Consider the following 144,179-nt stretch of genomic DNA (forward strand, 5'->3'; position numbering starts at 1 on the left):
TCTAATTTCGAGTATCGATTTTGAATATCTAGGGTAATCAAAACGGGGTAGTGATCAGAATCTAACTCTTGAATCACTTTAATTTCATGCCGAAAGTAAACATTATAAAAAGCAGCCAGATAAAGAACTGCCGGGGACTCTCTTACAGGGTAGTAAGTCGGGGCAGTAGTCGGGTACTATGATCTGTACACGAGAGCTCTGAACCCATGAATTTAGACCCATGAATTAGAATGCCAAACCTGTTCTTATTAGGACATAACCAAGCGGTATGGCGTAAATTTAGATCACCAGCAATAATTAGGTGATTTGAGATTGTGAGAAGTTTATCAAAATCACTGACAGGAAAAACATACCTCCCACGAGCAGCTCCTTTTGGGGGAAGGTATGCCGAAACAATTGTAAGGGGGGAGAATTTTGTATAAAAATTTTGTTAATAGTTGCTTTCACATGTTCAAGATTTAGAGAGGTATCATGTGATGTTTAATCGAATGTTTCACATAGATACAGGTGCCACCACTTGCATGTCTGCCATATGACACCCTGTCAGTCGAGTATATGTCATAGTTCCCTATTCTGGGAATTCCCCCTGGGATAAAATGAGTCTCTTGGTACATCAAGATCTCGCTCTGCAATGAAATCTCTCACTTCATGGATCTTATTATAGATAGCATTTGCATTCCAAGTGCAAATGAGGAGTGAGCTTTTTGTGAAAGGTCTTATATCACGTTGGGAGTTGAATTTTAGGCCGTAAATTATAGGTTCTGCAAATATAACAGGAGACATAGGCCGAAAGTTTAGCCGAATCAGTCTGAAAGTTCAATATAACCTTCATATATATAAAATGCTCTCATTAAGGCGTCAGCCTGCCTAAGCTTTGGCATAGCCTTTTTGAAAGGAAGAAGCAGAATATGCTTGTCTACCGCTGGGTTGCGGGAGATGTCAATTAAGCATTTTAGTGTGGAGGCGAAAATATCTTTCGAGTCGGCACTCTCTGCTGAAGTGACTGCCGGGTTACAGCTTTAGTTTTTGCAGTAACCGGCAGTATTGGATGTGTGAAATCACATTCTGGCTCTATGGTAGCATTCCCTATTGCCGCTACATAACTCAGCGGGTTAACACCACTGGGGCGAGCATGTGCGGGATGTCTTGGTGGTTCGACGTTTGCCGTGGTAGTTGTAGTGCCTTGAGATGGAGCTGCCGAGGCAGCGGCCCTCTTCCTAGACGTGGATTTGTTACCACGAGTCCGTTGATTGCCTGGGAAACGAGGACAAGATCTAAAATGAGGTCCTCTGGGTGCCCTGGTGCGTTGTCCAATTGCAGCAACGCTTTCAGGGACAAGTCATTGGTATCAAGGTAGTCCTTGATGCTCGGGGCACAAACTTCAAATAGCCACTCTTTGAAAAGAACCTGCGTGACCCATGCCCTCTGATTCGATCTCCACATCACTGGCAGTTTTCTCTTGATTATGGAATTTTTTTGAATGCTCTAGGATTCTCAGAGTGATAAACGAGAAGTGTTTAAGCTTCATATCACCACTAGCTTTAGCTCCCAAAAGTAACGTCAATCGGTTTTTCATGGATTTATGCCCAGGAACACTTTTCTCATCTTTCGTGATGTAAGTACGGTTCGGCAAGCGCTTCCAAAACAAACCAGTTTCATCACAATTAAATATTTGTTGTGGACAATACCCTTCTTTTTCAATGAATTCTTGAAATTTAAGACGGAACGTCTCAGCTTCTTTATCTGCACTAGCAGACTCACCATGCATGACCACATGTTTAATGCCAGATCTCCTTTTAAACTATACAAACCAGCCAGTGGTACCTTGAATTTTAGATTTTTCGGATGACGAACCTGGAGTTTGTTCTTTCAATTTCTCTAGCCTTCTCTTGAATGATGGCCATATGATTACATCTCCCGTTTATTTATCCAAACTAAAAGCATACTCTCCATTTTTTCATGGATGGCACTTCTTTGCTTCTCAGATGTAATTTTCGTTACTCCTTTAGCGGCTTAAGTCTTCTTGATGATATCTTTCTTAGCTAGGATTGTGCCTACTGTAGACCTGTTCAAGCCGTACTGCCTAGCAACATCAGTCATTTTTTTGTCCACTCCCTACTTTAGTTATAATCTTTTGCTTGGTTTTTATGGTGAACACAGTTCTTTACACTCCACTCTTTTTAGGTCCCATAATATTGTCAGATTTTCAGGTTTTTTTTAATAAGGCGTTTAGAGAAACATGAAATTCACAAGGCCAGAAACCAACTATGGTACACAATTAACAAAGTGTCGTCGCACACTACCATACGCGTCGTACGATGCTGTCTCAATGCTACATAGTAGGAATGATGACGTGTCAGCGCACGCGCACGTCCAATGGTGACGTGTCAGCGCACGCGCACATCCAATGATGACGTATCAACGCACGCGCACATCCATTTTCAGGACGAATTGAGGACTGGTGTCGGGTGTTCCGAGAGCCAAGAGGTTTTCGTTAGAATTAGTTTTTGTTCGTTATCCGAATATTGTTCGTTGTCCGATTTGTTCGATGTCCGAAATGTTCGTTAACCGATCACCCACTGTATGGGCATTTCAATTCATGATCCTCTGATCCTATTACAGGTATTCCGTCCTTAATGGTGAGTCCTTCACTAAATAATTTGGTCTTTTTATAAAAAATGGTTCAGAGTAGGACTGCTCCATTCTTTTGCAAGCTCAACGGTGCATACCTGAAAATATTATTAGTCTTGGATGACGATCAATGAGCACTGAGCACTTTCCTCAAGGATAAATGCATTCCTCAAGGAAAAACCTCAAGGGTAAGAGCACTATGTGATCAACACTAAATTAGAACGACCCATCAAAGTAATCATAAGAGGTTACCCCACAGAAACCACATTTTTTGAAGTAAAACAGAATTTGAAGAAAATCTCACGAAACTTTTTTTTTTTTAAATGTAGCCGGTGTCAAAAGAAACAGAAATATGCTGATGATGATGTTTTGAAACAGCATGATACTTCTCTTCTTATAAATTGCATCCATTGGTTACAAGTGTTTAAAAGAAAAAGTGATCTCTTACACCACATTCGAATGCGACATGGTTTGATGCGAATCTTGCAAAAACGAAGAAACGTTGACATCGTTAAATACATGCAAGTCTTCTAAAATCGCAAGTCTTAATAGTATGTTCACAATTGAATCGATTTTCTAGAACATAGAAAATGATCATGTCTTAGATGTACTTCTTGAACATATAAAATTGTAGTTTGTAGGGAAAAAAAATGAGTTATGGTGTAGTGTTACACTGAGTTATGATATCGGTGTTTGAAATGGTAATCAATAGCTACAATTAAAATGTGTCGTGAGTGTGAAAATGCAGAAATAAAAGATCTTTGGCGAATTTAATAAACGTGGTTCAATGTGGTTGATGGGAAAATTTGTTCCACGTGAATTAAATAGTGCAAGATATGAACCTCTTTTTCTCAATAGTTAATTATTCAATTGTAAGACAATTAAACTTTAAATATATATGCATATAGTACATGTAATGATTAATATCACATTGATTAATGTAAATAACTGATGATATGTGTATTAACACAGTGAATGTTCACTTTTATGAAGTTTAAGCATTACTTTAAATATCATTCATAAAACTTTTATCTCATATATACAAACATGATAATATCTATTTAGTTTTCGTTTGTTCTTTGGAATGTATGAAAGTTTAAATATTTTTTTAAAAATTTAATGTAGATTGGAGTAAAATATCTGTATCTTTCTTCATTTCAATCGGTAATATCTGTATGATGGTAAAGGTACGTATGGTTCGTAAGAGTTATACTGTGTCACATTTTTGACAATCTTTCATTCATATTAGCCAATAAGAGAATTTTTGAAATTAGTAAAGTAATGAAAATCAACGTTATTGAAAGAAAACTCTTGAAGCATTTACATTTCCAGAAATAGTATATCAAAGTTCCTTTTCTTAACATCAGGTGTATCGTAGTTTTTATTTCTATTTCGTTAAAAGCTGAACTTGTAAAATAAAAATTTTCTATTAGTGAAAGGCAACAAAAAAATCAAGAGACAATCCGTATCATGAATGAAATTCAAGTCTTGCATCGGATTAAAAAGAGATATTCTGAATCTAAATGTTTATGCCTATTTAGCACAAAATGTGTTTATTTGTCTTATAAATTTAACTAAAACCATTCTTATAACAGTATGTTGCCTTTAAACCGGGTAAAAATGTCAAGTATATTTTCTGATGGTATTGATATACTTGCCAAAGAAGTTCTAAAAACCTCAAATGTCGAAAGAGCATATGATAAGAGTCTCCTTTCCTATCGCTACGTCAGTTACAGGTTAAGGGGTGTCTTGAATGGATGTAGGTAATGTTTGTGCAAAAATACAGTAGTTCTATTTTGAAATGAGAAATAATTCGCTTTTTTGTCAATTAAGGAAACTTGTAGTATTATCAAACAGAATGTCAGTGAAAGACATTGCGTTTGCATAGTGAGTTATGAAGGTACTGAAAGGTAGTAAAGAAGGTGAATTAAAGAATTAATTTGAACAAATAAGGTAAGGCTATCATTAAAAGAAAAACCTGTTCAAAAGATGTATGTTAGAATTAAAAGTAAGATGTTAAAATTTAAAAAGATGTAACTGAGTAAAACCAAAGAATACTGGTAATTCCGATCTGGAAAACAGTAATTTGAGTACGATATTGAAAAAGTTGGTTTTAAGAATTTCTTTGTGCATGTGATGCAAAACAATTGCTAGTTTATCATGAGTGCTGGCATAGATGCAATTAGTGTAGGAAAAATAGTAAAATTAGTATAGTCAGTGTCTCTAAAACATGAAAAAATAATAATGTGAGCAGTGTAAATTCATTTGAAGTACTGAAATATGACATAGACTAAATATCAGAAGATGGTAAGAAATATTTTGGTATGTGTGGATGAAACACTGAATGTGGTTGTAAAATCAGAAATGAAAATTATCAACACACTTCAAGGTAATCGGGATTTAAAACTAAAGATGATGTTAGAAACTTTGAAGACCATAAAACTATATGAGAAAGAAATACATTTAGATATAAATGGTATTAAACTGTAAAGTTGTGAATGGAAATTTCTGAGTAAAACCTGTAGATCAGGGATGTCAAACTTAAGGCGGGCCGGAAAAAAAAAAAAAAAAAAAAAAAAAAAAAAAAAAAATCAATATTCATAGAAACGTAGATTTATTTCGAATAATACAATAATAAACATATATATATATATATATAGAAAAGAACAAGAAAAATTTATTGTTTACGTCCTGATACTTGACATCTCTTCTCTGCTATTATCTTTCCTATTTCGGGAGAAACTTTGCAGTGATAACTTTCAACGCTGACCCAAGGTGAGCATCATTAATACGGTTTCTAATAGGAGACTTATTACCTTTCATGACTGAAAATAACTGCTCGCACCGATAAGTGCTACCAAACATGGAAATAATTTCATATGCGAATTTTCGAGTATTTTCAAACCTGGCTGGTAAATATTTGTAAAATTCAGGCACGCCCACTTCAATGAATTTTGCTTTCAAATCTGAGTTGCATTGAATCTCGATCACCTCAATTTGCATATGGCTGGGTACTGAGTCAATACTTATTGAGAAAATCGAAGAAAACAAAAAAAAAAAAAAAATTGTCTTCGAGGGAACTAAAATCGTTAAACCTCGTTTCAAATTCAGTTGTTAAATTTGCAATTTTTTCTGCGTATTTTTGATACGAACAAGTATGATCTAAATTTGATTTGTTCATGCTGCACGTCGGGAAGTGCGTCAAATCTTCATTTTTAAGTTGTTTTTACCAAAGAACTAGTTGACATTTGAATGCTTTAATTATGTCAAACATGTTCGTAATGATATGATCTTTTCCTTGTAACGATAAATTTAAATCGGTTAAGTGTTTGGTTATATCAACCAAGAAAGATAAATCTTGTATCCATATTGGATACAAGATTTATCTTTCAACAAAACAAGCTTACGTCTTGATTTTTCGTTTTTAAAAACTGACATATTTCTTCTTTCAAATCCCAGAATTGTTTGAGAATCTTGGAGCAAGATAACCAACGTACCTCGGTATAGTAGGACAACCCCGAATATTCACTATCTAACTCACTTAAGAAAGCAGTGAATTGACGCTGATTTAAACCTCGAGATCTTATAAAATTGATAACTTTTTTTATATATGACAAAACATTCTCCATATTTATTACTTTCGTGCATAGAACTTCTTGATGTATAATACAATGCATATGATGAATGTTTGAACCGTGAATTTCACTAAGTTTTTTCTTAGTAATGCTACGAAGCCCTTGTTTTTCCCGGTCATTGATGGAGCGCCATCTGTAGCTACAGAATTTAATTTTGCCAAAGGTAGATTGTATTTCTGCAGAAGTCCAAAAACACAAGTAAATATACCTTCTCCTGTGGTAGTACCAGGCATCGGTATTAGTTCCAGTAATTCCTCAAAAATGTTAAAATTCTTGTCACAAGAACGAAGAAACACTGCTAATTGAGCTTTGCCACTAATGCCCGTGCTCTCGTCACAGGCAATGGAGAAACTTTCGAAACTAGATGATTTTGCTTTGATCTGATCACTTAAATTCGCGGCTAAATCAGTAACTCTTTCCGCAACTGTATTTCGAGACAATGAAATTGATTGAAAAGCCTTCACATTTTAAGGACAAACAATTTCTCCAGCTTTCATTAGGCATTCCTTGATGAAATCACCGTCAGTAAAGGGCTTCGAATGTTTAGCTATCAACTCGGACAAGACGTAGCTTGCATGTACCGCCGCTTCACTTTCTTGCAATACTTTACTAAACATGGACTGTTGCTTTTTCACTCCTAACTTGAGCTCTTTCAACTTTTCTTCTCTCATTAATCCTTCGTAATTGTTATATTTCGATTTGTGTTGTTCGTAATGACGTTTAATATTATATAACTTTGGTACATTAATAGTATTATTAAATATCAAGCAGCTTATTTTATCTTTTATTTCACAGCAAAAATATTCTAATTCCCACTTTACTTGGAATATTCTATGTTCGTCAGCGATTTTTCGTTTAATTTTACTACCACTTGGTTTTGATATAGACATACTGAATACAAAGGGCTGGAATAAACACGGTTAACGTTAAAAAGTTAACAAAAATTTATTCTTTCCACAAGAGATAAATCAAAATGCTGAAATATTTCTTCAAAAATATTCTAACAATATCACAAAATGTCAAACGTTTAGCAAAAATCAATTCAAAACAGAGAAACTAATTCTATCTCACAGCGAAATCGCTACAAATCAATCACAGCATTAAGTAAACAAACAGTTCGCTAGAACTACAGCTACTACTGAGATAAGTTGTTTGTTCTCGGCTTTTATAAACTTTATAATTAATTTCTCGAATATACTGGAAACATCTATAAATATCTGGATTTTTGTGGATGGCAACAGCAATTACGAGATATTTATTTATTAGGTATTAAATGCACGCGCTGTTCTATCTTTAACCTTCCAACGCAGCTGTCTTTTCAAAAATCGTCTGCGTTGCTAAGGCAACATGAAGCAAATCTAATTACAATTCTAAATAAAAAAAACTAACTAAATAAATAACTATGAAATCCGTAACAATATGAATTAAGTAATAATTAATAATAAAGCAAAGTGCATGCACATGCATGCACCAATATATCGTACAAAGCTACGATTGGAAAACTGAGACCATGAGTTCGGCCACATTCGGCTATCGGGGATGCGTACAAGTTCTGAGTGCACGTGTCCCCCAAAAGCCGAAAGTAGCTGAACGCAAGCTACTCACACGCATCTGTAATTTAAGTAGTGTGCGTGTCAGCTCGCTGTGAGTAATCTAACAACGCTGAATAAATTATCGTTAATTACTTAGCAGTAAACATTTCATTTTTTTCTTCGTCGATATGTTATTTTATTATTATATATTATTATTTGCCGATATATTGGCCGGGCCGCAAAAATATTTATTGTGGGCCGCGAGTTTGACATCCTTGCTGTAGATGATCTATTATGATCGGAGAACAAAACAAGTATTTAAAAATTATAAGGAAATATTTGAATATGGAGTAAATGAAAACAATTCATATTGTTAAAATGAAAAAAAAAGGGATAAAATGTTGGAATTACGAGTGATCAGACAGAAATAAAAACGTTATAATAAATAAGTTAAACTAGAATTAAGAAATATAAACACAGAAGGGAAATCATGAACGTAAGAAAAGCAATTAACAGTTATAGACTTAAGTTTTAAAAAAAATATTCGGTAATGTCAGGAAGATATTGTTAAACATGTAAAAGAAATTAGAAATTCTGTAGAAAATTTAGTAAAAGAACAAAGATCACGAAAAATAAACGTTTCTTTTTAAATAGAATTTCAAACCACTAAGTTAAAGTGTGTATAGAATACTAGAATGGTTTAAAAAAAGTAAATGAAGTTAAAATTCAGAATATATTGAACATTATAACGTTAAAAAAAGTGTGAAATTGCATCTAAAATTAAGTAATGTAACAAATAAACAGCATGTAGGAAACGTTTGTGAAATATAACATACAGTGTCTCACAAAAGTGATGGGACACTTGTGCTTTACAAAAGGAAACTGTAGTAAAATTAATTAAAAAAAAACATGTAAAAATTTTTTGTGGGTGTGTTTCATACTTAAATTTAGTAACAATTATTACATAATATGCATTTTCTCAAAATATTAAAATAATAATTTAATAGAAATACAATTGTTTAGAACGGAGCAAAAAATGGCTCACATAAGTGATGGGACACTTACTTTTCCATCAAATATTTATCCAAAAATTTTACTTTTTAAAAGGTTTTAATATTTTGTTGGATATCCTTTTACTTTTAAAACATGATTTAATCTTCTTGGGATGGTTTCGACTAATTTTTTTGTGATTTCTGGAGTGATTTTACCCCATTCTTCTTGAAGCACCGATTTTAATTGTTCTTTTGAAGAAATGGTGTGTTTGCGAATTCTTGATTCCAATTCTTGCCAAATATTCTCTATGGGATTTAAGTCTGGAGATTGTGGTGGTGTTTTTATTATTTCAGGATAGTTATACAGCAGCCAGAGTCTAATGTTCAAAGCAGTGTGCTTAGGGTCATTGTCCTGGTAGAATTTTAAATCGTTATGAAGGTTCAATTTTCGTGCTGAAGATTTCAAATTTTGATTAAAAATGTCAATATACTTGTACTGATCCATTATAGTGTCAATAAAAACAAGATTACTAACTCCAGCGGACGACATACACCCCCATACCATAACTTCTTCTCCACCATGTTTTACTGTTGGCACCAAGTTCTGTTTGCGAAATTTTTCCCTGGGTTTTCTCAACACCAAGATTCTACCGTCAGAACCAAAAATATTAAATTTACTCTCATCAGCAAATATAACTTCATTCCAGTAATCAGAATTCTTATTTATGTTGGATTTTGCGAAAGCCAGTCTGAGTTTTTTATTGTTTTCAATTAGGAAGAATTTTTTCCTAGCTGCTCTACCGTGATATCCAGCAAATCGAATTACTCTTCTAATAGTCTCAGGATTAACAATTACTCCATATAATGCTTGTGAATCAGCAGCAACTTTAGGAGCACTCATTCTTGGACTTTTTTTAAATATTTTAAACGATAATTCGCTTTATTCCATTGGATAGCTTTGATGGTCGGCCAGGTCTTCTTTTATCCTGAATCATATGATTCTTTTTATATCGTTTAATGATATTGAAAACTGTTGAAAGACTCAAGTTACCTGTTTCAGCAGTTTCTCTAATAGATTTTCCACGTTCAATATGCAAATTAATAACTAATTTTCGAATTTCGGGCAAAGTTTATTTTCGTTTAGCATTCATGGCTGCACAGAACTAAAAACGATTTTATAAATTATTGCCAATTGCTTTTGAGTAAAAATAAAAACCCCAAAAAATATCTTTATTGTAGTACGTAGTAGTATCTAATGGTGTCCCATCACTTATGTGAGCCATTTTTTGCTCCATTCTAAACAATTGTATTTTTATCAAATTAATATTTTAATATTATGAGAAAATGTATGTTATGTAATAATTGTTACTAAATTTAAGTATGAAACACACCCACAAAAAATGTTTACATGTTCTTTTAATTTATTTTATTACAGTATCCTTTTGTAAAGCACAAGTGTCCCATAACTTTTGTGAGACACTGTAGAAGTTAAAAATCAGGGTATGCTGAAATTTATGAAAGGTTAAAAAAAAATAGTATGTTGAAATTCAATAAAATATTACAAATTAGAAACATTACGTATTAAAAAAATATGACAGGAAATGAATATGTTATTATGAACAAAAAAACCTGAGAAATAAGTTTCATGGAAAACTAGAAAGGATAAAAGTATCAGAATAAAATTGAGTAATAAAAATAAATTATCTTGTAGTTTCATTTTCATGACATGATGGACTATCAATAAAGGAAAGTCTTTTTTTATATTTGTTTCTTTTACATTGTTTTCAGAGTCGCGCATTGAATAATTTTAACACCAGACTTAAAAATATATTTCTAAAACATATAATTCACTTTTTCATTAATAGAGGGCAGCATCGCCATATCATCAAAATTAAGATGCAGTAAACAATCCCCGTTGCCAATTTTGAAAAACTAAATTTAAATTTTAGCAGCAGGAAGTCTACAACTCAACCAGCAGTCTACCAACCACTCAACTCTACTCGAGACCACACCTCCTAGTGTGATGACGTTGGCTTTGGCCCCGCCCTCTGTGTGACGTCATTGACCACGTCCTCAGCTCCTCCTGATGCAGAACCCCCATTATTATACTACTAACATCAGTAGGTGATGGATGGTGATTATACCTACAAAGCCCTCGAATCTGACTAAAAAGACTTTCAAATGCATCCTGAATTAATTTAGAGGTTAAAATATATTTAACATTATACAATGATGTCAAATTCTTGTATAAGCCAAAAAGACAATTGATATAAATTATTATTCCTTTTTGGAAAGGCAGTATATTAGATTTTTTCCGAACACTTAATCCATTGATAACTTTTATACAATAAACTTGACGATCAGAGTACTTATCACAAATTTAAAAGCTATAACTTTTTAAAAGAATTGAGCTATGAGTCTATGAGGAACGAGTAAAGTGAAACAAATTAAATCTACTATAAGGAACAAATAAAAGTGAGAAGATCTGAATGAACTGAAACAAGAAGAACATGAAAATCGAAAGCAAACAAAAAAGAAAAAGCCATCTGGAAAAGTAATCCATCAAAAAAATAGAACGATTAGAAGGTAGGAAAGCTATTTCTTAATCACCTTTGCTAATTCGTCCTCCATTTTTTGAAGAAATTCGTGACTCTACCTGAGATTTACTTGAATTCTAGTGTATTCTGTAAGCAGATGATGTGTGCCACAAAGACGCTGGTGAAATATCACTCCATGCTAGCTGCGGCATTTTCGTAATTTTCTGTTTATTAACTTGGATATGACAAAGTACGCGAGGGGAGGAACTTACTTTGCCTAACTTTTAGCTTCAAGGTCACAGCTGCAATCTGCGATTCATAAGTAGATAGTTCTGAAAAGGGAGGTGATTATTAATAGACAACAAGAAAAAATGAAATAATAAATAATTGCAATTATTAATACTTAATGAAGGGTTTCTTAAACTGTGGGTCGCCAAAAATTTTAGCAGTTTTGATATTTTTTAACTTATAATAATTTTACAATTATCAAATATTTTTACACAATGTATCTGAGAATAGATAAAGATAAGGCAATACAGGAAAAGAAAAAAATGAAAACGTTTCGACGCATTGTTTTTATAATATAAACGTTTATTTTCCTTGCTTTGCACGTGACGCTGTCATTTTGTCTGTTACTTATTTAAAATTTTCACATTGTTCTATGTCTTAAAATTAGAAATTAAAGTTAATGACCTAAAACTGCATTAGTATATTAAAGTACAAGTGAAAAAATTGACAGTTTCACTCACGCGTGTGTAGGATTTGAACAATACTTATGGGGTCGCACAAAATTTTTGCAAATATTATGGGGTCCTGGGGGTCGCGAAAAAATCTCAGTGATAAAAAGTAGTCGCGATTGAAATAAGTTTAAGAAACCCCGAGCCATGAGTTAAATATATTTACAAAACACAAAGAACTCAAAAGATTCACATTTGAGGTACCACTGCTTTAAAGAAAATTTATCTTTTATTTCTCTTACACAAGGTAAAAGCTCTTATAATATCCATGCAATCCGAGTGTTCGCCAAGACTACGACTCTGATAGAATTACCAATATGCAGCGGTTCGATTCATTTGGCTACATACAAACCTTTTTTCTCTTCAGTCCTTCCGAGCATTGTAGAATGCAATACAGTACAAAGTCTGTGAACCGGACTCGTCGGGACTTCGGCGATTCCGGATTATAGATCATCAATTTAAATCTGGTAATATGGCATGCAGAAATTATACAATTAAAAATATGAAACCGTAATTTATGAAATAAAGAGCAATTATGAGCTAAAGGGTATCAAATTTTACAAAAAAAAGCTTAGTATTTATTTGTTTACTTTATTAAATATTTCTTTCAACGCGCGCATGCGTAATGTATGTGGCTTTGTGGTCCGGATTACAGATCATTCTGGATAATGGACGTCCAGATTACGGACTTTGCATTGTATATGTTCATTTTTAACACTCAGACTGATGACGAAATTTTTCATCTGGATGTTTTAGTTTGTAGGCCCCTAATGAAAGGAGCAGTGGCAAAACTCGCTTCCGCAGAAGTGGGCAAAAATCGAGCTGCACAACGATATTTTCATCTTTTTCAAAACCGATTTTGTGCGCAAACTACCGAAATCGGCAGCCCCAGTGCGTATCTATTGTTACAGTGCATACGCGCATATACACTAAAATCACACACACACACACAAAAAAAAATTATATATATATATATATATATATATATATATATATGTATCCAGAAGGAAATAAATTACTATCATGAAACTTAAGATATATATAGTGTATGTGGAGATAAACAAATGATTACAAATTCAGAACAAAAGATCGTTTCATTAAGAAATTATAGAATGAAAAAGGTTACAAATAAGGAAGTATTATAGCCACCTTTGGCAGCTATACAAACCGAAACCGGGCGTGGCATCGAATCAAGCAGGTCATGTATGATCCCTCGCGGAACATCATGCCATAATCTATTGAAGTAAGCAGTTAATTACCAATATTCCGGACGGCTGCAGTTGCCTTCCAAGCATGTGCTCTATTGGCCAGAGGTCTGGTGACCTGGCAGGCCACGAATAGTTAGTCATATCCTCGAAGACATAGTTGGGAGAGTCCCGCAGTATGTGGACGAGCGTTATCTTGCTGATAAATGGCATCTGGGCGACTTGATAGTATAAACAGTACAACCGATGTTAAAATGTAACCGCGATCGTCATAGTGCCTTGCAAGACGACTAGAGGTGATCGTGTGCCCCAACAAATCGCTCCCCACACTGTCACAACATGTGTAATCGCCGTATGCCGCTCAACAGCAAATGTCGGATCGGACTACTGGCCTGGCCGCCTCCAAACGCGTGTGTGTTGACCATCAGCATTCAGACTGAATCGGGATTCATCACAGAAGATCAAGCGCCACCAGTCGCTCACACTCCAGCTTGCCCGAGTTTGGTAAAAATCCAGTCGACACTGTCTATGATGTGGGGTCAGTGGTAGGCTATTAATGGACGCCGGCAGCAGATACAAGCGTCGGCCAGTTGTCTTCGAATGGTTTCCCTTGATACCGCCGGATACCCGGAAGGTGGTAAATAGCGTCGAACAGATGTTAGCAACGTTGTTGGTGCGGAGGTGGTTGAACGATCTTATGATTGAACGATCCCTGCGCTCATTTGTGATCCTCGGACGCCCTCACCCTCCGCGACGGTACACTAATCCTTTGTCATTGTCACCTTTTTGTAATCCTTTGATCCATTGTCACCAACACCGAACAACTACCATAGCGCTCTGATCGAAGTGGCGGCCGATACGCCTGTTCGACTAACTTTCTTCTCTGAGGCTTACCAGACGCCTCTTCTCAAAGTCCGATAACAGTCCGTATTGCCGCCAGTTACGTCTCAGAGGCATCTCTAGTCACAATACCGTCCATCCAAGTTGACAGATTCGTTTGAACAGCTCTATGGCACGAGCAGTTATGCTTTTAAACTCTTCCAGCTGCGCATAGAGCGCTTACCCTTGTCTCATTGGGGTCAAAATTTAAATCGTTTGGATATATCTTATAGGACTACATTCCTGCCGAGTTTCGTGATTGTGGCTCGATTTCTTCTTGGTGCATACGCATTGACACGTGATCGTTTTTGTGACAGAATGCATACGCATGACTATACTAGCGATTAACCTAAGTTGAGAACCCGAGTTATACTAGAAAGTATGTACACCCGAAGAAGAATTTAATGCCAACATTTTTAACCGCTTATAGGGGTTTGTGTTGGATGGGGTCATAAAAGAGTCCTTTACCGTGTAACAATAAATTATTACAAAGGTTAAGTTACCCACAGACATAACATACAATTTTAAGAGTTTACGAAGCAAGGGTCTGATACAACCTAACAGGTTCATCACCTGGGCTTTACTTAAGTCTTTCTTTGGCTACTCTCCAGAGGGCACTTTACTGTCATTGCTAGATGAGTCCACCCAAGTTTATAGTATCAGGAGCGGTTATAAGCTTTAATTTACAAATTAAACTATAAATAGGATATTGAGGCATAACGTCTTAACAGAAAAGAAATCTTACGAAAAGAACATTTCAACTCTAAATTCTTATTTGAAAATAAAACAGTGTATATGTCAGTCATTGGATGACCAATAGTTACAACGCCCGTTTTATGCGCATTTGTAACTTTTTTTAAAAATTTCTACCAGGGAGGGGTCTTTCCCCCGAGTCGCAACCTGGAAGTAACAGGGGCACCACAAAGGATCGTGACGGCCCTATCATATGCTGCCCTAGAAACATATTTTTAGTTCCTGGTTAAAATATTTCCTTATTCCTGATTTATAGAGACAGCTACACTTTTCGCTCCTCTTATCCTAACTCTCGCAAATCATCGTCTATCACGATAAAAAGACAAATACAAAGATCAAGTCTAAAGGTTAAAGCGTCTTATAAATTTGGAGAAATCAATAAATTAACAAACGAAAATCCAGATTCATTTTTTACGCACAGACGGATACTCCCTCCCCCTAAATAAATTTCTCCAACGCAATGAGGTGCAATCATGTCCAGAAAAAAGTTGGTACATATACACGGACAAGCGTTTCAGCATAGATAAAAAATTAACCGCACGAGGTGTAAAGCAAGAACAGCCTTCCAGCATAGACAATGAACGAAAACAAATTCCTCTGCAAACAAAGTAAAAGAATTTAAATCATAAAACAAAGACAGCAATGCGCTTGAAATGTATACGGTGATTATCAGGTAAGAGAGAACGATATCGCCACTTTTGGCTAAGGATGTAGTTTTTAGCAACTGCTCATTTACAAATCAGTGTTAAAATCGGGCAAATCTTAAACAGACGTAAGAGGTACAAAAATAAAATTAATGACGAAAATACGAAATAATAATTTTCTAATCAAGAAATGATAGTTATGAGACAAAAGACGTCACTACTACTTCCGCTCGCTCAAAAAAATCAATTAACACTGTTCTACACGCAAAATTGAATAATTTCTATCAGTTTATCTCAGCTAAAGTAATGTTTCGTGTTAATATCAATGATGACTTTGATTGTTATATTTTGATGTGCCTTTCGAGTAAATCTCCACTTTCAGTTTCTGGCAACCACATGTATGTCAGTGCGGCAACGAATGATAATCATCAGTTCTCTAAACAGACTCTAAAGTCCAAATCATCTGACTAATCATTTGTTTCTTAGAAGGGAGTAGGAAATAGGAATTAATTGCTTTAGCAATATTTCACCCATCCTGAGGATGCTATCTTTCGTTTTTTTTAAGGATTTTTAATTGCTGTACGTTTTTCCACACCAATTGGGGCTAAGTTCAAAGTTTTGAAGCTATTTAATATGATATGAATTACAACCATAAAAACAGCTCACAAAAGCTAAAAACATCCACTGACGTGGCTGTAATTCCCAAATGCCTAATTTATTGCCCGCATAAAGCAATAATTTAAAGGAAGACGTTTAATCGAAGCTGCAGGTCATTTAATAATTTCTTTACGTATTTTGGAAAGTGTTTTAAATTATAGTACAGAAGCTCCGAATATCTGATTTCAGTCACGAAAATTATGTTTCCGATTTATCGGTACTTAAAAATATATATATATATATATATATATATATATATATATATATATAATAATTTAAATCAATTAATCAATACGGTTTAGGAAATAAATTATTATTAACTAACTTTGCAGCAATTGCGCAAGTAATAATAACTTGTATTCGCACTAAATGGATTTAAGTTCATACAACATTATATATATATATATATATTCAATAATTTACGAATCCACTTCGTTTATACCATAAAAACAAGAGACAAGTTTATGAATTTTATATTTTTATTTTGCATTGCACTACTGTAATTTACATAAAAAAACAGTATGTTTTGGTATATTTACTTCTTAATTAATATGAAATTAGAAAACGTCTTACAATGCTAGGTTCCTCATACAAAAGTCATGCATTTTTTAAATATTACCTACAGATTCTTCTTCTTCTAAGACAACATCAAATATAGTTTTCTGTACTTTCATTTGTAATGATCTTGGTAGTGTTTTAGTAGTATAATACATTGACATAAAAAATTGATACAAAGCATCAGTTTTTTCAATCTCATTGTTATATATACTGTCCATTGTGCTCTTTGGTCTGAAGTCCCTGTCGTTAGATACTAGGTTGGATACGCCTAAAGATCTTTTCGTCAAACGGGAAGATTTTGTTTGCTTTTTTGCTCTCGAAGGTTTCGATGAAAAGTAATTATGAAATGTGTCAACAAGAACAATTTTTTTTAAAGAAGAACTTTCTTCTTGGCCTTGGAGACTAGCCTTTTGTTGGAACGGACCAGAACTTTCTTCATCTGTTATTCCTTGATCTGGAATTTGTCTTGATCCAAAATGTCTATCATTAGATATGCTGGATTGAATTATAGATCTGTTCGTCGAAGGAGCTTTTATTTGCATTAGTTTTAAAGGTTTCGACGTAAAGTAGTTATGAAACGTTTCAGTAGAAAAGATTCCCTTTAATGAAGAACTGTCTGCCTGATCTTGAAGATTAGCCTTTTGTTGTAGTAGACCAGAACTTTGTTCATCTGCAGTTTCTTGAATTGAAGTCCCCTTCGATCCACTGGCCATATCTTCATATATCAAGCTACTTTTGTCTAAAAGTATTTCTGTCTCCGAAGAGGGCTCTGATTTTATTTGCTCTGGTCTTAAAAGTTCTGATAAGTGATAATTATGAAATGTATGATGAGGAATGATCCTTCTAGATGAAGAACTGCCTTCTTGGTCTTGGAGACCCCGTTCTTTTTGAAACAGACCAGAATTTTCTTCATCTGTAGTTTCTTGAATTGAGGTTCTCCTTGATCCACATTCCATACCTTCAGATATCCTGCTGCTTTTGCCTAAAAGTATTTCCGTCTCTGAAGAGGGCTCTAATTTTATTTGCTCTGGTCTTAAAAGTTCTGATAAGTGATAATTATGAAACGTGTGATGAGGAATGATGCTTCTAGATGAAGAACTGCCTTCTTGGTCTTGGAGATCATGCTCTTTTTGAAACAGACCAGAATTTTCTTCATCTGTAGTTTCTTGAATTGAGGTCCTCCTTGATCCACATTCCATACCTTCAGATATCCTGCTGCTTTTGTCTAAAAGTATTTCCGTCTCAGAAGAGGGCTCTGATTTTATTTGCTCTGGTCTTAAAAGTTCTGATAAGTGATAATTATGAAATGTGTGATCAGGAAGGATCCTTCTAAATGAAGAACTGCCATCTTGGTCTTGGAGATCATGCTCTTTTTTAAATGAACCAGAACTTTCTTCATTGGCAGTTCGTTGATCTGGAGTCCCCGCTGATTCTCTGTCGTCAGATATCATGCTGCTCTCGTTTAAAGGTCTTTCCGTCACAGGATAAGTCTTTGATATCGAACGCTCTGATAAGTAATGATTATTAAATGCATCATCACAGGTGATAATACTTGATGAACTGCTATCTTCGTCTTGAGCATTGCATTCTTCTTGAAACGGATGAGACATTTTTCCATCTGCAGTTTTCTGGACCGAAGGTGAAACAGATCTGTCTGTCAGGAAAGGCAGCAAAAATCCCATTTGTTTCTCGTAAGCCCAGCATTTCTTTGTTTCACATCTTCCATTTCCTTTCATTTTCTGTTGCCGTAAGGCTGATTTGTATCCCTTTCTCAACCTGAGCCACTGTTCTTCTACTTTGTACCCTAAAACAAAAGTTATTAAATAACCCATAAAAATTACATAAATTAAATTACTCATAAAAATAAACACATACTACTACAAAACATGTTTCGTTTAGGAATTTTTGAGAAAGTTTCTGAAAATACTGAATGATAATACTGAAATACCTCTTCGATATGTTTATTCTTTTAAGTAGATTTTGGATCTTGGCAAAATTTTTTATTTTGCGGGAAACATTTGTTGCAAGCGATCAAACGAAATCAAAGTGCAGTTACTCTCTGAAAAATGGATTTCTGTCCTTTATTAAATAAGTACACAAATCTTCACAGAACGTTGAAATTATATCAAAGCAAATTTTTTTTGTCACTTGAAAAATTCATGTTGGATATATGTTTTATATATCTATTTACTAGGGGACTAATTTTTAAACTCATATTCCCATTGGAGTTACCTAGCTAAAAAAGTACTTCAGACTGCGATCGATGATCAAATTGCAAAAATCTTCTTTAACTCATGATTATAAATTTTTTAAATATACATTCAAAAGAATTTTAAGCTTTACAATTTTTTCCTCCTCTCCTCTTCGAGGTGTTGAGTTGTAATTTCAAGATTTTAGATTTCATCTTCTATTTCTTGGTATGAACCGTTAAATTTTATGGAATGCCAAACTGTACGATTTCAAAAATAGTGGTGAGGGTTTTATTAGACATATGATGTGCACAGTGATTATAAGCAACGATACATTTTTTCCCCATCCTTGTAACTAGGCGAACAGAAAAATTTTAGTAATTTAATTTCTTTAACTGATTCCTTAGATTTTTTTTTTTTTTTTTGCAATAATTGAGTGGCAAACAAACAAGGAAATTAAATCGCTGAAAAAGTCTACAAACATAAAGAAAAAGTTTCGCTAGACATTTCGAATCTGAAATAAATAATGGTGCAAGTTTATACACATGTTCTTTTTATTTTATGTTTATATTTCTATGCCATAATTATTAATGTTTTCATGGTTTCTTTTATTGTTTATTGCAGTATGTACACAATTACTCCCCCCCCAAAAAACCCCACAGTCACTGCAAATTTAATACTTTCAATTAAAGCCTAAAAATTATATGCTATCTGTGTTAAAGTTTTCAACTCATATAAGTATTTAATTTTATTTTTGCATCGAAGAAAAATTTAATACATTAGAGAAAGACTAGTTAGATTGTCATTATTTGTTCTCAAGTTTTGTGCCACTTCGAAAATTTTCTCTGAAAACTTGGAAAGCTTTCATAGTTTGTTTAGTTTAAATTAAAGTAAGTTATTTAATGATTAATTAAACATTTTAAAAGTATTTGAAATAAATGTCAGTTTAAAAATTTAATCTTTAGCTGTCAGTATATCTGAATTAAATGTCTAACCAACAAAAATTTTTTGCAGATACCAAACTTTAGATTTCAGACAGAAAAGGAATATAAATTTGATTTTTTTTTCCCTTTGCGATATTTTTATTATTGTTTTATGTATATTTTGATAAAATTCATTACGCGAAACTTAAAACTTATTTAAAATATTTTTTATTTTGTTAATAAGAAATTTTTATCTAAAAAAAATCTAGCCCGTCAGCTGTTTTCAGATCGAGGATTCGCTCCGCATGCAGTTTTAAGCAACTGTTGTAGAGCACAAATAAATAGAAAGGAAATAAAAATAAACATACAATAATTAAAAAATAAATCAAAATCATTATACAACAAAATACGAACAAATATAACCAAATACATGGTTATTCAATGAAACTGCAATACTCTGAAATCGTTTTTCGAATCAATCAATACAAATTATTTATCACACAATGTAAATGAAAAATCAGCTTCGTACAGAAAATGTTTACAATTTTGGCAGCCTATGAACCCGGAAAATTAACAGAATATACACATTATGGCGAATTTCTGAAAACTACTGGAAAGTACTTCAGATTAAATATGGCATGAACTAAAAAAAAGGACTATATTACCCGTTCTACAGGGCCGATTGACGAATTTCAAATCACGTTTTTCATGTCCCAAAAGCGCGACTTAGGCTATACATTAGATTTATATATAGCATTGTTCTAACATAGGTATTTGACACAAAATCGGACTTTTAAAATTGGGTGAGAAATTTATGGAGAAATTTAAAAATTCATTTGGATGCACTTTTTCCAGTTTGCGCCAAGAATTCACTTGGCGGACTTCTTAATTTATAGCAACCTACTTTCCTTTCCTTTTTTTCATTGTACACAAGCGGAAAAAGGTCATCGTTCATTACTCTCAAATAATTTTAACAAAGTGTGTAAATCACATTTGGCATTATTATCGCTTATAACAAACATACCAATATGCAAATTTACGTATATCTTAGGAAATTTTGAATTAAAAAACTCTAATTTTTTGCAGGTATGCTTAGAAATACATCCACTTTAAGATGATGGTAAAAATTTTATAGGTTATAATTCAAAAATTTTTTAGAAAAATTTATAAAAGTTATTTAAAAATATAAATTAAAAAAAAAATAATCATAAAATGTGGACGAATTTTATTTTGAATGAACCTAAATATCGAACTGTGAAAGAAGGAATCAAGTAAGTTTTATAAAAAAAAGAGAGATTAATAAATATATATCAAATTCAATTAACATTCAGGAGCTAAAATTTTGAGAGCTAATTTTTTAAAAATTACTTATGCGACTTTTACAAAACTTGGCAGTTTTGTATAATTTGAGTCGTAAAATTGAAATATGGGAAAAAAAATTGGCATGTCATTTCAGAAAAAGTCCGATTTTATGTCAAAATACCTATATTAGAAAAATGCCGTATATAAATCTACACGTCCTAAGTCGCACTTTCGAGACATGAAAAACGCAAGTTGAATTTCGTCAATCGGCCCAGTAGAACGGGAGATATAAAACTGTCCCCCTTTTTTTTTCGCAGTAATTTTATGTAAGAATGAGTATCAGCAGAACTCATAGTACAGGGATTTTTTAATACCCATTGTGATATCAAACTAAAAAGTCTAATATGGGATATGGTCCCTTCTCACAGCCAGACAGGTCGCGCAGCATGATGGCATACCTAGATAGGAGGCAGTGGAGGAATCCCTGTGGCAGTTGACCCCCCTTCTGCAGCAAGGCAGTTTCCAATTCCGGAACGGTTCTCGGATGGGATGTGACATAATGAAACTGTCCTCACAAGAGCATCCCAGACCAGGTTCTATAAGGTTAAGGCCGGGAAATGTGGCTGACCAATCCATGCGGCGAATATCCTCACTTTCCACATAATCGTGGACAAGTTTTGTCGTCCATTAATAGAAACCCAGAATCAACTGCGGACCTGAAAAGTCGAACATAAGATTCTTAGAATTTGTTCTCTATACCTTATACCTGTCAGGAAGCCTTTATCAAACACATGCAGGGCTGTGCGTCCTCCTCAAACCATTATACCTCCATCAACGTAATGATCGTTTTTCCTGATGTCAGGGAGCCTTTATCAAACATATGCAGGGCTGTGCGTCCTCCTCAAACCATTATACCTCCATCAACGTAATGATCGTTTTTCCTGAGGTATGGTATCGTGTTCCATTCTCTCTATAGCGAGAATCAGTCTTCAGGCTGAATCTCAAAACGCATGGTCTTATCCAAGGTTCATGTTATCTGCAGTACGCTAAACGCGCTCTATTATGCATTTGGTGAGCGGGACGCAAACGGCCGGTTTTCTGGCGTACAATCTTATCTCATGAAGTCTTCTGGCAATTGTAGACCCAAGAAATTCGACAGTCCAGCGCTAGCATACAGCTCACGTGAGAGTTTTGAAGCTGCAGCAGTCCTGTATCACGGCGCTGAAACTGCCAAATAATGATCCACATTCGTCGTTGTGGATCTTGATAGACCTTATTTAGGTCTTCTCGATGTGGATCTAGTGATCTGAAACTGTTTTCACAAATTGCAGACGACACTGGCCATTACACTGAGCTCTGTAGCGACCTGCGCTTGGTGGATCTATTGATCTGAAACTGTTTCCACAAACTGCAGACGACACTGGCCGTTACACTGAGTTCTGTAGCGACCTGCGCTTGTGACTGGCCTGCCACTATCTACCGACAATTCTTCATCTCATTCCGTCATTCATATGTTCGTAGCTATTATTTTATTTCATATCTTACAAAATTTACCCAGCTCGTGACAGAAGCACGCCAAATGTCGTGAAAGAGTACGAGCACACAAAATGCCGAAAACCCCTCGCGCCATTCTTAATCAATTGATAATATCATCATTAGAGAGATACACCGGGAATTCCCAAAACTATTCCTTGCGGTCATTTCAGCTTGCTGGAAACATCAGTACTTTCCTAAAAATATGAAGTTGGTAGAAGTGGCGTTATTCCTAAAATCAGGCAAAACTCCGGCAGAACCTACATCTTACAGGCCAGTCTGTCTACTGCCAGCGCTCGGTAAGGTATTGGAAAGAGTAATTCTTTACAGATTGGACTTCTTCCTGCAAAGGAACAACGCCCTGCATCCCAACCAATATGGATTCCGAATGGGCAACTCAACTGAACATGCCATAAAAGACTTAATGGCCACTATCAAACAGAACAAGGATAACAATTTGCACTCACTGGCAATGCAATAGCCATTGACATCAAGGGAGCCTTTGACTCCCTTTGGTGGCCAGACGTAATAAATTTGCTGCACAACATGGCGTGCCCAACAGTCTTTATGTCAAAAATGTCTTTAGAGAATGCCCACAGGGGTCATGCCTTGGACCAACACTGTGGAATATAGTGGCAAACTCGGCATTTCGTCAGTTTGAGAGCATAGAATACGCTCGAATCATAGCCTATGCGGACGATTTTATGCTAGTTGTGGCAGGAAGAAGTAACCTCGAAATGAGATCTCAATACTGTCTTGATCTGTTCTCCCAATGGGCCAGAGCACATAAGCTTCAGATTTCAGCAGAGAAAACTAAAGCTTTGCTCATAGGACGCAGCAGGCAGCTAAGATGCAACCCAAGCATTAAACTCCATGGGATACCCGTAAAATGTTTCCCTCAATTGAAATATCTTGGGCTATTACTCGACAACAGACTTTCTTGGATGCCACATGTCAGGAATCTTAAGACTCGAATTAGCATCCTAAGCAACAACATGAGACGCATGACTTCACATAAATGGGGTATCTCATCTAAGCTACTAAAAATTTGGCATAGAACCATTACAGAAAGAGTAATAACTTATGGAGCAGCAATCTGGGGTGGCGAACTTACCTCTCATATGAAAAGATCCCTGCTCTCTATTCAAAGACAGCAGCTACTTCAAGTATGCAGGGCCTACCGTACCACGTCAACACTAGCCCTACAACAACTAGCAGGAATTCCTCCCCTAGATTTGATAGTAGAAAGGGAGGCAGCTATCGTAAGGGTTACCAGGCTGGGTCAAACTTCAACACTCTGGGGTCATGGTTATCACCACTCGGACTACGAGAAGCAAAACAACTGCAATAACTTTCATCCAGCAGCTTTTAATCTCTCTGACGGTATCAGTATAAACGACCAACCAATTCAGAGGTACAGTAATAACCTTTTCACAGATGGCTCCAAAACTGAGAACGGCACGGGCAGCGCCTTCTGTAGACTAGAAAATGGAGTTGTAACATTCGAGTGGAAAAGGAAATTAGGCTCGAACAACTCGGTACCAAGCAGAGCTTCTAGCTATCAGTGCTGCAATTAGATATGCGAACACATGTCAACAGGAGAAATTCTCCATACTCAGTGATTCGGCATCAAGTCTGGCGGCTATCGCAAGTCAAAACAGCCGGAGTCCATTCGCATACAGAATTCAGAAACAGCTTCTGACAATGCCTATTTCGCAAAGACCCACTTTAAAATGGGTTCCCGCTCACACAGGGATTCAAGGCAATGAAGCCGCTGACCTACTGGCCAAGCAGGCAGCCAACTGCACGGATATATTAGAAAGACCAACTAAACTTCCTTGGTCTCATATTAAGCGAACAACTTTGACAAGTCTGCTACAAAATTGGCAAAGTAGATGGACAGAGGCAGAGGTAGGACGAAGGACATTTCGCTTACTGCCAAAAGTTAACATGGAAATAAAGACCCACTGTGCTAGCATAACACAGTTCTTGACAGGTCATGAACCATTCCCAGTATACCTGAACAGATTCAGACTTAGGGATACTCCTTTCTGCGAATGCGGAGAGGAAGGCGACACGGACCATTATTACTTCCACTGTGTACATACAAGAACCTGGCACTTGAAGAAACCAGCGGACTGTGCCTGGGCAATGTGGACGACTAACACACTCAAAAACAGAATAGCCCTTGATAAAATAGAGAAAATCTCAGGACACTGCCTAAGCAGAAAAAACCGTGGATAATATTATAATGTTTCAAAAGTTCAGAACTTAAAGCAGATAACCAGAATAACGCTTAGTGCCTTGCAGTTAACAATATGAAAAAACTGTTATTAGTTTATAATATTCAACCTTGTTACTCTGGAGTCTTCCCCGCCGTGATGGTATATAATTCCGTTTGGTTCATGTCCGTGGTCGGAAGCCATCATAGCGGTGCACTCATTCACTCACTCACTCTTAATCAATTAATACATTTGTATAATTCTCTTCCTTACCATTTATATATGCATTATACAAACATGCCTAGGGACTTCGTAAGCTGCTGAGAAACTCTGCAAAAGGAAGAATCATTCAGACTGCGGGAAGGTGATTTCTTGCCCTGTCAGATTATTTCTCTTGTTGGGGGAAACATCTTCACCGTCAGTTTCACATACGAGGAAGCTACACATGGGGGAAGATTCGACGATCGACGAGAAGGATTTGGTATCAAGCGTCAAGTATGAAAAATCATGGAGCTGTTAATCATACCAAAACTACTATAATATTATAAAACCATAGGCGACGTCTGACCGGCATTGCTCGCCAGCAATCACTGCTGTGACGGCATGAAGTTCGGTTAACTTACTGCCATTTTCCCTTCGACCCTTGTGAAATTTAGCAGCGGCTTCAGTGCAAAGCTAGATTAAGCATTAAGCAAAATAATGCAGGCTTAGCGCATCAAGGTAAGGATGTACCACAAGAGTCCTTCGATTTCATGGAAAGGGGCTACCACAAAAAAATCTCTTTGCTGTTTTTACCATGGAATTAACAGCTACGACCAAGACAGAAGAGAACCAGAATAAAACAAAGAAGAAATCCAAAACCAAGAGAGAGAGAGAGAGAGAAGAAACTGGGAAAAAGGCATTATACTGTAAATGTATCACGTGAGGCACCAACATCTTTTGAGCGCTTAAGGGCACCTAAAAGTTTAAATCCGACTCTGCGTCAATACTGCAAAAAACGAACACACTTGAACATCGAAAGGGAGCAATTTAGCTTATCTGATGAATCTCGGGACATAATGGTCGGGCGTTCGTTCGCCGCAACAATCAAGAACGGCATGTGAAGACTACTTTCTAAGGAATCATAGCAGACCTAGTGTGAGGGTCATGGTTTGGGAGGATAGAACATTTCATTCATGCTGCCACCCTCTATGAATCTTAGGCATTATAAATACTCAGCAATACCTTACTGATATCTTATAATCAAAAGTCCTTTGCTCTTACAAAGCCTTCATGTAGTCACACTGCAATAGGACAAAACAAACGAATGCCTAAGTTTAATCTAATGTGAAAACTATATGTACAGATGAGCACCGGATCAACATGAAATGACATTCCATAGATAGTTAGACAGGATTTTTATTGGTCAATGCTATGTAATGTGAAATTCGTTATAACTTCTAAAAGTGGGCAAACAAAGTAATGAATTCAGTATGCACTTCCTGATAGCCTTGTCATTTCAATGCCTTATATCTCATACATCACTGGTGGGTAAAATTTCTGTGCTACGATTTCTGTCTTTGTTGGCGTTGTTACTTCACTGAACAACAATGCATTTACTATACTTATATTTATCGGACTTTCAGCTAGATGCACCAAAAATTCACTAAGGAGGATAGGTACGATTAGACCTTGATGATCCTTATGATGAATAAAATATAAATGTTCAAATAATTTTTTTACATTTATATTTATAACAGTATGTTAATTCGAATCAAGAATCTACATTTTATGATCTACTGTGTCAGTGAGAAAATGTTATTAGGTATTTTCTCCCTCCTTCCAGCATGCCTTCGTAGTGTCACGGTGGTCCTCAAGAGGTCCTCTACCTCGTGTATAATTACAGAATTCTGTAGCAAAGAGTTCGCATAGACAAATCCTAAATGACACCTTTACAGCCACAGTCAAATGGCATGATAGAGAACTTTAACTGCACCGTCCTTACTTTTCAATTTGAATAAACATATGAGTAAATAAAATAATAATTAAAACACCTGATATACATGATTACATCAAAATAGCAAAACTAAAACACCTGTTAATGTTAACTAACAACTTATAAGTTACAGAAAAAAGTATTATTTTTTAAAACATTATTATGCATTTTTTATACATGTAAATAATTTTAGTGAAATTCTATTTTTAATGATTTAATTACTATTAATGATTATTAATTATTAGTGATTAAATTTATTTTAATTTAATAATTTTAATTAATAAATTAAATTATTAATTAAAATGCCCCTGCAATGTTAGTTTATTAATAAAAATTAGTAATTAATTAGTTTATTAATTAATTATTAATTTTTATTAATAAACTAACATTGCAGGGGCAAGTCTATTTAACATTGTAAATGGTTCTCTCGCTAAACTGGCGGCATACCGCCAAGCTGGAGATAGTTTAGATGACTAAATTTCGTCGACAAATTTCGTAAAAATTCGCCAGAAGTTGTCGAACTTGAGTATCATTTGGCGACATTCTGGTCTGGTCCCTGTATAACTAATTAATACTGTAAATGAATAACTGTAATTGATTCCTATATGTAATTGTATCCGCATCCGGCCCTAATATGTAACTTAACATCCTAATATGTAACCTAACATCCGTATATACCTTCCAGCAATTTCGACAAATGAAAGGTTACAGAAATTTCTCAGCGGCCAGAGGGAAACTATATAAGATCGGAGAGAGCATCAGCTCTCAGTTTCTCAGTTCGACTGAGGAGTATTGAGATATCTATGTGTGAGCCTTTAGATGCGCTTTACATTGTGTTGTGTTTAACTTTCTTAGTAGTTTGAAATGTAGCTTCTGAGAACAGCTGTATGAGTACTGTGGAAAGTTCCAGAAGCGTAAAGTTTTCCTTTTGGTAAAACAAATTTTATTAAGCTATCATCGGTTGTGTGTGCATTCAATCCATTATGAACCCATACGCAAGTAAGAATATGTTTCTTGAAGTGGAATTACGAAAACAAAATATTTATTTATTTTTGGATTTAAAACAATAGAAATTGGGGGAACCAACACTTTTGTTTTTTTAATAACACAATATATTCACCAGCTTTCAACATTATGAACCATTTAGCCGTCCTAATAAGATCTTAAAATTAAGATTCCACTGAATTTGGAGACTGTTGGATATGTGATACTTCCGCCCGTGCGCGCGCATAACGGATTGACTGATTACGTAAGTTTTAACCGTGTGCTCAACAATTTATGATGTAATCAGTGTTCTATTTTTAGTTTAGTTTATTTTTGAATGCTTTAGGATATGGATGCGTAGTTTTTGATCTCTTGTAATAACCTCTCTTTTATAACTTGTGTACAGATTAAAGTTTTCAAAAGCTGAACCTGTGCGTATTTTTTGGATACACCTGAATGAAGAACCCGGTGATTCAGGTAAGTGCCATTTTGCTTACCTACTGTTGGAATGCTTTACGCATTGATTAATATTGTCTATTGATTTGACGCAATATTAATTTGGCATCCTGTGCCGAGACGAAAGCGAATTAATCGCAGATTGATATCAATAATTTTATGAATTTTGAATTTGAAAGGCACTAATTGAATTCTTTAAGAGTTTATATGTTATATGTTTGATTCAGTAAACATGTCAGTAGAAGACATTACTAAAGAAAAAGAGAGGTGGTTTGAGAACATCCATTACCAGACTTTTTAAGAAAATAGAATTAGAACTAAATAAGTCTTCTGTTGATATTAATTTGTTAGAAGAAGACTTAGAACTCTTGAATGATAAGTTTGAATCCCTTAAGATAGCTGATTCTGAAATCGAAAGTACTTTAAAACCAGAAGAATTCGATGAAGAGATTCAAACTACAGAAGAATATCGCGAAAGAATTCTGTTGTGGAAATTTAGAGCGAAAAAACGGATTCACTTGGCAAACCAAAACTCTACTGTTATTGATACAAATTTATCTAATTCTCAAATAGTTAATGATTCATCAAAACGTAAGTTTAAGCTTGCTAAACATAGAATTTAAGTTGTTCGGCGGTGATATCAAAGAATGGTTGTCATTTTGGGCACAATTTGAGAGGATACACAAAGATAATGAAATCGCGAAGGAGGGTAAATATCAGTATTTATTACAAGCTACATTAAAGGGTTCAAGAGCACGAGAACTGTTTGAATCATTTCTGGCCACAGCTGATAATTATGAAAACGTAATAATACAATGTTTAAAGGCGAGATTAGGTCGAACTGACATGTTAATCGAAGTGTATATTAGAGAAGTTCTTTCATTGATGATGAATAACGCAATCGGTAAAGGCCCTAAAATGCCTCTTTTTAAACTTTACGATAAGATTGAACCTTATAAGGTCTTTAAATATGTTAGGTGTTTCCAGCGCAAATTATTCTTCAATATTGTATCCGTTGATTGAATCTTGTTTGCCTGTCGACATATTGAGAATTTGGGGAAGAAATTTGAATTCCATATCCCTAACATCTAAAGAAGAAACCGTTGATAAGTTAGATAACCTGATGAAATTTTTATGTCACGAGATTGAAAGCAAAGAGCACGGACCAGATTTAACCGTGAAACCGAAATCGAAAGCAAAATTATTTCACCCGCGTCAGCACGATGAGAAAGATTTACTCCGACAGCTGCAGAGTTATGTAACGTTTCGGATATTAAAAAGGAAACTTGCGTATTTTGTAACAAAGCACATATGAGTAGCCAGTGTAGGTATGCTGATAATTTGCCTTATGAAGAGAAAAAGCAAATGTTGTTAAAAAAGGGGTGCATGTTTCAGATGCTTAGCAGTAAGAAAGCATATTTCTCGATTTTGTAAAATGAAAGTACCATCGTGTGAGATTTGCGGTAAGGGTCATTTTAAATTAATGTGTACTGAAAAATGTAATCCCGAAAATTCGAAACGATCGCTCCAGGTTGAGGAGAAACAAATCAAAAGTAAGGACTCCACTCTGTCTAACAAAACAGCTACTCGTAGAGTTTTCTTGCAAACACTTATTGTTCACCTAAGGAATACGAATAAAACGAAATACATAAGGGTATTGTAAATGAATACTGTAATTGACTCAGGTAGCAGTAAATCTTACTTGTCAAATTTTGCAATAATGGAAATGGGAAATGAATGTATTGGTGAAGAAATTTTAACACATAGTTTGTTCAGCGGTATAGAAACTACGGAAACACATCAGAGATATTTGATTCGCCTTAGTGACTTTTCGGATAATTATTGATTTAATTTCGAGGTGTTAAATAAAGAAAAAAATTGTTCCGATGTCCCAAAAATACCGCATGGTAAATTTATGATTAAAATTAAGAAATATAAAATTTTCCTGTCTGATTTGAATAATAAAGTAGATCTGTTGTATCAATTCTCTCCTGACGATATTCATGGACTCGTAGGGGCTGATGTAGGTAAACTGTATACTGGAAACATAAAATAGTTAGACTCAGGTCTAGTCTTGATGGAAAGGTGGCTTGGATGGACACTAATGGGTAAGACTGATACGATCGAAACTTCAGATAGCACGAATAGCGTTATGTCGCTACACGTAAACGATGCAAAAATTTCAGACTTATGGCGACTTGATACACTTGGAATTTTGGACCCTGGAGAGAAGGGAACTCGACAAGAGCTTGAGATGGCAGCTGAAGAACATTTTAACAGAAGTTTAAAATTAGATGTCGATGGAAGGTACGTTGTAAGTCTCCCGTGGATACAAGGCCATCCTCCTTTGCCCACTTGCAAAAATGTTGCAGAACAAAGGCTAAAGGGCTGCGTTGAATCACTGAAGAGGAATGGAAACTTAGAAGCATACGAAGAAGTGTTTAGAGAGTGGCTTCAAGAAGGCATTATTGAAGAAGTTAAGAATTCCTGTAAAGAAGAAAGTGAACACTTCTTACCTCACAGGGCTGTAGTGAAAGAAAATTCCACTACAAGAGTCAGACCGGTCTTTGATGGATCAGCCAGAGAAAAGAACTCACCTTCTATCAATGACTGCCTGGAAAAGAGTTCCAACACCGTCAAGCTCATTCCCGCCATCATGAATCGATTTAGATTAAAGAAAATAGGCGTTGTTGCGGACATTCGTAGAGCATTCCTACAAATTGGACTGAGTGAGAGTGATCGACCATATCTAAAGTTTTTATGGTGGGAAGGTGGTGATCCTGCCAAACCTAAAATTTTCCAGCATAGACGGGTTGTGTTCGGACCTTCATGTTCCCCGTATCTTTTGGGAGCAACCATTCGATTTCATTTACAGAATGCTCCTCACCGTTTTGAAAAAACAGCCACCAAGCTGTTGGAATCCTTTAACGTGGATAACTGTGTTACCAGTGTGGAAAATCCCGAAGAACTTGAGAAATTTATTGAGGAATCCAAGCTGGTTCTTAGCCCTGCCAAATTCGAACTTCGAGGGTGGGAGCACGTTATAATAATCAAGACTTTGAAGACCCTTTGCCTAAAAATGAAAAGAATATTCCAGTTCTAGGGCTTGAGTGGAACTGAAAGAATGACTTTTTGGCGGTAGATTTACAAGAAAATGTTGAAGACGATACGCCTGTGACAAAGAGAAAAAATCCTGTCAACCGTACATAAAATCTTTGATCCCCATGGCTTCACCTGTCCTGTTACACTGGGACCAAAATTCCTCCTACAAGAGCGCCTGAAATTGAAAGTATCATGGGATACTGAACTTCTTACCACCATTGCAAAGAAGTTTGAAAAGTGGAGATGGGAACTTTCTAAGCTGAAAGAAATAGAAATTACTCGATGTCTTATTCCCAATTGTGAAGTACCAAAAAGTTTAAAATTGCATGTATTCTGTGACAATGGTTCTAACTTTTCAGGAGCTGAGAATTTGCTGAAGAAAATTGATTGGGACATCATTTCCCAATACAGCGGATCTCAAAAGATCATTTGGAAATTTAGTCCCCTTGCTGCCCCATTGCGGGGTGGGTGGTGGGAAGGTTTGATAGGTATAATCAAAGAAATTCTACGAAAGGTTCTAGGTAGAAGCTCACTTAATTTAGAAGAAATGAACACCGTTATTTGTGACATTGAAAGTGTGATTAATCCGAGACCTTTAACCTATATTTCGGAAGACGTTGATGATTTAACTCCACCTACCCCTTCTATGTTTTTTGCATGATCTTAAAGAAACAGGAATTCCAGATCTTGATGTTTTGGATTCATCGTTATTAAATAAAAGACATGTTTGCCGTCAATGTGTGAAACAAGATTTAAGAAAACGGTTTCGTACTGAATATTTAGGGAATTTACGCCAATCATCGAAATCTCATAAAAATCAGAAACCCATCCAAATTGGTGATATTGTTCTGGTTTCTAGTGATAACGTCAAGAAAATTGAATGGCCCCTGGCTAGGGTGGTCGAACTCTATCCTTCTAAAGATGGACAAGTTCGCCTAGTAGAAATAAAAATGAAAAACGGAGAATTTCCGAGTGCTTAGGTTAATACCTCTTGAAATGACTGATAAAAGTGACCCCGTTATACCTGTAGCAGAACAGGATTCTATTCTCAATGAACCGAAGACAGATGAAAATTGTCTTTCAGAGACCGCTTCTGACAACCCAGTATTAGCTCAAAAGATAACTCCTTCTAAGCAACGAACTGTTAACGATTTTTTCCCAGAGACGGTTCCTGAAAAAAGATCCAGATATAGATGATTAATTAAACCTAGAATTAGGGTTTGAGATTCCCTGGTTCGAATCTCAAAGGTGGGAGGATGTTGGATATGTGATACTTCCGCCTGTGCGCGCGCATAACGGATTGAACTGATTACGTAAGTTTTAACCGCGCGCTCAACGATTTATGATGTAATCAGTGTTCTATTTTTAGTTTAGTTTATTTTTGAATGCCTTAGGATATGGATGCGTAGTTTTTGATTTCTTGTAATAACCTCTCTTTTATAACTTGTGTACAGATTAAAGTTTTAAAAAGCTGAACCTGTGCGTATTTTTTGGATACACCTGAATGAAGAATTCGGTGATTCAGGTAAGTGCTATTTTGCTTACCTACTGTTGGAATGCTTTACGCACTGATTAATATTGTTAATTGATTTGATGCGCTAGAGACTATTATACCTACCATGCCTAACAAGGGTGTTATGATAAAAAATGTTCATTGAAATTCATTGAAATAATAATTAGGTATAATTATACGAATCCAGCAATGATAATAACAGCTTTTTTAACAGCATGGAGCTGAACTCTCGAGTCTAAACGTTATTAAGGTGTTCATTAGCGAAGGAATGATGTCATTGAAAACCGAATCTAAGCATGAGAAACGGATTTTGCCTACGCGGTAAAATTTGCGTAAATACTTCCCGTAAGTACTGCAGCAGGATATTTGCGAATATCTAGTTAAAAAATTCAAGAAAGTTTAAAGCAATTTTGTCGATATATTTTTTAAATTTCTCTAAAGAAAGAAAATCACGAAATTTCAAACTGGTTGATGATATTTTCTAATCGATCATAAAAATGAATGTTAAATTTTTAGTTTTTTTCATAAAACATGCTCATGTTTCAGTAAGGGACAGACAGACTGCTTAATGCCAACTTATAGTTTATATACCTGTAAAATAGTTCTGACTGAAAACATAAGCTTCTACAGGTATATAAACAGTCAGAACACAAGAGGAACTAAGCAAAATATTACCCGGTTTGACGAAAAACAATTAGGATAATAATAAACAACACAAATTAATTACAATTATGAAAAATAATACAGAAACACATAGATTTTAAATTCTGTATTAATAATTCTATTCAAAATAAAGTAGTAATAAAACAAGCATGATATAAAAGACACATGATCAGTCTGCAAGGAGCAAGAAGAAATCCTGTGGATATTGTTTCAAATTTTTCAAAATGGCTTTTTAATATTGTAATTGACTTCATCATCATACTAACATTTCCTCTGTATTATTAGATATAAATTTTCGATTAACTGTGAGAATTTTTATAGCATACATTTGTTTTAAATCACCAAAAGATATTTTGTAGTAAAATGGTCATTACTTTTCGCCTTAGGAGTGGCCAATGCTGAATACACAAGTGTCTGCCATTGTATTAAATAATAATAATAATAATAAATATGTTTCAATAAAAAATTATTGCACACTTCAACAGATCAGAATCCTTTGTTTAAATTTTGAATGGTGATTGATCAAGAGCATTATTGCAATGCAGATGAAATTAACACAGTACAGATTATTTGAAGGGGATGTAGCTATATTAAAATCAGAAATTATACAGGCGTTGCCAAATTAAGTTACTAAATTTTTTTCAGATTTTATATTTTAAACAAACACACACACACACATATATATAGAGAGAGAGAGAGTGAGAAAGATACATATTTAAGTCAAATGCCTCACCACTTGCACACTTTAATTGCTGAGCAATTTTACTCCATATATTTTCTTTCATCTCTACATCTGCATAATCTTTGTGAAGAGGATTATAAAGAACGGGATAGCTTTTAACTCTTTCAATAAGAACCTCTCTATCGATACTGGAAGATGAATCTGTAAAAGCAGACACAGCATATAAAAAAGTAAGGACTACTGTCACCAAAATTTTGGTGTCAGGAGCAAATAAAAGTACAATGTTTATTATGAACATTCTTTGTTCCAGTGGTTTTTAGAGCATAAGATGAGAGACAAGTTTTGTTGAGTTGTGAAAAGTTTTGAACTATTGTTTTACTTACTGTATAAATTTACTTGTAATTGCAAATTTATAATCAATATATCAAATAATTGTACATAATCCAGCATTTTATCTATTATTACTATACTTTATTATTTCATTTTAGAGATCTCTTACAGAACAACTACATGCATCTGGAACATGAGACTAAAATGTTTGGGAATCATTGCTCGATTGTGTTTGCTGTTAGCAATCAGCTCACTGTCTGCAGAAGAAGAGTTATCCATGGTGAAGCAGCAGAAGTAATGTTCAGAATTAATAATGTGAGTTTTGTCCAAGATCTCAGTTTCTAAATAATCTAGAACAGCGAGCCCCAAAGTTCTTGTACCTTAGAGAAGATTCTAGCATACTGATGAGGTAGTAGGCACATTTATTTTTTCAAAGTAAATTTACGGGCTGACATAGTTAATAATACACATTATATATATATATATGTATATAATAATTTATTTCTTAAACAGTATTGATAAATTGATTATATTATCTCCTAAGTTTAATTAAAGTAGAATTATTTTAAAAGTGTGCATCCATACTGGTAAGTTATATTTTTTTAACTCTTGTGGTTGTAGATTTTTTTGGAAGTTAAATTCTTTGACAAATAAAAAGATACTACAGATCGAGGTGCTGGAATGTAAGCCCATTGGCAATCCTCTGACTTGTTTAAAAAGTTGATTTTGAAACTTGATGTAGTTATGAAAAAGTGTGCATTTTAGGTAGGTTTTCCATTTGTCAAGAGTCATGATATTGAGTATATTAGGGAAAAGTTTTGGTAGATCAAGTAGACTGGTATAGATTTCTTCTAGAGGAAGTGAGGTATATAATTTTTCAAAATCATAGCAGTTAATGTTTTGGATGTTAATGGTATGAATGGTATTAATGACAGGAGTGTTATTATGAATGATCCAGCAATAGTTATGATTAGTGTTACAATCATTGAAAATAAATTTACAGATTTTATTAAGTTGAATTGAAAAATAATAGTCTATATTTTTCTTGTAATTATTAGTTCCATTAGCTATAAATCTAAATTTTAATGGTGTTTTATGGAATTTGGGAATCGCATAAAGATTAGTAAATCTGTTGTAGTTTGCATTGAAAGTAATATTGAGTTTCAAACCTTAGTTTAATTTAAACCATTATTGAATATATAATTTAAAGAATTTCATCTAAAAGAATAATGATCTGCTGTATGCATTGAATAAAGATATGGAGCTATAAATTTAAATTCTTCTGTGTCATCATTTCTGCTATATCCCACTCCACCAAACAACGCAAAGACTCGGATGCCAAAGGTTGGATTCTTCTTTGTCATCATTGGATACCGCCTTAAACTCCCAGCCATGATGACTGCAAGCTGATTACTCTTCTATGTTCTCGGAAATATTACATACACACACACATATATATATACAGTCAAAAGTCGTTAATCCGGACTCGTCGGGACTTCGGCGATTCCGGATTATTGATTTTTCCGGATTATAGATCATCAGTTTAAATCTCGTAATATGGCATACAGAAATTCTAAAATTAAAAATATGAAATCGTAATTTATGAAATAAAGAACAATTATGATCTAAAGGGTATCAAAATTTACAAAAAAAAAGCTTAATATTTATTTGTTTAATTTATTAAACATTTCTGTCAATGTAAGTTGTTTAAGTTGCTTCGTTTTATGTGATCATACTTTCTCTTTAATTCTATAAACAGACATAATTTCTTGTTCAGTTACAAAGTTCCGCTGTTCAAGGTCCCGTTAATTGCTGTGCCGAGAATACCGATTAATAACTTGTCAATCGAAATTTTTTCGTTTTCACTAACCTCTCTGTCACATTCTTCATGTCTTTATCCATTTTTTCAGCAACTCCACTTTTTGTTTGTTGGACATCGAAACATACTTTCGTTTTGTAGATCCTTTGGAAGTTCCAGCATCGGAAATTCTATTTGTCATATTTGACATAATCGAAAGTTCAAGTTTACTTTTATAAAATTGCTCTTACAGTCTGCAAAAAATAATAAGCGGGATCCAATTCGAAGATTAAGGAACAATGCAATCATTAACATTAACTGAAATAGATAATTAGATAATTTTAGCTTACACCGTCCGTTATACATTAAACGCGCAGGCAAAAAGGTATTCTGCACTTGCGCACACGCATATGCGCACTAGTCAAGGTCTTACGCGCACGCGCAGAAAGTTTTTAGCTTTGAGGTCTGGATTATAGATCATTCCGGATTATGGGTGTCCGAATTAACGACTTTTGACTGTATAAAGAAAAAGAAGGAAAATAAATGCAAAAACATAATTTTAAGATATAAAAATTATTGACTCTATTCTTATATAAAATAAATAATTATTAAATAATACAAACAAAAGTTTACAGAAGCTTTGGTTTACAATTCTTTATTAAAAATAAATTTTTATAACAAATGTAATTCTTAAAATCAGTGTGACATCTGTCATTACATTTTATTGATATTTGCTTCATAATTAAGAGAGTATGATGATATTCCTTCTTATAAGCAATCATTAAGAAGTTCTGTCAACTATGTTTGAGAAGTTCTTATTTGATACACTGGATTTTAGGACAATGTTATTTTGAAGATAAAAAATTTATAGGTTATTTGAATGTGGAAAAGCCAAGAGGATCATTTGCCTAAGAGAAGGGCTTTCTAAGGGAAATTTACTTGTACTCACACTACACATAGGAAAAACTATGAAAACTAACCATGCAGCCAGCTCATTCACCTGGGATCGAATCCAAACCAGGTTGAACTATCAGTATTTAGCAGTCTTAAACACTCGGCCATGTAGGGCCCAAAATTTTTAGAAACAGTTGCTTGAATAAACTCTGCAGCGTATGCAACTATTTAGGTTACATATTTACTTTGCAAGTGAAAAGGTTAATGAAAAAGGTGACTAATGGAAATATCAAATCGTTGAAACATTTTTCAAACTGGTCTTGAAGTAATTGAAGGTAGAAAATAAATGAGGACAAGTCGGTTTTCATTTGTAGTTTTTTTTTTTATTTTTATTTGGAAAAAGTACAAGCATTACCTATAGCTGTGATACCCCAAAAACAGGTTTAGCTTCTAGCGACTTAACAAACCCTATCACTACAGCTATATAGTTGTCTTTCCCCTACAGCTCTAAATTTAAATGATTCAATTTCTAAATTATATCTGTGAGAACCTAAATCCTACAGCCAGCAAAAGCTTATTAGAGCAAAATTCTTATTTTGGGTACAGAAATAATTCCTTATTTCTTCAATTAAATTTGAATCTTGCAAGGAGCCAATATAACTATTTCAGTATGCAGAATGAGATTAGGATTTCCTAGAAGGGCCTTTAAAAGGTGGTGCAAAGGGTAAAGGGTCTGCTAGAATAACGTTTAGTACTTTTGTGACTATCTTCATAATGTGTCCAAAGAGTAATATCCTACTACACAAAACCTCCTACTGGATGATACAGTGATACAAAATTAAGTTTGGAAATGTTTAAATGCAATAAATCCATCATTATTACCAATCATTGCTTGTGCCCCATCAGTGGTTAACACCAACTAATATTTTCAGTAGGTCTTCTTTTATAGCAAAATTTACTAAATACTAGTCTCACTGTAAATGCCAACTGTACAGTGTCTCATACATCTGTAGACTCATCAAATTGTAGTGAGGACCGATCACGTATTTACAAGTCATGAACTGCGTTTTCATATCTTTTGAACAAGCATGCATTCTTCTTGTGACAATAATATCAGACAACTCCCAAGTTTTGCACTGATAACATCATCTCATATTTATTAAAAAATACCATAAATAAGCAATTGGCACCAGCTAAAAATGCTTCTTTTGATAATTCACTATCTTGGAAAGGTTTTTTTCTTCACTGCAAGCATGTCAGAAATTTTGAAAGATGCAACAGTGGCATTTTTCCATTTTATTACAGGCTAATAAGTGAAAACTGACTGTTCGGCAAATGGGTTAGATTTTAGGTGATTTATTTTCTTCTTTCTTACATCAGATTTAAGTGAAGCTGCCATATTCAAAGTGGCATGAGTTGTCTGAAAAAGACATTCAAGAGTGTTTGTTTTAGCAATACAAAACAACTACTGTATTATATATTTATCTTTAAAATTGATGAAATAATATGATTCTTCTCAGACACAGTAGTAAAATTAAAATTTTTTGTCTTTATATTTGAGTCAAGTCACTTTGGGATTCAAATAGCAAGTATCAAGCATAATATAAAATGAAGTAAAAGACACCAACGAGGCAAAGCAACATGGCAGCATTTTTATGCAGGTTATTGTGAAAAATACTAATCAATATACATTTTTTTCAAAATGAAGTTCATCATTCCAGATATGTATAATTTGTTCTCTATAAAACACTGGCAGGCTTTAGTATTGACAGATAGCCAACTCGTAATGTTATTTACATTAATTATAAATGATTAACCAGATTGTGATTCTAAAATAATAAAACTTCATTACAATATCAGTAGTGTTTTTTTAGACTTCGAAAATTTACTAATTACTTGTGCAAAAGTTCTTGCAGCATATCAAATGCAACAAAATTATACATTAAAGATGTTAGCAAATCATAAAATGGCATTTAAAGGGCAAAAATCAACCTGCAATTATCCTAATTTAGATACTTAATCAACTGCAAACTGAAAATGATGTCAGAAATTGCTAATTTTGAAATGAAATAGTTGGTTCAATTTTCGTTGTATGGAAGTCAAACTTTCTGTGTTGTGCTTTTTACGATGAGTGCAACATTTTTCCTAATATAAGGACGAGGAGAGGGTGCAAAACGTTAAATTTAAATATTTTCATAAAACTGATTTTTATTTATAACTTTAAAATGCAACAACATGAATATTTGCACCATTTACAACATTTTTACACTTTAACTTGGAATAGAATTGGAACTATATGTCTATGACTAATGGTTGTGAAAATAAAGAGCATTAAGGACTTTTGTGGACACTGTGAATATTAAGAATTTTCATAATCTAATCATTTATGTAAATATATCATAAAAGGCAAAGTGTATGTGTAGTTTACACTGAAGAGCCAAAACATTATGACCACCACCTCAATAACACCTGTGACATTTAGTCTGCAAAACAGCAGCAACTCGCCTTGGCATGAGTGCCACAAGTTCTTGGTAGATGAGACTGGAGACAGGTTGTACCAGATGTTTAAGCAGGGGTCACAAGATAAGTCGAGATATTCTGACATGGTAGTGTTTGAACTCTGAGCTGCTCCTTCATGACATCCCAAATGTGCCCTACCGGGTTAAGATTCAGTGAGTTAGGTGGCCAAGACATTAATTGGAATTCATCCTTATACTCCTCGAACCACTCCAACTCAATTCAAGCCTTGTGACTCTGGTCATTGTCCTGCTGGAAGATTCCATATCCAGTTGGGAAGACAGATGCCATGTAAGGGTGCAACTGATCCACAATGTTCAGATAGTCTGCAGCTTTCATGGTCTGTTCCACAACAACAAAGCATCCCAGAGCCATCCATGAGAACATCTCCCTAAGCATAATACCGATACAACTAGCCACTTGACCTGCTGGACAGGGTGAGGAACTGTTTGCCTGGAAGATGGTCCAACTCTTCTCCTTCTCTGACATGACCATTGACATGATGAATGAGAAAGTGATTCATCCGACCAGGCAACTCGCTTCCACTTGTCCAATCTCAATGTTTCCAGGCCCACTATAGGCATTCTTGATAATGACGCTTGTTCAATACAGGCACATGTATGGGACAACTGCTGCACAGAACCATATCCAAAAGTGTCTGCTCAACATGTGTTATGAAACATATGCACTTGGATTTGCATTGTACTGAGATGTCAGCTGAGCCACTGTCTAGCGTCAATTTTGCTGTACCAATCGGGGGAGTATCTGACATCCTTTTTCACTGATGGCATGTGGACGTCCAACACCTTGGCATCTAATTCTGGTTTCACCATCATTTATCAATTTTGCATAAATACTAACAAAGACAGCGAACAACCCACCAGTCTTGTAGTTTCGGAGATACTTGTTCCAAGTCTTTGTGCCATTAAATCTGCTATCTGACAAATTCTCTTGGATAAGTAAACTTTCCCAACACTTGCAAAAGTAAGAGCAAGAATGATTTCTTACCTTCTCCAGCAGCAGTTAAATTCATTGCCACTTAATCACATACCCTTCACATCATCCAGACTAGTTCATTGAAAAATGTGGGGATGGTCACAATATTTTGGTATGGCAGTGTATTTTATTTACATAAATAACTTATAAGCCATCTCAATAGAAACAGAATGATAAGGCAGTGAGCCCAAAAAGGTTTGGAGAAATACTGATGCAGAACTTCACAATAAATTACAAAGATACAGCAAAAGAGGTACATATATATTGCAAAATGAGATAGAAAAAAAAATCTATTAATTTATTAAAAACACATGGTTGAAGTACCTGGAGAGTTCAGCTGTAACCTTGAACATTCAAAATTGTTTAGATATGTCTTTCCACAATTTTCTAGAAAAGAAAATTATAACTATAAAACACAGTACGTAAATTCAATATAAAATCCAATCTATTAAGTTTTAAGCATAGTATAATTAACAGCAAAATTCAAAATATTTAAAATTTTTACTTATTTCTAAGTGCATTTTTGAAAAATTATTTGGAGATAAAATTATTAATTAAAATAATTAAATAAATTGAAAAAACATTTTAAATCCAAACTGATTTTCTAATAGAATGAATTATTATTGTTCATATTACTAATTTTGATTCAACGGCCAGGTACACTGCAGGAAAAAAAAAATATTTAAAAAAAAATAGGGGGCAGTTCTATATCTCCCATTCTACAGGGCCGATTGACGAAATTCAAATTGCGTTTTTCATGTCTCGAAAGCGTGACTTAAAATATACATTAGATTCATACATAGAACTGTCCTTATGTAGCTATTTTTAAACAAAATCAAATTTTTTCTAAAATGACATGCCAATTCCCCCCCCCCCATATTTGGATTCTACAACTCAAATTATGCCAAACTGCCAAGTTTTGTAAAATTCGCAGGAGCAGTTTTTAAAAAATTAGCTCTCAAAATTTTAGTTACTCAATGTTAATTGAATTTGATATATATTTATTAATCTCGGTTTTTTTAATTAAACTTACTTGATTCCTTCTTCCAAAATTCGAAATTCAGGCTTCCTCCAAATATAATTCGCAAATTTTTTACGATTTATTTTTAGTCCAAAGCGGCTTTGTCCCTGAAGGACTATTGTTTCCGTTTTGCGATTTTGCCTTGAAAATTTTAAAAAGGCTGTATCTTTTTTCAAACCGTTGCCACCAAATAGTATCGCCCTGCATTATATTTGAAGAAATTAAATAATGAAGAATCTGCATAAATGTATGTAGGTTTCTCGCAATGTGATACAACAACGGTACCTAGAACCATCAAAATTTGAATAACGTAATCTTCCGTAGAATATGGGCATGCGGAAGCCCAAATTTGAATTTCGGAATTTGTTTTATTATCGATTTCATATTTTGTAAAACGTTAACGAATTTTTGATTAACAAACTCAAGGATTTCAAAGCCAAAAATGGCTACGTTGTACAGAAAAAACATTTTTATCTCCAGCGCGCGAGTCTCTGTACCGGAAATTCTAAAGATATGCTCATTTTAAAATTATTTCGGACATTGCTGTTGAAGTGAATTTTATGGTTTAAGTGCAAAGAACATGATATTCAATAAAGGTAACACACAAAACGGTAAAAAAACGCCCCTTTAGAAGTAATTTAAAATCTGAAACCTTTCAGTTTTTTTTATTTGTATTTTTAAATATTTTTTATACATTATTCGAAAACGTTTTTGTATTATTAGGTATAAAATTTTTAACATCATCTTAAAGTTGATGTATTTCTAGACACACCTGAAAAAAATTAGAGTTTTTTTATTCAAAATTTTCTAAGATATACATGAATATACATTTTGGAGAGTTTTGAAATTTGGATTCTTGTTTTTGGTCGATAATAACGCCAAATGTGATTTACGCACTTTGTTAAAATCGTTTTAAAGTATGGCCGATGACTCAGCTTCAATGAAAAAAAGAAAAGGAAAATAGGTTGCTATAAATTAAGAAGTTCGCCAAATAAATTATTCTTGGTGCAACTGAAAAAATACGTCAGGATAAATTTTTGAATTTCTCCGTAAATTTCGCACCAAATTTTATAAAATTTAATATTTAGGCATAATTTAAGTCGTAGAATCGAAACACGCAAAACGCAGTTTGAATTTCGTCAACTGGCTGAGTAGAACGAGAGATATAGAGCTGTCCTCCCCCCCCCCCACAGTGTACTTGCCGATTTGGTAGTCTTCAAGTGATCTACCATTCTACCTCATCACTGAATACATATTTTGTCAAAAAAAGGTACCCTTAAAAAATAATCCGATCATCTTGAAATTTTTTAATGAAAATTCCTTTATATCAAGTGTATAAATGATTAAATTTTCAAGGCCAATATCAGTCATAGTATGCATTTCTACTGCACAACCAACATCGTATAAAACAGGTAACAGTTGTGAACGGTTTATCAGTTATATTACTGACACATATTTTAGAAGATAAGCAGGTTGACCATTATATAACACAGCAGAGAATGGAACGATAATTCAAGATGGTAAATAGGGGATTATCAGTTGACACGAAAAGAGGAAATTAAAAAATAAGCAATCTTGGATTTACTGTTAAGAAAATGGCCCAATTGTTTAGATTAAAAACGGAAAAAAAAAACCATTACCTCTGTACCAAATTCAGTTACTTGCCAACATTTTAATCATACCTTTGGGGTATGCTACCTAAAGCCAAAATGTGTTAAATGTGTGGGACCGCACAAAATAATCAATTGCACTGATAACAAAATTAGAGGTGGTTAGGTGTTGAAATTGCAGTTTAACTCGCCACACTGAAAATTATCATGGTTGTTCCAAATTTCCAAAATTTCACTCTCCTAATGTTCTTTCTAATGCAAATTATCACCCTGTAAAACTAATCATGACATATCGACGATTAATAGAACTACAAGCATCCTATATGCAGATGTGGTTAAAAATAAAACAAACGTTTCTAATAGTAATTTGACTTAGCATGGGATACCAGGCTTTGATGAATTGTTCAGTAGCTTTAAACAGGTTGTTAATTTGCTTAAGCAGCTGAGTAAAATATTTAAGGGAATTTCTGTGCATAACGTTGTTAAAAAAATTACTGATGGTATATCTTCACTCCAGGGTACGGACAACTCCATACATAAACTGTTTATTGTATTTTCAATATTTGAAGATATTTTTAACACCGTAAATTAAGCTTTACTGCCTACTTAAAGTATTCGTATTTTGTTTAAATATTCTTTTTTGTATACTTGGTACATATTTTTGTACTTTTTTGCATTTTATTGTTATTAGTGGCACTACGTGCGTTCGCACTTCCTTGTATTATTGTTGCTCATCAGTTAAGCAGTTTCTTCATTCCAATTATGTTTTTGTGACTCTTAGTGATTTGTGATTAATGCCACATTCTGTACGTCATTCTTCACACTTCTGGTTATTTGATAAAATTGATTTCGAAACTTAAAAGTTTTATCCAATTAGGGTTAGGGCACTCTGGTGCTCAAGCACTCCTAAACCATGCTTGAATGGTTTATCATTCGCTCAATCTGCATGGGTATTACAGTAGTAAAAGAACTTCCAAGCGTGAGGCCCTTTACACTGTACCATGAAACTCTGGTAAGAGTGGGATAAAATTCTTGCTAAACACGAGAATAAATAACGAAAGCATCAAACAGTTTATCTATTCTTGTTGTCGGCGTTGCAACCCCTAGAGACACAAGCAAGAATGCCATTACAATGTAGTCGAAGACTTTATAGTCAACTGGACGACTTCGAACATGGCCGCATAATACGGATGCGTGAAGCGGGTTAGTCATACCGAGCAATACACTGACAATAATGTACTGGCAACAATGGTTATTGCAAGGCACTCATCGACGGAATCAAGAGTGTGGAAGGCGAAGATGCATGAATGCGGGGCAAAATCGGATGATTGTGCAAAGGCTCGAACTGCCCCAACGGCATCATCATCTCCTATCCAAGGTTCTGCAGCCCCTACCATACCATCATGGAGGTAGAAAGTAAGATGGAGTCGCCCTAAACAAGTTTCTCCGTACCCTGCTCTGAAGCACCGGCGATCCCTACGTGGTGACCAAAACATTGGGTCATTTACCATTGAGTTCTATGGGATTTGACGCGTTCGGGTGTAAATATTTTGTAATTACGTCGCAAATATACATATAAATGTATATATTTTCTTTTTCTACAACACTTCAGAGTCCTAAGTATGTGAAAACAACATATTTTTAAACAACATTTCATTCTGAACGGAATTAAATGCTATACTTTTCACAGGACAGTTTTCTCAGAATGGTTTAATTTGAATGAAATATTTTCACAAGTTTTCGTTAATTACATTAGAAAAAAAAATTAAGGTAATTCGATTTTATTCGGTTAAGGTACAAAAATTAAGATCAAAGTTTATTGTATTATTAATATTAAAATTATGCATTATTTCTTTTCTATTTATAGAGCTTCTTCCTAAAATACTTTCCTAAATATGACATGATTTTTTGGCTTCTTTTAAATCGAAAAATGTAAGTCAATTTATAATTAATGCTCTATTCGGTTCATTTAAATTAGAGAATTATTAGGAATTAGTGAAATACTTTAAATAAGTATTTCGCTAATTCCTAATAATTAAATAGGTATTAAATAGTATTTGACTATAAATAGTATAAATAGGTATTAAATAGTACTCTGAACATTTCTGAAAGGGAATAAAATAAGTTTTTTTTTTTTTTTTTTTTTTTTAAGTATTATTTAAAACTTGTAACTGAGTTATTATAAAATGTAAAGGGAATAATTCTTTTAATTATACTTATTAGATTTTTTTTTTTTTACCCTTCATTTCAACAATACATATTCCAAAACTCTTTATTACGTTCTTAAGTGCGCATCTCATAGCATTTGCTTTACAATACCTTTTAACAGATTGCTTTTCAATACGAACAATTCTTGCTTAAATAGTTTTATAACGTATTTGTCAACAGGATTTCAATTTATGTTTACAATTGAATATTAAGGTTATTATATATTTAGATAACATTTATAATCATTATAAATTAGGTACATTTAATCATTAGATTTCTTCACAGTACTTTCACAGTTGTTTATAAGTGAATAAATTCTTCATTTCAAATACATTTATAAATAATTTAATGAATATTTAAGTATTTTGTCAAAGGCAGATACATGCTTTTTGCAAGCACATGCATAAATACCCATACATATTTCCTATTTATCATTTCCGGCATGTGCAAATCTTTAATTTCTGTGCATTCGCTATATTTTTCGTGTAAAGTAATTTACACTAATTTAGCATACACCCGAAAGTTTTACATAAAAAATATATATGAATATAATTTGAATGAAAATTATAAGTATTATTTTTAATACCCACTCAAAGGTCAGTTTTTCTTCAAAATTCCTCCACGATGGCATCTCTCTCTTTAGGCAGATAGTCCTTGCATGCGTTACTCTATTTAATAAAAACTTAATCTGACCTATGTGCCTAATTACAAATATTTTAACATACATAATTTTATATTTACATTTAGCCATCAAGTTTCAAACTTTTCAAATCTTCTAGAAAATAAATTTTGGCAGATCTCTTTTAGCAATTTTCTTAAAATCTATATTTTTGTAGTGCAACAGCTTAGAATTTTATAAAACAAATTCATAATCAAAATCGCTGTTGTTAGTTATCGAAAAATAACCAAGATGTGATTTTTGCGTAAATGTCAGTAAACTATACAAATTGCTATTATCCATCACACTATGAATGTTTCTTTCATGCGAGAGTGTCCCTTTTTCGATTTCTATGGAACTGTCGTGTGTCGAAATACTATCAGAATCTTGTCAAGCGAGCTTCTGAATGCAAACAAAGAACACCCCGTCTGGTGACCCAAGCTTCAAAGCAGTGCTTCACTTCTAGCGCGGAATGGCCCCTCCTCCCTTTCCTACCTCCATGCATACCATACGCGGCACCTTCCACCATCTCATGGCGCCTGGTTGAGGCGGAGTTGCAATCACAAAGGCTTTTAAGACATCTGCCTTTAACCTCACAAAATCGACAGAATCGTCTGGGGTGGTGTCGTAGCCGATCATCAGGGCTGGCAGTCGATTGGCATCGCATATCGTTCAGCGATGAATCCCGCTTCATGTTGGAGCAGATGATCATGGAGAGGCCTGGGCCAGCGGTTCAATTCAGCCTTTGTTTTACACAGACATATTGCCATTACGCCTGGTGTGATGGTGTGGGGTTGGTTGGTTGTGCTATCTCTTACGACAGCACTTCGAACTTAGTTATCCTGCATACCACCTTAACAACTCAATGATTTGTTGACGACAACCTGCTGGCCATACAGGTTTCAATGTACTTTAACCACATGAAATGTACCAGCGCAAGCTCCTTGCACTCGTTCTTCAGTTTCTAGCCGTATATAAACGTTTTGCAGATTGGATATCGTTATTTTCTATTAACAAGGGCATTAATTTAAAAATTATTAATTTTTGTACATAACAATAAATATTGCGATAATAATGTGATTGAAAGCAGCTTTTCTTCGAACATTTTCATTTGCTTGCCAAAAATGATGCATAGCATTTAAAACAGCCTTCTGAAGCTTTTCCTGACCACAACGTCTTATGCACAACTAAACCACTAACTTCTCAATGAACATATTTGCCTAATTCTTAAGTTCCTGAACAAAGTACTCTTTAAATGTCTTGTTCAACTAATGCTGCAGAATGTAAAGGAATTTTTATAAATTTCAGAGTGAATTTTTTTTTCTTTAGTTTACTTAATTTTTACAGAGAGATTTTTAATTACTGAAATCATGATCTTTAACTCTTCACTAAGCCATTGAAAAATAAGATTTCTTTATCATTTATTTCAGAGATAAGGCTGCGTTAACTGATTCTTGAGTAATGAAGTTGCACATTACGAAGCTGCACTTAACTGGCCTTCCAATCAAGAATGCTAGTTATTTTTCCCCTATTAATCATTTATGACCGATTTATCGAGGTATACAGGAACTCGATAAATCGGTCATAAATGATTAAATTATTGAGTAATTTTTTTGGAACAGATTTATACTTTCATTCCATTTTTATTTAAACTGTTTTTATTTCGTGCTATTTAAAATCCTGAGAACACAAATATTCTTTTAAGATGAATTATTAAAATAACTTCTGTTAACAAATTCGAGTTTAGAAGGTAATTTTTAAGGTTTGATTTATCCATAAAGAAATCAAAAAATGATTAATCTCTTCTTAGTAATTTTGTATTACAAGCAGGAAATGTTTAGTTAATTATCTCTTTGCAAAGGATCATTAACTCGCTTTTGTCAGCAGCATTCACAATTTTTTCCTCTCTTTCTTTCACGGATATAAGTTTAAGGCGAGGTTTAGAATAATGATATTTATTAAAATCATTTGTTATTCTTATAATCTTTAATTATTCAGATAACTTCAAGTTTTCATATGACGCAAATATATTAGGCTTACAGCCAATAAAAAATAAACACAGTATTCTTATGTCAGCACGTTATATTTTTGACAATAGCTTTTTTTTTGGGGGGGGAGCAGATATTCTCATGTAGAATAATCCACATGAATAAGGATTACTTTTTTAAGTAATCTAGTAAGCAATCACACTGACATCCTATGTAGATAAAAGCAGCAGAAAATTATATGAGCAAAACTACGAGTATGCATGTTTGTTTGTTTAATTAAATATGGCAAAATACATAAAGGTTACATGCATAACAGATGGAAAGGGGACTTTCTAAGGGAAACCGGTTCGTATTTACATTATACATATAAAAAATCTCCCAAACACTTATGCAGCCAGTTTACTCTCTCTGATTCGAACCCAGATTAAACTGCCAATGTTCAACAGGTTTATTCCCTTAATCACAATTATAAAAGCAAAATGAACTTTTTTCAGCATTAACATCTAGAAATTACTGTGCAATATAAAGTTCTCGAGCTCTGGCAGCAATATTTCGTTTTGTACGTTTTCGAATCAAGCATTTATGAAATTCCATAACCTTTTTACCAAATGAAGACGATGTGAAATTGTTGCTCTACATCACAGCGATAACTTTTTCCTACTCGTGAAATATACAATCCACTTCGCTCGCATTATCTGAAATACACTCATGTCCATAAATTAAGGATAATTCGGAGTCACGCGGAAATCGAACTCTAAAATAAATATATCACCTGTAAAATCACTACACACATTTTCAAGAATCATATGCAAATTTCAGGAAGTAACCAGATGACACCGATGGTACGTCACAATGACGAGACTGTAAGAGAGTGATATATAAGGAATACAGGCAAAGAAGTAAAATTGTTCGCAGGCGCTTTATAAGCATTTCAGTGCAACAACCGAATAGTTATGACACAAAGGACGCATTTGGATGATTTTTTACGTGGTAGAATTATCGGCCGTCTGGAATGTGGGCGTACCCAACTGGAAGTATCAAACGAACTTGGAATTGCCGAGAGTGTCATCTTCAGGCTTTGGCAACGATTCCAAGATGATGGTAATGTGAGTAGACGTTACAGCACACGTCGCCCCAGAGTTACAACGCCGAATGAGGACCGGTATTTGGCAGTTACTGCCAAAAGAAACAGGCGGAGCACAGCCTCAGACCTGTCTCGTCAGCTCTCTTCAGCCACTGGTACGATAATTTCAAGGCAGACCGTGTACAGACGCTTAGGGCAGATTGGTCTATACGCTCGTAGACCTGTCAGATGCGTTCCACTTACTGCAACTCGCTGTCGAATGTGGTTAGCCTGGAATAGAGAGCATGCATTGTGGACACCGCAACAGTGGGCTTGTGTGATGTTTTCCGACGAGTCCAGGTTTAGCTTGCAGTCTGATTCTCACCGGACTTTCATATGGAGAACTCCAGGTACCCGTTACCACCAAGAAAACATCATTAAACGACACCGTTACGGTGGTGCAGGAGTGCTCGTTTGGAGTGGAATTATTCTGGGTTCCAGAACTGACCTGCATGTTCAAATTGGAACCATGACAAGCCAAATCTATCGGGACGTCATTCTGGAACAACATGTACGTTTGTTTCGAGGCGCCATGGGCGCACAATTTGTGTTTATGCATGACAACGCCCGTCCTCACCGTGCAAACATCGTAAGCGAATGCCTTCAATCGGAGGATATCACCCGTATGGACTGGCCAGCATTCTCACCGGACTTGAATCCAATAGAGCACGTGTGGGACATGCTTGGCCGACGAGTTGTAGCCTGTCAACCTCTCCTACATGTCTACCGGAACTTCGGAGAACATTGCATTTTGAGTGGTGTAATATCCCTCAAGATCAGATCGATAATTTGATACTCAGCATGCCTAGGCGTTGTACGGACTGTATTGCATCATCTGGGAGACATACAATGTATTAACAATCATACCAACCATGTAAGATTGGTTTTTTGTAAATAGGTTTTTTTTGTAATTTGATCCAGTGAGAAAAAATCGATAATTTAATAATATCAAACATATAGCATCTTTTTTTTATCTTTACCTTTTGTTTAATAAATAAGCTTTACAAATAAGTCAATTTTTTTTTTTATTCTAACTCTTCCTTTGCCTGATTTTGCATTATCCTTAATTTATGGACATGAGCGTATTTTCACGGTTTATTAATATCTTTGAAGATTCATCATGGGCTCACACAGTATAAATATTTCAAAGTCATGTTGTCACCAAAGATGTTTATGAAATTGTCACCAAAGTATTTATGAAAAATAGTAGATGTCTTTGCTATTACCGCTGCATTGCTCCCAATATATAGCATGTCAGTAAGATGAGGGTGGAAAATATTTAGGCACACTGGTAGTTAAACATTTTTTATTACTCTTAATGGAATTTATACAAATTTAAATGTAAACATATATGAATAAGAATTATATTACTCTGTTAATTTTTTTTTACTATTCATCTTTATATAAGTATGCGCACAGACAAATAAATACTATTTCATATATTAAAAATAAATGCTACTTTTTACTAAATGAAGCGCATTGTTAATTTTATTGCATGTTTTTTATTAATTTAGCGAAGTGGAATCATGAAATTATGCTGAATCCGTAATGAAATTCATGGTAATAAAACGCAAGGTAAAAAAAAATTTAAACCACCAAATTCTCAGCTTTAGTATATGCTCACGGCTGAGAAAAACAATACATGAATTGCCTAATTAAAGAGACCCGTTCAGGAAATAAGTATGTTAACTACTCCACCATAATCTGGATGCTTTGATGTTAGAAGTTAATATCCCGGAAATGAGGAACAAGCCCATCACAGAGGGATAATAGAGGAAACATTGGAAATTAACGATTAACCGCATCAAAATGGCCAGTGCTTATCAGTTAAACAAGAGACCCAAATGAAATAATGTGAATGCAATTAAATGTCAGCATTTAGGCTACAACAGTATCATAAAGTAACATAATGACGAAGGTAAATAGAATTCCGCTTTCGAAAGGCGGTATGATTAATTTTGTATAATTGTAATATTATATCTTTAGGAATAATTAATAACATGAATTAACTTTTAAAAATTAATTAATCAAAGCAGTATAAAATAATAAATATTTGAGATTTCTTTTTCTACAGCATTTGGTGTACAGCAACCTGGATTCACGACCCTTAGTCGGGTCACAAATGCTTTTCAAGCATCGCCATTTTTTAATTGAAAGGATATACGAAGCAAAATAAGATATAGCCAACTGCAGTTCTAAGTTCAGTCTCAAATAGCCTGTGTACTATGCCTTATGCGAAAATATTAATTATGCAATATGCGTGGTGCCGGCATTATAGACGCAACTTAATGTTTAACGTCTAGGTAAATTAAGCATAATTTTAATTGCTAGCGAACAAACGATAAATGCACTTCAAAAATGTGTATTTAATTCTAGTTTTCAATATATATATATTTGTTACTTTTTGGGTCGGCATAGAGTTTTCAGATTAAGTACATTCATTATGGCCAAAGCTGTATTGGCGACAAGTGTACGTAGAACATATAAAAAAAAAATCAGAATTTTCTACTGTGATCAAATTATACTTGGATATGATTCTCTGTGACGTAAGTAAAGCTTTATGACAAAGCAAAAAAGACATATAGCAAGAAACACATATTCGTATTGAAACGGACGGTAAAAATGAAAGCGCTTTTTTTTTTTTTATTTTTTGCACAATTCTCTAAGACTTGGTACACGAAGAATGTTATAAATTTATCCTTATCCATGTTTCACGAAACTAACAATGAATAACCGTAAGACAGTATCCTAAAAGCCCAATGTTCAGTGACATAAAAACTTAAATATATTCCTTTTCAATTGTCATCTGTAAAAAGCACACTATACACTAGTTTGAGCGGCCAGACTGAATAAGACTCGCAGTGTAAAATGAATTATTGTGAAACAATGTCCAATAAAACTTGAGATTAAGAGAAAGTTATGCTATTTCGAACTTAAAAATCGTATTGTGAAAGGAACATAAAAAGAAAAGTGTCTTCCCCCCCCACCAGTTTCGCAAGGAAATGAACCAGCATTTTAGTTTCGCATATGGGAAACATATGCGAAACTGAAATGCTGGTTATCCCTTATGCTTGAAATTTCGACATTTTTAAAAATCAAGAACTTGGTTTCCATCCTAGTGCCTCATTCTACATCGAAATTATCATCAATATAAATTTTCCTACGTCTGTTATCTTTTATGCTCTAGAGACACATTGAAAGTAACAAAGTGATTCACAGTGGCCAAGTGATATATAATCAGCGTCAAAAGTATTCATACAGGTAAAAAAACGGAAAACCTTTAGTTATTTTAAAGAAAATGATATAATGAGCATTTTATATTATTTTCGTGTATTGAAAGTATTACACAGTAAAAGGAAACGTTAAAAAAAAAAAAAAAAAAAAAAAAAAAAAAAAAACACTTTTTATTTTCCCCTTGAAAGAGGAAAAGAAATAAGTGTCTCGGTTCTATGAAGGCATAAAAAATATTCAATAACTATATTCAAAACAATTAATTGCACATAATTCCTTGAGCCTTTTCTTGACTGATTTTCTGGGCGTTGAATTAACCAATGTAACGTCGTCAGCTATTTTCCCACGGGCTCCCACGAAGTCTGGGAAAAGGAGACTTCAAATGGGCGCCAGATGACCACCGTGATGACACTTACGAATTCTTGAGGTCGAACGTGACCCCCAACAAAGTGCGGAAAGCATATTGTTTTTACGAAAGGAGAAAACTTTCATACAAGTTCTCACGGGTTGTGGAGTGTCCATTGTGTGTATGCGATAGACTGTCGCCAACTGCCTGTTTCTCGAAATAATTTAGATAGACCTCCCAAAAAGACGTTCTGAATTTTTCCCACGGAAAATTTCAGTTTCTCAGGCTGTCAAGACAGTATCTGAGAACAAATCAGCGCCTGTTGACCAATGGAGAGATGCTCCGAAAAAGACGTTTAGCGAATCACTGCAGCAGACGCACAAGACACGCCCAGAAAACCTGGACATAAAAACAGTGAGTGAAAATAATTAGAGTTTTTAGTCTGAAGAATACGCAGTCGTTGCGTAGAGAAGAGAGAGCCTTTCTCTTGTATTTTACGGCTCTTCCCGAGTCGCTAGTAAGCTTTAGAGAGCCCCTTTCTCTCTTGTGTATTTTACGGCTCGTCCCGAGTCGCTACTAAGCTCTGTCAAGAGCGGAAAAAGAAACCCTCAAAGAAGCGTAGCCGGACTTTTTCTCCGCTACCTCTGTTTGAACTCAAGTGATTATCGTTTCCGATTGTAAACGAAATACTTTGCTAAGCAAACTACTTTGTTATGATAAGCAGTTGAACTTACCTTAAAATTCAATTTGTGAAATTTAACACTTACCTTTATTCACGCTACCAATAATAAAAACCTGACGGTTCAAAAATCGCTACACCAAGTTTTTGCAAAATTTTGGTGCAATTCCGTTCCATTCGTCTTGCAAAGCTTATCAGAAATTCGATGAAATTTTATTTTTTCTTACAAATGTGTTCATACATCTTCGATACTGTTTATAGTATCTAGTGACTGAGGAGGTGCGTTTAACTGACTGTGCACATTATGCAAAAGTCGTAGCCAGGTATCCGAAAGCAGTGTCATTGGAATCGTTTTCGTGCAGACACACAAAAATCACTTCCCAATCCCATTTTGGGGTACTCTGTTTAAGACTTCATTTATGTATGTCTATGTACTGAAATCTATCCATTTTTCCTGCGATAAATGTCCATTTGCCGATTTCCATAAGCAGAGATGCACACTCACAAAATAAGTATACTACCACCATCATATTTTACTGTGGCTCGTTTCTTTCTTTCTTTTTTTTTTTTTTTTGGGGGGGGGGAATACTATTCCCGGCTTAAACCATATTTTTAAATGTCGATTAGGTTCAAAAATATTAAATTTGTGTTCATTTCTGAATATAACTTTATTCCAAAATTCTAGAAGTCGATTTTAATAATTGTTTGCAAAAGCTAATCTTTCCTTTGCTTTAAGAGACGACACACAGAATTTTTTTCAAACAGATTGCCTTGCCTGTGAAAATTTTGTACATTTAATGCCATTCTGATTGCTAAAAACTACAATGTCCGAATCTTGCTCTAACTCAGGTATCAGTTTTAGGGCTGAAATATGAGGATTCCCCCCCCTCAAATAAGTTTTTTACATGTCAGCGTTAATTTTTGATGCCAACCACTGCAAGGTTATTTGCAAGAGTTTAGCATACTTTCTTAAATTATGCTTTAAAATGTAGCAAAGCTCTTACCTAAAATTTGTCTGGTTTCACAGTAACTCATCCCTTCTTTCACCAACTTAACAGCTAATTTGCTTTCATTTCATCCTGTTCCCCTTATTTTGAACATAAGTGGAGAAAATCAATCAAAATATAACGAAAATCACATATCAATGTTTTCAAAGTACTTAACTGCAATTCCAAGTTGTTTTTATCTCAAAGCAAAGAACGTATGAATACTTCTGGTTCTCACCTATACTGCAAATTAATGTAATTTTGCATATTTAAAGCAAAAAATAAACTCTGAAGATTTTCATTTTATTTTATTAAATCGAAATATAGTTCATAATAAATATAGATAGTAAATTAAGTGCATTTCTTGCAAAACAGAAACGATTTAAAATTTTTTTTATTACTGCATGAATACTTTTGACATTGTAGTCTGTAAATATATTTTAGCTAGAGAAAGAGGGGGGGAGATAAAAGACACACTCGGATATCAAATAAACATACAAAAATTAAGAAATAATATTAATAAGCAAATCGACTACCATATTTACTCCCGTTATTTTCCCTGCAAAGTTCTGAACAGTTTTTTAAATAATTTTTTTCACACAATTTTCACTTTGTTTAGGAAGCGAGTTCCCCTAAATTTTAAAATGAAATCGTCGACGTAGTGGTTGTTTTCGTCTTACTTATTGGTCTGCTCGTGGATTTTGGAAACATGGGCTGTTTGACTAATGAAACAATTACAACGAAGAGCTTCAAGAAAACATGGATATCTAACGCTCTTGATGGTTGTAAAAATCACTGCACAAGGGAAGACAAATTAAGCAGTGACGAAGATGATCGATCTGCAAGCTGTTGCAGATGACGGCAATTCCAGCAGCACTGAATGATTTGAAGTCTGGGGAGTAGCTCTAGACAATTATAAGAGCAGAGGAATTTGAAGGTACAGAAAAGTAGAAATGGAAGATATTTTATTAGATAATGTAAAGTTAATATCGCTATGTATTCTTAGTGTAATGTAGTTTCCTTTTAAATGAATAATATTGTCATAGCTATCGGTAGTTTATCCATGAATATTTTTCATTTGTTATGTTTTTACCGTAATCGTGTCTTTGGGAAATTAAATTGTACGCATAATTCCCCCCTCTCAATTTTCGTGAGACATAATTAGCAAAAAAAGGAGGGAGGGAACACGCTAGTAAAAATCATTAGTATTAAACTTTACATTTGATCAGATTTATATAATTTTTTAATGACCTCATATTGTGACATTAAAACAGAGTTCATCAATGAACTTAAGGTCTCTTTTAAATTGATTTTCGTTTGGAAAATAACATGTTGCAACCAAAGAATACGAATAAGAGAAGAAGGCAAGCTCTCGTAGACAAAATGTAAACCAGTCTCGCTCGCCTTAGGCGACTTTCGAATTGAAACCGGGTAAAGTAAAAGCGCAGGTTGCTGGCGAAATTCATTCGAGGAAGCAGGATATCGTAAATAAACAGCAATTTCGTTTCCCAGCTAACGAATTAGCTGCGTGAAGTTTGCGTAGTCTTCCCATATGTAATGTGAATGCGTGTTAATTTCTTTTGGAAAGTCTTCCTCAAAAACATAAAAAGGCAGAGTCTAGAAAAACTTTTGTAAAGCAAAATCCCTAGTACGGTTCACCACAGTCTGTTAACCAACCAACTCTTATTAATTTAAGGCGAGAACTTTACCATTTTCTTTTCGAAAAATACTTACAAATTATGCGACAGATAATATCGTGAGTTTATGAAATGCTACTGCCAGCATATAGAATTAAATAACAATACCATTGCAAACACACAGAATTAAATAATAAAACAAAAATCGAACATGTACATTTTCGTTATGGTATCGAATTTCCACACGTTTACAATTTTCACGTCATCAAAATTTCAGGAGAGAACACGTTTGTTTATCTTGAAATATCGGTTTACAAAACCGCAGCTGTCACGATGAGGTTATAATTTCATGCGAATCACAGTGATAGTCTGTTCAGCTGCATCATTAAGGTCAGAAATCAAGTAGGAAACTTTTCTATTGTCCCTAGGAGTCTTCCTAAACTTCAGTAAATTATTTACATTCTTCTAAATTTTAGGATTTATGAAGAATACTTCTAGAAGGAAATACGAAGCTGTAGCAAAGCCAAAGATTGAATCTTAACCAGTACTATATGGTTTTCCCCATGTGTAACGTGTATACGAGCCAGTTTCCCCTAGAAAGTCCTCCACGAAGGCATCCCTCCCTTAGGCAGATAGCCCTTGTGTGCTTTGCCATAATTAAATACACACACACATACACATAACCAGTACTATACACGGCGACTAAAAGCAATTCTTTAATGCATTTATTAAACATCTCATATGTAATTTAAACACCACATTAATGTAAAATGCATTAAATAGGATCAATATGGATGCAAGGTCCCAAATAACTCTTTCATAAATTTATACTTTCATGACTAGTACCGATTATATCCGGCATCAACTAAACACGTTGCGTTTTGGTAAGCAATAATTGCAGTAACGATATGCAAATTGAATATCAGGCATTTAAACTGACGCACAAGAAAGATTCTGGATTGGAGAACAGTGTATCTGTTTTTTGGCCTTTTGTGGTGCATCAGAAATAAAAGTAGAGATTAATCAGCAAAAACATTACATAAAGTGGAAGAAATGAATCAAGTTTTGAAAGCTGTCATATCCAGAAGATCTTTAATTCCACTTATCTGCTTTAAATATTAATAAATAGATTATCTCAGAAGTAAAAGATTTGAATGAATGATACTCATTCGAAGGATTACTCAAAAGAAACTCATTTGTTAGTGGCATACTGATTGGTAAATCCGCCATCGCGAAAGAATTAAATGCCCTAAAAATTTTTTTTTAAAACAGGGAAGAAGATCGAAGAACAGTCCGACTAAAAATTTCGATTGTGGCCCCTAAAAACCCAGTCGCCCTTTAAAAGGGAAAGTATATAATAAGGTATTTCTCGCACCTTCTTGGCATGCATTCATGGTGTGGTGGTCTGCACGCTGGGAGCGTATTCCAGAGGTCCGCGGTTCGATTCCCGGCGAAGGCGTTGATATTTTTCATCTTGCGTACTTCCAAAAAATACAGCGTCCTAATGCCTCTACAGCGTGACACCTCATACGACAAAGATTGATCGAGATACTTAGTTTCAAAATTTGCGATCTCTGACGTAGATTTCAGTTTTATATTGAAGGGTGTATTAATAAGCGGACATGACTCGAAGTTCACCTATCCTTCTTAAAAGCCATTCAGTAATATTCTTTGGTGATTTACTGGTGTCTTTAATTTATAATTTTGTTAAATTTGGTATGCTGAAGAATTTTCACAAAAGTATAAATTTTCAAAGTCTAAAAAATACGTTATCAATACTCTAATGAAATTTTATAACTTAAAAAATCCCTTTAAATAAATAAATAAATAAAAAGAGAAACATAGAATTAAAACTATTTGTTTAGTGCAAGTAATATTACGAGTTAGTTACGTGCGAATACAGTGACTACGTGCCTTTAGATTCTAAACCAAAAATTATGATGATTCTGTAAATAAGACGACCATTTTCAAAAAACTTATCTTGATCAATACTTTTCACAGTTATTCTGCACTGATATACTCGTCACTTAATCTCTTTAATATTAGGAATCGTTTTTTAAAGAGAGATTTTATTTTCAGTTGGGCACAAAAGCAAACATTTCGCTCGTCAGTTTGTGCACGGCCCATGAATATGATGTCTGATTTTAATTATTAGAAATCTCAGTCAGTTTTTGTCATATGGGAGTCAAATTTTTCGAGTTTTGTTTTTGTGTAATAAACAAAATTTTCCAAAATATAAGGATTGAGAAACATCAAATTAAAAATATACGAATAAGAAGTTAAAAAGTTAGATCATCTACTTTTTTAACAAAACTGACTTCTTTAAAAATGTCAAAACATTAATATTTGCATTATTTGAAACATTTTTGCAAAGGGAAACATATATATATATATTTAAGGACCAACAGTTTCAAAAATAAAGGCCGGTAAAGTGTCTGGAATGTAGGAAAATGCTAAACTCTTCTGACTTCGATAAGATTAATATTTATTTACATTTGTTGCATATCGAATTTCACAAACAGAAAATCATTCACTGCTCTTTTCGACTTTTTCTTTAGTGGCTTAATGCTGCCACTCTGGCGAAAGAAAAATCGCACACGAAGAGTTTCAGAGACGGCGCTTCAGTGTCGCCACACAGGGGCATAGCTAGGGTGGGGCAAGGGGGAAAATCTGTTCCCAGGCGCAGCATCCATGGGGTATGAAACTGATGTTACAAAATTTTAAAATGAAATGTTTTTCATTCTTGGCATACAGAAGGGGGAGCAAAATCTTCAGTTGTCCCCAGGCGCTGAAAACCCTCGCTACGGCTCTGTCGCCACACTCTCCTTCCCAGATTATACGTCGTAATTTTTCAGGTATGTAGGAAATCTCACTCTTTGTCCAGCTTTTGTGTTTCTAGGATGAGTGTCTTTGGAAGGATCATTGTCCCTAGCAAGTGGTGGTGAGACTTTGGATTTATCAGCTTCACGTGCCTGAAGATTTGTTGTTATTTCATCTCTGAGATTGAAACATGGTTTTCAGTTTATCTATCGATATTCTTTTAATTTTACCTGAAACTCCCACATCGAAAAATTTCTCAAAACGTTGTTTAACTAAATATTGTCTAAGATAGGGTTGTTGAAGAGAAGATGAAATTATGTTATTATAAAGATGAATCCGTGTGAACAATTTGCTAAGTACTTGTCCACCCAAGGCTGGTTGTTAGAATTAGTTTTAGGTTTTAGATGCGACTTTGCAATTTTTGTATAAAATCTGAATGAATTGGGGACTTACTGAAAAGTTCTCCAGGCAAACAGATTGGTGTGCCGCACACAAGTTCAGCACAGGAACAATGCAAATCTTCTTTAATGGCGGATTGAATGCCAAGAATTAAAGGTAGGACATCAGTCCAAGAATTTGACGTTTGCAGATGGGATTTCAGGCTAATTTTCAAAGTTCGATGTTGTCGTTCGATTAAACCATTAGATTGTAGATGATAAGCTGTGGTGTTGTTAGCTTTGAAAACCTAGATATTTGCTCAAGGACTAGAAGAGTTGGCTGTCAAATTGTCGACCTTGGTCATGTTATCTTCTGTGGGATTCCAAATCTCGAAATCCAAGTCGCGACGAGGGCATTTGCGATGGAATCTGCAGTTTGGTCTTCCAAAGGTACAGCTTTGATCCACCGAGTGAATCTATCGATGATGGTAAGCAAATACCTAACGTCTTTTTCCGAAAATAAGACACTGTCTTACTTTCTTTTTTGGTCCAAAATACGCGCTAGGGCTTATTCTCGGGGGAGGGCAGAAATAAAAGTATATTTATATATTTTTATTTAATATTTATTTTACACGGAATACAGAAATTTAAATTTATTCAATTAAAGTCATGTCGTCTTCTTCTGGAACATCGTCATAAATAAAATTCTAAATTATATTCTGATTTTCTTCCAAATCCATTTCCTGTTTAATCATTGGTCCGAATCTCTCATGTCTTGCGATATAGCTATCGTCGCTGCGTCGTATGTGTCTCGGGGGTTATGGTTCAGCCCAAATTTCACCCCGACGAGAGTCTATCGACGCTAACGGATGACGATACCTTTTCTGTGAACGTATCTCTCTCGGGGCAAACGGTGAGCTGGTTAAGATAAATTCGAAGAATTAATTTGAAACGAACTGTAGAGGTAAACAATTAATTTCTCGTACTATTTTGTTTCAAACATTTCTCTGAAATACGAGTATTAGGAAATCTAAACATATTATTACTTAATAAATCAACAGCATTTTTTAACGAATTCTTTTTGTCACATTATTTTAACTAGAGATTATTTTCGGGGAATGTCTTATTTTACAAAAAAGTTCCGAAAATCACGATAGGGCTTATTTTCGGAGGATGTCTTATTTTCAGAAAAAGACGGTAGAACCTTTGCAAGATGGTAAAGGGCCAATAATATCGAAGTTAAGATGCTTGAAACGTTTCATTGGGAACTTTAAATTCAACAGCTGGAGCATGAGTATGTTTGTGAACTTTGACTCGTTGGCTTTGCAAACATGTTCTACACCATAACTGACAGTCTTTGTATACGCCAGGCCAAATGAATCTCTTTTTCACCAGGTTCGTTGTTGCACGAATTCCACGATGGGATAAGTTAGGTATAGAGAAAAATATTTGTTCGCGAAATTCTTTAGGAATGTATGGCCGGTTAAAATTAGTTGAGGTATAACAGTAAATTTTGTTGTTGTTATCCGGTATAGGAAATTGCACTATTTCAAAACTGGAATTTGATTTAAAAATCTTGGTCTCCATCCCTCTGGCAAGCTGCAATAACTGTACAATCAATTGGAGTTGGAATAGCGATTTTATCGAATCTCGATAGCGTGTAGTCTGCTACGATGTTTTCGTGTCTAAAAATGTAGGGTATGTCTGTAGTGAATTCGGCAATGTAGTTCAACTGCCGGACTTGTCTCGGAGAGGCTTTATCTAAATTCTGCTGGAAGACGAAGGTGATAGGTTTATGATCAGTGAAGATAGTAAATGATCGTCTTTCCAGAATGTGTTTTTAAAATGCTTTACCGCTAGGTAGATTGCAAGCAGTTCTCGATCGTATGGACAGTAATTTCTCTGTGTTGATGATAGAAATCGGGAGAAAAAGCTTAGCGGTTGTTTTTCATTATTGTATAGTTCAGCGTTTCTTAAACTGGGGGTCGGCGGGACCTGCAGCAGGGAGTCGCCAAAAAATTTAGCAGTTTCGCTATTTCTTTAACTCATTATAATAATTTTACAATTACCAAATATTTTTACACAATGTATCTGAAAATCGATAAAGATAAGACAATACAAAGAAAAAAGGAAAACATTTTTTTAATAATAGAAACGTTCATTTTCCTTGCTTTGCACGTGACGCTGTCATTTCGCCTGTTACTTATTTAAAATTTTTACATTGTCCTATGTCTTAAAATTAGAAATTAAAATTAATGATCTAAAACTGCAATAGTATATTATACAATACAAGTAAAAAATTGACAGTATCACACACGCGTGTGTCGGATTTGCGCAATGCTTATGGAGTCCTGGGGGTCGCAAAAAAATCTCAGTGATAAAAAGGGGTCGCGACTGAGAAAAGTTTAAGCAACCCTGGTATAGTTGATGGATCACGGCACCCACGGCGGAATCAGATGCATCTGTAGTCAGGGTGATATGCGCCGTCTGGTTGTGGTGAAATAGCATTGCAGAGCTGCACATGCCCTTTTGATATCGGTGAAAAACTTCTGAGCATTTTCGGTCCAAATTAATAAAAGTTCACCATTCCCCAAAATTTGGGCAAGCTTGTGACGGATTCTAGTTTAGGATATTGTTTAATTGTATCAACTTTCGATGGAAAAGGTTTGATTCCTTCCGCTGATATTTCATAACCTAAAAATTCAACTTTGCTCAGGTCAAATTTGCATTTTGTTATGTTTATGCGCAGTCCATATTTATCGAGTCTGTAAGATTTCAAGATGTTTTTTATGTGTTTCTTTGTCTGGAGAGGCAATGAGAATGTCGTCGAGATAGCAAAATAGTCTAGGCCGCTAAGCACTGTGTTCATAAACCTTTGGCAGATTTGTGCAGTGTTGCGTAGGCCAAATGTCATACAAAAAAATTCAAAAAGTCCGAAAGGTGTTATGATGGCGGTCTTCGGGCTATCAGCTTCATAAACAGGAATCTATTGGTAAGCTCTTATCAAATTTATGGTTGAAACAATTGTTTTTCCATGCAGAATATGTGTACAGTTCGTTAGAAATGGTAGTGGTTAACGGTTTGATACAGTATCGACGGATGTTAAGACGACGGTAATCACCGTATGGTCTCCAGTCATCAGACTTTTTAACGTGAGGTATAATGTACTTCACCAGCTGCTTTTGGATGGTCTGCAGATCTTGCAGCATATAATCGAATTCCTTTTTCGCAGCAATTAAGTTTTCTTGAGAAAGTCTTCTGAATTTAAAGCAAACGGGGTAACTTTTGGTTTCGATGTAATGCTGTACATAATGTTTCTTAATTTTATCATTTTTTAAGTTGGGTTTAAGTAGGTTTGGAAATTTATTTAGAATGCCTCTATATTGGTTTAGAAAAGTATTAGCAATGAATTAGAAGTGACGCTATTGTTACACAAACTACCTTTAGATGTTAATGAGGCGATGCCGTCGATTAATTTTCTATTTTTACTATCGACTAACACATTAAAATGTGAAAGAAAGTCTATTGAAATAGGTTCATTGATATCCGCAATGATAAAAGGCTAGCTGAAAGATATGCATAGCCCTAAAACCAGTTCTAATAGTTTTTTACCATACTTTTTGATTGTTGTACCGTTAGCTGCAAATAGCCCAAACTGAGCCACAGTTCCTTTTCCGATGGTGATAGTAGAATAACCGATATTTCCGCTCTAGTGTCAATTAAAAAATGGGTTGCTGATGAGTTCGCAGAGAAGTTGGGATGGTTTCTTATCACTTAGTTCTAATTCTGTCAGAAATTTCTGAGTTTTCTGTACCATGCACTGGCTATGCAACTTTTTAGATCTTGTAAATTAGATAGAAGAGGAGAGTACTGTCGGATGCGTTTTTCCACCATATCCCATACATTTTCTATGAAGTTAAAATCCGGTTTATGCGGTGGCCAGTGAAGGTGTCGGAAGTCAGATTGATGTTCAGCGAACCAATTTTGAACACTTCTGGCACGATGTATAGTTACATTTTCGTCCATGAAGTATCCATCGTCATCAGGGTAAAAATGCAACATGGCAGAGTGCACTTGTTTCAGAATCGGCAAAGATTTCAATACGCCTCTTTTTAATGGCCGGATATTTGCCGCTGTTTGGTGAGAATATCAGCAATTTGTAACAATGCCCCTGCTTCAATTAGAACTGACTACATAATCATATTTTGTTTGATCAGCTGTGATTCTAGCATTGCAGAATTGAGCTTCGACCTGGGGAAAAAAAAAAAAAAAAAAAACATATTTTGAGGTCGGGTTTTTGAAAAGGAGGAATTTTGATGCTGATCTTGGCCACAGTCGCAGTTGTTGCGTTAGTTTCAATTTCTTTACTTTCATCTCCATCAGCCATAGTAGAATTAGGCTTAACGGATGTACAGTTAGTTATCTTTATTCAACTTAGTTTATTTTTTAAAGCTTGAGCTTTTCCAAATAAAGATTGCTTAGTAAAAACTACAGTTTGTTAACTTTTAATACATTTGATGCATTCCGAAAGTTTTCAATAAATTTATCAGCCTAAATGTATACAGTAAGAAGATGTACTGCAATATAGAACAAAATTTAACGCGTAGAATATCAGCATCTCATGATCTTACAGAAACGTCGTACGTTTTTCTTCCTTCTTACACTTCATTAGCAAAATTGGAGATCAAATTCGGATAAACCAGTGAAGTGTCTGGAATGTAGGGAAATGCTAAATACTCCTTCAACTCCGATAATATTAATATTTATTTTACATTTTTTGCATATCAAATTTCACAAACAAAAATTAGTCACTGTTCTTTTTTTTTGGGGGGGGGGGTGGCTTAGTGTTGCCACTCTGGGCAAAGAAAAATCGAATGCGAAGAGTTTCACAGATGGCGCTTCAGTATCGCAATTGATGTCGCCACAGGCGGGGTAAAGGATTTTTGTGAATACGGTGTAGATTATTTTCCTAAGATGTTTCCTAAAGATTTTTGTGAATACGGAAAGATGATTTTGCAGCAATATATTGCTGGCTTAACAAAGAAAATGCACACAATGGCCAATGAATTAGAAACCCAAGATCAATATTTTATTAGATCACCTTTTGCACGGATAACTGCTCTGACTCGTTTGGGCATCGAGTCTACATGCTTCTGGATTGCATTTACGTACAGAGAATACCATGCACTGGCTATGCAACTTTTTAGATCTTGTAAATTAGATAGAAGAGGAGAGTACTGTCGGATGCGTTTTTCCACCATATCCCATACATTTTCTATGAAGTTAAAATCCGGTTTATGCGGTGGCCAGTGAAGGTGTCGGAAGTCAGATTGATGTTCAGCGAACCAATTTTGAACACTTCTGGCACGATGTATAGTTACATTTTCGTCCATGAAGTATCCATCGTCATCAGGGTAAAAATGCAACATGGCAGAGTGCACTTGTTTCAGAATCGGCAAAGATTTCAATACGCCTCTTTTTAATGGCCGGATATTTGCCGCTGTTTGGTGAGAATATCAGCAATTTGTAACAATGCCCCTGCTTCAATTAGAACTGACTACATAATCATATTTTGTTTGATCAGCTGTGATTCTAGCATTGCAGAATTGAGCTTCGATCTGAAAAAAAAAAAAAAAAAAAAAAAAAAAAAAAAAAAAAAAAAACATATTTTGAGGTCGGGTTTTTGAAAAGGAGGAATTTTGATGCTGATCTTGGCCACAGTCGCAGTTGTTGCGTTAGTTTCAATTTCTTTACTTTCATCTCCATCAGCCATAGTAGAATTAGGCTTAACGGATGTACAGTTAGTTATCTTTATTCAACTTAGTTTATTTTTTAAAGCTTGAGCTTTTCCAAATAAAGATTGCTTAGTAAAAACTACAGTTTGTTAACTTTTAATACATTTGATGCATTCCGAAAGTTTTCAATAAATTTATCAGCCTAAATGTATACAGTAAGAAGATGTACTGCAATATAGAACAAAATTTAACGCGTAGAATATCAGCATCTCATGATCTTACAGAAACGTCGTACGTTTTTCTTCCTTCTTACACTTCATTAGCAAAATTGGAGATCAAATTCGGATAAACCAGTGAAGTGTCTGGAATGTAGGGAAATGCTAAATACTCCTTCAACTCCGATAATATTAATATTTATTTTACATTTTTTGCATATCAAATTTCACAAACAAAAATTAGTCACTGTTCTTTTTTTTTGGGGGGGGGGTGGCTTAGTGTTGCCACTCTGGGCAAAGAAAAATCGAATGCGAAGAGTTTCACAGATGGCGCTTCAGTATCGCAATTGATGTCGCCACAGGCGGGGTAAAGGATTTTTGTGAATACGGTGTAGATTATTTTCCTAAGATGTTTCCTAAAGATTTTTGTGAATACGGAAAGATGATTTTGCAGCAATATATTGCTGGCTTAACAAAGAAAATGCACACAATGGCCAATGAATTAGAAACCCAAGATCAATATTTTATTAGATCACCTTTTGCACGGATAACTGCTCTGACTCGTTTGGGCATCGAGTCTACATGCTTCTGGATTGCATTTACGTACAGAGAATACCATGCACTGGCTATGCAACTTTTTAGATCTTGTAAATTAGATAGAAGAGGAGAGTACTGTCGGATGCGTTTTTCCACCATATCCCATACATTTTCTATGAAGTTAAAATCCGGTTTATGCGGTGGCCAGTGAAGGTGTCGGAAGTCAGATTGATGTTCAGCGAACCAATTTTGAACACTTCTGGCACGATGTATAGTTACATTTTCGTCCATGAAGTATCCATCGTCATCAGGGTAAAAATGCAACATGGCAGAGTGCACTTGTTTCAGAATCGGCAAAGATTTCAATACGCCTCTTTTTAATGGCCGGATATTTGCCGCTGTTTGGTGAGAATATCAGCAATTTGTAACAATGCCCCTGCTTCAATTAGAACTGACTACATAATCATATTTTGTTTGATCAGCTGTGATTCTAGCATTGCAGAATTGAGCTTCGATCTGAAAAAAAAAAAAAAAAAAAAAAAAAAAAAAAAAAAAACATATTTTGAGGTCGGGTTTTTGAAAAGGAGGAATTTTGATGCTGATCTTGGCCACAGTCGCAGTTGTTGCGTTAGTTTCAATTTCTTTACTTTCATCTCCATCAGCCATAGTAGAATTAGGCTTAACGGATGTACAGTTAGTTATCTTTATTCAACTTAGTTTATTTTTTAAAGCTTGAGCTTTTCCAAATAAAGATTGCTTAGTAAAAACTACAGTTTGTTAACTTTTAATACATTTGATGCATTCCGAAAGTTTTCAATAAATTTATCAGCCTAAATGTATACAGTAAGAAGATGTACTGCAATATAGAACAAAATTTAACGCGTAGAATATCAGCATCTCATGATCTTACAGAAACGTCGTACGTTTTTCTTCCTTCTTACACTTCATTAGCAAAATTGGAGATCAAATTCGGATAAACCAGTGAAGTGTCTGGAATGTAGGGAAATGCTAAATACTCCTTCAACTCCGATAATATTAATATTTATTTTACATTTTTTGCATATCAAATTTCACAAACAAAAATTAGTCACTGTTCTTTTTTTTGGGGGGGGTGGCTTAGTGTTGCCACTCTGGGCAAAGAAAAATCGAATGCGAAGAGTTTCACAGATGGCGCTTCAGTATCGCAATTGATGTCGCCACAGGCGGGGTAAAGGATTTTTGTGAATACGGTGTAGATTATTTTCCTAAGATGTTTCCTAAAGATTTTTGTGAATACGGAAAGATAATTTTGCAGCAATATATTGCTGGCTTAACAAAGAAAATGCACACAATGGCCAATGAATTAGAAACCCAAGATCAATATTTTATTAGACCACCTTTTGCACGGATAACTGCTCTGACTCGTTTGGGCATCGAGTCTACATGCTTCTGGATTGCATTTACGTACAGAGAATACCATGCACTGGCTATGCAACTTTTTAGATCTTGTAAATTAGATAGAAGAGGAGAGTACTGTCGGATGCGTTTTTCCACCATATCCCATACATTTTCTATGAAGTTAAAATCCGGTTTATGCGGTGGCCAGTGAAGGTGTCGGAAGTCAGATTGATGTTCAGCGAACCAATTTTGAACACTTCTGGCACGATGTATAGTTACATTTTCGTCCATGAAGTATCCATCGTCATCAGGGTAAAAATGCAACATGGCAGAGTGCACTTTATCTGACAGTATAATCTAGGTATCTCATGGCTGTTTGTTAACTCTCGAGGAACACTATGGCACTACTTTCATGCCAGCAGAACATGGCCCATATCATAATACTTCCACCAGACCCTTGCACAGTGCGAGTAAGGCAAGATGGCTTCATGGAGTTTTCACCAAATTCAAGGTCTTCCATCAGTGCAAAAAAGATGTAACGTGATTAATCCAACCATATTACCCGCTTCCCATCCTCAGATGTCTAGTGTCTTCTTTCCAAAATGATTGGCTTTACCACAGGCACCCGACTATGCATTCCTATCCTCTGCGCATGGTTCGAGCTGAAATCTGTTAGGAGGAGCCCTGATTGACGATCTGTATTAGTTGAAGCACAGTAGAGTCCCTGTTCTGCCATACAATTCGTCAGAGACGCCGCCGATCACTCTCTTGGAAAACTGAGCTCGAACCGCAGTTACGTCGTCTAGAGAAGGACTGTGGCTTCTGATTCCAACTTTTGAAAAACCTTTGATATGGCTGCTTTTGAGAACACAGTGAGATTTGCAGTCTTCGAAATCGAAACTGCAAAACGGGCCCAAAACAATACCCCTTTTACAAATGGTGAAAGATCTGTCGTTTTCCCCCAGTTTACTTCATTCATCGTGAAAAGCACTCTTACACCTTACTTATACTAGCACTCTAACCACGTGTAACCCACATCAAAAGAAAAAAAAAATTGCATACTTCATCCCTAGCTCGCATTCAAATGAAAATCTCAAAGGTTTCTAATTTATAGGTCAGTGTGTGTATTACTTACAAGCGCATTAACAGAGAAGTAAAAAATGTTTATTTACATACAGCAGGAACATGATTGTCAAATGAATGGCCTAAATTGTCTACAAGGTACTTTCTTGGAAGTATTTCTAGTGCAAAAGAAACAGGTTTATGGTATCGTGCATTATCTTCAAATACACAGTTATTTAAAACTGAAAGCTCAATAGGTGGTAAAATATCGGAAGATCGTGTGACCATTTATTTATAAATGAGTTTTTGCATAACACTTGCAGACATTTTGCTAGCAATGACCTTTTTACTTAATTAAAATGCTGTGAAAGTACGCAATTTTATGTTTCTAGTTATACGTATATTTAGTTAAATTCCATTGTTAATTGCTACTTGGAGGCTATTTTTTCTCATCGCTTAATTTTGTTATCAGCAAAGAAGTGAGCAAATGACCGCCTTCTGTATAAGCATTTATTTAACTCTTACGGTGTTTGTCGCTTGAAATTTTGTCATCGAGTTTTTAACTATTTTCTGATTACCTATCGAGCTCAAACTTTGTACAGATACTCTTTGTAAACGATATCATGTGATGAAGCGCCATTTTTATTATTCCCCCACCCCTCCAAAAAAAGAATTTTTTAATTTTGTTTAAAGAACTTGCGCCAGCAGAAGAAAAATCTTTTAAGTGAAATTTATATGAAACTTTTACCGCAGTTTCTGATTTTTCCGAATTTCCAAAAGTCGCTTGATTTCTGCAACCATTTGACTTTCGTTATTTTAAAATTTTAACACCTAACATAGTACCAGTTAGAAAGTTTTAAAATGCTCCCAGATTATTACACAAACTCTTAGCCGTCTTTTAAAAGAAAAAGATATTAAGATAAAAAGATAAATAATAAAAAAAGATATTAATTGGAAGATTTTCTACATTTTTTTCACATTCTTCAGTATGAATTAAAACAGAGGGGACATATTTCGTTTCTTCCTTATCTTCTACACAGATTTTTCTAATATTGATTTTACTGAGTGGAAACTGTTTCCAAAGAACTAAGTTTTCTGTCATTTTATAAATGCTATTTCTTTTCTCCTTTTTTATAATTAGATACTATATTTCCTTACACATGTCATTTTATAAATCTCAAAAACAATACAATTTAACGATTCATTAGTACTTAAAATTATCTGTAATGAAACTGGCCATGACATTTCAATTTTTTGTCATTTTGTAACTTTACATACATTTTCTCAGCATTTTATTTTAAAAGCAGATTTTCTTAGCTATATTGTGAAACATAATATGTTCTTTTATGGAATTGTAAAATTTCTAACATCTAAAAATAAATCCGTTATAAAGAATTTAAATTTTCACCCCGGGTTATAAAACATTTTCTTCACCCTCTTTTAAAACAAGAATGATGATGATAAAAAAAAAAAAAAAAAAAAAAAAAAAAAGGGATTATTAGATGACTTCCTACAATTTTTCTTTTAAAATTATCCGTTTGCACGGCCATCTATCAGAATGATATGAATAATTCACTAGAATGTATGTACGCCATGATCTGTGGTAATTGATATAAAAGAAATTACTCACAGAACGTCAAACATCCATCGCTCTTAGGAGTATAAAGTTGCAGGAAGGACTTAAAATTCAAGAGGTGGATAGCACAAAGCTAACTAAGGGGGAGATGCTAGTACACTGTCTAAGATCGAAGATCAAATACTTGAATCATTTCATTACAGATAATGAATGTTTAAAGATTTTAGTAAGGTTATAAATAATAACAGAATTGTTGAAAGTAAAAGAGCGATTGCTGGAAAATGGTAGTTTGGTTGAATAATTTGAGTGCGTAACTGAGACTAAAAAGGGGGATTTTAAAAAGTTTTTTTATAAAGCTTTTATTTAAAACTTCTAACATGATTAATTGTTATATCACAAATAATTAAAGCATGTGTGCTTAAATAACAAAAATCTAATAATTGTCAACAGTATAAGCCATTATCTACACAAATTTATCAAGGGCACCCAAACTTTTCTTAAAATTTATTAGTTATATAAAATCGTAGATGAATTTTCCCTTGATGTTTGCCATTACCTTTATGCATCAACGTCTAACTCATTATACACACGTACATATATGATGATTTAGAAGTTGACAGTGTGAAAAAAAGCTGCATTCATGGCCATTTTTTTTTTCTGTCTTTTCATTATTAATTTTTTATCTGTTAAATTTATTTATTAAAAATTATGCTCATCTCACTTATGGCATATAAAACTCAATTCAACAGTAAAATTACAAAATATTTAAAAACAATATCATTAGAATTCGTGATAGTACCCTGTTTACAGTGAGCCTATGCAATACACGTTATATTAAAATGTAAGAATAACTGATATTAATAATCTAAGTTTAATATTAAGACTGATTTTTGGAATTTAGTTTAATGGAAATGCTAGTAATAGACAAAACTAAACATTTTGAATGACACATTCCAAAGAATTGAAAACTGCAAATAATATAACACGATTTATCTTTTAATTTGCAAAGTTTATTTTAAATTATATACCTGAATAGTGCCTAGTTACTACGTTGATTCATATTTTAAAAATATTGTTACATTTATGTATATACGGGGTTTGTGCGGATTTGGAGTGAATAATGACAGCACTTGACGATGAAGTATCGAAACACACTTTATTGGCCAGTATTGTCAGGACAATTCCAAAACACAATTTTACAGTTGCCGATGAACTACTATAAACACGCTGATACGATCGGCGACACAGCCTCCAGGTTATCAGGCTATCACGGTGGAGACAGCTTCATGGCAAAGCACTAGAGTACAGCTCCCGACTCTGCTTGGTCGTTGTCGGAACTCCACATACTCTCAAGACTCTCCACGCTAGAACTCGCGATGCACTCGACGACACACAGAGCACGGCTCCCAACTCTTCAGTTCAGTCGTTTCCGGAGCTGTACACGCTCTCTCTACGATGCACTAACCGCGATACACTACGAGACTCTTTCTATGCACTCGACGACCCACTTGGCAGTCGGTGCCCGGCTTTCAACGTGATGGACTCCGCAGGGATTGACTCGCTAGACAAGACACCAACTCGATACTAACTCTCTCGCACTCTATGCAAAGCACTCACTCTAACTGACTGCGGACCAGCAGGGTTTATATAGCTTTCGGCTTGTGTTCGAGAACATTCTGGGCTAAACTGGTAAGAATTCGTTCCAGAAGATTCTCCATCTGTCCATGGCATATAGCCAATTTTGTCGCCAAATGGGCGATTTCTTGCCAAATGTGGCAACTTTGCCTTCCTTTGCCATTTTATAGCAACCCTAAAACTGCTTTGCGGGGAAGCTATCTGGACATTTCATAATACTGCCCCCTCCCAAGGACTGCACGTCCCGGGCAGTACAAACCTTGGTCAGAAGCCTAATTCGGTACAAACAAAACTTTTTAAAACATACAGATAACATAACTAAAGAAACCAATATTTACACTATGTACAACACAAATTACACACACAAATTAAACACATAACAATTTAAAATTTTACAAATTAAAGTTCATAATGAAATTCAGTCTGTCTTTACATTAATTTATACCCGGGTCAAATACTTTTCCACTGCAATTCACAGTGGAAAACGAACTGCAATCGCAGTGTTGCAAATTCGCACTGCAATCACAGTGTCGTTGCATGGAAGGTCGCAGATGTATTTCTGTTTTGCATATCGTAGTCTGGGGATTCAGTTCTTTCAGACTTTTCATCCACAGGAAAATCTAAAACAATTCGTTCACCACTCTGTAGTTCATTCGCAGCATGCATACAGTTCACATCGGTATTTTTCGCAGATGGTGCATGCTTATGCACCTCTATTTCCTGAAAGCTAGTTCTGATGTTTGCAACAGGGTCGCGAATAGAATCTGATCCTTTACAAGCAGATGTATCTGGGTTTACAATCAAGTCCTTATCTGCACAACCTGCACTATGTGGCACCAAGGCCAACTTATACTTAAGGCCTGCCAGACTGAACGAAATTCCGGTTCCCACTTTTCAGTGGCTTTCGCGAAATTCCTCACTAGGTGGCGCTCGCATTCTGCTACAATTTTGCTATACGCTCATTATTTGTAACGTGGCTCGTTATTAACAAAAAGTGTATTTTATGTCTAGCTGCTGTATATTTAAGGGATATACTTATCAAACTTGGTTTTTTTGCGTAACTTTATATGCATATAGGTTTAAAATTGTGTATATACCTCATTGAACTCAGTTCTGAAATTCTTCATTCTGCTTATTTACTTCTGAAATCTTTGTGCATCTAATGCTGTTACTTTCAAAACTTTGTGTGGAACTTTCTTCTGATTAATCTGGAATAGGAATGCTACATATGGATTTATGTCATGTAGGTAATGTATCAAGATGGCACTCATGTGTATGTGTGCTTAATAGTGATAATATTGTTTTGTGAAATTCAGTAATTTTATTTCATGTATACATTATTCTTGATAATGAACTATATCAGTATCTCACGCTGCCAGCCACAAAATTTTGTACACATGTCATTCTGATAAATGTTGTATGTGTGTAAAAGTGTATACCTGCTGTATATTTAAGTGATGCATTTAATAAGTTTGTTTTTTTGCCTAACTTTAAATGCATATATATCTAAAATTGCGTATATACCTCATTCTACTTAGCATTGTGGGCATGGATATATTATTTATATTCAGCCATTGCAAGTATTCAAATTTTATCCTTGCTATACAGAACTGAACGTATTCTTAAGTATATATTGTGATTATGAGAGTTATTATTTTTTGTGTGCTGTTAAAATATATTTTATGATGTCTGTGTCTCTTTTATTTATAACAAACAGATTTATTTGATCAAAAGCTTTATAAAAAATTTCATTATTTTCATTTGAAAAATTGAAGTTTCTCTAACACTGAAAATGTAAATTGCTGCAATGCACTTAATTCATATACTAGTTTCTTAATGTTAACATCAATGAAATTTAGAATACAAATGAGAGTGAAGAGAAACACACCTGTGTAATATTAAAATTAGTCAAAAAAGCAACTTTGGGTTTGAGTTTCATTCAAAATCTATGCCACAGTAAGACTTTTTTTTTTTTGCTTAATAATTTTAAAATGTCTTTGAATATCTGCAATGCAAATACTGCACAGAGATCAAAATCTGCATTATTTAAACTTTTACTGTTTAAGATTTCCTAAAAACAGTTATTTAATAATAAAAAAATTCTTCAGTATGTAAAATTTAATCTCTTTAAGTAATATTTTTTCTCCAATGCCGTGGAAACAGATATACAAATTTTAGATCACGGTGTATTAATATGTTAATTACATCATTGATAGGGGATACTAAATTATTTTTTGGCCCAGTACAGCCAATAGAAATATTTTGAAAAATTTTCACTGAAATAGTACATGATCTGAAGCTATCTGTTAACTTCTTACTATATAAATAATTAAAAAATAACGTGTATACTTTGAATTACCTTTAAATTAGAATAAATAGTTGTAATGCGTACAATTCAGAATAGCGCATGTCTAGATGAAAGCAGGAATTAAAATCAAGATCAAATGGCTGGTGTTTATGTGTGGAAAAAAAAAAAAAAAGGTGAGATAGCTTAAAAATTCCATGTTTTCCTTCTAATTAAAATATTTTTACTAATAAGAAATCAACAATTTTTGACTACTATGGATTAATCGTTTTTAAACTTTGCATATAACAAGACAGAATTCGTTTTTGGTACTTTTCCGATTTTTGTAAACATCGCAAAGTGTAGCAGAATCGTAGCGCCATCTTGCGGTCAGTAGGAATATCACGCAGGCAACCGAAAACACAAAAGAATATTTTCACACTGGCAGGCCTTGAGTATAAGTTGGCCTTGGTGGCACACACACCCAGTTTGTGAGGTGGGTGAATTTTCTTTCAATACTAGAGCACACTGCTTAAGTTGCACATCAGCTTCCTCCATCTCTGCATCACATGAACTTTCAAATGGTTCAATATTTGCTAACTGCGACTTCATAACCTCACTATCATTTTTGACAAACTTTACAGTTGCATTTTCACTTTCTTCCACTTCAGGCACTTGTGAATCAAAAGCTTCTTTCCCATCTTTTATCTCTTCATGTTTTTGTTGTTTTCCTTTAATCCCATTAGATGTTTCATCTATCATTTCTTGATCTTTCTCAGGCAGTTCATTAGCTACTTCCTTTATTTCTACATCGTCTTTTATGGCTCTAGTTTCCTCTGTAAGCTACCCTTTTATCTGTCGGAGTTGCTCTCGTACCTTTTCTTGGCCGACATTTGGGGTTTTCTTCTCTTCCAGTCCAGGTTTCATTCTTTCAGTCCAGCTTTTATCTCAGCTGTCATCTCTTTATATCCAGCTTTTATCTCAGCCAGTTCAGCTTTGATCTCTTCATATACGGCTTTTATCTCAGCTAGGAAGCCCACCAAAGTCTTCGTTTCCTCCACCATGGCTTTCCCTTCAGGCGAGTCACTGGCATTCACTCGCAAATCCCACTTCTGACACCAATTGTTCTTCTGACCCTAAAACTTTCTTTGCGGGGAAGCTATGTCACCCCGCCTGGACACTTCGTAACAATATACCTATTGATTGTATGATCATAATAATGAATTATATAGAAATAAATTAATATACAAAATAAAATTTTAAAAAACCTGAAAGCTTTCATATTGTGCCCAAAGGAAAGTTTATATTATTATTTATATTATAAGTTATTCAAAATATGAAATGGATAAAAAACAAGTTCAAAATTCCGGCTTTCGGGTGCCCACATTCGGGTAGGGGACTATATTATTCAAAATCTGATGGCTCTAGGTACCATCGATTTTTCACAGTGCAAGAAACATACATACATTCATGCAGATGTTTCATTGTTTAATTCCTTTAAATATAATACAGGGTGATAATATTTGGTGGCAACAATTTGAACGCTTTTAGCGATTCAACGCAAAATGTGGTTTCGAGACAGTAGCCTTTCTGGGCTAACGCCCATGTGGGTTAATAATTGTATACGAATAAAATAATACCGGGGCAATAAAAAATTACTGCACCTGTTTCAGACATCTTATAAATTGAAAAGTGTTCTTTTAGAAGCAAAATTATCAATTTAATTTTTTTTATATAAATTCTACTGCTAACGATGTCAGTTTCTTTAGTTGTGGTTTTATTTTATTAAAAGACATACATATTTACAAATCATTTCATGTGTATTGAACACTTATTACTGCAGATTAAAATTAAATAATTTATGCATTTCTTCCTCAATCAATTTACTTTATATACCACTAGAAGCATAATAATTAATTAAAAGTATGATTTCTAAACATTCCTAGTTTCATCCTGAGTTCAGTTCTGGAGTGAATATTTACTTTCATCTCATGTATGCAATATAAATAAAACCAGTAGTTTAAAACTGTTTGTCCAAATTTCTGTTGTAAAAATTATCAGCCCTGAAAGAAGATTGAACATCTATTTCGAATTCACAAAAGAAGTTTCTTACAAAATTTGGAAAGGCAGAAAGTTTTAATTTGTTTACTGTATAATAGAAAGTGTTTGAAAAGGTCTCTGCATGCTTATGTTATCACATATTGATTCTGTGTGTATACATCATAAAATATATATTATACCCTATTATGAAAATGGCTTCGGTATTTACACAAACCTCTCTGCCCTCCCTGTGCAATACTAATCAAAACACAAATAAATTTTTACACGGATATCATCGACGCAAATTTCTATTTAATAATTTTTTCTCACAATAAACCCTAGATGAAGTTTGTGTATATGCAACACTGAATTCAGCTTTTTTATCTGCGTCATATACAGGGTGATTATAACTAAAGCTCCAAATTCAAAATGCTCTAACTTTAAAACTACCAGTCAGAATGACTTGATATTTTACCAGAACAATCGTGAGGCAATGGAATTTTGTTTGGTGAAGAAAACAAAATAGTTCCAAAATGTGCCGATAGATGCCGTTGTCAGGGTTTACATGGCTATTGTGGAGCCACATTCCTAAGACCTGACATGCGCATTCCCAAGACTTTACATGCGTACGACATGCATAGCTGTAATAAAAATGCAGAACACTAGCGGAACACGTAATGCTTTACCTGAATGCTTCATCATGGCTGACAAAGAAGGATTGCGCTCTGCTCGTGAAGCTTTTCTATCAGAAAGGTCAGTCTGTATTGACAGCTATCAGGAAGTTCTGGACATTAAAAGGCATAAAATCGTGCCCCATGACCACTTACGGCCTGCAGAAAATGATAGATAAATTCGAAGAGATGTGTTTATTTGAATTGAAATGAGGTAGAGGATGAAAACCAGTTATGACGGCAGGAGTGGAAAATGTGGCCACAATGTTACAAGAATAGACGAAGAGTGATGCAGGAATCAGCAGTGCAGGGAGAATTGGAAGAATGCTAGATATGCCTATCAGCAAGGTGAGTAATGTCCTACGGAACAACTTGCGCTGTTATCCGTGCAAGATAACTCATGTGCAGAAGTTGCTTCTTGCTGACCTGGAAACACGTGAATTGTTTGCACAATGATTTATTGCCTGGATGGAAGTGGTCAATGGATGGCCAAGGAACATTCTGTGGTCTGGAGAAGTCCATTTCCATTTGCAAGGTTCTGTAAATACTCAAAATTGCAGCATATCAGTGATCGAGAATCTGTTCCTGCTACAGCCATTACCTCTTCTGTCTAAAATGGTTACTATGTGGTGCAGAATAATGGCAACGTTTGTCATCGGTCCGTTCTTCTTCGAGATCACACCTACGGGTCCTGTTAACTGTACCATTTAAGCAGTATGAAGCATTTTTGCTTAACCATGTCCTTCCGGAAATTCAGCAGTGTCAATGTGTGGATTGCACAATATTCATGCAAGACGGCGCTCCTCTGGACATTGTTACTTGTGCGAAGCAGCTGCTGATTGCTCATAAAATCGTAAGCCGTCCTTTTCCAACAGAGTAACCTCCACTTTCACCTGATTAAACCTGTGTGATTTTTAGCTTTGGAGATACCTGAAGAATGTTGTTTACAATGGGCAGATTGGGAATCTGGCCGAATTGATGGCAAGCATTACGCATCACACTCATAGCATCAGCACAGATATACTCCGAACTGTCGTGGGACATACGGTTTTGTGCTTCCAACTAGTAGCGGAACACAGTGAAGGCCATATGGAACAACAAATGCATTAGAGTTTGTTTCATGAAGCTTCTCTTTTTCTCTTGTCGTTATTATTGTTTTCTCTTTACACATGTATTCTTGAAACTATTCGCTGTGAACACGTCTTTTCGCCTGTCGTAAACCATTGCAGTCTATTATTTCCTTTTGGCTAACAACATTCCTGTGTTTAACAATTAGGCCTTATGCCTGATAATGCCACCTATTGGTATGTTTTAGAACAATTCCTTTTTTCTTTCGCCACATAAAATTCCATTGCCTCACGATTGTTCTGGTAAAATATCAAGCCATTCTGACTAGTAGTGTTAAAGTTAGAGCATTTTGAAAACGCAACTTTAATTATAATCACCCTGTATGTATATATATGAGACAGGTAGAGCACAATTAAAAGCTTAAAAGAAGAAGGATTCCATTATATATTCATCTTCTTTTAAGTTTAAACATATAAATGTAATTTAGCAGGACATTGAAGGGCCCCCTAAGCCTTTGACCCATATGCCATGGCATTCCTTGCCTACTCTTATTTACGCCACTGATGTTCCTTTAACCTTTTGAGGCCGGGGCTTTGGTAGCAGTAAAAGCTACCAAAGTATGGGGAATCTTGAACCGAATGCTTTCCCACTTTAAGAAATCACCTCCCATTTGCAACAAAGATTCTTGTGTGTAGTTTAATGGATTCTCAGAGGGATGCATCTATGTCACAAAAGCAAGACCTTTGAAAGAGATAAGAGGTTAAAACCCCAGGGACGTCAAATTTGACATTTCACCCCACTTTTCAGCCTGGAAGATGGGGGAAAAAGATATGGCCACTAAAGTGGACAAACCCGTTGTAAGGATCTTAAGTTTTACTAACGTTTATTTTATTTTAAATCTTTACTATCACTTCTTATTTTCTACTTCCGGCCAGAATTAAAAGCTTTAACTTATTTATGCAAATTTGTCTTGCGAACGCCAAGTACTTAAGTTGTGGCTTTTTGCCAAGCAAGAGAGAGGAAGGAGTGATTAGGAGCGGGCCGCTTGCCATTGCAGTTTTACACGGTTGCTGATTGCATTCAAGGCCAGAGGTTTAATCCTCTTGATAATTTTAAACGTATCGTAGTGTTAACAGTTCTCTGTACTACATACGGCCTTTCTGTTAATATACGGCCAATCTTCATGTAGACCCTTGTTTATTAATCCAAAGTTAGTTTAGTTAGAATTTAGTTAATATTTTTATATTCTTACGTTCAGACCACAAGTGGTTGGTCTCTGTATTTCGAAGTCCGGAAATCATTGTAAAGAGAGAAAAATAAAGGGTTTCGTATACCTTTCCTGTGTATCTTGTTTACTTCCCACATTTATTGAACATAGCTTTGGTAAGCTCCCTGTTCCGAGTCAGGTCATTTAATGTTCCCCAAGCAAGTAAGGAGGAATACTGAACCTGATACCGTCTTTTCAAAAAGAGAACTCTATGGCCACTATAATGGCCATCCCATCTTCAAAAGGTTAATTCAAAAGAAATTAAAACCTTGTTTTAAAATTCTGCATTTTTCTGTTCCATACATAACACTTGATGATTTTTTTTGTTTCGGAGCATTTCCTTCTCACCAAGTGTCACCAATTTCATTGGCTTTTTGCCTGATAATAATTGCTTTTATAATCATCATTTTCCTCCAGTTAATCCTCCCCCTTGAAACTAAAATGTGACTGAAAGCTGAAATGACTGTGCAAGCTTTGCTCATGCCAGCAAGAAATAGGTGCCAAAATACAAACATGATTTGTTGGATCATGCAATCCTTTTGTTACTACTGTGCAATTCAACATTAAGAGTTTTTCCCCTTTTTTAAAAGCAAAATCCTCCCTTTCTACAAAAGCAAGATTTCTATAAAAATCTTCCATTTTATTTTAAGGAACTCTGCAATTGGAAATACAAAGTCCGTAATCCGGACTCGTCGGGACTTTGGGTTTTTCCAGATTATAGATCATCAATTTAAATCTGATAAGATGGCATACAGAAATTATACAATTAAAAATATGAAACCGTAATTTATGAAATAAAGAGCAATTATGATCTAAAGAGTATCAAAATTTACTAAAAAAAAAAAAAAAAAAAAAAAACTTTATATTTATTTGTTTATTTTATTAAACATTCCCTTAAATGTAAGTTGTTTAAGTTGCTTCACCAAAAATTCAAAATGTTCCTTTTTTCTTATGTCATACACAGTCGACTTTCTAATGCCATACCCCTTACATAATTTTGAGACGGATATGCCTTTATCCATTTTTTTGCAGCAATTCCACTTTTTGTTTAATGGACATCGAAACATGGTTTCGCTTTGTAGATCCTCAGGCAGCCCTGGAATTGGGAACTATTTTCGACATAATCGAAAGTTCAAGCTTAATTTTCATAAAATTGCTCTAACAGTCTGCAAAAAATAATAAGCCAGATCCAATTAGAAGATGAAGGAACAGCAAAATCTGAAACATTAACTGAAATTCCTTAGAATCAGTAAAGATAATTTTAGCCTAGCTTATACCGTTCATTAAACATTAAATGCGCATGCGTAAACACATTACAAAAAAAAAAAGTTTGTGGCTTTGAGGTCCGGATTATAGATCATTCTGGATAATGGATGTCCGGATTACGGACTTTGTACTATATACGATTCAACGTAGGTATTAAAAAATAAATAAAAACAACCAGCCCTTTCTTTGAAACTTAAGACAACCAGCCACATATACTTTAAACAAAACCTATTTTAATACTTAATTGTCAGCAATAATTTCATTAAGACATTGTTTTATTATTATTTATTTAGTGTCTCCCCTAAAGAAGTAAATTCTTATTGATCATTTTAATGAAATCAACATTTTACATCACACAAAACTTTAATCTCTAAAAGTACACTGAACTCCTGATTATCTACATGTGGATTATCTGTGTAAAATACTCTCAACGCAATGAATCTTATTGTTAAGGCATGGATAGAAGTCCAAATCTTAGTACTATACCTAAAAAACTATGTCAGATATTACAAAAGAATATTCTGCTGATGAAAAGATAATAGAACTGTGCCTTACTGAAATTAATTCTACGTCAAGAATTTTCATAATGCAACTTAAAGGAATGGAAAAGTGACTACACAAACATAAGATAGGAAAGAAGGAGTTTATCACATATAGATAATAAACATGCAGTGGGAAGAAAATAAAAATGAAAAAGATAAAGGATGAATCATGATGGAGCAATGGAACAGACTGACAAGCCATTAAACTATATAAATTAAAATTTAATGATGTCTCAATTTAGGTGCATTTGATGTAACTAACCCAAAAAAAGAAAAATGATTAAAACATAACCAAATAAAACTGAAAAAAATCTATTTAACTTTCATTATTTTTATTAAACTTCATCTAAAACAATATAATATGGGTTATTCATTTAAAATACTTGAATATTTATTTTTTTACCAAAAATATGGCCTTTTCATATTAACTAAATTTTCTCTACATCAGGTGGCACAAACAATTGGAAGTTCAGTATAATTAAGAACCATAAATAGCATAAAAGAGAAAAAAAATTATTTTGCTTAAAATCCAGATTTTTGAAGCAACATCTTTATTTGCCTTCCATAAAAATTAATTTTCTAGAAAAAATAAAACAGTACCTGTTTTGCTAAATTTTCTAGGTTTAGCACGTAAATGTAAAAAGTGTTTTTTCAGAGTGCAGAAGTCAGAATCAACAAAATGGGCAGAGCATACACGACATTTTTTATAAAGGTCACTTGGCGACATATCTAACAAGAATCTTTTACCACATGCAATAGCCCATTCTTTTGATCTGTAAATGCAAAACAATAATTAATAAATAAACAAAATTTTTAATTAAATCTAATCAGAAATATCATTACCATTATTACTACACTAATATTTTCACAATGAATCTTGGAAAAATAGGAAATAATTGCTATTTGCATACAAAATCTTTCAAACAGTTGTTGCCAATCTATGACACATAAATTTGTGAAATGTAATTTAAGAAAAATGTCGAGAGGCAGCTTAATGTGATCGTGATCAATGTTATCATATGGATATTCTCATAAATTTGTCGAAATTGTATATGAAAACTGTGATCAACAATTCCGCTAATATAATCAAATTATTATAGAATAATTTTTTTAAGCTAAAGTGGTTGAATGAAAGATTAATTCACCAAAAAAGGTCAAAATTGATTATAAAATTTGCCAAGTGATGAAGAAATGTCACCAAGTGAATAGTTTCAAGTACTGCCAAGGAGTTAAATTCACCAAACAGCTTGGTTTCAATTTCAGTCAACCATAAAATTACACAAAAAAGCAACCTTAGTTTGATTAAAGATTTTGAATAACTCTATGAATTTTTAGGGTTATCAGATGCAAATCTTTCTTTTTCAAGGGGAGGGGGGGAATCTGAAAGGATTTTTAAACTGCCCGAAAGGGTTTATTAAGGTTTTTTATGCTCTTGCTCAGCTCACAGTCTACCAGTATGCTGTTAACTTACTCCTATTTATCCTTTTTTTTGCTTTTTATCTTTATTACTAAGCATCATTTTCTTCACACTTATACCATATACAATTCAACAGTAAAATTACAAAAATTTTAAAAGCACTATATCAGTATATGCTTAGAATTCCTGGAGCAGCATTAAGTGTTGAGATATATTTTTCAGTCTTTTCTCAGTTCCTCATTTCAATGTTCAGTTTTCTAAGATAGCTTTACAAAACATTTTTTGTCTTTTTACTTCCTTGTACAAAGTAAAGTTATTGTAATGATGAAAAATTCCGGGTGTCATATTTAATAAAACATAATCCACTTTGACGGCTAAAGAAGTCTTTTCCCCCAAATGAATCATAAAACTGATTTAAAATGGATTCAGAAGAAATTTTTTGTGACGTACATATGTATCTCGTATGGAAGTCACGTGATGTACACATTAGATTTTTATTATTAAAGTTTTATGTGTTTATATTATTTATTAAATATCATATTCTTGTCACATGCAGCAGATAAATGCTGATTCAACAGAAAATCACAAAATATTTCAAAAAGCATATGCAAAATACCATTTTGAGACTAAAGTTCTTTTGGGTTCAAAATATAAATAAATATAAATAAAAATTAAAATTAAAATAAACATATCTGTAGCAAATTAAGGTTGCTCCTTTGCTTACATTAAAATTTTAAATTGGCATGTTCTCTTCCAATAAGGGATGCCTATTGAATACTGTGATTAGGGGTACACATTGATCAAATAATTTCCAGAAATGTTATGAACAATTCACGTTTGCATTAAAGACATTATGAACAGTTCATAAACAAACTCCTGTATTTTTCTAGTTAAAATGTTGTGAAAATACTTATTTATGATTCTTGATATTTTTTTATTAAATTCATATATTGCTTTCCCATTTTGATGCAGATTTTTTTTTCTCATCATTTAATGTTATCAAAAATAGCTGTGGACAAACATGATCATATTAAGCGGCACCTCCTGTACTTCAAAATGCTGTAATATTAACTTTTAACAGCACAACTTTCTTTTCAGTTTTTGTCCACATAATAATTTTTTATAGTTAGTGCTGTGTATTCTACTCCTTAGAAAATTACATTGAGTGGATAATTATCAATGATTTTTTAATCACCAGTTCAAAAATTTCTTCTATTTTAATTACTTTGGAAACTCATATTCTTAAAAATAATTACAACAATAATGAATATCTATTTATTATATTATCTCAGAATACTCATATTTTTAGGGAATTAGTGAATAAACAGTTTTAAGATTAAGCATTTGAATCTTTTCAATAAAGTTTTTTTAATAAGACATGCAAAATCAATATTTCTCTCAGCATCAGAAATATACATACATTATAATCTCTTATACTGAAATATATGAAAATAATTTTCATATATGAAATAATTTTCATATATGGCATCCTAATTTGAGTTCTGTATGTTGCTGATTTTCATGTTTTCCTTGTCACTTGTTTATTGTTGGGTTTTGGTTGCTGCTCAAAATGCTATTTTTCAGTAAGTCTGATTTTCATACAAGATACTCACGTTGCATTACATTAAAAAATTGGAATCTTCCATCTAAAGAAATACATTCAATTCCTTTCTTTCAGTTAAGAGACATTTTTCAAGAACAATTTCATAAGAATCATTCAAATGCAGTTATACATTTCTTCCAAGCAGCATTTTAAAGTTAAATTGAGGACTTTGAATTGAGACGTGAAAGTTCTCGTATTTCTTTTCTGAAGGTATGGAGATTACTGCTATATATAAAAGCTGATGATTATTAAATGGTGTGAAAACTGTTAGATACACCTGAGAAACCTGCAATCAACTGAAATCAAGCTACACTATTGTCATATGCTCGGAATAAAAAAAAAAAAAAAAAAAAAAAAAAAAAAACAATGGAGGCCTTAACAAATTACAAAATAAACAAAAATCTTTTCTCAAAAGAAAAAATGTGGAGCAAATTTGTTTATGGTATTTGCAGGAAACATGCTTCTTTATACATGTCCTACACAGAAATGTTAAAACACACAAGGAAACCTTAACATTATTATGGTTGCAGCTTACTATGGGAAGGTAACTAAACCACTAACCAGCTAACTAAAACATTACCATGGGAAGTGTCCAGGTCAGCTCTCCAATCTCCAACAAAGCAGCAAAAATGATGTCAGCTATACTGATTTAACACATTGACTGCCAACCATGAAATAACTGCTGATTGGCAGTCAGTTGATGGAAGTTCACAAGTTATCTTGTTTTCGTAGAATAACTTTCGGTGCATGCATAAGAGCAAATGCATAAGAATTTTATGGGTTGGGATATCTGTTGCAATCAAAGTGTTAAAGATGCATTAGTAACAAGAAGGCACCACAAAAAAAATTCATTTACTTTTTATACAAGATTTTCAAAATATCATAAAATGAAACTAAACAATGCCATAAATTTCAATTCTAATATGCTTTAAGGCATTGTTCTATGAATAAAGGAGTTTTTTTATTTACAATCCGGACAAACCTATCACGCATCTCGACATCTCTTTTGGTGGGTGCCACACAGCCTTTGCTGGTCATGATCTTTTTTTCTACAGGGGAGGTACATTCTCCAAATAGAGAAATTCAGTCTGTTTTTTGTTCTTCACAGCCTTTTACTATTTTATTTCTAATTAATAGTATTTAATTCTGTACAATACATTAAATAAAACATGCTGGCATCCAGAGTGGAGTCCTTCAAAATAGGCTTGGGAGTCAAGATATTGAATGATAAGGAGATGACAAAAAATGCTGTGAGACAAATTTCCTAGAGTTGACTCTTTTGAGCACAACCTATGCAAATTGTTGGATTTTAGGATGATTTAGATTACGACAAAGCATTCAATGTCTATTTACCTAAGGCGGAAGTATCCAAATCAAGGCGCAAGAAGAGAGTGCAAAGTGAAAAAGAAATAAAGAACCCACTGTGATGATATGTTTTATTGCTGCAATCGAAGTGCGAGTCTGGTTTTCAATATGGATGGATGAGCTATCTGACACTCTGAGTTGGAGCACAAAATAAAACTCATTTGAGTGAAGTGGTGGTTCCATTTTTTTTTTTTTTTTGGACTTATGCACAATGTGATTATCTCTATTTTGGTATATTATTTGTGTTTATATGCATAATCAAGATGAGGATATCCAAATTATTGTTTCCAGCTTTTCTCATTTTCAAGCTGCAACAAATACCAGTGATGTTGTATTTTCAAGTGCTTCAAGAGATCATTAAAGTGGTGCGGTGTTATCAAATCCTATTTCAAGCTGTGTGTGGAATTGTTCTCTATATTTTGTTATATTTTTCATGCAATTATGGCATGCTAAGTGAACATGTAGCTGAAAAATCAGTTTAGTGTTTCAACATACTGTTTATATGGCTGCCATAGTGAATAATATTTTCACTGCTGTTCAATTTTTAACACTGGAAGTTTATGATTTTTTGAACTTTTAAAAATTATATTTACACGGAAACAAAAATGCCTTGGGTTATTCATGTCATCATTATTTGGCAGCACATACATTTGTGAACAACTGTTTTCAAGTGTAAACCACATTAAGAGTAAAATCAGAACTAAGCATAAGCACTTTGAAATCTCCCTGGGAATTGCAACTGTTTCAACTGAACCAAAAACTGATGCATCAGCACCAAAATTCTCCCGAGACAAGTCCATTTTTTCCACACTCTAGCCGGTCGACTTTCTGTTGATGGACAACACTCCTGTATATGAAGTATCCAACATAAAGCAGATAAAGACACTGAATACATTAAATGATCTGCATTTTCCCTGGGGATACACTAAGAAGACTTACTGATCAGATAGAAAGATTCCTCTAAACTCTGAGAAATGAGCGATATATGATCTCCCAAGTTCTCCTCAACAGTTTAATGAACATCATGCAAAACAGATGTCACATATGCATCAGCGTCCAAGGATGTTATACTTTATATTTAAAGAGTCATATATGCCTTTAATTTGATCAGAATGAGCATCTTTTGTAATTGTTGAAAAAAAACTGTAAAAGCATCTTTTTTTTTTTTTTTTTTTTTTCTTTTGCTCGTGGCATTAATGTGGGAATTTTTTTCTTTTGATTGTGGCTTCCATGTTGCAATATCTATTCCATTTTGCACAATAACATTACTTCAGCAGATCTCTGTCAATCATGCTCTAGGACTCATTTCCTTAAACAATGTCTATTACAGTCAAAAGTCTTTAATCCGGACTCGTCGGGACTTTGGCAATTCCGGATTATCGATTTTTCCAGATTATAGATCATCAATTTAAATCTGGTAAGATGGCATGCAGAATTTATACAATTAAAAACATGAAACCGTAATTTATGAAATAAAGAGCAATTATGACCTAAAGGGTATCAAAATTTACAAAAATAAAAAGCTTAATATTTATTTGTTTACTTTATTAAACATTTCTTTCAATGTAAGTTGTTTAAGTTTTTAATGTAAGTTGTTTAAGTTTCGTTTTGTGTGCTAATACTTTCTCTTTAATTCTATAAATAGACATAATTTCTTGTTCAGTTACAAAGTCCCGCTGTTCAAGTCCTATAATTGCTGTGGCGAAAATACCGACTAATTTGTCAATCGAAATTTTTTCGTTTTCAATAACCTCTCTGTCACTTTCTTCACTATTGGAAGAGGTATATCAAAACATGCTTTCACTTTGTGGATGCTTTGGCAGCCCCAGAATCGGAAACTCTTTTTGACATAATCGAAAGTTCAAGCTTACTTTTTATAAAATTGCTCTAACAGTCTGCAAAAAATAATAAGCCGGATCAATTAGAAGATTAAGGAACAATGCAATCTGCAGCATTATCTGAAATAAATAATTAAATAATTTTAGCCTAGCTTATACCGTTCGTTACACATTAAACGCACATGCGTAAACGTATTATGTGCATGCGTAAATGCATATGCGCATGCGTAAAGGTATCATGCCTATGCATAAACGCATATGTGCATGCGCAGAAATATTGTAGCTTTGAGGTCCGGATTAAAGACTTTTGACTGTATAAGTAATGACAAAAAAAAAAAAAAAAAAAAAAAGTTCTTAGAAATTGCCAAGCAGTGTAATTGAAATTCAGTTTATTTTGTTATTCTTAATTAACCACATTCAATACAAATTCCAATACCAAATTTTATATTTTTAAATTCAACAATATTCAAATATGTTAAATTTTGTGTTATTCTTAAATCATAAAATTTAACATAAATTCAAATTGCATAAAGTGAAACCAATTTTAATGCATTTTTTAACAGTAAAAACTGGAGTAATCTATCCTCTTTACACATAAGTACTGAATATTAATATATTCAACTTTTAATTAGCCAGGTACTGAAACTGAGTTATTATATTCTTCAATTAAATATATTTAACTAATGTTTTTTTATTAAGAATCAAAATATACTTGAATTAAACTTTTATTCAATACAATTCAGTAACAAAAACATATAATAAAAATAAGCTTAAATTCAGCTGAATCCCAGCTCTGAAATTATCCAGTTTTGGAATGAAATCCTAATTTCAATGACAGCATACAATTCTAAATTCAATAAGCTTGCTTTTAACTGACTTGCAATGCTAACAGAAATTATATTATTAATGCAACATTTCTTTCAGCAGGTAATAAAGCTGGGAATTGTACTAACTGCTAATTGTATGCCTCACTTTCCTTTGGAAGAGCAAAATATGTTGGAAACTTGAGACTTGATTTCCAGTGAATATGGGGAGAAAGTTCCCATGCTGAAATATAATTTATGTAGGAAAAGGAATATTTATGAATTTCATGAGCACTCTCTGAACTACCCTAACATTCAGGGGATATTACAGTCCATTACCTAGGATAGATACTTCAAGGCCATTTTACTCAAACACAGTAGACAGTTGAGAGAAAAAAATCTGAAAGCTTTCAGCTTTTATTTTATGCTCAAATGAGCACTTTTTCATTTACACACACATACATGTTTCGAGAGTATTTGGGTTAAAAATATTTAAAAGCAGCATATCTTTAGAATTTCCGATAGGCAGTCTTAGGTGCTGGAAATGAAAATGTTTCATTCCGCATGGTGTTGCCACTACTCATTTTGCAATTGCTGAATTTGTTAATCAAAAATTAGTTGAAGTTTTACAAAATAAGAAATATAAAATTTGAACTTTTGGGTGCTGATACTCAGGTGGAGAACTATGTTATTCAAAATTTGATGGCTCTATGTGCCATTGTTTTTTTCACATACATAGATTCATGCAGATTCTTCAGCATTTAATTTCTTTAATACATGGCAATAATAGTTGATGCAAGAATTTGAAAAGTGATTCGATGCAAAATGCTGTTTCAAGACTAATAAATAGCCTTTCTAGGCTAAAATGAAAAGAAATGAAAAAGATCAAGGTCCTCTGATTTGCTAAAATCTCCTAATTCCCTTTGGGCTGTGATGATGATATATTCAATCGTCATGAAGGGAGGGCCTTGAAGTGTGTCTACTCTAGAGTAATAGACTATAGCTATACCACCTGAGCAAAAAGATACATGAATTAGAAGCTAATATGAGAAGCAGTTTTATCTGTTTGTGAATAATTTCACTCGAAACTGTATCTATCCTTTTTAACCCTCCATGCCATGCCTTTTCACTATTTAATTTATTCACCTTTCATTCAATTTTTTGCAACAGATTATTTCAATCTATTTGCATTGTTATTTATCTCTTTATATTTTCATTTAATTTTCAATATTGATAATTAAATATCTTATTATCATTTCACTTATTTTTTCCTGCCATTCTTGACAGGAACAACTTATACAAGGTTGACAACATAATTTCCGGATGAATGAAAGTTAAAAAATATAAACATATTACTATTTACACTAATCCTAATATATTTTAAGAAAATTAAAAATTAGTCTGTTACCTTTCAGGATCTTTAGGAAATCGGAAGAATTTCCTCTCAGGAAAATACCAAGAATTAGCATTGCATGCAACACATCGAACATAAGATTTTGGAGAAGAATTTTTCAACCTAAGAAATTAAATAATATCAATGAAGAAGTTGAATTTAAAAATGCAATAACAATAACAATAAATAAAATATAACAATAAAAGCACAGATATTTAACATATATCTACAAGTAAATTGTCCATCCTCTTGCCACACACACACACACACACACACAAAAAAAAAAAAAAAAAAAAAAAAAGCTAACTATAGCGGCTAATCTTTGGAATATAGTAACAGGTAGTTTGGCGACATTTTGGTAAGGCGATAAAGGTTACTAGCTAGGACTTTAGCAGTGTACAGGGATAAAGTCAAGAGTGTGCGCAATGCCATCTTTGTGCAATTCTGGGATGTATTTTTAAGTGAAAATAGGTCGACGTGTACATGGATACCGTGTATGTCCAATTCTTAAAAACGCGGCAAGCAGTGGGCGATTATGGATGACTTTCTCCCAATTTCGCACCTAATCATCATCATGATTAAGCACTTTTGTTTTATAAAAGTTCTAGCATAAGTGTAATTCGGCTAGCAGATTGTTGGAAAAAAATTTTGAGTAAAAAAAAACATGCCTTTACTTTGTGAAAACAAAATGGGGACCAAAAAAAAAACAAAAAACTAGCAGGTTGCTGTAGCAGGGTTGGTTGCCAAATTTTCTCCAAAAAATCGCCAAGTTACCATAATCCAAAGATTAACCACTATAGCAATAAAATTATATGTGTAATTTATTACAATAAAAATTTGACAGCTATTTTCTAAGAAAGGTAGGAGGAAGAGTTCATAAAAGCCTTTCTAGGAATGAGGTTAATTATATCTTATCTTTAGAAATATTACCCCTGCCAAAAAAGGCAGCACTTTTCCTCCTCTTCTGAATTTAATAGGAAATTTAATTTTAGCAAGATTGACCTCTCTATATCTAATGAATGGCTAGGGATTTAATGCAAACTGAATCATCTTTGTATGTGATTGCAATATGCATTGCCTACAAGTACTATCACATAACATAACACTGAAAAATTTTATTCCACTATGTAATCTCTATTGGACAGGAACACTATAGAGTTGTTCAATTTGGCAAAATACACAAAGGTTGTTTTAGCCAGATTCAGGGGCATAGCTAGAGGGGGGCATCTGTCCCCGGGTGCAGAATCCAAGGGGCGCCAAACTGATGTTACGACATTTTAGAATTAAATGTTTTCCATCCTTGGCAAGTAGTAGGGGGCACGAAATCTTCAGCTGTCCCTGGGTGCTGAAAACCCTAGCTACGACTCTGGCCAGATTCTATCAGACTGAAAGTTCTTATGGGTATGGAATTCAGGGGCTCATTTCCATCCTTTCCATAATCAATTTTACCAAAAGTTTTTTGGGTGCAATGGATTTGATACTCACCATTTTGCAAAGATACTAGTGCTGTAAACATCCATACCTTATCAGAGACTAAATTCAGTACTGTTCTGTTATCAGGACCAGACCTAGAAATTTATATACATATGCATGTATACATGTATGAACAGATGCACGTGTTCATGTATGCATGCATAAATATGTAAGTACAAATATATGTATACTTAAACACATATATCCATATACACATGCCTACATTCATACATTTCTGAATCTGATTCCGATAACAGAACAGTACCCTAAATTCATGACGAATCCTATGACTCCCAGTCCTCATTAACCATTATATCAACTAGGTGATGACAGAGCCATTCAGGGCCAGCTCTACAGCCCATGCAACCTGTGCAGCCACACCAATGGGCAGCACGACTAGGGGAGACAAAATATTTACAATTTAGGAAGGAACTAGGGGCAGAATATCGTAGTCACAGAGTTTGCACCATGTGGCAAAAAGTCTAGCAATAGTCTTGGTGCCAGTAGCAGAGCTAGTGTAACCAGAGAGCATAGCAAAAGTTTTAGAATTTAACGAGATACAGGCAGCAGAGTTTAGGAACTGCAAAGATAGCGTTGGGTAAGTCGGGCCTGGGTGATTGGGATCATGGAAAAGAACACTAGAATAACCTAAGAAAAGAAATGCCTTTGTAAAGGACTTTCAAAGGAAATTGGCTCATATTCATATCACACATGGAATAAACTATGAAAATGCCCATGCAACCAGCTCATTCAGTGGGATTTGAAATCACGTCATAATACAGTAGTCAGCAGCCATATCTACTTTGCAGTTAGTACATTCAACTAGGTCATCTTTAGACACATTGGCAAATATTATTTATAACCAAAATATATCAGCATATTCCGTTTTGATGCTAAGAAAACAATGCAGTCTGCAATATAAATTAGTATGCAACTGATAATGCTCAATGGAGGTATCAACCTAGATACTGTTGAAACTTGCAGAGTGCTGAGATAACTTACTGCATGCAGATCCTAGTTACTATCTAAACCTACAAAGTGCAGACCTAAGGGCCCAGGATCGAAGAGATCCCAAAATCATTCTATAACTCATCCAACTCTATTTTTACATCATGACACAAAAAAGTCAGCACTGGGGGCTCCTGAAGAACTTCTGTGGCCTAGAGTTTCAGGCTGTCTTAACAAGTCTGATTGCACATGCTTACATAAAGTCAAATGTACACATTGAGCAATAAGCACTTTTAATTCAGTTAACGTTCGCAGGAATTTATATATGCAGCAAATTTAAAGACCAATATCTGATGTGTAATTGATATAGTTTAGCAACAATCTTGGACATAGATATACTTTTCTTTAATATGCTGAATTATAAAAACGTCTGATACGTTAAGTTCGATTTAAAAATAAAAACGTTTAACAGTAATTAAATTTCTTTTTCTTACAAATTGTTACATTTCTGGATATTTGAACCTATTTTTAATATTCAAACAGAAAGAATTAAGGTTCTAACTCACCATTCGCGTTCACGACGGGTGGGATTATCTTCATTAATCATCTTGGTAAATACAACTTAACATGAAACAATTTCAAAAGATTTCAAACTTGCCATAAATGATAAAACGTGACTCAAAATGGCGGTCCTAAGCAGCTGGTAATCGGCAAAGGCAAAAAAAAAAAAAGTCACCGCTTGCACATGCGCGAGACCTTATCTTACTCTTCAAGAAATAGCTCCCGTAAGCTTGTTTTTCGGCAACATTTTTCCAACCGAATTCCCACATGAGCAAATGACCAATTTAAATTCTGATTTTGCGTCTGCACGACCAAAAGTTTGTTCAGGACAATTTTTCTCTGTTATGTCGTCGAGGCTTTAGTTCATATTAGTTCTTTAATTTAGATGAGGACGGGTCTAACTAAAAAACTAATTTTTTAATTAAAAATGTTTATTTAGGCAGTAAGAGATCGGGGGAAGTACATACGCAAAATTTACGAAAATTTCTTTCTGCTGCAACATTACATTACAAGGATTTTTCACGAGTGCTTTTGATACGGAAAAGTTCTCTTTTTGGGAGAAGTTTATCTGTATATATTTTCTACTAGTAATTCAATTAATTCGAATGTATTCTATTTCCAGAAGAATTGTTTGGGATTATGCTTAGTGAACTTAAGCGTAAACCAGATAATGACATGGACAGTGGCAGCAATAAAGAGAGGAAAACAAATGGAAACTTTTATAGCGCGGATACAACCGCTATTGACAAAGTCAAAATAGCTTTTAAAAATGGCACAAAAGAGGTTAAAAATTGTTCTGAAAGGAATTGAATCTGGTATCCCGGTTGGTAAATTGTTCAAAAAAGGTTCTATTCTAAATGAAATTACTGATAAAGAAGATAATATTTATATCACGAGAGAAAAAAAAATCATTATTTCCATGAAAAGAATCAGAACTATAGAAAAATTCTGTAAATTAAAATCCTGGAAGGTGTCGGAGCAAAGGCCTCAATAATTGAAGACACGTACACAACTAAACATGTAGTTAAAAATGTTGATACTCAACTTAGTTTAGAAGACATAGCAGCTGGCCTAGAAGAAAGTGAAATTAAATTTTCGTGTATTATAAGATTCACTAAGCCAAGGTCGGACGAAAAGGTGCCAATAATTCTGATTAAGGAACTTGGTTCCTGCTGTCGGTCTGATATCAAAATAGGTCGAATAAATTTTGCGGTAAACAAATATATTGAAAATACCATAATATGCTACAAGTGCTGTAATATAGGCCACAAGTCGAAACTCTGCAAAAGCAAAGCGAGATGTGCGAACTGTGATAAAAATGACTGCAACGACCCATGTAAAAATAATACCAGTTGCTTTAGATTTGGAGGTGAGCATAACGCTTTAGACAAATCTTGCCCAAAAATAAATATCAAAAAAGGGGAAGTGAACGGTCAGAAGCGTGAATCTTCATCGAAGAAACCACTTCAGACTTCCAGTTATTTTTCCTGGGCAGAAGCTGTCCAGAAAGAGGAAGAACAAAAATCTACTAACACCAACACAAATATATATACTAAAGGCTCTGTATCGTCAGAAGCCAGGGGAAATGTTTTAAGTAAGATATTCGCAAGATTAGAAAATCTCGAAAGTAAAACTGATTCTCTTTAGGTAGATAATTTAAATCTTAAGGAAGTTAATAACAAACTTAAAACTGAAAATACGCAACTTAGAAGCCTGTATGAAAACTCCCTAAAACAGATCTAAAAATACAAGGAGGATCTTAAAAAGACCTGCCTAGCATATGAAAATCTTCAAACAGAACATCTAAATTTGAATATTATTCATCAGGCTAGTCCGCTGATATCTTGGAATATTGTGCCAGACACGCTTCAAGAAGAGGAAATTCCTCGAATTGATGATGATACTTTCTAATTTCATGTGTTTTATATTTAGTTGGAATTGTCGAGGTTTCGAGGCGAATTTAAGTTTCTTGTCTTCTTTTGTTTTTTGGTTAAAACCTTCTGTTGTGTGTCTCCAGGAGACCTGGAGTAGGAACCCTAGGGTTCCTTTTCTTTCTGGCTACAATAGTTTTTTAAAAGAAAGAAATTTTCCCAGTAAAGGCGGTGGCCTTGCCATTTTGGTGTTAAAAAATCTACCTGTTTCCAAACTTCCAGATACTGGAATTAAATCTGACATGGAAGTTCTAAGTATCAAAGTGCATGCTTACGGTAAAACATTTACCATTGTAAATTGCTATAGGCCTTCCGGAAGATTTAAACCAGAAGACTCAGTGATATTGGATTCCTTTAAGGATCCTCTCACGATCTTGGTTGACGATTTTAACGCCTGCCATAGAAATTTTGGAGATAGTATTACATCGCCCACCGGTCAAAAGCTTATGAATTGGCTAATTGACTCTAAGAACTCTAATATGATCATTCTAAATAATAAGAAATCTACTCATATTTGTCGTGGCCAAGAATGAGGAATCCTCGACCTTTATATGGTAAATGTCAATATCGCGTCCAGACTGTCGTTCCAGAGACTTGATGATACGGGTCAAAGTGATCATTTTCCTGTGTATCTTAATTTTAATCATAGTTTTAAGAAGAGATCTGGAAAAATTAAAAGCTATACAAATTGGCGAGATGTCAGTATATCACTGTCACGCTTGCCTGTTTGCCGCGCTGGTAATATGGAAGATAAAGTTAATGCTTATACCTCTGTAATTAACAGCGCTATCAAGATACACTCCAGAGAAATCACCTACAAGGTCGAGCCAAAAAACCCATGGTTCAGTTTGGAGTGCGCCAAATTCAAACATCTTAGAGATAAGTTGAAAAGGAGGGCACTAAGATCACTTAATCTAAGCGACTGGGTGGAGTATAAGGGTGCAAACGCTAAATACAAAAGAGAGGTAATAAAAGCAAAACGTAAATACTGGACAAAGATTTCCTATGAATCCAATTCTTGCAAGCAAGTCTTTAAAAATGTAAAAAACCTTAAAAAATATCTATTGGTCTCTTCCTTGGAGGTAAATTTTGTGATCACTCACTCCAACGCAGGTGTATTAGACAAGCCTGCTCAGGCGGATATTTTCGCAGAGTATTACAGCGCCAAAGACAATACTACCCAGTCGGCTCCTATCAACTTTCCTCCGGCTAAAATTGAGCCAATTTCCGCCAAAGAATTAATGTACGCACTAAGTAGGAAAAACTCCTCCCCGGGTCCCGATGGAATTACTTCCAAAAGTCTGAGAGTCGCTTCTGAGACAGCCTTGCGGCAGTAGAAGCTATTGCCTCCTTCGAAGACTCAAATAACAACATAATCGAGAATATTCGATATGAAATTTACAAAAACATGCCAAATAGTAAGATTATAATTTGTTGGATACCTGGTCACAAAGGCATCGAGAGCAACGAAAGGGCAGATTTTTTGGCTAAACAGGCGGTAAATTCACGCAATACTCCAATCCTCCCTATATATACATGGCAGGATATCAAAAACGAAATTAGGGAAGACAGGGAGGGGGAAATTGATACCATTTGGCAGAATACCAAGTATTATTGTTATTTTTAAAATGTTTTAAATACCAAATACTTGAATATTAATTGGCCCGACTCAAGGAAAATGGAATGTAAAATTAACAAAATCCTCACGAACTACCTTAAATTCAAGTTAAAACTTTCAAGTACTCCTTTATGCGTAAATTGCAAAGTACGAGATGATTTTGAGCACAGATTGAATGAGTGTAAAAAATACAATCATCTAAGGAACTATATCGCCAAATTCTGAGATTAAGAAAGCATTCAATACGTCCTTCCTGCAGAATTGGTTAACAATTCCAATCTATGAATTCCGAAGTTGGGTCGTTTACTCGCCAGCTTCTTCTAACTTACCGAGCCTCACGGACTGGAGGAAACTGCGTTCGCCAAAGTCCTCACCTCCTTTCTTCTTGCTCAAGAGCAAGATTGCTACAGATTGCTACAGATTACATTACAAAATTCGGTTTCAAAAAGTTTAAATACAAACTGCATTTATATGGTGTGGGGGATGTTAAGTAATTCCACCATAAAAATCACATGAGTTTATTTTAAATTAAACTACTACGAAATAAATTATTTCAAATAATTTTAATTTATATTACTATCATCTTCAGTGATCAATTTGTAATGTTCATTTTTAATTTATTCATTGATAGGCATAGCTCTAAATCATATTAACTAATGCTTTCTCTACAGAATTCAGGTATGCATATGATATAAAATAATAAATAAGACAAAATTAGTTATCTTTATAGTAGGAATATCATAGGTGTTGTAATTTTAGGTGCACTGCTAAATATAATTTCCATAGAGCCCAAGCAACGAGCTTCTATAAATCTTCACAACATTTAATTGAAAAGATAGTGCAAGAATAATATTTCAGTACTTATCTCAGTTTCGATCAGCATATAAAAAAATGTCTTGATCCAAAAAGTTCCGTCTGTTTGGTATAGAGTAATTAACTAATAGCAAAGCATACTAGGGGTATCAGCCCTAAGAGAACAGATGCCTTCATGGAGGATTCTGAAAGGAAATTGGCTCCAATTTATGCTACATATGGAGAAACTACAAAAATGCTCATGCGGCCAGCCCATTCTCCAAATTTTGAACCCAGATCGAACTACCAATGTGGAATGTGTATACCAGCCACTTTTTCTTAGAAAGTCCTCCACAAAGGCATCTATCCCCTTAGGCAAATACGCCTCGACTGTTTTGCAATAATCAAATATATCAAAAAATGAGGCCGCCAATGAACTGGCTAAAAAGGCAAGAAATCTCAACAACTCAATTCGCGTCACTCTTGAAGATGCTAGTGCCATTGACGCATATAGACTGAAAGATAAATCTATTGAGAAAGATCATCATATATGTGAGATTGATGCAAACAGAGAAAATCAGAAGATCGTTACTAGACTGAGAAACTGCCATCTTAGAGGAATGAAAATTAATGAAGATGGTACCAGATCGTATAGAACTTGTAGAAACTGCCTCGAAACGGAGCTTTCTCTAGAACGCATATTCAGCTATCAGGCAATACTTGCAGCTCTGCAAAGCTTGGGGAATTTCCTTTCCAGAGAGAGCTAATGTAGTGAAAAGATTGTGGAACTGGCAAAAGTTGTGATTTACACGAATGGATCCATTTGATACAAAGGACGCGACACCAACCAACCAACTAAATAAATCAAAAACCGAACTACTAGTGTTCAGCAGCCTTCCCCGCTCGGCCTTTGATAGGCTTGCTCGGTAAGAAATAAAAATTTACCGATGATAGTTACTCAGCAACAAAACAAATATTTTTGTACGGCGAACCATAGTCGATAAGTTGGTGAGAAAATGCAACCGACCCCCCCCCCCGACAGAAGAGCAGGGATTCGAATGTCGGTTAAAACATGGATGTTTCTAATTGAGAAACAGGGCTTTAACCCTTTCCGGCACGCTACCTTGTAAAGTCGTAGTTTTGATTAAAAAAAAAAAAAAAAAAAAAAAAAAAAAAAAAAAAAAAAAGGTAGCAGTCTAATTAGGCCTAGAGGAGTACACAAGTAAAATTTTGTGAAGATAGCACTTATCGTTTTAATTCTGTGGGTGTGCCCAAAGTGGCCCACTGATTGAACAGAGCGTCGAAAAGAGTGCTGAAACGAGCATTGTTGTCATTGAACTGACCGATGAGATGCGGAGAAACAAAGAATACAGACTCTCAGTTGTCCTAGGTTATCGGTGAGCCCTGTCTGGGCACACTTAGGGTTCGCAGTTCGATTTTAGGCAAGATTTCAAGGTAAAAATTTTAAACTAATATAAATAAAAAGATTAGCATACAGACAAACAATAACATAGAAATTTCTTTTCAAACAATTCCTTTTATACCCTAAAAGAATCTGGGAGATTTCTTTGAAAAATGAGGGTCTTAAAAAACTAAACATGGCTAAAATATATGGACCGGTTTGTGTTGAGCTGCCATCTACTATAAATAAAGAAGGTTCAGAGTAACCTATAAATCCTTTTTCATTCAATTTTTCTGTGCGTACAGAAGGAAATTTTGAGGTGTGCCACAAAGGGTTAAAAATTCGCCTGTTTGAAGATCCTCTCAAGTAAATTTTGATAGAAGAGAGATACAGACGGATACCGAACCGACGGATTTCATTCGCCATAATATTCTGAATCAAAATTGGGATCAACCAATTCGAAATTTTTACTACTAGTATGACGACAAAATCTGGGACAGGCGACAAAAGGCACCTGCGGCGCATGAGCTCCATGAGCAATATTTTCTCTAATTTTTCTTATAGTTGCAAAAAACTAAACTTTACCAGCCTAGGACATGTACGATACTTTTTTTCGATCATCCAGAATATTTTACGCTGTGTGTTAAAGGTAAAAGAATCTTTGGAATTTTGCCGAAATTCGTGCGCGGGGACGTACGTGGGCCGGAGGATTTGTACTCTAAAAAAAATTGGAGCGAGGAACAACTAATTTTTCGTATTTTTCCCCTTTCGTTTTATTTCTTCTCTAGAAAGATTTTAATCATATTGAATAACTCAACTAAACAGTGAAAATTTACCATTAGAGTTAGTTTAACTTAATTCATTTAATTTTTTATTTTTATTGCTTTATTAACCCAAAAGGACTAATTAGTCTCGAAACATGATTTTGCGTTAACCCGCTTTAAATGTTGTCTATTGTAAATGCATTGTTTCACTTTTCATTCGATCTGTTGTCATTTAACAAAATGTAAGATACTTATTTTTCAAACTGAATCCGTCTGTTATTGATTACAGACTAAGATAGTTAAAAGTAATAGATGCAGAACTTGGGAATATTATTATTATTTTTTTTTATTTTGCTTGATTTAAATAAAAATGTATTTAATTCCTGCTGTTTTTATTTAAAAACATTCAATATTTTTATACAAGGACATAGTATATTTTTTTGAACTACTGAATACTTTTCAACTGAATACTTTTCAAATATACAGAAGATGTATAACATTTCCATGTTGTTCTAATGTATATTCATGCAGTGCCCTATAAAATATTTCGCTATTCAGTCTATGCCTCTCTATTGATAACCTCTACTGCTAATTTATATTTCCTTGCAAACGTTAAAATCTGAACAATTTCAAATTTCTTTTTGATTTCTTTTTTATTCCCCTATTCAGCTTTAACTGCTCATTATTTGCTGTTTTATTAATTTACATTAACTTCTAACTAGTCATTATTTATTGCTTTATTAATTATTATTATATTTGCCTATTTTTGTTCACTGTTTGTAATGACTTTTCATAGGGCTGTGCTGCTTCTCATTTTAGAAATTAAGCTCTGTGACGAGTGATGAAAATAAACTTACCACAAAGAAAATAGAAACAATATTACGCAATTAGTTTATGGGTTTATTTAAATAAAGAGTTTATTTAAATTCTTTGAAATTCAGATAGTGATCATTTGCTCAGGCAAATGAATAATAACGCAATTGTTTAATTTTATAAAAAAAAAAAAAAAAAAGAGTTTTGCATTTTAACTAGTTAAAATACAAATGTTTATTTTTTAATTGCGTTATCTTAACTGAAATAAAACGTTGTGAATAAAAATAAATAAATAAAATTGTCTTTCCATTGCAGTCATACTATACTTCGTATACAGTTATGCTGATTACGACCTATCGTTATGCAGATTATAGAAATACAACCAGTTAATGCAGATTATCGAACATTATATGGGTTGCAATCCCTATTAATCCAAATACTTTTAAAACAGAGAAAACTCGGGTTCAAGGAGTAACATACAACTGAACTTTGCAGTAAAGTGGTAACAAGATTCAAAAATGTTATTTCGCGAAGGAGGGATACTGGTATTTACAACATAGTTGTTTGCTACATAAATATTTCGCAGATTGTGCTACTGAAGTCCTTGAAAGGGCACGCGTGTGCCAATGTCAAGAGGTTAATTCTAGTGCAGCGTTTAGGAAACAAACACCCGTAATATTATCTCTACTCTATTTCAGCCTAGATAGGCAGAGCGATAAAATCTCTTACTCAACAAACAGCGCTTGAAAATGTAATGCGCAGTTGATCAGAGATGAAACACGGGTTGTAATTACTCTGACTGATAATGATGTGGGCCCATATGGTGCTGAGAGATGAAGACACACCCCACAGATAAAGTGATCGAAAGTAAAACGAAAACATCGTCAAAAATTGCCGGCTCTGGCGAATTTCAAATGATTCTTTACTTCGTGTAGAAAGATATCCCCAAAGGAAGAAAACATAAAATATTTCGATGCGGAAAATTTAAACATATATATTTTATTTTTGAATTTCCTGTATTAATGTGAAAATACATCACGGATTGTGTTCAATAATTCAGTTATCAAAATACTGCAGAATGTATTTGTAGTATATTCGGTACAACACTGCAGTCTATTGGGTGACTACACATGTCGTTATACTGGAAGAGAACTTATTCGCTTCGTAAAATAAATCAGTAATCATATTTACAACATAACAAGTTTTATATTTAACAAGTGACAAGGATGCATGCGTCTGCACGAGAGCATGAGCGGAATTATACTACTCACTGAGATGGAGATGCAATTACAGTTAAAGTAAACAATAGCTCCTAAGTCTAGTTGCATTTAAACCGTCGTAGATTATTTAAACTAAAGTAAAATCTCCAAATAAAAGATAAAATCCCCAAATAAGGTCAAAATAGGGTATAGAAATTACCAGTAGGCAGAGACATAGCGCCAAGTAAAAGATTAATTCGCCAAGCAGCTTGGTTTTGATTTAAGACTACCATGTGCAAAGAAGCCGTTTTAAAAATCAGTTGAAGGTATCCCTAATCATATAAACAAGAACTTTTATGGGAAAACTTTTAAACTGCCAATACTTCAATATCTGTAGATTATTTTATAATAAAATTTGCGATAAGGACAAAAGGAATTTTGCGGCTGTTTACACCAAGGTCTCCAACTTTTCGATTTAATCCTTTCCCAAATTGCACATTTAGTTTGTATACACTATCTATATTGTAGTGTTGCATTTCTGTATGTAGTTGTGCACATGTAAGTTTTTGCCTTTATCTCTTTTCTTGTATTCTACATGTATTTGTTCGTGCGACAGGAAAATTTCAACCGGCGAGAGCATTACATCTGGTTGTAACGAAATGCTTCCACCAAAAAACGTTCGTAAAGTTAGAAAAAAAAAAAAAAAAAAAAAAAAAAACGTGAAAGCAGTACCTTTAGTGCGGGTAGTAGGGTAAGGTTACTCAAGTCGTACCCCTTAAAAAAACCTGCATAACAATAAGTATTTATCAAATATGTAAAAATTTTATTTGCTATTCGATGCTAGTGTAAATATTGTTAACAAATAATAATAACAAATGTAAAAAAATCTTTGTGTTGTCATGTAAATTAATCTAAATTTTAAAAAAGTTGCAAAGGTAAGACTTGACGAAACCAGTGTCTTAAGTGGTACCACCTATGGCTTAAGTCGTACCTACTTAAAAATACAGTTATTAGGTATTTATTTAGAATAAATTCATTAAGAATGGTCATTTTATTAGGAAATTAAGATTCAATTACAGAAAAACAAGTATTTATTTTCATTAAGCACAGGCATCACACACATATTTTTTAATTCCTGCGCATAGATCGTGCACCCATGTTTTACATTTCAAGCACTGAATCATATTTTCCTTTCGATCTTCTGCACAAAGAGAACAAAACCAATCGTATTTGTCTATAGTTGTATTGCCTTTCTTCTTTTTAATCTGTAATGTTGTTTCCTTTTTAATCTGTAATGTTTTTAATCTGTAATCTGTAATGACTGCATCTTTCTTTTTCTGCATTGCATTTTTTACATTTTCTTTATTCACACTTGACGTTATTTCGAGTGCTGGGGTTACGCTTCTACGGCTTCCGGTTATTATATTTGGAATCGGACATAACGTATCTAACTGCTGTTTTATATGATTTGAAGTTAAAGAAAGAATTGTGATAAGATCCACAGTTGCTTCTTCTTCTTGGGTTTTTTTGTGTTGTTTCTTGTGCTGGATGAGTTTCATTACTCACAACTTGATCTGCATTTAAAATCTAAACAAAACAAATCTAAATAAAAGAAGACAAAAACAGAAAAGAAAGAAGAAGGTAAAAAATCGGTCGAAATAAAAATTTCTAACGTGATGAATCACAATAAAACGTTCAGACTGCATTTGGCGCCATCTACATCCTATCGTGGCACCACTACAGCTGTAGCAGTCATAACCCTCCAAATACAGAGAAGGTACGACTTAAGCACAGGTACGACTTGAGCAACCTTACCCAAATCAACACCCAAATATATGATTTTCTGCCAACGTTTTAGCAGTTTTTCAAAGCCTTCGGCCCAGAAACTTGGTGGCAGCGAGCCCCAAAACTGATCAACCTCATTTCGGACGTCCTGTGCGGAATGGAAGATATCACCAACAAGATGTAGCTGCAGGTGTGAAAACGAGCCCATGAATGAAGACACACAAATTGTCTTGCATTATCTTGTTGGAACAGTACACCTTACTGTTAAGGGTTTTACCTTTTTCCAGATACTCTTTGTGGAAAATACCATGGCAATCCCACCAGATAGAAAGCATGATCTTTTCATTAGTCAAATTGCGCTTGGCGACGCTGGTGACTGGCTCACTGGGCGCAGACCAACCCTCTTTTCGACCTGTCTTGTTGAAGTAAATCCACTTTTCATTATAAGTGACGATTCGGTCCAGAATTTCGTCCTTGCGGTGATATTTGAGTATATTACTGCCGGCCCGAACATGTCTCTCCTGATCTGCTTGAGTCAGCTCATGCGGCACCCAGCAATTGAACTTGTACGTGAAGTTTATGCGATGCATAGCGCGACTGATGGACATGGCAGTAATGTCTAATTCCTTAGCAGGCTCTCGAGTGGTTGCATACGGATCTTTTCTCACAAGTTCTCGCAGGCGGTCCTCATTAACATCAGTAGGTCTGCCAGAACGCTCTGCTTCTTGAATGTCATAGTCCTTGTTTTTGAACTTTCGGTACGAAACCTTCATAGTGTCATATGATACGACACTAGTACACAGGATTTGGTGACATTCTGCAGCTGACTTTGCTGCAGAGGGAATGGGAAATAAATGAAAGTTCTAATCTGGTAACATGATAGTTCCATTTCAGGCACCTTGTATTTAATGATAACGATATTTTTTTAAAAAATTTCAACAATACAGTGTTCTATAGCAAGTCTCTCTCTTTCAAATGCCAAAAATTGTTTGACAAAATATGAAACAAAACACGTCTACGCGAACTATTTGCGGTGGCGGGAAACTTTCGTTAAAACTCGATATTAGAAGTTTTTCGGCGCATATTTACAGCTCGTGCTGACTATCACTCCAAACTGCTTCACTTTTAACAAACACATCTTAGATTGGTTTGGTTTATTAGATTACGGCAAAGCACTCGAGGTCTATCTGCCTTAAGAGAGGGATGCCTTCGTGGAGGACATTTTAAGGGAAACTGGCTCATATACACTTTAAACATGGGTAAAAACACGAAAACACCTATGCAGCCAGCCCGTTCGCGAACACACCTTAGAATTCAAACTGTAGTGGTTTTCCTTTTCATTTCTTCCTGTATTCTCCCTTAGAGGTATCACTGTTCTGAATTTGTCACGTGAATATTTCGTGTGGCAGCTCAGTATTAAAGGAGCCGGACACGTTCTCTGTTGTGCGATATTCGCGGCAATACTGTTATCGATCGGTCGATAACAATCTAATTTTAGGAACTTTTTCTACTTTTAGGGAGATCGACTCTGGATTAATTAGAATCAGTGAATAATGAAGTTGAATTCTGGAGCACCTTGCTTTTTCGGGCTAAAATACTTTAAAAATATCATTCGCGTCAAAATTCTTGAAACAATTCAAGTTTCAGTATCAGCGACAGAAAAAGTATCTACCTGTTTTTTTTTTTTTTTTTTTTTTTTTTTTTTTAACAAATCTAAGAACATTATGTGATAAACGTTCTGAAGAAGGAAATGATGAAACTGGTGAATTTTTCTACAGATGCCGAGATCAGTGGCGTAGCTAGGGTGGGGCAAGGGGGGACATCTGTCCCCAGGCGCATCGGGGCGACAAATTGATGCTACCAAAATTTTTAATGAAATGTTTTCCATTCTTGGCACACAGAAAAGGGCGCAAATTCCTCAGTTGTCCCCTGGCGCTGGAAACTCTAGCTACGTTCCTGGCCGAGATAAAGGTGTGGTTTTGAATTTTTGAAGGTTCTTGAGAGTGATAAGCAGTAGAGTAAAACGTGTTTTGTACCGAAGGAATACACTTGCTTTAATGTTGAAAATATAAGATTTAATGACTGGCTTTCCTTGAGTTTAACGAAACAGATGAACATATCATGTCAGATGCCGATACGTTTGTAAAACGGTATGATGATGTACCTGACTGTTACAACATGAGCTGAGTCTACTTGATAGCTCATTTAGTCAAGCAGGTACCTGGCGGCGTAATAAGTTATCCGGGATGCATATTTCACAAGTGCACATCTGTGTAGCCACCGAGGGAGTGGCTTCTAGGATGGACCAATCGACATGCAGTAATATTTCTGTCATGTCACATGACCTTTCGCGTGCTTTGAGATTCAAGCAAGATGGTTGAAAATATTCTGCCACGCAATTTTCTGTAAAAAATAATTAAGGGATCGTCGATTGCTTTTTAAACTTTTCATTGCGAAGTTAGATCAAATATAGGCAATTATGAGGATTTCACTATCTGGTTGAAATAAATACAAACACATGTTGGATACTTCGCAAAAATATCGATGTGAAATATTACTTAATAAGTGGTAAATAAGATGAAGAAAGAAATATGTGATAAACATCTGAGCCCAAATGCAATCTTTACTTAAAACTATGCGTATGAGAAAAATATTTTCACCAGTTATATATGTAAATAGAAGTCAGCACTTTTTATTGCAGTCTATATGAAAAAGGTGTTCTATACTTATAACCAATTCAGAATTTTAGTCAAAGTGAAATTTACTAATTTGCATTCGTATACATTTAGTGTGTTAAAATCAGTGCTTAAATTGCGCCGGAGCCCACCGGAGCCCAATTTTAACAACAGCGCACCGGACCCCTAAATAAGATGAACTCCGGTACTTCTCTTTATAAAACTGAACCACAATTGAAAGGGGAAATATTTAGAATTCCTAACATTTTCGTTTAACAACAAGCAGACCTTGCAATACTATATTTCCCTAGAAATACGATTTCATGAGAACATGAAACGTTCAAGTAAAGTCCCCTCACTCACATGCGAAAACCTTTCCCTTTAAGAAAAGCAATAAATTTTGGGGAGTTTGTTTAGGAACGCGTAAATTTCTCGCCATGCCGTCATATCTAATGTATTGTTATCGATGCTTACAGTTAATTATCCTCGCAGGAAGGAAAATTTGTGTTCTTAAATGTGCGTTAAGTGAAAGCGAGTACAATAAGAGGAAATACTGAGATAAACTGCTGAAGCACGTCCTATACACTGTCTTTCCCACAGTATCCACTAATGGAGGGAAGCGTAACCAACAACTTTACATTCATTCTTAGGAGTCAGATTCAGGATTCATTTTACCCCTTACACACATCTGCTTGATGGCTGTAATTATATCAGCAGAGAGCCGCGGTCAAAGAGAACTTTCTCTCTCACCAAGATTCTCCTCATTTATTGTTTCCACCCACTTAACTCTCACTCTGTTTTGCCCAGGAATTTTCATCAGCTATACTTTAAGTATATTGAGTTTTTTTGTGATCATAAAAGAACTACCCCCTACGATTATAGCTTAAATTGGGCCGGAGCCCACTGGGTCTCGGTGCTCCGGTGCTTCTTATTAGTTTCTGTAATAAATCATAATTCTAGCCGGAACGCACCGGAGCCCTGAATAAGAAGGCTGCAGCACTTCTTTTATGTAATTGAATAAGAATTTCAGTAGAAATTTTATCTTGAAAATTTTATTTTAACAATAAAATTATATTAAAAATCGCGTATTAAATTTCAATTTATCTCTTTACATTTCATGTAATTATAATAATTTAATTACTTTAATCTTTAATTATTTCAATAAATAATAATTAATGATCTAATAATTACCAATTATAATTAATTATATAATAATTATTGATTAAATAACAATTTATTAACATTAATTAAATAGCTATCAATTAATTTGATAATAATTAACTCTTTAATTTAAAAATCATTAATGAGTTTAATAGTCATTTTATTTATTTATTTACTCTTGTTCCTCTTTGCTGACAGTCTTCCATACGGCTCCGGCACTTCTAATCTAAGAAATTAAGCCCTGGTTAAAATTCCCATTTAATAACTGCTCACTCTTAAGTGAACTGTCTACACAAGAAATACTCATCAAGCAGAGTGAATTTATCTTATTCACAACGAGTATATTCAATTTATTCACATATAACTTTTAATTTTAACAATGGATATAATCAGATCATATGTGTTCTGAATCTTACACTTTAAAAATCAAAAGAATGCACTGAAATAAGAAAACACTAGATTCATTGTAACACTTTCAGTCATTCTCATCTCAATTAACAAAATATGCACTTGAATTCTCTTAATCCACATAATATGCCGTGAACATCAATCCAAATATTAATGCGTGATAAAAATCTCGAAAGTGAAATGTCAGCGATTAATTAAACTCAGAAAACGAAACCACTACAAGATTTCTACTATTACGCCATATATTTATAACTGCGAAACAAATGCAAAACAAACGTAAACAACATACGCTTACATGCACGAAGATTTAGCCTCACAAGAGCAATGGCAACTCATTAGTCCATTTTCGAAACCCCTCCCTCAGTGGCTGCGCAGATGTGCACTTGTGAAATATGCATCCGGTATTTTAACTTCAGGCTGTAGGCATGGGCGAGGGCCGAGTTTCAAGGTGTAGCTTGAAGTCTGCATCTTTGGATAGATGGATGCATAAACCAAAACTAGATTCTTGACGAATCACCAGTCTTTATTTTCACAAATATAAAATCATCTTGGTAGACATTTATCCAATCATAGTTAAATACAATACTTTTTATTTACACTTGTTTTAAAAGTAACAAGTAGGCATCTTAGACTTGGAAGCAAAGTAGCGTGGATGTTGGCATGGCGGAAATATATATCTTATATATATATATATATATACCGGGTGGCCATAATTAAACTGACAGTGCTCACAGTGTTCTGTAGCGCGATCTATTTGCGAGACGCCACATTTTGTAGGAAGATTAAACAAGACGGGGGACGAAGGATTGCGCGAAAAAAAATTAGTTCCAAAAGTCACCGCTAGGGGAATATTTGACGCTGTGTAATAGAAAATAGAGTGTTAACAAATGCAAATTAATGCGGAATAAAATTTATCGTAGGTCCATTCTTCTATGAGAACATTATCCCGACAGGACCGGAAACCTGTTCTGTTACTGGAGAAAAATATCGCCACATGTTGAACAGCTTTGTCATTCCGGCACTTCAGCGAAGACAATGCCTGGGGAAAATCATTTTCATGCAAGTTGGAGCCCCTCCACACGTTGCTGTACGGGTGCAACAGATGCTACGACAGAAATTCGCAACAGAAAGAGTCATTAGCCGCTACTTTCCAACTACATGGCCACCTCGGTCGCGTGATCTTACACCATGCGACTTCTGGCTATGGGGTTACCTTAAGTCCAAGGTCTATCAAGAAGTGGTCCAGGACCTGGCTACGTTGAAGGATAACCTATCACGGACTGTACGGGAGATTCCTGCAGACATGTTACTTTCTGCTGTTGTGCATACTGTGCACAGAATGCAATATGTGGTCCACAACAACGGCAGCCACATTGAACCTCATTTGAATGCAAAGTAAAAGGTAATTTCCGTATTGACTTGCATTTGTTAACACTCTATTTTCTATTACACAGCACCAAATATTCCCCTAGCGGTGACTTTTGGAACTAATTTTTTTTTCGCGAAATCCTTCGTCCCCGTCTTGTTTAATCTTCCTACAAAATGTGGCGTCATTCTCGCAAATAGATCGCGCTACAGAACACTGTGAGCACTGTCAATTTAATTATGGCCACCCGTTATATATATATATATATATATATGTTTTTTTATATTTTTAATATTTCATGTGTTAAATTTAATATTTAATTTATTAAATACTTTAAATATTTAATTTATTTACTTTGTGAAACATGAATAGAAAGTTCATTTGAAATATTTCATTGTTTAAATATCATTCTTAAATTATAACTTTCTTTTATAAATGAAAATAAAACATCCGTTTTACATAACGGAGAGTACATGCTATTTCCATGTAAATAAAAAATACAATAAGCTTCATATATGCTAAAAATTAAACTTAATAATGGAATAGTTTTTCAGTGACAGTTTAAAAGGAAAATTTCTTAAAGATTATTTATATGAATCTTTATCTTGGCAAACAATGTTTCAGTGCATGTTGATACGGATTTATGTATATTTATGAAAAAAGTTTTCATTCTTTTGAAAAAGTACTTGAAAGATACTTGCACCGTTTTAAGATACATTTCATTAGAAATTGAATTAAAATTTTTTTATATAAAATTTCATTTTAATAAGTGGAAGAAATAAGTTGCCTTTATATTTTTTTCTCGCAACATACATTCTTTTCATAGACGCGAACTAACTGCTTTTAAACGATAAACTTTAAAAAAAAAAAAAAAAAAAAAAAAAATCTGAAATGTTTCAGATTTTAAATTACGTCCAAAGGGGCGTTTTTTAACATTTTGTGTGTTACCTTTCTTTATTAAATATCATGTTCCTCGCACTTAAACCATAAGATCCAGTGCAACAGCAATATCGCAAAATAGTTTTAAAACGAGCATATCTTTAGAATTTCCGATACAGAGACTCACGCGCTGGAGATAAAAATGTTTTTTCTGCACAACGTTGCCATTGCTCGCTTTGAAATCCTTGAGTTTGTTAATCAAAAATTCGTCAAAGTTTTAAAAAATAGGAAATCGATCATAAAACAAATTTCAAATTTCAAATTTGGTCTTCCACATGCTCATATTCGTTGGAGGATTACGTTATTCAAAATTCGATGACTCTATGTACCGTTGTTTTATCACAATACGAGAAATATACATACATTTATGCAGATTTTTCATTATTTAATTTCTTCAAATATAATGCAGGACTCTAACATTTTGTGGCAACAGTTTGAAAAGTGAACCGACATTTATGAGTCCGACGCAAAATGCCAAAACGAAAATAATAGTCCTTCGGGATTCAAATCCCTTTGGACTAATAATAATAAATAAATAAAAAAACGTAATAAAAAAACGTAAATATGAAGTTTGAGGATCTTCATTCTCAGTTTTTAAATGCTGATACTAACTAAGAATTGTAATAGGTAACAAATATTATTATTTAAACGTTCGATTTAAATTTAGAAACCTGTTGCAAATTTATTTTCTCTCTGACCCTGAAGTAGATTTCAAACACAATTAGTAACACAAAATTAGCTGAAATCGTTATACAAACATCGTTAAAACTATCAATCATCTTTGTCACTTACACCCAATAGTTTTGACAAAATAGTCACTCTCTGTCTTATTCTTAATGGGAATTTTTATTTTGTACTGCTAATTACTGAAAGCACCGTTGTAATTTATTATAACTAAATGCAGCATTCTGTGAAATCAGTAAATCAATAGATTCATTTATAGCTGTTGGCCAGGGATCAATAACATAGGATCTGTGGTTCACTAATCTTCGTTTTAAGAATAAAGAAACAGAGAATTACAATAGTAAGCAATTATTAGTAAAGAATATGTGCGGGGAAAGCCAAGGCTGTAATGGGCAAAGAGCTCTTGTTAACTACACATATGATAATAACATACTTCACCAAAGCCTAATTAACATTAGTCATTTGAAGATGCAGTTGGCTAGCATCTTCCTATTCAGTTCCTTTCGAGTCCCTGCTGCCGCTGGAGTTTAATTATTGTGAAATCTGATATTCTGTTTCGCAGGCTGATTTGAAAAGGCTCTTTAGCTGTCTTGTTAGCGGCAATTATGTTTGTATGACATACACAGAAATTTAAAAGGTAGTATGCAGCTTTGCATAAGAACGTAAAGTAAACAGCAATAGATAGAAGATTTTTATTATTGTAAAACTACGTAGTAACATTTGAAATAATATTATTTTCATAAAACATTATTCCAAAAATTATATTAAAGAAATCCTAAAACATCTAATTAATAAATCAAACAGATGTGTGCTAGTTTTGTTCGACAGCGAAGTTCAAGTTTCGTTTGGAGTTAACATCAAGAAAAAATTTAGATGAGACTCCTTGTTGAGACAGCTTTCTTATGGTAAATGGTACCTCGGATGATTATAAGATTAAAAGGCCCCATGAAACTTCTGGAAATACTAATTAAAACTAATGTAAAATTATCTGCATAATGAATTTTGCTAAATTTAAAGATGGCATTGGGTGTGTATTCAGAAATCAAGATAGGAACTTCCACTAAAATATCCAGGACTTCGCTATCAATAGTAATATTACAAAAATATGATGAAGGTGGCAATATCTGAAAGTAATTTTTAATATAAGAGTGAAGTTTAAAGAATTTCGAAGAATATTTCTCCATTTATTGCTAAAAAATAATTAATGGCAAGGTTTTTTACAAGATTCATATTTTTATAATTTGATTCATATTAATCATTATTAATATGTATGCTTATATCCCAAAATATACTTTTATGACATTTCTTTACATCAGTACACTCACTGAAAGTCATCTGATTTTTTGAATAATAGAATGAACTTGCAAATTACATTACTTCAGAAAAGCAAATTTTTCTGGTGTAATTATCGTTGTTTTCTATAATGTTTAGACACTACCACCAACAACAAATAATAACAATGATGTGATTTAAAATTGGCTGCCTGGTATAAGTGCGTTTTCAGCGAAATATCAAGAGCTGATTTTTTTTTTAAAGTAAAAACTTCCGCTTTTTTAATCATATAAAGTTTTATAACTATTTATGCATGTTTGGGAAAGAATTAACCTCCTCAAAAGACTCAACCATCATTTTTCGTCCCACATCAAGCTCACACTGAATCGCATTTTTCCAAATTATATATCATACTATTATATGAATACTTTTAATGACTTGGAGCTGGCATTAAATTGCTTTTTTCCACCTCTTAGGCAATTATATGCTTACACTAAAAGGTAACCGAATACTACAATTAGGCATTTCGCCAGAGACATGGCTAACAAATAAAATGGAGGATGAGAATGACCATCTAGCTCTGTAACTGGGGCTTCCCTAATTGCCATCTTAATGCCGTCGGGAGTTAATAATTTAACAATTTCCTTTTTATAAATCCCAGAAGAATGAAATAAAAAATCTGATGTGTACACCACATGACTTCCTTATAAGGAATATTAAATTATACGCATTTTTTCTTGCATTTCATTTAAACTTATTGGATTGAATTAAATCTACTTCGTCGACAGCGCATAAACCGCAATAAATGCACTCTTTAAAATACACTATATTTGTACCATACCATAGCGACACTCTGTCGCTAGGTTCACTTAACAGTATTATATTTCGTTCATATTATAGCTATGTCATAACACAATTAAGAGGCAATCGGCCTAGTGCGGCCTTTTACCAATGTATTATAAGTAGGGTGTTTTGGTGCTACTTTGGTAGACGGTTCCACGGATTTTTGGCGATTTACATTGGCGCAATTGTTGGCGCGGTTTTTACAGTCATCAGCCATCCTGAAAAATGCTGTTTTTACGTATTTTACGCATATAGTAAAGTATTCGAAACTTAAAAAAAAAAATAAAAAATAAAATAAATATCGTTAAAAATAATGGATTAATTTTTTGTTGAAAACGTTGTTTTTTAAGATGGCTGGCAAATGTAAATAAATACATTTATTAAGAGTATAAAATGCTAAAGTAAGGTTAAATTATTACTTTCATATAATAGAATAAAAACACCGCTATAAAAACATTGCGCCAACATTTAACTGGATTAAAGTATTACTTAAATTGAATATTGAATTAGAAACATCATACCAACGTTTAAAAGAATAAAAATTTTTCAATTACTCAAATTCAAATCCTTTAAAATAAGTTTTATAGGATATAATTATTTACCATTAAAACATATGTGGCAATAAATATCTCAGGAATTTTTGAAAACATTGTATTAATTTTTTAATAAAAATTGAAGTATACAATTATAAAGTAAAAGAAAATTCTGTACTTACATTTTTTTAAAGTATTTTACCTGTCGTATATTGATTAGTACACTGTAAAAAAAAAGTTCGCTCTTTACAGGCAAAAGTTTTGTAAAGTTACAGAAATCAAAAAGTTACAGAAGAATTTCCTGTAATGGTAACAGGTTGAAAGCAAACTGTAGCGGTAACAGCAGATTTGCTTGTAACATTACAGATAATGTTTCAGTAGCCGCGCGGAAGAATCACGTGACTGACTGGAAATTAGCCAATCAGGAGAAAAGTGTTTGAAAGCTAGTTGCAGAAAAAAACATGGCTGAATGCATGTTGGTTGTATAGCGCAGGTAAGTAAGAAAATGTTTACAATTACTACTTGAAATATTTTTTGTTCATTTTATGCAGATTATTCTCATGCACTTTGCATTGTTATATGTAGTGAGTAAGTATTTAAACGTTTAAGCTTTGCGATTAATTAATATCAGTGTTCGTAATGTCTAATGAGTTGAAAGAGTGCAAAATATTTATTCCAAATGCAGATCTAATAGTAGTATTTTGTCATTGTGCATCCGATAGATTACGCCTTCAACTGCCCTTATTATTATTTAAAACTAATTATTCCAAAATTTAATCACTGTTTGTGGTATATAATTGAAATGGTAATGTGGTTGTTGAAAACAAAACTAATCATTTTAGCGTTCTTTTCCAATCGTCTGACCAAAGAACGTTTGACATCTTTTTCCCGGCAGGCCTTGCGAGAAACGTTTATATAAACATTTAGAATTCTGAATGTAATGTATATATTTTTTTGCTTACTAGGTTTAGTTTATTCTTTTTCTAGGATTATCTAATTAGTTATACCTGGTTTATAATTCAGTCTAATATGTTTATGTACGAGTGTGTTATGAAGTAAAATTACAAAAACTTGAACAACGCGGTCGAGAATCTCGTTTATTCATTTAGTGTAATAATATTTTTTTCAGTGGTATTAATTTCTTACGAAAATATTATAATTCCAAAATGAAGTAATTATATTGATTAAAAATATGCCGTATCATACTTTTCGTAATGTTTTGTTTTACTAACTAGATGCAACTTAATTATTCCATATATTTTAATATACCAATATCAACAGGGGAAAAGTGGAAATGACCTAAAATATTTTTCTAACAATTCGTTAAACTAATTATAAAACAAAACTAAAATTTTGTGCATTATTTCCAAAAATATCATTTCATTAATATTTTATAAATGACAACATATATTATATTGTATATATAACTACCATTGCATACTTATAAGCTTTTAAACATTTAATGTAGAATTTATGTTGATTTTATTTTGCCCAGTTTTAATACAGTTTTGAAGTATGATAGTCTTGTTACTAGGATAGCATGAATCTGCTAATACAAGTTTAATACATTTCTTGACAAATGTTTATCTTATTCATGTAATATAATATATAAATCATAAAATAAGTTTTCTTAAAAATAAATTATTATTGTTTATTGGAATTTAAAACAATTCTGTATCTGTATGTTGTATTAAAAATAAAATAATAATGAATTTTTAATGAAGCATTGATTTTAGCATTAACAATATATATATATATATACACATGAATAAATGGAAATGCAAGCTACTTTTCCTTACAAAACCGCCTATGAATATATACTTTCCTTTAGGCTGATAGCCTTTGCATGCTTTGCCATATTCTATCAATCCAAATGATGCAAATATGCAGAAAATTTTACTTTCTTTGAAAGTTAATACCGGAAATAAAATTCAGTGCATTTGTAAACTACATTAGTTCTCTTGTACTATTCGGTTTCGAGGGCCGTAAAAAATCGCCAAACTATTGTTGATGCCAATGCTGCCAAAAATAATTGCGGCAACCCTAATAATTGCGGCAAGAAAGGAAGTATAATAGTAGATAACAATCTATGATTGATGTTTTAATTTATATGAAAGGGTTAAAATTTAATATAATAGTTTTTATTTTTTAATTTATATGAAAAAGGCTAAACATGACGGAATGGAAGCATAAGAGTAAATAACTATTTCAGATCATTATTATAATTTATATAAAAATTGCTAAACATAACTGAATGGATGCCTGCATCGCTGTTTCGCTACCGACTTATCGCTAAAGCATAATTTCATTTCGTTGGTTGTTCAAACGTAATTTTCCATAATGAATGACGCCTTTTCTTTGAAAATATTCTCGGTAAAGTGCAGAATCGTCCACTTATTTGTTTGCCGCTTTTTACAAGGGTAAAAACAATTGGATTTTTGTCAATTTTCTTTTACTTTTTAAGTGAAAATAAGTCGATGTGTACATAAATAAAATCAAGGGTGTGCGCAGTGCCATTTTTGTGCAATTCTGGGATTATTTTTTAAAGTGAAAATAAGTCGATGTGCACATGGATACCGAGTATGTGTAATTCTTAAAAACGCGTCAAACAGTGGATGATTCTGCACTTTACCCAAAATTCTATTGCCGACTTTTCGTCATGGGCAATTCCCAAATTGTTAAATCCTTAGGATATTAAAAAAGGATTTAAAATCAAAAAAGGATTTAAAAATTAACCTAGTATTTCAATGGCTTCTGAAGAAATATAGAACTATATAAACTTACGCAATCTGAAATCAGCGCGTACGCTAGATTTGGCGCGCTGTTAAATGGGCGCGTTTGCTAGATTTGGCGATTTTGCTCATACATTTTCGCTGCAATTTTTTACGGTCCTCAAAACGGAATAGTACCGTTCTCTTATAGCTTGGCATTTAATTGCCCAATGATTTACTAGTCCAAAATAAGGCAGAATTCAGATATCGTTCAAATAAAAGAAAATTAATAAGGTCTGATTTTTAGACCTATATATGAAGATTTATTTTTTTAAATATTATTTTAAGTCAACCAAATTAATTTCAAATTTAAGTAAGTATTCATGCCTTTCAGTAGCATTATTTTTGATATCTTAAATTAAATAACTGAATGCAATATTTCTTGTTAATAAAAGAAAAGCAATGTTATGAAAGACTAGCGAAGCAGATTTGCAAGTTCTAATTACGAAAGGTCCCATGCTTTAAGGGGTCATTTTTAAAAATACTTAATTAAAAAAAAATATTTAACGTGAAACTTCCAAACTTCACACATGTGGAATATTAATTCTATATATTTTATCTCATTCTTATTTTATTAATTAATTTCATAGCATTTTGTGTGACACTAGTAGTAATTATTAATTAAATTTTATGCTGTTTCTGATCTATGTTTTGATTTTGTTATTAATTACGTTAGTTTACATAAGATTTAAAATTATGTAAGGTACAAAAACCTTCTGCATCTATTAATATATGCTGAAGTGAATGAAATTATGCCAGTGAAATTTTTTAAAATCAAAAACAAATTTCTGTGGAAAATTAAAGTTATAAATTCTAAATGCAAACAAAGGAGTGAATTTGAAAGTTATCAAATAAGCCAAAGTATTGGTCATTTTTTCAGTTTTGCAGAAGAATTTTTATACTTTGAAGAATGGGAATATGATGTTTGGTTTTGTTAGTATTAATTATTACAACTGAATTATTGCAACTTACATTGCAACACGTAATTTAGCTTAAAATTTATTTGAACTTAATTTTCTAATTTATTTTGATCATGTATATTTCATGTGTCATAAGTCTTTGAAATGAACTTAATTCTATTTATTTACACAATTTTTTTAAAGAAGAAAAAGTCACATTTGTTTTGCTTAGTTGCACACGAAGATACATGTCTATATATAGAGAGAGAAAGAGGAGTTATGTTTACTTCCAGATTATTTTCCTCCTTTTATATTATAGTATGAAAATCAAGGGGGAAATTAAGCAATCAATTTAATTTTGAAGGATGTGATTACAATAAGATCATAACCAATCAAAAATATTCATGAATGAACTACTGGTAACTATCATAGTATTATTATTTAAAAGAAACCTACATTTCAATAAGAACGCTTAGTAACATAACCATTTAAGTTATCTAATAAAAGTAATTTTCATTCCTACTTCCCTATACATTGAATTTCACTCTTAGTATTGCCCATTGCTACTCCCTAGACCTCAAAGCATTTAATGCATCTGGAACTGCAATTTGTGTCTTTTTCTACAGCATGCAAGTTATTACCGTTTAGTTATCACCGTACTGCCACGAGCAATGATCTTCAGAATTATCGTATTGCGTTGCATATTCCACCCCACCCAGCTTTAGAACCAGATTCTGAAAATTAAAAAAATATTTACATAATTTTCCCCCTTTTAATGCATTCAGAAAATGAATATTCCAAGATTTTAAAATGGATTTATCAACATAATGATTGTTTTCGTCATACTAACAAAGGCAAACTTTTGCACACTTAAGGCCCCGTTGAATCTTTCTCTTCTAACTGTTCAATATTATGTCAGCCTAATACAAACAATGATCTATGATAGTGAAAGCAAATACCAACTGCCATTCACTGTGCAATTTTGCCATATCAGCTGAATGTTCACCCTAGGAAGCATCGGACCACAACCTTCTCTAATTATTTATGTATGATCTGAGGCCTAAGGATTTGCAAGAACAACAATGAGAATGACAGAAGTTTAAATTATAAAGAAGAAATGAGATAACTTATTAGATGTTGCAATTATGTGTATTCTTATTGAAATAGAGGTTTCTTTTAAATAAATAATATTGTGATAGTAGTAGTTTATCCATGATTACTTTTCATTTGTTATATTCCTACTGTGACTGTGTCCTTTGGAAATTAAATTATTCGTTTAATTTTTCCCTCTTAATTTTCGGAAGATAAAATTAGTAAAAATAAGTGGGAATATGGCATCAAGAGCATTAGATATCCCCATTTTCTTGAAGCTGTTCACTATTATTGTTTCATCAATGATAGGCCATGCATCCAAAATCCACTAGCAAATCAGTTAGTAAGATGAAAATGACCACTATGCGGACAAAACATTTAGGGTAACTTGTTTTGTGAGCGCCTTAAGGAAGACAAACATTACCTAAATCTTTAAAACATATTCAGAATCCTGTGCTAAAAGAAAGCTAGGGGGAAAATGTTGTCCGAGTCCCAGTGATTCCTTTGGACGAATATGTAATATTGTTTTAGAAATTTAAGGTAATAAATATTATATTTTTCGAATGCTAAAACAGTTCGAGAATTTTATTCAAGTTCTGAATTCTGAATATAAGTATACTGTATATTATATTTAATAACTATGGTAGCTTCATTTATGAAAATATTTGAATATTGGCTGTTTTTGTACAATGAACCTTCTCTAAGCTTCGTGATTCCTGAAAATTTTGATCTTTAAATGATAGTGGGCATCCTAGCGAAGTTATGTTTACTAATTAGTTATTTTATGAGGGATGCTGATTAAATTAAAAAAGTGATTGACTGAGGTAGCTTGTCGTAATGAGACGGTTCACTGTAATCCAATTTTTTAAAGAATTTAAGCTGTTCTTAATTAATTAAGATATTATAAAGAAATATGATTAAAAGTGTTATATAAGCACATGTTTAAAACATCTATTAAAATAATTTTTATAAGCTTTTTAAGAGCATGATTATGATTTTAAAAGAAATGTTTTTTTCTTTATTTAGGAGACATGGTTTACAAAGAGGAGAAAAACCATTCATTTTTTCCAAGCAGTCGAAACAGATTTTTATGAAATGTTTATTAAATTATGTGATTTATTAATTAATTCTTTTTTTCAGGTTTTATGTAAAGTTTATGAATTAAGTAATAAATTATTTTTACTTCTGTATTTTAATTAGCATATTATTTGCTTCACAGTGTTTCACAATAAAATTATAAATTCAATAAACTTCTTAATTAACATGCTGTAATATAGAGAGAGCATAAAGTTTGTTTTCTGTTGTCACATGTTTATTTCACAATTTTGTATGCGAATCTCGAAATTCATAATATCTAGGAATACTTTTTTAGTATCACTTTCGAAATGGTAAATATTAAGCTTAGATTTATTACATATTATGTTTGTAAAAAATTATAGGTAAAATTAAAATGCATTAAATTTTAAGCTAAACTGAAGTATTAATTTTAGAAATAAATTTCTTAAAGGCATAATTGTATTAAGAATTTTAAGGGAAACAAGGCTTTAAAAATTAAGGTCAGTTGGCAAAGTTTTATGCTTATTCAAAAAGCATGACATTAGGTTTTTAATGAAAGACTTCTATCTGTTAATGCAAAGGAAATTATTTGAAGGTAAGTAAAAAGTTATGCATTATTTCAAACAATAGCAGACTGTTGACAAACACTGAGTGCAGATAAGAATAAAAAAATTAGTTAGACGTTGTAATTCAAGCGTATGAACAAAATTTGAATTCCTTGTAGTAACGAAATGAAGTTCATTGCTATGTTGAATTCTTTAATTTACTGAAAATGTCATTTTTTAGAAGGAGAGAATATATTTTTGAAATATGAAGAACAGCTGTTCTGAGTTCTTCATAGAAATATTTCACAAAATGTCTTTTACTGTAATAATATGATCATATCAACATGCAACACGTTTACTCATATAAGTTAAATCTAAAGCAACATGTGTCTATTTTAGCTAAAATTACTAAAAAGAAAGTTCTAGAACATATCTTATTAACTGACACTAACATGCAAATAAAACATACTATTTTTTTCAGCTATTTTACAGGGCAAATATAAGGAGTAGCATATCAATTTGAACTTTTAAATTAATCAAAATGATAATATGAAAGGCCTTTCAATAATATCAGACATAAGTTTCTCTTCATAAAACAAAAATACTCTGCAACAGACTAATGTTACTTTTTGAAAAAAAGAACATTGCTGTTGAAAGCACATCTTTTAAATTAATGCTATTCTGAGGTCAAATTGACTAATTTAAAAAGCCATACTATTATGCTTCACTTGCATATATCTGTATAATGATATACACATGAAGATATTGTTTTACTCAAAACATCTTGATTTCAATATATTTTATTATAATAAGCATCATTTTAGACAAAAAAAAATCTACTACTTTTATAAACATATCCTTTAGTATTATCTATGAAAAATATATTCTACACACATAATTACTTAATGGGATATTAGGAGGAAATAATCTGAAACCTTTACAGATACAACCATTGGAATTTTACGTAAGAAAAGTATCTTCTACTCGCATAATAACTTGCTATAATAATACAAGTAAATAACCTGTAACGGTTACAGATATATCTGTTGAGATTTTACATGAGAAAAACATGTTCTTTCTACATAATTATTTGCTGTAATATTACACGCAAATAATCTGTAACCATTACAGATATATCGTTTGGGATTTTACATGAGAAAAACATGTTCTTTTTACATAATTATTTGCTGTAATATTACACGCAAATAATCTGTAACCATTACAGATATATCGTTTGGGAATTTACATGAGAAAAATATGTTCTACTTACATAACTATATGCTGTGATATTACAAGAAAAAGATCTGTAACCATTACAGGCAAAACTCTTGTAATGTTACAAAGAAAACACCTGTTTCTGTTACTCAAATAACCCATGGCATCCCAGTTTCCATGAGTTTTCTTAGTAACTTTACAGATTTTTTTTTACAGTGTACCACCAAAAAAAAGGGGGGTCTTCTAACAATCTTCATCTGTGATCCACATCTCTCGCACTTCATTGAAGAAGCAATTAGCGAGGTTTTCTCCAAAAATTTAAAATAAATTTCCTCTGACGCTATTAAAAATTTATAAATAAATCTTTGATTAGGGATGCCAGGTTGGCCAAAATAAAGGTCTCAAAGGGCAATTTTTTTATTCTGATACCAATAATTCTTGGTAATTACCAACAACAACATTCATCTTCGAAACGAACATATCCATTCCATTTGAAATCTGAGGAATTCGAAGAGATGAATAATAAAATTTTAAAATGGCGCGGTAATGCACAAATATTCAGTAACCAATCAAGGAGCTGATTACATCACGCATAGAATTAAAATTATTTAAATAATCATTCATAATAAAATCATTTTTAAAACAAATGCAAAATTAAATTGTATTTTAATATTTAACAGCCATAAATAATGTTTAAAACATTAGATTAAATTTATAGATACTAATAAAACCAATTACTTTTTAAGTAAGGTGACGTCATTGATTACATCATCCACAACATAAAATATTATAAACAACATAATTTTTATTTCAAATAAAAATGCAAAATTTAATTGATTTTTAATATTTAGAAGCCATAAATAATATTTAAAACACGGAATTTATGCATAATAAAACGCACTATTTTTTAATACAGTCAAAAGTCGTTAATCCGAACACCCATAATCCGGACCTTAAAACTACAAACTTTCTGCGCATGCGTCAACGCGCGCGTAATACATTTACGCATGCGCATAATACGTTTACGTATGCTCGTTTAATGTATAACGGACTGTATAAGCTAAGCTAAAATTATCTAATTATCTATTTCACTTAATGGTGCAGATTGCGTTGTTCCTTAATCTTCGAATTGGAACCAGCTTATTATTTTTTGCAGACTGTTAGAGCAATTTTATAAAAGTAAGTTGGAACTTTCGATTATGTGAAATGGAATTTTCGATTATGCGAAATGGAATTTCTTCAAAGGAAAAGCATGTTTCGATGTCCATCAAACAAAAAGTGGAATTGCTGCAAGAAATGGATAAAGGCTGCTTTGTTTCTCTAACCATTCCGAAATCCGTTTATGAATTTCATGCTGCTCTGCGCGGGGAGGGCGGACTTCGCGGCGCGCAATGAACTGGAAGTTGATCTGTCAGCACTATCCTTATCTTCAGGGCAGATGTTTTTATTTTATTCGGCTTATAATGTAGTATTTCATCTGGATGTACTCCGTCTTTGATATGATTTAAATCAAATTCCTCGTCATTATAAATATCACGAATACGAATCAAATAGTTTTCTGGTTGCAATTTTCTAATTTCGACTATGCGTAATGTATACTTTACGCACGTGCGCTTTGAAAGAAATGTTTAATAAAGTAAACAAATAAATATTAAGCTTTTTTGTAAATTTAGATACCCCTTAGATCATAATTGCTCGTTATTTCATAAATTACGGTTTCATATTTTTAATTTATAATTTCTGCATGCCGTCTTACCAGATTTAAACTGATGATCTATAATCCGGAAAAATCGATAATCCGGAATCGCCGAAGTCCCGACGAGTCCGGATTAACGACTTTTGACTGTAAAATGACAACAAAGTATCGGTTACCATAAATAACATATCCAGCAATGGGTTTACCATTAGTCATATTACTCGCCAAAAGAAAAATTGCCGAAATCCGTGCAACCGTCTACCAAAGTAGCACCGGTGTCTTTAATGATGAGTTGAATCCAGTAAGATCGAACGTACTTTTTGCATCTAGTGCTGCGTCTCTAGAAGAGAAGTAAACGTGGTCCCACGATGTGAGGATCTGCAGCTTGAGGATTTCTGCCGCTCGGTTATGCTTGTCTTGAGAGAAGCTGCGAATTAATCTTGATCTGCAAAGTTCAAAATCATCTCAATGGCTTGAAAAGCTAGGCAAAGTTTCTGCATATTTGGTTTAGCTGATTTAATTCTCTGAACTATTGTGGTTATTGATTTCATGAGATAAAGGGTTTTCTGATCTTTGAAAATGTTAATGATTTCCTCTAATTTTTCCTGCGGGTTTTTCTGCCTTACTTTGTCACTGTAAAGGTGTTTAGGCATTTCTTGATTAGTTTGGCCTGAAGCTTGAATTCATCTTCAGTGGGAATTTCTTGTGGTTTTTCTATCTTCTCTAAATGATTGAATCTTTTTCTGTATACCTTACAACCACGATAAGAAGAAACGTGATTTTCGTGACAGTAAATGCAAGTTGGTTTTTCATCTGGTTTTAATTTACAGGTATTGGATCTGTGATTTTATCCGTACTTACAGCACCTGACCTTTTTAAAGAAGTTATTTTGGGAGTGCCCGAGCTCCTGGCAATTGAAACATTGAATCGGGCGTTTTCTGGGCTGATATTTTTCTATTGTGATATCGAATCCGAATATATTGTTTAATTGATGAATTTTCTCTCCTGCAGAATTTCTTTTTAGTTCAAGGAAAAATATAGGTAAACGGATAACTTGGTCTTCTGCTTTCTTCGTGAATTGCTTTACTTCAATTATAGGGAAGCTTCTGCGTTCTAAGTCTGTGTGAATTACTTCCTTCTTGTGTAGGATCTTGGGATATTCTTAAGTATAACTTTAATTGAAGAGGCTGAGGAAATTTGGTACGTATGAAAACTAATTTGTGCTTTCCGGAATTTATCAACTGTAGCTTGTAGCTTTATAATCAATTGTAAAGGAAAATCTGTCTGGCTCTGATTGTAACTTCAAATTCGTTTTTACATATTTCTCTGAGCATTTTGTCTATTTCAGGCCAATCAACATCGTTTTCTGGAATGACCTAATAGGGGAATTTTCGTTTTATTTTCTGTGTTAGTCTGTGTTGTAGTCACCTGCGTTTCATCTGTAACTTCCATAGCTTCGTTATTTTCTTTAAGAGTTTAAAATCTGTTATTTTGTGGAATATCTGGTGGTGGGATAGACTCGGAATTTTTCGCTGTTTTCTTTGGAGTTTGCCAAGCCTTCTGGTTTATTGTTTTATCATCTGTTTTAGAATTTGCGAGCTTCGGGGTGTTCTGAACGCTTGCTAAAATGCACTGATTTTGTTGAATTTCTTCTTGTAACTTTGAACGCATTTCTATCGCTAGTGGGGAAGTTAATGTCTTCATAGACTCAATACAGTTTAATTTATCGACGATTTCGTTTTCTAATTTGAGTGAGAGATCTTTTGAGTTAGTCGGAAGCTGAGTATTAAGATATTCTTGTGAGAGAGCTTCTGTTAAATTAGGAAAAACGTTTCTGTGTTTGTTAACTACTGCTTCAAAATTTGAAGGGAGGAGGGTTTGAATTTCTTAGTATTATCTTAGTATTTTCTTAGGACTTCCTGCTGTTTTCTTTTCTTTTCTCTGGGAGTTACTTTTCTTAGTAGAAATTAAAGTAGCAATTATACTTTGAAGCACCGGGTCATCTGAAGAAATTACAGGCATCTCTTTGGATGTAGTCGATTTTACTTTGAATTAGCAATTATACTTTGAAGCACCGGGTCATCTGAAGAAATTACAGGCATCTCTTTGGATGTAGTCGATTTTCGTGAATAATTCGAATAAGTAGAATCATTATAGCTATCATAATCGCTGAATCGCATACCAAGGAATTTTTCCTCTATCTAGTGGTTCGCTATTACTAGTTATATCGAAAAGAACAAGCAAAAATAATATTTACCAAAAATCAAGAAGAGCAGTCGTCGTCACAAGAGAGAAACTCACATTTCATCCACGCCATTTTTTAACTCAGAAGCCAAATGGCGCGGAGAAATTAAAAATATTTTATATCTCATATTATAAGTCAGAATGCACAAAATTTATATCATTTAAAGAATTGTCTAATCGTTGCCACATGTTCTTCTCAAATACTATAATTAAGCTAGAACGATGTATAAAAGAAATTAAGCAAACAAAACAAAAAAGAAACAGTTTTTCACAGACGATTGAGTTTTTCTCATTCATTAATTCAGTTCTCACTTTGCGACAAGACAAAAATACATAAAAGATCAAAATATCTGTATTAAAAATTACGAAGTAAATCTTAAACACTTATTTCCTCGAAAAAATTCCAGAAAGGATTAAGCATGATTTAATTCGCAATAATAAATGAAGGCGTTATCTTTGTTGTTGCGAAGCTTACTTTCTCTAGATTGGCAAGAAATCCACTATTCTGCTATTTCAAATGTAAACAAGCAATGACCACCATCAAAAAAATTATTAGGCTTAGCGGCACTTAAACAACTTAAAAATCGTTGATAATTCTCAAAATATTGCATACAGATTTACTAAAGGCATAAAAACCTTAACCGGAAGATAAGAATAATCATTTTTAAAGCAAAAAAGCGTACAATTTACAAACATATAAGAGTAAAGAAACTGAGATTTCTGAGCCGGGTAACAGGCGGCCGATTGCAACCAAAATACGAGGTGCACATCTACATGTTATAGCAGTCCTATATACAAAATTTCAACGTTCTGAGGATACTCGTTTTTGAGTTATGCGAGATACGTACGTACATACGTAAGTACATACGTTCGTACAGACGCCACGAAAAATTCTCTTCAGAATTCGTTTTAAAGCAGTTTTATAATTGTTTTGCAGGAAAAGAGTCTTTTATTCTGTCCTTACGCACAGATGTCATAAAATGTCTTAAAATGCAAGGTCATCTTGATATACCAGTGTGCTGATCCGTGTTTTTGAGAGCGAAAACACAGTCAGTATCACCGAGCTGAGGTATCCGTTAGTTCAACACAGCCACCAGAGGGCATCACGTATGCGCCGACAGCGAAAGCAAAAGATAGATAGATGTTGATTCCAGGCGTAGGTGGTAACAAAGGAGCTCTTTTAAAATAGCAAGCGCGAGTAGTCGCTGAGTAGCTATTTAAATACTTAAAGTCATGCAGAACTGTATTTGTATCTAACCAACGCGAGAACGCGCAATGGTACTGCTATTTAATTCAAATGTGTAGCTTTTCTATTATTATTCATTAAATGTTTTGTGTGTGGAAGTGTTATTTACTTAAGGATATCATCTTCAACTCCCCACCACAGAAAATCTGAACATAACATGGTTGGAAGCAAGATGGTAGATGGTTCCATCAGTTAAGCAATAAAGCTGAAAAGTCGTAACGGCGGTACAGCTGGCTTAACTGATGGTCTCCAGTCTGAAGGGACAATGATCGTGCTTCTTCAAATTTCGATATCGTTTTCGATATCATTCATTATCTTCTAAAGGTTAGACCTTTTAGAAACATCTTCAAAAATAAAAATCTACACGAAGCCTCTGATGCAGAATCACCATCTTGATAAAAGAATTTCACCAAAAAAGCAGATTCTTGTATATTTAACATAATAATAAAATAAAAAACAATTACGCAAATAGTTCTCCTGAAGGTGTTTAATAAGTACTCATGTCAACTGTAATTACGTGCCATAATGAGCAAGCAGAATGGTCACGTAGTTGCGGAAATGAGCACATACGCTACATTTAGCATTAGAAAACACCCTCTTACAGGTGAAATTAGAACTTTTTTATTAATTTATTTTCCATTGTTTCACAAAGATGCTCCTAAAATTGCATAGCTTTCTAATGAATACTTACCGCTGCAAAGAGCTTGGAAAAAGTGAACTTTGAATATAGGCACACTGTGCGTGTTGAATTTTAAAGCTGCATTGATTTAATATTTAGCCCTTTCCCCGCTACAGATATATTGTCCGCTTCATCTATTGACTGGCTGTAATCAATGAGTAATCCTTTTTATTTATTCCCCCCCCTTACGCTTATTTCTCGCCTTTTCTTTAGAAAAATTTTTGCATAAATCTCCATCCAAAAATTATCCAGATAATATGTTACACTTGCATTTGTCGCGATAAAAGCAAGTTTTAAATGTATAAGTAAAATGATATTTATCTCATTATCCTTATTTTTCTTAGTTAAGATTCATTCTGTTCGAAATTAAGTATTCCACTGGAACTAAAATGAAAAGCCCTCATTAATTATTTTACAGTTTTTCACCTCCAAAAATTAAAAGAAAATTTAGTTAAAAATTCAATTTTTTTTTTTTTTTTTTCTTTCAGTTTTTTTTTTTTTTACTCGATATCACTTTTTTTCCTAATAGACTCTATTTGATTAAATTTTAAAATATACTACAATTACAATCTTCCTAAATTATAAAACTATTTCTTTCTGCACTTGAGACGCATTATATACTAGTTGCACTCGTGATCATCTTCCTATTTACTCTGTTTCAAACTGAAGAGAACACGTACGACTTTTTCTTTTTAAAAATCAAATACTCAATAAAATTTCAAAGAAATTAACAAAATATGCTATAAACTGAGAACTGTTCTTTAATTTTTACGGAAATTAACCCTTTTTTAGGGACGTTCCAAATGAGAATAAAATAATGCTAAACATTAAAGAGTGCAAATAGTGATATCATATTACATGTATATTACGAAAGTTCTTTATTATTGAAATATTACATTCGAATGCAATGTTTTGCCGTGGATAAAATAAATAAATAAATAAATAAAAAAAAAAAAATAGAAATAGAAAAATTTTATGTAGGCATTACATAACTTCCTTGTACGCCTATTAAATTATGCCCATGTTTTGCTGCACTTTAATTAAATTTGTTTTCTCAGTTTATTTAAACTTAATTAAGGCTAAATTAACCTTCGAGACAAGTTAAAATGACATGAGAACTGTAAATTTTGAAATTAAATTTCCCGGTCAATTTTCGTCGTATGGGAGTCAAACTCCTTGTATTTTTTTTTTTTCCCCATAACGAGTATAAAAATTTCCCAAATATAAATAAAAGAACGTAGAGACCACATTAGAAGTTAGATTTCGTTATTTGTTCAAAATTATTAGCCCAAAGGGCGTTAGCCCAGAAGGGCTATTAATTTCATTTTGCTAATTTGCGTTGATTCACTATAAATGTCGGTTCATTTTTCAAATTGTTGCCACCAAATATTATCGCCCTGTGCTATATTTAAAGAAATTAAATGATGAAGAATATGCGAAATTGTATGTATGTGTCTCGCACTGTGATAAAACAACGGTTTTAGAGGCATCCAGTTTTGAAAAACGTAATCCTTCACCGAATACGGGCATTTGGAAGCTCTAATTTGGAATTTAGAATATGTTTTATTGTCGATTTCGTCACACTTTAACGAATTTTTGATTAACAAACTCAACGATTTTAAAGCGAGTAATGGCAGCACTGTACCGGGGGGACAAAAAAATTATCTCAAGCGCGCTAGACTGTGTATAGGCAAATCTAAAAATATGCTCATTTTATTGCCGTTGAATTGAATTTTATGGTTTAAGTGCAAAGAACATGATATTTAATAAATAAAGGTAACATACAAAACGTTAACGTTAAAAAAAACGCCCCTTTGGTCGTAATGCAAAATCTAAAAGCTTTCAGATGTTTTTTAGTTTTATTATTACTATTTTTAATCTGAAATTGTCAAAACATGAATATTTATTTTAAAACACTTCTGTAACTGGAAATGCATATCTATGACGAGTGATTGCTAAACTAAAGGCAGGGTATTAAGCACACACACACTCTGCGTGTGTAAAATGATATCACAATTTTGGAAGCACTGATGCAAGAGCACTGAGATGTTGAAGCGTAGCAATGTTGTTTAGCTTAGATACTCGATCCATATTAAAGAGAAATAAGTCGAGCCGGATTAATTTCCTTTTTTATTTGAATTTACATTTGTTGCCACAATTCACATGGCTCACCAATCGTACCTATTTCCAGAACATTTACATTTTTGATAATAGGGCGATAGAAGCGAGAATAGCAAAGCATCTACGCAGCACAGAAGTTGAAGCGAAAAAGTGTCGCAGCAATTCAGAGGAAGAAGGGAGGAAGTCAAAAGTTTGAGTTCGAGATAGAAAAAGTTTTGATTAACAATTATTCGATTGGACAAAAAGTATTCGCATTAAGCGTTATGGAGGATCGCATGATTCATTTGAATGACGCAGTTTAAACTTATAGCACTATTTTTAAGATAGAGAGATTAAGTCCCCAAATTAAATCGAAAATAAAAGGGTTTATAGCGAATTAAAATTAGAAGTTTGCTATCACATTTTTTATTGTTTTAAACTTCAGTTTTTAAGATTGTATTGTTTTTAATTAACTTTAATGTTCTAATATGTTTACTTCCGTTTTGAGTTTGAAAATGAGAGTGTAGGGTATATATCTTCTAAAGTAAGCATCTCGTTCAGATTAATTGTGTTCTTAATGAGAAACTTTAATTTTAAGATTATTTGTTATTTTGTTTACGAAGCTTCTTTTTGGCTTAAATGGACTAGCGTCTTTATGTGGATTGAGTATTAATTGTGACTTACAGTTTGAATCTAACAAATAATTGGATGCTTACTCGGAAGTAAGATGAAACACGATCTTGATTTAGTTGCTGTTAATTGATGTTAGATTTGTTTATCCCCTTCATAAGTCAATTTATCGGCGAACAATGACAATAGCTACATTTTCAATACTTAAAATTTACTTTTGGTTTTGGTATTTTGAAATAAAAGATTTTTTTAGAAGATTTTTTTAAATAAGGAAACTGAAATTAATGTTTATAATAGCAGTTTAAATTCTGATTAGAAATTTTTTTTCATTCATGGTTTTAAATTGAATTGGTGTTCCTTGGAGATGGTATATTGAAAGTTTTCTTATTATAAATTATATGCATATACATATATATCTGTATGATATATACTATATGTGTGTGTATGTACAAAGAGAGACAAAATAAGTAAATTTAAATTCATTAATTTAATTAATTTCAAAATTTTACGGTCAAAATGCGTATTTCCGTTGAAATTTGAAACCCAAAATGTTTCGAATTACAATACTTACTTTACTTCGTATTAAGAAGTAAAAAAATGTACTGATTTTAACTACTGAAAATTTAGCCCCTTTAATGATCGCAGACGATAAGGAAACTATATTAGATAAGACAAATTTTAATATATGATTTTAAATTAAGTCAGAATACTAAGTTGTTACATTTGTAGTTATTTAGCTACTAAGTTTTGGAGTAGGTGTTGTCTTCCTAATTAAGATTTACCAAACTAAAACAAGTCGAGTGAGTCACCATAATCGAAAATGATATTTTGTGCTTACGTTATTAAAAATTCTGAATCATTACTCCTGACAGCCCCGAAATAATTTTAGTATTAAATAATATTTAAGTAAAAGTTGAAATTTTTTATAACAGCTAAAAAAAAATTCTTTCCAAATTGCCCATTTTTCAAATGACATGCCGTGAACTCCAAACTTTTTGCATCTGCAATTTCCTGGCGTGCACATAAGATGTGGCCACCATATTGTTAACGCGGCTGAACAAAATTACACGCCTGACTGGGAAGGGTTATTTACTTGCACGCAATAATTCGCTTTGTCATAATATAAATAGTTTTCGCATTTGATAATAGGTAGCCCTTAACGCACATTTGCCCATACTTAATTTTTTTCGTTCTGCCATTCACAATTCAGTTGTTGACAGTATAAAAAGAATTCAACAATGCAAGCAGAGTTTTGAAAAAAAAAAAAAAAATGTATATATATATGCATCGCCAAAGGTCAGTTTTTTGTTTCTTTTGTTAAAACTTTTTCTTGGTCTTAGCAAGACCCACTGAGTTTGTTCTTTTCTTAATTATTTTTTATTTTATATTAATTACAGGTTTTCTTACAGTTTTCTAAAATCTATTATTTTAAAATTAAATTGTTAATCTTTTAGCTTGCAGGCCCAGCCCGTATGTTTTTGTATTTTTAGGACTAATAGCTCATCGCTATTTATTTTCGTTTTGATTTTAATTTTAGACTAGATTTAGGAATTTTTGATTTTGATTAACATATTTTAACACCTTAATGTGTCATTCTGAGCGGACGCGTCGGGAAATTGGAACAGAGAATTGAGACTATTAAAATTTCCAAGACACTTTGTCAAAAATTTTTTTTTAGCGAAAACGTTTCAATTGTCTGTTTCGGCGAAACGCGTAATGGGGTTAGCTTGATTCGACGTTCAAATAAATGAAATTTCCCTTGAAAAGCCTGTTTGGAAGTCGAATTGGGCTAATTTACCATTTTCCGCTTACTTTTTAACTTTTTCTGTTTTTTAATTTTCTGTTTTACATGTCTAATGATTTGCTTTTCATGTGTATTAATTTTTGAAAACGTTTTAAACCTTTTGGAGCAGCAGCTCTTGGTAACTTTTAGGCGAGCTTTCTACAATTTTTATATTTTACTTATTTTGCAGCATATTGCGCAAGATGTTTTCTAGACCAAAATTGGTTTTTCAAAAATTGTTATTACTGCTTTGCTTGATAAATTATTTCTTTTTCGCAGCTATTAGCGCAAAAAAGTGTCAGTAAGTTCTGATGTATTCAGTTTTTCAGGTTTTTGAGCTTTAGCTTGTAAGTTGCCGGGAACTGTTGACAGTTCCACTTTCACGATAGGTTAGTCTTCCTCCCAAAAAACACTGTAAAGTAGGCTAGCTCCCTCTTTACTTTCAATCACTGGCTCAGATAAATAACATAAAAATAATTAAATGAAGCAACCAGCTTTGAAAAACCTGTAAGGCTAATGCTACTCCGCTTCCTTCTACTGCTAGTAAAACACAATCACTTTGAAAGACATACAATTGCATCTACCAAATCACCTGTAAAGAGTGTTCTCTCACATATATAGGTCAAACAAAAAACCCTCTCAACCTCAGAATTAATAACCATAGATCTCATATCAAAAGATTTAAAAATAAAAACAATAATAGCACCAAAGATCATCAACTTACAGCTATTCTTGAACATTATAATCAACATAATTTTGATCACATAGAAATTAACGTGCTTGATATTGTTCCAAACACCAAACTTCGACTGTTTAAGGAATCGATTTACATACTTCAAAATAAGTCACTTTATCCTTACGGACTCAATGCATATCTCAGTAATACCACTAAGCTAGGCAGCACGAGATCTCTATATATGGACAATTCAGATTTTTTAGCACTACTACTTACAGAGGAACTAGAGGAGGTGATGCTAAAAACAAAAAATTTTTTTCGTCACAAGATCTGAAATTAATTATTCACAATCTTAATTCCTACCTTGGACATCAAGACTTCGCAAAAAATGCCATTAAACTTCTTCATACCTTTAAGAATACTACCTTGTGGAATCTGATTAAAACAGTAAATCAACCGTCTCATTGCTTCAAAATAGTCAAGGATCTTATTTTAGACTTCTGCAATTTTAAACTAAAAAACAGTAATTTTTTTCACAAAAAACTTTTTTGTACTATTCAGTTCAAACACCCATCTTACGATAAGTTCAAAATTCCTAGCATTTTTAAAAAATATCAGCACTTGCTTTCTAACCAACTACTCCAGATTAAACCCTGTTTTAAATTTGAAAAAACCTTGGGTCAACTAGTTATTAACCACCACGTTATAAAAGATCATAGCACATGTAACTGCCATATGCCTATCTACAAAAAATATGTAGATCCTTTCCACCAACATATTGTCACAGGAGATCTTAATATTGTAGAAAATATTGAATTACGTAACCTTATGCAACTTGGCACCAAATTTCGTCCCACTTTCAGTCTTAATAGACACGTCTGCCTCAAACAATTCAATAATGATCTTGATAAATTTATTATTATTGCTAGTACAAGATCCAATTTACCCACTACAACTTTTCTTGAATGGAAAGCTGCACTTATAAAAGAATTTCAATGTTTGCTGTTCAAGGCGCCTAATTTCAAATCTTTACACAATAAAAAACGCCTGGAGGATCTCATTCAAAAATTGCAACATAACTTTATCATCACGAAGATTGACAAAGCAAGCAACAATTTTAGTATTATTTGACAACACTTCTACTACAACCTTCTGTATAAAGAGTTAAATAACACTTGCACTTACCAAAAAATAACTTCCAGTACTCAGATTCTTCTAAATAAATTTAAAGCACTACATAAAAGACTTAAAATACAACCCCAGAAATATAACAACAGGTTTGCAAATCTCTATGCCTTACAGAAATTTCATAAGTCTCCAATTAAATTCAGGTTCATAGCTAATAGTACAAAAAGTTATCTCAAAGAAATAGATTATCTCTTTGCGCAAAAACTTCGTATGATTCGTGAACTAATCAATAACTATGATTTTAAGGGTTTGCATTGCAACTGGATGATCTCTAGTAATGAACTAGTTCTTAAAACTCTGAATTCACTTCAAATAGAACATATCCAATGCTACGACTTTGAAAAAATTTATACTTCTCTGCCACTCGAAGAAATTTTTACAAGTTTACTTGCTCTTCCAGATTTATTTCCACAAATTTCTACCATTCTCAGCAACGAAAAATGGCAGCTATTCCTAACCAGCGTACTCTTCAATAATTTTATTCAATTTAACAATTACATATATAAACAAGTTCAGGGAATACCTATGGGCGGGAATTTTTCAACTTCAGTTTGTGAATTATTCCTGTTCACTAAAGAACTGACTTATGTACGTTCACTCAGTACGGAAGAAAGTCTCTTTTTCCAGCACATCTATAGATATATCGATGATGTCATAGCATTTAATAACTACAAAAAAATAGAGATCGCTAATATCTACCCTGCTTGCTTAAAACTTAATAAAACCAATACAGAACAGCATAATGTAGTCTACCTTGATTTACATATTATAGATTTCCATTTTATTAAAGTTTACGATAAAAGAAGAGAATTTAATTTTTCCACACTTAAACTCACTAACTGGAATTCAAATATTTCCAAAAGAGTCATAATCAACACAATTTATTCACAGCTACTTAGAATGAAAAGAATTTGCAATACTGCGGAACACTTACAAGAAGAAATACTATACTTCGTAACCATTTTAAAAAGTAACCAAATACCACATAAAATAATTAAAAATTCCCTTACCAAAGCTGGCATTAGCCTTACCTATTTATAGATTTTTTGAGTTAGATAATGATTTTTTATACCTAAAGCTACGGACGGTTTAAGAAGGATGGCTAATTCAGAGAATCTATTGTAAAAATGTACAGGAAATTCTTGTTTATTCATTCTCTTTCCTCCAAAAAAATTTTTGGCACTTTAATCTTAAATACTATTATGTACATATTTTTAAATTTTTAAATTTCTGTAATGGCCAATTTTACTGCTTTTATTAACAAATCGGGCTTTTTTCATTTTTCATAGTAGCTTGATCGCCCGCTAGCTTGAAGAATTACGACTTTTTTAACAAATGACTGTTTTTTCCTTTTTCTCATGCTTTAATGGCCAAGTTTTTATAGTTTTAGCTGAATTTGCCATTTTCACTTCGAAAAAATTTTTTCCATCCTACTACAAGCCAAGCGCCATTTTTTGAGATCTTTACACGGTTTCCGAGGTTTCCGGCCCCCTTCGATAATAGGAGACGAGTTGCAGATAACGAAAATCACTTCGCATTGGCTAAACGCCCACAGCACTTCGCTCCCCCCTACGTACGTCATCCAAAATAAGACGCTAGAAGTTAGCAGCCATTTTTCAACAAGTTTTACAGAGGGACAGCTTTGCATCGCCAAAGGTCAGTTTTTTGTTTCTTTTGTTAAAACTTTTTCTTGGTCTTAGCAAGACCCACTGAGTTTGTTCTTTTCTTAATTATTTTTTATTTTATATTAATTACAGGTTTTCTTAGTTTTCTAAAATCTATTATTTTAAAATTAAATTGTTAATCTTTTAGCTTGCAGGCCCAGCCCGTATGTTTTTGTATTTTTAGGACTAATAGCTCATCGCTATTTATTTTCGTTTTGATTTTAATTTTAGACTAGATTTAGGAATTTTTGATTTTGTTTAACATATTTTAACACCTTAATGTGTCATTCTGAGCGGACGCGTCGGGAAATTGGAACAGAGAATTGAGACTATTAAAATTTCCAAGACACTTTGTCAAAAAATTTTTTTAGCGAAAAAGTTTCAATTGTCTGTTTCGGCGAAACGCGTAATGGGGTTAGCTTGATTCGACGTTCAAATAAATGAAATTTCCCTTGAAAAGCCTGTTTGGAAGTCGAATTGGGCTAATTTACCATTTTCCGCTTACTTTTTAACTTTTTCTGTTTTTTAATTTTATGTTTTACATGTCTAATGATTTGCTTTTCATGTGTATTAATTTTTGAAAACGTTTTAAACCTTTTGGAGCAGCAGCTCTTGGTAACTTTTAGGCGAGCTTTCTACAATTTATATATATATATATATATATATATATATAAAACCATCATTACCACTGGGAATTTTTGCTGCTGGAACAGTAGTTTTGTCACCAAGAAGAAAAATTTAACATTTTCACTTCTGCTTAAGCTGTCATATAGAACTTTATTCCTTAACTAACCTCACTGACGTAGGTCATGTCACATTCGTCAAAAGAATATCTAAGTTTCCTGATCTGATTAATTCTGCTAGAATGCACACAATCTGAACTAATCAAGAAAATCTTAAGAAAAATTTCTTTTTAAAAGCCTAATTATTCACCAACAGTTCAATAAATTTCATACAAAAGCTTAAACTCAGTATGTGCAGATGTGTTTTGCAAATGAATTTTTGAAATAAAAGACAAATCTGAGAGAGAAAGGGATTCTGATACATGTTTTATTAATTACAGAATTACAGACATGACATCACCATGTATTTCTTTTACATATACTTTCATATATTATAGAAGACAGTCCATTAGGGTACCTATAATAAATTATACACATGATTAAAAGCAGAAAAGCAAGAAGATTTTTCTGTACTAAGCAAGATCTCTATATGTGACGTCAGATGCATTTTCAATACTTACAGTAATGCTGCAAATTTTCATAAAAATTATTAATTATATTATAAATTTTGTTTAATTAGTGCATTAAGCATATTATAAACTTTGTTTAATTAGTGAACTGAGCATATTAACAATAAACTGAATATATTATACATTTTAACAATTGAAAGATGCATCGATTAAGATTAACCTTATGAAAAACGAATTCAATTTTTGGTTTCCGAGAATTTTATAACCATACAAAATTTATTACCAATGCAATTTCACATGCGTTATGTGCTTTAAAAAGTTATTTTAAAATAAATAGGTAAGTAAAACCAGGAACTGCATTTTTGTGTATTCTTGATAATATTACAATGCTTTACTAATTATGTAGAATTCAAGACAACGTAAATAAATTTCAGAATCCTTTTAAATATATTTTTTTAATTTCTTTAATTTATACGAAACGTCAAGATAATTTAACATAATTTTTTTTTTACTAGCTGCACTTTTTTTTTAATAAACATGCAGTAGATATCACTAAGTATGAACACTACAGTCCTCAGTTGTTTCGATAACGTTAAACGAAACAAAATATCATCAAAAACGTCATTGTTGTTTAACTAGTATAATATAGATACACGAAAAACAAACAAATATACACATTTATAGGATTTTAATTAAAAATAAAAGCTAAACGAATTCTGTTTATTGATAGTGCATTTTGTTTCACACTGCGAGAAACGTGTCCTTTTAATGTGTGTTCATGACCTAATTCAGTACTAAGGTGTAATTTGAAAGATCAGTTTACAAGTTTCCCTCCTCCTTCACTCGCGTCCAGTGAGTGTTAGCTTTAAGTAGTTCAATGAACAATACAACCGTCGTGCTAAGTGCACCAGATATCAGTTTCAAAAGCGATATTTACCTAGTATCTAATGTCACTTTTAATTTTGACAGTTTGATAGCATCCTCACGAAATAAAAAAATGAGTCATCATATGCTAAACAACTGCGTATCATTCAATTTCTGTTATTGTATTGGAAGTACGTAGCTTTTGAACTGCCATAAATTATATACACACGCAGCAAGCACAGCTCTAAATGTAACCTAACATTCACATAAAGAGCGGGGATCGGGGACTGTAAATCTTCAACGAATCAAACAAATTGCGTGTACAGAGATCGTGATGTAATTTTGAAATGACTGTACACTATAATGAGATAACCTTGCTTGTAGCTGAAATCCTACATATAATGGCCTACAAAGATGACTCTGTCTTTTCGCCCACTGGTATTTAACCATGAGAATTACTGTCCTAGGAAAGATATGGATAAGAGACCCTTCCAGTTTATTTAGGCACAATTTATTTATAACTCCATTTTTCCCTCTTTCAGATATAAGAGGAAAGATTTGAGATATTTTGGACAACAGATATTTTGTAATAACTTAGATTTGCAGCTGGCGAAGCTAAATAATTAAATTACAAGCTAAGTGTTGTTTTATATTATTTATAAATGATTACAATTACAGAGGATCATGTTATATTAAACACTTTGATTAGATTCATAGACATAAGTTTAAGTATTTTGGAGGCAAACAAATTATGTAAATTTAGTGAAAAATCGCTAGTTTACAGTATTTCCCAAGGTTCTCCGCAATGAGGGTTGTTTCTCGAAATTTTCATTAAAAACAAAATTCTAAACGCATTCGAATAATCTCGCACACTCTTATCTCATATTACATAAGGATTCTCACAATGATCAAGAATTAGAAATCTGATTTGATCTGACATAAGGCACTAATATAAAATTGATCCCTCTCGAACTCATTACAGAGCCAATTCTTATCCTTATTCTTAAGAAGACTAAGACTGGAAATATTTACTCTATCTTTAAGAATATATCAACAGGAATTACACAACGGTTTATCACGGAGCTGCTGCTGTACTTACTACATATAAACGATTTTTCTACTTTTAAGAAAGCTTCTAATTGCTTAATTTGATGTTAGGTTGATGGAAGAGAACAATAATACTGTTATTACCATGTCAGATCGGTGACGCCTTTCTTTTGAGGTAAGGATTGACATTTCTACCTTTTTGCTATTACCCAATCCCTAAACCAAGCCTGATAATTCCATGAAATCAACGAGTGTTCAATATAATTTGCAAGCAATGAAGGATAAACATTAGTATTTTGAAATTCTAAAATGTTATTCTTTATTCAGTGCTATAGAAAAGAACTAACCAAAGACATATTTCTGCGGACAGAAAATAACAAGAATGCAGTCTTTCTAAGTATCAGATTGAATTCCCAACTTACATGGAATGAACGAAACACTCCCTGGCTTAACTTATTCACGGCTGGATAATTGATCATTATAGACAATATATCATCCTCAGCAACCACAAGATGAAAAGAAGCAAAGTTATGGAAAATTAGAATAAATGCGTGATACAGTAAAAAGAGGTGTGCGTATGCAAATTTTCGTTTCCTCGTCTCTTCATCAGGTGATAACACTGATAAGATTTAACGCGTGAAGATATTAGTTGCTCCAAGGAAACGTTTTAATTGACGATCTTGAAAGCTTCGGTATGTCTTTCCGACAACTCAGTAGATGATTTTAGACGTGGCCGTATCATTTGAAGATCGAAGAAGAACAGAAGGAGCTTAACATCGCCCACAGCGTTGTTCCAAAGCATTTAAAACGCCTGGAACGTGTAGCCAGCGTTGCGGATGAAGTCACGTTAGATATACGATGCCTGCAAGAAGACAGGTACATTGAAGACAGGTACAAAAAGAAATGGCACACCGTAGCTCAATAGGTGGCGAATGAGTTTCTTGCTGCAATAGGAAAGTGGATCTCTCGAAAAATTACGCATATGCTTGGGTAAGGAGGACTATACACCCGCAGAACTGCTGTGTGTGTGTGCTCTCAAATAATAGCATACTGCCCGTTTGCAATAGTGTCGCGAGCATCGGAATTAAACTGAACAGGTCTATGCTTGGGTAATATTCTCAGATGAGAGTAGGTTCAGTAGGCTCTTAATGTTATGATGCATTGCAATTTGAGATCCATCCCTAACAGTTGTTCAGCAGTGTAAATTCAGGGATTGCTAATTGCAGCCATCAGTAGTGCAATCAGTAATGCAGTCGTGAAATCAACTGTGATGCAGCGACTAACATCGTTGCTGCTGGTTCAAGAGCATTCTCCGCTCTGTATTTCTCGAAAAAGGAACATCAATCTTACAGCCATCAGACCTATTCTATTTTGACTGCATGGCTTATGAAAAGAATTTCAGCAAACTTCAAGTACTGAGGGAGGGGAAATGAAGTTTTAAAGAAAACTACATTCTATAATTGATGCGAAATAATGCTACAGAGATTCAAGAATTGGTAGTGTTAACCGGTATTAAATGCGCAGTCGTTATTCCAAGTTGTACTATTCATCGCCACACTGAAAGTACTTCTACTACAATAAAATTACTGTTTCAGGAAAGAGCTGTGAGATGATACATGTAAGATGAAAACATGTTTCTGATACAATAATGTGTGTTCTAATTCTTTTCTGTTCTTAGTTTTGAATAGCTACTGAGCTTAAAAAAATAAGCTCTCCAGACATTTTATAGCATACATCGGGAAAATCGTAAACTAAAACATAAATTAATACTTCATTATGTTTACTACTATTGTAGAGACATAAGGTATTTTTTTTGGAACCAGGCAAGATGAAAAATTTGCAACGCCTTCGCCGGGAATCGAACCGCGGACCTCAGGAACACGCGCCCAGCGTGCTGACCACCACATCACGAAGGCATGCCAAGAAAGTGGGAGAAATACCTTATATACTTCCCCTTTTAAAGGACGACTAGGGTTTTTAGGGAAACCAATCGCCAAATCCCGTGTGTGGATAACCATCATCCAACTCCCATTTAGTTCGAGCGCCACTGTAGAGACATTAGGAATATTTTTGAAGCAGGACAGATAAAAAATTAGCGACGCCTTCTTCGCTGGGAATCAAACCGCGGACCTCTGGAATATGCTGTACAGACATTAGGTTTTTTTTTTTTTTTGTTTTTTGTTTTTGTTTTGGAAGGTGGGAGAAATACCTTATACTATATAGAATAATTAATACGTTTTCTCTGTAATTAAAACGATAGTAGCGGTAAGTCCAGTTTACCACCCAGCAAAAGTATTTCATACCAACACATGGAAGAAAATGATACGAACAAAATACTAAATTTATGTTTGCATTTATTCTAGTCTCTTTAGAGCGTTTTACGGTATTACTATCTTGCTATTGAACACAGAATTGCTAAATTAATATATATCCGACAAATGTGAAAAGAAAACATTCAAAACATATCTCACAATATTTATCCATCGGATCCTTACATTTAAAGTTATTTACTTTTTGTGCTTATGAGGAAACATTTTCGTTATTTGATAAGAGGTTTACATTGAGTTGTCTAATTTATTTAATGTACTAATTACATACATCTTTATGTATAGAAGAACATTTTAATTATGGGTATTTATTCATTATTTTTAGCACATTTTGCTAAATTAATCAAAGTTTAAAAAATAGTAAAATTTATCGGTTATTAAAATTTGAATGCTTCCTTTGTCAAGCTGTAACGTTGCGCGCTTCCAACCTGCACGCAACAATAGTGGTGACTGCTGAGAACTGGAAAGGAGACCAAATTCTTGAGAAGGGTTTAAATCCCTTTTTATTTAACTTTAGAAATTACAAATGCGTGCTCTTGACGCTCACAAACTACGCCGACCCGGCGGTAAAATAAAAATAAGAAACTAAGAAAAGAATAGTAACAAGACTCTAACTACGAGGCTCTCTAAACGTAACAAACTTCACCGCGTTTTACAATACCGCTGATAATTCAGCAAACTTCTGAATATTACGTTGAAAGATTAACAATCTGCCCAGGCAAACACACAGGCCGAAACGCGTGGTTCTTCGATTTCTAACTAGCCACCTCCACGCTTGTGAAGTAAGAAAGCACACTTTCGAACTCGTTTCCTTTCTATTTAACTCAGAATACTTCCGCTGACAATTTGAATCCTTGCGCGTTCTACTAAAATTTACATACTCTGGCATTGGCAATTCCAGGGGAAAGTAAGGCTTGACAGGAAAGATAGTTAAACTTAAAATAAATGTTAGTTAAAATAAATATAAACCCTACATTTGCCGCTGCCAGAATTTGGTAAACTTGGAAGCAGGTCCTAGAAACGACCTGTTGAAAAGTTTCCACAATTCTGAACTAAATTTTAAGACACTCGTTCACACAAAAAAATCTTATGTCACAAAAAGTAGAATAAATTTCTGTAGATACTTATTTTAATTCTCTCTTCTTACAGCAACCTTTCCTGGACTTCAGCAATCAATCTGTTCTCTTCCTTCCAGCATCTGCTGGAAGGAATAAGTACCAGTATCTTTCTAAATACATTATAATTTACACTTTCTTGACACTGAATAAGCGTTTTTTTTTTTTTTTGAACGATTTATTTTCTTTGGTTACTGCTTAATTCACATTCATTCAAGTATTCAAACATGAATTTAACTTTACCCTGGCTCTCCACCATGTGTGGTGTCAAACGGGAATATTCGTGTTTTAGTATTGCAACACTTCCCCTAACCACAATGATTTGTTAGAATTCAACGACCAAATAGACACACCTTACTCGACATTCTATAACTCGATGAGCTACTTTAACATTCTTAAAATTCAAGTGTAGGTGGAGAACCCTACAAAACACATTCATTCTAACTTCCCCCTCATTCATCTTTAGACATGCAGGCTTCCGCTCTAAAGCATGATTTTATCTACAGTTTAATACTTAAATTTGAATTCATTGCTTTTGAGCATTTACTTTTAGCATCTAAAATTTTATGCTTCTAGACTAAATTCTACTTTTACATAACTTTCAAGTATTTACGTATATTTACAAAATTTTATACATATGCTTTTTACAATTTACCATAAAATGAATAAGAGAAAAATAAATTTTTACTTTACTCATTCTTCGCCGAGCTGGCGGCACTGAAACTAAAGTTCTTATTAATACAAGAATACGAAGTTATTTTTATCTTCGGCCAAATTTTGGCTTTAACATAACAGAATTAGTCTTTCGACCAACAGAAACTGCTTGTTCTTAGATTTTATACTTAAAGAAAATAATACTTTTGCTTTAGCTAAATAAAGTAAAACAAAACTAAGTCTCAACCGAGACACATTGACTTCCGTCAAAACATAGAACTTCGTATTTACGCATAACATTTCGGAACAAAAGAAAAAAAAAAAATTATAGAAGATTTTAACTTATCTTTGAGTTTTCGATGATTGGAACTCCGACATCCTTTTCTCGCAGAACTGCTCCCACGTTATAGGTTTCATCGACGTCAGTCTTCTCCTTAGTGTCCTCCGAGTGTCGTCCACGTTACTTTTTCTTTTTCGCCCTCTGCATGCTGGCCTCTTGGAGTGGTAGTCGTCGGGTTGCTGTCTTTTCCGTTTTTTCCCTGGACGGCTGGTCTTGGCGTCCTCCGGTCTGGAGTCATGCTCGAATTTCTTCTGTTGGTGGTGGTCTTTTCGTTCCTCCTGCTGTCTTTTCGTTTTCGGGAACGGCGGCCTTGTTTGCACCTGACTCTCTGGCCCTGGGAGCGTTCTCCTTGATGTATAATTTCTCCTGCGATACGTTGTAGGTGGTGTTTTTCTCTTTACCACGGTTTCTTTACGCGGTGCATCTGCCTTCTTGTTTTTCTTAAATGCTGGAGATTGAAAGTTTTTATTTTTTCTTTTTGGTACCGTCGTCCGGGTTGTAGAAGGGCTAGGTCTCTCTTCAGTTCTTTGCTTCTTGGGTGGTGGAACAGTTGTTGTTATTTCTGGACCTTCTACTTCGTTTAGACTTGAGTCCTGCAAGAAACTTTTAAGGATTTCAAAATCATTTGGATTATAGTATTTTTTCACCTGGTCGGGACTTGCTTTACAGATCTCCCCTCTCTCGTTTTTAAGGTATAATACGACTCCTTTGATTTCCTGAATTACATAGGGGCCTTCAAATTTTGGAGCTAGTTTTGCCGTAAAATTGTCTGGGGCACTTGATAAAGAAAATTTCCGCTTCAATACTTTATCCCCAACTTTAAAATCTGCTTCACGGCGTTTTCTATCATAATATGCTTTTTGCTTATTTCTTGCAGTATCCGAGCTTTTAAGCGCCTGATCAATAAGTTTTTGCACATCTTTCTGTTTAAACTCTTGCTCTCTTTGTTGCACAAAGAATAATTTATCTAAAGGCGTAATTAACTTTCGGCCTAAAAATAATTCTGCTGGGGTTTTTCCCGTAGTATCGTGATTTGCCGTTTTCAAAGCATAAGCTAATTCATTTATGTAGCCATCCCAGCGCTTGTGATGTGTGCTCACGTAACTGCGAATTATTTTTACTATGTTTTTATTCACTCTTTCTGCTATGTTTGCCTGTGGTCTATACGGAACCATTTTGATATGGCGTATGCCAAGTCCATTGCATATGTTTTCAAATATGTGACTAATGAATTGTTTTCCGTTATCGCTAATCACTTTTATCGGTGCACCGTATTTTAAAATGTATCTGTGTAAGAATGCATCTGCGACTGTTTTGGCTGACGCGCGTTTAAGTGGAACAATTTCTGTCCATTTTGAAAAATGATCTACTATTACTAAAAGAAAACGATTTTTATTTAACTCGCTCTGCGGGAAGGGACCAAGAAGATCTATGACTAAAATTTCATTCGGAAATGTAGCGCGAATGCTATTTAAGTACCCGGCCGGGCTGTAATTAATATCATTTATTAACTGACATTGATTGCAGGACCTGACATACGCCGTTACTATTTTGTATAATTGCGGGAAATATACCGCCTCGCGTACCCTTTTTAAAGTCTTTCTGACCCCTAAATGACCCGCTGTTTTCGCGTCGTGTAATTCCTTCAAAATGCTTAATCGAAGCGAGGCTGGGATGACTGGTTTGTACTCGAGGTTTTCGTTTGTTGTTTTCGTATAAAATAATAAATTATCTATTATTTCATAGTTTTCTGCTCTATTTCTTATCGCATCGATATCTGTGTGCTCAAAGCTTTCGGGGTCTTTCAAATATGCATAGATACTTCCAAATTCAGGATCAGCTTTCAATTCAGCAATAATTGTATCTCTAGAATCTAAAATTTTTGAAGTCAACACAGCGCATTTAAGTTCATTACCTTCATCGTCCAGTTTTATACGAGAAAGTGCGTCAGCTACATTGTTTTCCTTACCCGGTTTATATTTGATTATTAGATTATATTCTTGGAGTTTTAAAGCCCATCTTATTAACCTGGGCGTTAGGTTTTTCCCCGAGTAAAGTCTACTAACAGCCGCATGATCCGAAAAGACTGTTACTAGCGCTTTGCCGAAATAAACTCGAAATTTGTGTACAGCCATTAATACGGCTAATGTTTCTCTCTCTGTAGCTGTATAATTCCTTTGTGTATTATTCAAAGTTTTACTAAAAAATGCCAAAGGATGGCCATTTTGCATAAGAACCGCACCCACAGCATAGTCCGACGCATCTGCTGCAATTTCCAGGTTTTCGTCCTCCTCCGGGAATTTCAAAACAGGGGCATTGATAAGCGCTTCTTTTAACCTTTCGAATGCGGTATTTGCTTCTGCTCTCCACGTGAATTTACTTTTCTTTCTTTTAATTACTAACAAGGGTTCAACAATATTAGCAAAATCTTTTATGAATGACCGATAATAAGAACATAACCCAAGGAAAGAAGAAAGTTTCTTGGAGGTGTTGGGAGGTGGGAAATTCTTGATTGCTTTTATTTTTGAATCTTGAGTTTCTATACCTTTTTGCGAAATTTTATACCCCAGATATTTAAGTTCTTTAGTTGCGAACTTGCATTTTGAGGCGTTAATTGTAAAACCGGCCTCTTTTAATAATTTAAAAACTTCTTCTATATCTTAATATGTTGTTCCAACGTACTACTCGTTATAATTATATCATCTAGATAGATTAAAGTCGATTTTCCTAGGACAGGCTTTAGAACAATGTCCATAGATCTCTGGAATGTTG

At 33.7% G+C, this 144,179-nt stretch overlaps 1 protein-coding gene and 1 long non-coding RNA gene across 3 annotated transcripts; one reads left to right on the forward strand and one right to left on the reverse strand.

Annotated features, from left to right (window-relative positions):
* Window positions 1-16,663: 16,663 nt before the first annotated feature.
* Window positions 16,664-112,718, reverse strand: LOC118196615 (uncharacterized). 2 transcript variants are annotated; one of them, XM_085816915.1, is made up of 6 exons: window positions 112,567-112,718; window positions 89,233-89,340; window positions 81,399-81,571; window positions 41,164-41,226; window positions 34,356-34,505; window positions 16,664-18,564 (listed from the first exon to the last, which is right to left on the reverse strand). In XM_085816915.1, coding segments are annotated over exons 1-6 (2,250 nt in total). In that variant the 5' UTR covers window positions 112,569-112,718; the 3' UTR covers window positions 16,664-16,810. The 2 variants fall into 2 exon arrangements, with proteins under 2 accessions (XP_085673041.1, XP_035223975.2); XM_035368084.2 differs by lacking the exon at window positions 112,567-112,718 and adding an exon at window positions 92,205-92,359.
* Window positions 112,719-112,891: 173 nt separating this feature from the next.
* On the forward strand, window positions 112,892-118,336 carry LOC146999122 (uncharacterized). The gene is made up of 2 exons (XR_015041181.1): window positions 112,892-113,321; window positions 118,173-118,336. It is a non-coding gene; the product is annotated as an uncharacterized LOC146999122 (long non-coding RNA).
* Window positions 118,337-144,179: the final 25,843 nt, after the last annotated feature.

The sequence above is a fragment of the Stegodyphus dumicola genome, chromosome 1 (genome assembly GCF_044657685.1).
Source record: "Stegodyphus dumicola isolate Sdum_Otavi_A_Nest chromosome 1, ASM4465768v1".
NCBI classification, from domain to species: domain Eukaryota; kingdom Metazoa; phylum Arthropoda; class Arachnida; order Araneae; family Eresidae; genus Stegodyphus; species Stegodyphus dumicola.

What these genes read in the sequence shown, in the direction of transcription:
- LOC118196615 (XM_035368084.2), bottom strand. Translation starts at nt 92,245, where the DNA reads ATGATTAATGAAGATAATCCCACCCGTCGTGAACGCGAATG. An exon ending in TTTCCTAAAGATCCTGAAAG is followed by an intron (nt 81,572 to 89,232) that starts GTAACAGACTAA and finishes TTGCATTTACAG; the next exon opens with ATCAAAAGAATGGGCTATTG. An exon ending in GCAATTAAAGTGTGCAAGTG is followed by an intron (nt 18,565 to 34,355) that starts GTGAGGCATTTG and finishes CTTTTGTTTTAG; the next exon opens with GGTACAAAGTAGAAGAACAG.